Here is a 144179-nt window from a genome sequence, read left to right on the forward strand (position 1 = left end):
GCTATAGATATTGCACCTCAAAGTGATGATATCACAGACCATTTCCTTGTATCGTGCATGCTGCGTATCACTGACATTAACTATATGTCTCAGCGTTACCGTCTGGGCATAACTATTGTTCCAGCCACTATAGACAGATTCGCAAATAACCTGCCTGATCTATGTCAACTGCTATTTGTACCCAAAAATACACATGAATTAGACAAAATTACTGACAACATGGGCACTATTTTCTCTAATACATTAGAAACTGTTGCCCCGATCAAATTGAAAAAGGTTAGAGAAAAACGTACTGTACCATGGTATAACAGTAATACTCACTCTCTCAAGAAAGAAACTCGTAGTCTAGAACGCAAATGGAGAAAAACTAACTTGGAAGTTTTTAGAATTGCATGGAAAAACAGTATGTCCAGCTATAGACAGGCTCTAAAAACTGCTAGGGCAGAGCATATACACAAACTCATTGAAAATAATCAAAACAATCCAAGGTTTTTATTTAGCACAGTGGCTACATTAACAAATTACCAGATGCCGCCTGATTGAAATATTCCACCAACGTTAAATAGTAATGACTTTATGAATTTCTTCACTGATAAAATAGATAACATTAGAAATACAATAGTGAATGTCGATTTTACAGCGTCTAACACTTCATCCATCGCACCCAAAGATAAACTGCAGTGCTTTACAACTATAGGACAGGAAGAGCTAAATAAACTTATCACTGTATCTAAACCAACAACATGTTTATTAGATCCTGTACCCACTAAATTACTGAAAGAGTTGTTACCTGTAGCCGAAGAACCGCTTCTCAATATCATTAACTTGTCGTTATCTTTAGGTAACGTCCCAAAACCATTGAAACAGGCGGTTATCAAGCCTCTTATTAAGAAACCAAAACTAGATCCTAGTGTACTGGCAAATTATAGGCCTATTTCAAATCTTCCATTTATGTCTAAAATTTTAGAAAAAGTTGCGTCTGCTCAATTGAGCACCTTCCTGCATAAAAATGATCTGTATGAAGAATTTCAGTCAGGTTTCAGGCCCCACCATAGCACAGAAACTGCACTTGTTAAAATTACAAATGACCTGCTCCTTGCGTCAGATCAAGGCTGCATCTCATTTCTAGTCTTACTTGATCTTAGTTCTGCGTTCGACACCATAGATCATGACATACTCATAGATCGCTACAAAACTATACAGGTATTCAAGGGCAGGCTCTAAGATGATTTAGATCCTAACTATCCGATCGCTACCATTTTGTTTATTTAAATGGGGAGTCATCTCTTTTATCATAAGTAAAATATGGAGTGCCACAAGGATCCGTCCTAGGTCCCCTTCTATTTTCAATATACATGTTGCCCTTTGGTAATATTATTAGAAAATACGGAATTAGCTTCCACTATTATGCTGATGATACTCAGCTATATGTCTCAACGAGACCAGATGAAACTTCTCAATTATCTAAGCTAAAAGAGTGTTTTAAAAAATGTAAAATATTGTATGACAAATAATTTTCTCCAATTAAATTAGGATAAGACAGAGATATTAATTATTGGACCAAAAAACACTACACAGAATCTTGTAGATTACAATCTGCAACTAGACGGATGTACTGTTACTCCCTCTACAGTCAGAAATCTGGGTGTCATATTAGACAGCAATTTGTCTTTTGAAAAACATCTTTCCAATGTTACAAAAACTGGATTCTTCCATCTTAGAAACATTGCCAAGCTATGAAACATGTAATCTGTTTCTGATGCAGAAAAGCTAGTTCATGCATTTATGACCTCTAGACTGGACTATTGTAATGCACTTCTAGGTGGTTGTCCTGCTTCGTCAATAAACTAGCTACAGGTAGTCCAAAATGCAGCAGCTAGAGTCCTTACCAGGTCAAAAAAATATGATCATATTACCCCAATTTTACAGTCTCTGCACTGGCTACATATTCCGTATCAGTTAGAAATTATCATTACTACCTATAAGGCCCTAAATGGCTTAGCTCCTGTGTACCTAACTAGCCTTCTACCACGCTACAACCCATCACGCTCCCTAAGGTCACAAAACGCTGGATTTTTGGTTGTTCCTAGGATAGCAAAGTCCACTAAAGGAGGTAGAGCTTTCTCACATTTGGCTCCCAAACTCTGGAATAGCCTTCCTGATAATGTTCGGGGTTCAGACACACTCTCTCTGTTTAAAACTAGATTAAAAACGCATCTCTTTCGCCAAGCATACAAATAATGCATCTCTTAAATTGTGAGTGTAGTTGCATCTGATCAAATGTGCATTTTTATTCATTAGCTTAGGTTAAACTAATTTTACTTTGTTGGATCAGCAGCTATGCTAATGATGTCTCTATTTTGTTTCTATGTTTTGCCACGGGATGTAAGTAGGATTTACACAAGCTCCAGTCTGGATCCAGAACACCTGAGAAGAGATGATGCTGACCCTCAGAGGACCCCAGATGATGCTAACCCTGAATCAACAAACAGAACTAACAATTATTGCTACATGTGTTACTGCGTCATATAATAATTAATAATTAATAATATTAATAATGTTCATCGTCTAGCTGACTACGTCTTGTATTATTTTTTTCTAAAAATCCTGTCAAATGTGCACAAACTGACAGTCACCACCATAAGCTACTACTAAATATTGTAGAAACATAATTTTCTGTAAAATTGCTTTGTAACGATTTGTATTGTAAAAAGCACTATACAAATAAACTTGAATTGAATTGAACCTGCCAGAACTAACGCTACACTTGATATTTTAATATATTCCACAATGCATATTCCGACCATGACCACGCTTTCTTGTGAAACATATTAAAGAGCCAGTAAGATGAAAATTCTAAGCTTCCTATCACTGTTTATAAGTCCTGTACATTAGGTTTAAATCCATCCAAGGTTAAAAACATTGTCATTTTGTCAAAATATCATTTTAAAATTACCTCAATTCTCAGAGATCCCCAAACGGTTCGCACGAAGCTGTTCAAAAGATTCAGTTTCCTTAAACCCCACCTTTCGGTAGCATACTGTGTTCTGATTGGTCAACTAACATAAGCAGTTTGGATTGGTTGTTCCACACACACCTCCACGGTAAACTATGCGTTAGCATCTGTTTGGGGTGAATTATGTCTTATTCCTCTCACCGCGAAGCAAACAGTAAAATAAAAAACTTGAACAGTCTTGCTGCTTTTTCTTCTGTGTGTGTGTATTCAAGCCGCGTGCTTCAGTTTGAATCTGAATAGCGCGTTCAGCGTGGGGGCGTGGTCACATTAGAAGGGAGAAATGAAAAACAGACATCGCGTTGTGGATTACTTTATCACAGAATATCTGTTTTCGGCAGCACTTGTTTAGTTTTAAAGTAGACATGTCAAGCTTTCTATAGATATCTCTTTCATGTCTCTTCGTTGAGTATTCACGGAGTTACACTTCGTTTTAATGTGTTTGGACATGACTATCAGCACAAACAAAGGCTGCAGACAGCACACATAAGACGCTCGGGAGAAAACAGACACATAACTTCATAATCATACTTCGCGTTGTGTTTCGGAGATGCTCGTTGTTCTAAATAAAGTTGGTAATGAACCATCTTTTATGGCCAAACGCTTTGAAAATCCCGCTGTACTCACCGAGATTAGAAAAGCAGTCATCAGTGAAATGTTGTGAACCGAACAAAAGGGATTTGTTGTACTGCTCTGGTATTGTGGTGAAAATGAATTTTAGCCATTGGTTCCTCTGATCTTCATTCTTTGGCAGTGAAAATAAAACAAACTTGCCTTTACAATTAAAAACACACTGTCTCCTCGACATGATGCTATCACACCAATCAGAGCGTCTGTGTGGGGGGGTGGGGCAGGTCAGAGTTCCGTTTCTCCCAAGACGGTAGGCGGAGATTATTATGCAAAGTGTTCCTAGTGACGTACATGGGCAAAAAATTTGAAATCTATAACGACTCGTTTCAGCGATTCAGAGTCGACTCCTTACATTAGAAGCCAATAACTTTATAAATCGTGTACTTTTTGGTTTAATTACTTTGCACATTGTTTACACTGATGGACAGCTACATCATACACTGTAATACAGGTAGTTTTTGATTTCCCATCTGTGTGGCTCTTTAAATATTTCTATGAAATTTTCTGGCAGCTTCAGTGCATCTTGTATTTTTACCCAATATAACACAATATCTGATGGTTGTACGTATCTCTAAAACCCACCATGGCCATAATATGTAATGCAAGTTTAAAATTATTTTGTTATATTTATAAAAGTAGAACTATGCACTTACAAAGACTTTTAGGTTAAAACATATCCTATATAACAGGAGCAGGCTTCATTTTAAATTACAGCACAAAACCAATTAAAGGATTATTATTAAAAATCCCTTAATCTGTTTTTATTATTGAAACACGGCAAAATTGGTATTTGTATTTTTTTTTATTTTTCTCAAGAATTCTAGTGCTTAAAATGTATGCTTTTAAGAAGTAAATCAATATTCTATTGCATTTATAGAGGCTTTATGGAGACTTATGCAACACTGTTGAATCTGATCATCATGAACCATTTTAACTATGTTTTTATGTATAATATACAGGCATTTCATTACCTTTGTTCTTGGTCTCCTAATAGAATTCTTGTTTATTCGTTGAGGCAATTTGATGCTGTCATTACAGACTATTAGGAAGAGGCCATTTTAATTAGCTATTAGAATGCACTGTGGCCAATGTTCCCTTATCCACTCTATGACGGACGCAGCTGTTCACAATGCCATGTTCATATCAACAATTTTCTCTTATTTAAACAGTGAGGCTAACATGTGGCTGGACACTAAGAGACCACGGCAGTGGACACAACCAAATATTAACAGATGTGAAAACAAGGGGGGTAGGATGTTGTATTAAACCTTCATTAAGAAAAGCAACCCATACATGGAAGTGAACATTCTCCAAAATTAAGGCATGGAAATTAAAATGATCTCTTGGATTATCTCTTTCATTTCCTGATATAAGTGGAGTAAACAAAAATGAGGAACACTTTTGGTAAAGATAGACATGAAACCAACAGGTTAGGAATGTGGAAATACCTGTATACACACAGAGATAAGAAGAGTGAAGATGAAAATGTATGATATTAAACGAAACAAAAACATGAACGTGCATTCAAATTATTTTCTGGGAAGTCGGATAAACAATGCAGTCTCAGACAACAACTTTATTGTCTTGTGTTTCAAAGTAGAAATAAAGGTTTGGAGTGACATGAGGGTGAGTGCATGACGACAGAATCTGAATACATAATGACAGTAATCTCAGTACCTTTAAGGAGAAACAGTTGAGATATTAAACTCGTATTGGTCATTTTTCTTTTTTCTTGGGTTTTATGCCACACACAGCAGATGGACGGAAACACGGTGCTGTGTTTTACATACTGTAGATCTTATCCTCCATCTGTCACAGACACAAGCTGTTTTTTTTTTCTCTCTGGCACTAGATTTATGACTGGGAATGACACGAGATGGATGACATCATGTGATACATGATATTAATTTAGGTTGCTGATCTGACTTCTCATGACTTCTTATGACTGTTAAGGTTACTTCGATGCACATATTACTATTACATACTACATATCACTACTATACTTACATACACACAAGTTTACTACAAGAGTGAATGTTACTTATGTTGTAAAAAATAATTTCATGTCATTCAAAACCTGATAACTTTCTTGCTTCTGAGAAACACAAGAAAATATATTTTGAAAAAGTATATTTTAGTTTTTTTTTTCTTCCCACCAAACAATGGAAGTAAATGTAAAAAAAAAAAAAAAAACTTTTTTGAAATAAGATTATTTAAATGATGACAGATTTGCATTTTTGGGTGAGATCTTTAAGACAACAGAATTATATTTCTAGATCTGAAATTTAACAGGTTGTAGTTGTCTGGATCCCTCCTGTCATTCTCTGAAATGCTGTATTGGATTATATTTTGTAGATTTGTACAACGTCAAAGAAGAATGATATAAGAATGTAAAAAAAAAAAAAAAAAAAAAAAAAAAAATATATATATATATATATATATATATATATATATATATATATATGACAGAAAATTTTAATAATGTAATAATGTAAACTGAACCTATTTTTTTTCACTGCAACAATTTTAATGATTTTAAATGTAGGCATATCGCAAACATATATGTATATATATAAATATATTTATATTGCACAGTATATGATTGTGTTAATTGTGTTAACTGTCATAATACTGCTACTAAATAAAGGGAATCCATGGGGAGTAAAACTTTATAAAATATCTAAAATTATACACAATTTATTAGATCCAGGAGTTGGCTCAAATTACCCCTGACATGTCTTACAGCCTCTCCCCTATTACAACCATATTGTTACTCCAGACCTCTCCCCCTCTTCTGTTCAAGAATGTATCACCTTCTTCCTCTTCTCAAAAATGGACATTTCGCTGCCACATAATTATTATAATATATATTTTTTAATCCACCTGTTTTTTAATGCAAACTGACTGAAAATGCCGTTGTTATTTCAAGTCTTTTCAGTTTCCACACTATATTAGTGACCACTGTATCAGAAGTTGCGTTCTTTCTCTTAATTATATATATATAATGTGACAATTATGTGGCTTTGTGAATGATAAACAAAAAAATCATCATGTCTTTGTTTCATGAATATACTGCATTCATATATGATTTTACCATTAAAATAAATAAACATTCTCATATATGCACACACACACACACACACACACACACACACATACTCTAAGATTTAATCATAGAGAACTAGACAGGTGGAGCTGGGGAAGGTGGAGGGTTTCTGATTTTATTACAGTAAATCAAATGTTGATTATCAACAAACACCAATCAGCTTGTGCCTAGTAGTTAATGTTAGTTAGCAGATTGCATTAGGACCTATAAACCTGTGCCATCTAGAGTTTCATGACAGAACTAGATAAAATATAATTTATCTGGTTGGTTTAGTTTAAGTATACCTTCAGTGGGGAAAATATTTATTTGATCCCCTGCTGGTTTGGCAAGTTTGCCCACTTACAAAGAAATAAAGGGTCTGTATTTTATTTGGTACAGTAGGTTTATTTTAATGGATAGAGACAGAATACTGACCAATAAAAATCCTGAAAAAAAAAATATATATATATATAAAGGTTAGAGATTGATTTGAATTTCTGTGAGTGAAATAAATATTTAATCCCCTACCAACCAGCAAGAACTCTTGCTCCCACCGTTTGGTTTTGCCCATGTGGAATACATACGACAAATGTTTCACACAATCTGTATCTTCCATTCCAACCTCTCCCATGACTATGGGCAAGACCAAAGAGCTGTCAAAGGATGCCAGAGACGAGATTATAGATCTGCTCAAGGGCTTGAATGGGCTACAAGACCATAAGCAAGAAGCTTGGTGAGAAGGAGAAAACTGTCATTGCGATTCTTCGGAAACGGAAGAAATACAAAATAACCATAAATCGTCCTCAGAATGGAGATCCTTGCAAGATCTTGCCTCATGGGGTAAGGATGATCATGAGAAAGGTCAGGGATCAGCCCAGAACTACACAGGAGGAGCTTGTTAATGATCTTAAGGCAGTTGGGACCACAGTCACCAAGCAAACTATGGGTAACACACTACACCGCAATGGACAGAAATCCTGCAGCGCCCACAAGGTCCCCTTGCTCAAGAATGCACATTTACAGGCCCGTTTAAAGTTTCCCAATGGACATCTAAATCATTCAGATAAGACTTGAGAGAAAGTGCTGTGGTCAGATTAGATTGAGCTCTTTGTCTTTAACTCGACTCGTCATGTTTGGAGGGAGAGAAATGCTGACTATGACGCTAAGGACACCATCTCTACAGTCAAGCACAGAGGAGGAAACATTATGCTTTGGGACTTCACCGCATTGAGGGGCAAATGGATGGGGCCATGAACTGTAAAATCTTGGATGAAAACCTCCTTCCCTCAGCCAAGAAAACTGAAGATGGGTCATCGATGGGTCTTCCAGCATGATAATGACCCGAAACATACCGCCAAGGCAACAAACGAGTGGCTCAAGAAGAAGCACATTAAGGTCATGGAGGGGCCTAGCCAGTCTCCAGACCTCAGTCCAATAGAAATCTGTGGAGGGAGCTGAACCTTGAGTTGCCAAAGAGAAGTGGACCAAATCCCTCCTGAGATATCTACAAACCTGGTGACCAACTGCAAACATGTCTTACCTCTGTGTTTCCCAACAAGGGTTTCTGCACCAAGTACTAAATCATGTTTGGTTTGGGGATCTAATACTTATTTCACTCTCTGAAATGCAAACCAATTTCTAACCTTTATATAACTGTCACACCCTCAGCTCGTTCCCTTAGCCCCAGTCACCATTGCCAGTCACCATCCACTCAATCTCCCATGCACCGCTCACGTGAACCATCACCTGAATACTGATTACCTGCACCTGCACCAGCAATCACCACACCTTTAAATACTCACCTCACTCATTCACTCACCGGCTGGAATCAAGATTACATGGACGCTCTTTGTGGATCTTCTGCCTGCTTCTTGTGGACCGTATTGTGACTCTGTGGAGATTCAGATACAGCGATTAAGGGAAGTGACTCTTGGTTGTCAGGCCTAGCTTTGTACTTGAACTCACCTATTGATCAGTGCTTGAAGATTCACCGTCTGTGACCACACTTACCAGCTCTGTTGAAATCCTATGTTAATAAAGCTTCACGAAAGTACTTACCCGTCTTCTCCTCTCCTTGTGTGGATGTGACAGGATTCCAGCCCAGGAAAACAGAACTTCATATCTCCCATGGATGTTAACGCTGCTGCTCAGGGAGCGGCTTCGGACCCGTTCACCGAAATGGTGACTGCTCTCCGCCAAGTATTACAGTCAGTTTCACCACCCACCGAAACTAGTGCTACCACCACCAACAGCACGCCCCTTGCACGTCCCGCGTGCTATGCGGGTGAACCGAGTGGCTGCAGTGGGTTTATACTGCAGTGCTCACTGTTCGTCAACGCGAATACCAGTAAATTCCCCAATGAGGCCACCAAAGTCGCCTTTGTGATCTCTCTCCTCACCGGACGAGCGCTACAATGGGCGGAGGCTCTTTGGAACTCCCAGAGTCCGGTTCTATCCTCATTCGATGCCTTCGCCACCCACCTCCAGGAAGTGTTCGGGATGGCTCTAACTCCTCTTTCAACCCATGATGAACTCTTAAATCTCCGCCAGGGAGCCACGGAAGTTCACGACTACACTCTCCGTTTCCGGACATTAGCCGCCACCAGTGGTTGGAACCAAACTGCCCTGCTAGCTGCATACCGTAAAGGTTTAAAGCCCCAGATCAGAAAGCAAATGGTCATTTACGACGATAATGTCAATCTCGAGACATTCATCAGAAAAACTATAAATGTTGCTCAGCACCTCTCGGCTTGTGCCTCCCCGGCTTCATATACCATCTCTCCATCAGCCAGAACGCCCTCGCCTCAACGAAACCAGGAGGAGCCCATGATCACCGACTCCTACCGCCTAGATGCCTCTGAACGGAGACGCCGCATCCAGCTGCGGCTGTGTTTATACTGTGGCGAGGCCACTCACCTGATCCACGCCTGCCCAGTCCGTCCGCCTCGCCCAATGGTGAGTACAGTTTCCATTACCCCATCTGTATCTCACATACCTCATATCAAAGCCCAGATAACAATTAACTCACGTAATCTTTCCATCCATGTCCTGGTGGATTCCGGAGCCGCAAGCAACTTCATCTCATCTCACTTCGTAACCAAGCACCGTATACCCATCACCCAGAATGAGACCACCTACCGTATCACTACCATCCAAGGATCACCGTTAGGGGGAGGCAAAATAACTAGAAGGACACACGAGCTGGAACTTGTTCTGCCCCACGGACACCGGGAACAACTGGCCCTCCTCGTACTTCCTCGCGCTACCGTTGACGTCGTCCTGGGTAGGCCGTGGCTGGCCCAACATAACCCACAAATCAACTGGAGCACAGGGGAGATCCAGGCATGGGATCCGAGATGCCAGAGTCACATTCACCGTTCACCTATCCAGAGTTCACAGTCCGAGCCACCGCACCTTCAATTGCACTCCACCTCCATAGGAAGACCTGCCCTTTACTCCTCCTACTCCGATGTGTTCAGCAAGGAACAAGCCACCCGATTACCACCACATCGGCCCTGGGACTGTTGTATCGACCTGCTGCCAGGTGCCAAGCTACCACATGGGAAAATATATCCACTCTCCCGTCCTGAGCAGGTGGCGATGGAGGAATACATCCAGGAGGCTCTCGATCAGGGGTTCATCAGACCGTCCACATCTCCAGCTGCGTCCAGTTTCTTCTTCGTCCCCAAAAAAGATGGCGGACTTCGACCATGCATCGACTATCGAGTGCTAAATGACGCCACCGTCAAGTTCGCCTACCCATTACCACTCGTTCCGGCAGCTCTGGAGGAACTGCGTGAAGCCAAGGTGTTCACCAAACTCGACCTCCGCAGTGCCTACAATCTGATCCGTATCCGAGAGGGAGACGAGTGGAAGACTGCTTTCATCACCCCTGCCGGGCACTACGAATATCAGGTCATGCCCTATGGGCTTGCTAACAGTCCATCCATCTTCCAGAGTTTCATGAACGAAATATTCCGTGATTATCTCCACCAATTCGTCATTGTCTACATAGACGATATCCTGATCTACTCCCGGAACATAGAAGAACACCAAACTCATGTCCACCACGTCTTACAACGACTCCGAGACCACCACCTCTACCTAAAAGCTGAGAAGTGTGAGTTCCACTGCACTACCGTCTCCTTCCTCGGATACGTGATCTCTGCGGAGGGAGTTCAGATGGAGTCAGCCAAGGTAGATGCTGTGGCCAACTGGGCGGAGCCCACAACGGTGAAAGAACTCCAGCGTTTCCTTGGCTTTGCCAATTTCTACCGGCGCTTTATCAAGAACTACAGCCTGCACTCGGCCCCTCTAACATCCCTTCTAAAAGGAGGTCAACGCCGGCTGCGCTGGACACCCCAAGCTCGAGAGGCCTTCAGCCATCTTAAACACCTCTTCACCTCGGCACCCATTCTTCGACATCCTGACCCGTCCAAGCCGTTCGTCGTAGAGGTTGATGCGGCCAATCACGGCATTGGAGCCGTGTTGTCTCAAAGGTCTGGTGAACCTTGCTCACTCCATCCGTGTGCGTACTTCTCTAAAAAACTCTCTCCTGCCGAATGCAATTATGGAATCGGAGACCGTGAGTTGTTGGCCATTAAACTTGCCCTTGAGGAGTGGCGGCACTGGCTAGAGGGAGCTCAGTTCCCATTCACTGTTGTCACCGACCACAAAAATCTCCAATATCTGCAGAATGCCAAAAGACTCAATGCTCGTCAGGCTCGGTGGTCACTCTTCTTTGCTCGCTTTAATTTCCAGATCACGTATCAACCCGGTCACAAGAACACTAAAGCAGATGCTCTGTCCCGTATGTACTCACCAGATCCAGACACCAACAAGCCTGATTCAATTCTACCACCCTCCGTTTTCATCGCGCCTATCCTCTGGCAGATCGACGAGGAAATTCGAGCCGCCACCCTCGAGGAGCCTGCACCTCCGGAGGTACCCACGGGTCTAATGTACGTGCCCACCAACCAGCGACTCCCCCTACTGGAAAGTACGCACACGTCACCTGGCTCAGGACACCCTGGCAGCAGGCGAACCCTCTCGCTCATCCAGCAGAAGTACTGGTGGCCTAACATGGTTCGTGACGTTACCCGGTACATCCTCGGATGCTCGGTCTGCGCCGTTACCACCACACCTCGTCAACTTCCCGTGGGTAAATTACAACCACTACCCATTCCTCGCCGACCCTGGACCCATCTAGGGGTGGATTTCGCCACTGACCTTCCCCCCTCAAGGGGGTACACTACCATTCTAGTTGTTGTTGATCGTTTTTCTAAATTCTGCAAACTAATCCCATTAAAGGGTCTTCCCACAGCGTTCGAGACCGCCGAAGCCCTCTTCACCAACGTGTTCCGGAATTATGGCACTCCAGAGGACATTGTCTCGGACAGAGGACCTCAGTTTGTCTCCAGGGTCTGGCGAGCGTTCTTCCAACTCCTCGGAACATCCGTCAGTTTATCTTCTGGATATCACCCTCAGACCAACGGCCAGACCGAGCGGAAGATTCAAGAGATCTCACGGTACCTCCGTACTTACTGCTCCCAACACCAGGATACCTGGAGCCAGTATCTGCCGTGGGCTGAGTATGCCCAAAACTCCCTTCGCCAAACCACTACAGGCTTAACCCCTTTTCAATGTGTTTTAGGCTATCAACCACCGCTGTTTCCCTGGTCAGGAGAAGTCTCTGAAGTGCCCGCGGTAGATCACTGGTTCCAGGAGAGCGAGAGGGTGTGGGACTCAGCTCACGTCCATCTCCAGCGGGCAGTTCGGAGGCATACAGAGACCGCTAACCGACGCAGATCGCCTAATCCCGTCTATCTACCTGGAGACAAGGTTTGGCTCTCCACTCGGGATATCCGCCTCCGACTGCCCTGCAGAAAGCTGAGTCCCCGCTACATAGGGCCGTTCACCATCCATTCTCAGATAAATCCCGTCACCTACCGCCTGGACCTACCACCACACTACCGGATCTCACCCACGTTTCACGTCTCACTGCTAAAACGTCACACTGATCCAGTTTCTCCTTCCTCCACAGAACCAGAACCGCCTCCCCCTCCAGACCAACCCGAAATCCTCGGAGACAACATCTACCAGGTCCAAGAGATCCTCGACTCCCGGCGGCGGAACGGCCACCTGGAATACCTCATAGATTGGGAGGGGTTCGGTCCCGAGGAGAGGTCGTGGATACCACGCAATGACATCCTGGATCCGGCTCTCCTCGAAGATTTCCACCGACAACACCCGGACCGCCCGGCTCCCAGAGGTCGTGGTCGTCCCCGTCGCCGCTCTAGGATGCCTGGAGTCACCCGTGGGGCGGGGGGTAGTGTCACACCCTCAGCTCGTTCCCTTAGCCCCAGTCACCATTGCCAGTCACCATCCACTCAATCTCCCATGCACCGCTCACGTGAACCATCACCTGAATACTGATTACCTGCACCTGCACCAGCAATCACCACACCTTTAAATACTCACCTCACTCATTCACTCACCGGCTGGAATCAAGATTACATGGACGCTCTTTGTGGATCTTCTGCCTGCTTCTTGTGGACCGTATTGTGACTCTGTGGAGATTCAGATACAGCGATTAAGGGAAGTGACTCTTGGTTGTCAGGCCTAGCTTTGTACTTGAACTCACCTATTGATCAGTGCTTGAAGATTCACCGTCTGTGACCACACTTACCAGCTCTGTTGAAATCCTATGTTAATAAAGCTTCACGAAAGTACTTACCCGTCTTCTCCTCTCCTTGTGTGGATGTGACAATAACGTGTTATTTAAGGTTTTATTTATTTATTTATTTATTGTTTGGTATTCTGTCTCTATATGTTAAAATAAACCTACCATAAAAATGGAAGACCCTTAATTTTTATTTATTTATTTATTTATTTATTTATTTATTTATTATTATTATTATTTATTTATTTATTTTTTTGTAATTGGGCAGCAGGGGATCATATAAATATTTTCCCCACTGTATGTCAATGAAGTATGTTTTAAAAATTATCTGGAGAAAATGAAAGAGAATAACAATTCCTGACTCATGGAAGCTCAGGAAACGAACATCCTTTAAATTAAAGCCAAAATATTTTTTATCACCACCTGGTGGCTGGCTGCAGTATAGGTCATAACTCCCACCCTCTTCATGTATAGAATGGGATGTAAGCCAAACTTGAAATAAGTAAGTAAATAAAAAATGCCCAAAGATGTTTCCATAATTTTAGGTAGTTTTTATCATGGTGATGTATGTTCAAGTGTTTATTTTTCTAATCATTATGCTTTTAATAATTTTTTTTGCTCTAAAATTGGGGTCTAGTGTTATGATTGTGAGCTTGCGACTGGATTTGCGGATGTTTGGGTAGGACTTTGATATTTGAGCTCCAGCTCACAATCACTACTGTGCAGACTCAGGCTCCAAATGAATCACTCCTGAGCAGACTCAGGCTCCAAATGAATCACTACTGTGCAGACTCGGGATCCAAATGAATCACTACTGCGCAGACTCAGGCTCCAAATGAATCACTACTGCTCAGACTCGGGATCCAAATGAATCCCTAATGTGCAGACTCAGGCTCCAAAGAATCGCTACTGTGCAGACTTTGGTTCCAATGAATCACTACTGCACAGACTCAGGCTCCAAATGAATCACTACTACACAGACTCAGGCTCCTAATGAATCACTCCTGAGCAGACTCAGGCTCCAAATGAATCACTACTGCACAGACTCAGGCTCCAAATGAATCACTCATGAGCAGACTCAGGCTCCAAATGAATCACTCCTGAGCAGACTCAGGCTCCAAATGAATCACTCATGAGCAGACTCAGGCTCCAAATGAATCACTCCTGTGCAGACTCAGGCTCCAAATGAATCACTCCTGAGCAGACTCAGGCTCCAAATGAATCACTCCTGAGCAGACTCAGGCTCCAAATGAATCACATATGAGCAGACTCAGGCTCCAATGAATCACTACTGCTCAGACTCAGGCTCCAAATGAATCACTCATGAGCAGACTCAGGCTCCAAATGAATCACTCCTGAGCAGACTCAGGCTCCAAATGAATCACTCATGAGCAGACTCAGGCTCCAAATGAATCACTGCTAAGCAGACTCAGGCTCCAAATGAATCGAAACTGCACAGACTTGGACCCCAAAGGATGTTATTGGTGCAAGATGACAGAGCCATACTGGGATGGTTTGTCTTCACTTTTCTGTAGTGGTAAGAATTGGGGAGACAATTTCCAAGTTTTTTTTTTTTTTTCTATGTCTATGTTACACTATAGAGTTTCATAGACACTACCACAATTTAAAAAACAGATGACAATCCCATTCAAATCAGTTAGTGGTTGTATTTCAAAAGTTGCTTACCAACATATTGTTTTATGTATACAGACAGAGAATATTAACATAATCAAATAATACATGAATTATTCTGACAAAGGGTGTGTTTGGAAATATGATGCCAGGTGGACATAATTATACTTTTGTCAGCAGGTGCAATCCACATATATATGCTCATCAAGGTGAACTGCTTACAGCTGAATATAAAGAGGGGTCCCTCTGCTCTCCTACACATTTCTCTTCTCTTTCTTTCTCAGCAGGGAGTGTGCTGTGACAGAGGGCCACTCATTAAATAATGTAGAATGGAGAGTTCATCTAAGGCCCTGTCATAGTGCGTTACATAGATGACTGCACGGTGTACTATAGGCCTACTGCTACCATACCACATTCACCCATGCCAGTAGAGCACTAATTACTTCCAGTTTTTTTTTTCAGTAGAAAGAAAACATGCAAAACATTTTTTTTTATGTAATGTAAAAGAATAATTATTTAATTGTATTTTTTTTTTTCAATATGTATGCATCACATCAGGTTATGATTTTATTGTATTGCCTTTTGTTAATAAATATGGTATATCAGTAATTTTAGCTGTAAATACAGTAAAATATAGTGCAATATAATATAATATATAATAACTATAGATTATCTTATTTTAAAATATGTAACTACATTGAAATATAAATATTCATAAAAATTTTCGGGTGAGATCTACATATTATCTTACTAAAATAGTCATTACATATTAATTTTTCACATTGAAGTGTACAGTATTATACTGGCTAGTATATTGCTAGTGTGTGGTATAGTAGTAGAGTAGGGTATTTTGGGGATTTTGTAACTTCATTTAGTATTTCTTCATTTCTCTGAAATGAGAGATGGCATTTTTATTGTATAGTCAAACGTATATTTGCTAAACATTAAGCACCATTTTAATATTCTCTCATAAGGCAAGTGTCTTAACATGTAGTTTAGCATGTAGTTTAACACTTTTATATTTCTGTAAAATATGCATTGCATACAGATAATGGTCATAATTTATTCATGCTTTCAGAGTAACTGGGTATAAATAATTTAATCTGCATTATTAATGTTAACTTTGAATATGTAGATTCATATTTTGAGTATACTGAAGTTTGCATTTCAATGCTTCAGAAATATAAAACAATAGGATGTCGTCCAAATCCTTCTGTAAAATACAGTCTTAAAGAAATGAAGCCCATAGTTATTGTTAACAGCACCATGCACAATGCATTCTCAGCGTTGTCACAAGGGGAGCTGCAGCATGTGCCGCTGTGTTTAAGGCTATACTTGTATGCAATTAATTGTAATTCCTTGTAATTATAATAGTAAGTACATGTAACATATGCAACAAGGTCACCTTTTAAATAAAGTCTTACCGATTTTTCAAAGACTCTGGCCATGAGCTCATGCGCGGCATGGGATCCAGATGCTATTTCACTAGAGTGATCTGATCCTGACAGCACTGGTGGGCTCTTATAGTCAGGATGTGGATGAAGAGAATGATGTTTTTAATGACGATAATGAAAATGCGAGCACTGAGTTGTCATTGGCCACTCCCAGCCACGCATTCGGAGATCTACTGAAACTAATGGATCACACTACTAGGCAGATTGATCTTGCTTGGTCATGTGAAATGCCTAAGCCATTCTGCGGCCAACTACAAACCCAATTCCCAAAAAGTTGGGACACTGTACAAATTGTGAGTGTAACGAGGAGTCAGAGACGTTTGGATCCAAATGCAGTAGTTTATTTAAGAACGGTCAAACAGGCAATGATCAAAGGACAGCGTCAGGTATATCAGGGGATATCCAAAATCAGAAACAGTAACCAGCTGATGATTGTGTCAGTGTGTAAAAAAGGAATGAATAATTTACAAATCTCATTAACTATTATTTTATTCACGATAGAATATGGATAACATATCAAATGTTGAAAGTGAGACATTTTGAAACGTTAGGCCAAATATTGTCTCATATTGGATTTTATGAGAGCTACACATTTCAAAAAAGTTGGGACAGGTAGCAATAAGAGGCCGGAGAAGTTAAATGTACATATAAGGAACAGCTGGAGGACCAATTTGTAACTTATTAGGTCAATTGGCAACATGATTGGGTATAAAAAGAGTCTCTCAGAGTGTCAGTGTCTCTCAGAAGTCAAGATAGGCAGAGGATCACCAATTCCCCCAATGCTGCGGTGAAAAATAGTGGAGCAATATCAGAAAGGAGTTTCTCAGGAAAAATTGTAAAGAGTTTGAAGTTATCATCATCTATTGTGCAAATATAATCCAAAGATTCAAAAAATCTGTAATAATCTCTGCGTAAGGGTCAAGGCCGGAAAACCATATTGGATGCCAATGATCTTCGGGCCCATAGATTGCACTGAATCACATACAGGAATGCTCTGTAATGGAAATCACAACATGGGTTCAGGAATATTTCCAGAAAACATTGTCGGTGAATACAATCCACGGTGCCATTCACCGTTGCCGGCTAAAACTCTATAGGTCAAAAAATAAGCCATATCTAAACATGATCCAGAAGCGCAGGCGTTTTCTCTGGACCAAGGCTCATTTAAAATGGACTGTGGTCAGACGAATCAAAATTTGAAGTTATTTTTGGAAAACGGGGACACCATGTCATCCGTACTAAAGAGGACAAGGACAACCCAAGTTGTTATCAGCGCTCAGTTCAGAAGCCTGCATCTCTGATGGTATGGGGTTGCATGAGTCTGTGGCATGGGAAGCTTACGCATCTGGAAAGGCACCATCAATGCTGAAAGGTATATCCAAATTCTAGAACAACATATGCTCCCATCCAGACATTGTCTCTTTCAGGGAAGACCTTGCATTTTCCAATGTTACAATGCCAGACCACAAACTGCATCAATTACAACATCATGGCTGCGTAGGATCCGGGTACAGAAGTGGCCGGCCTGCAGTCCAGATCTTTCACCCATAGAAAACATTTGGCACATCATAATGTAACACACAGACTCGAGAACAGAAGGTTAGTTGAAAGTACATTTATTAAAACAGGTATATATGAAGGTGGGGAAGTGATCCAGGTGAGTCTATACATGAGATACATGAGAGGTATATGATGGTATCAATAGTAGGAATTGATACTGGTTCTTCTTACAGATTGTGGGGTGACCAGGATGAATGAATCGTTGCACACACCTCGGTAGAGATGTGAGAGGGGGGCTTGGAAGAGGGATCGCTGGAAGAACACTGGAGGAGCACTAGAGGAACTCTGGAGGAACTCAGGAGAATAGGAGATTACTGCTGTAGTAGAGAGGTAAGTTTGAGGAGTCAATGCAGGTAACGCAAGACAGGGAAAGTTCCGCTGTGAAGCTACGAGATCGGTCAACAGATCAAGAACAGGTGCTGGTGATTATTACTCAAGTGAGGGAGTGCACTGTGGGTGATGATCCTGACCGACTTGTGACACATGAAGAGGAAGATGCGACAAAGAAGACCTAAGACACCTGAGGAACTAGAAGACTGTATTAGACAAGAATGGGAAACATTCCTATTCCTAAATTTGAGCAACTTGTCTCCTCAGTCCCCAGATGTTTGCAGACTGTTATAAAAAGAAGAGGAGATGCCACACAGAGGTAAACATGGCCTTGTCCCAACTTTTTTGAGATGTGTTGATGCCATGAAATTTAAAATCAACTTATTTTTCCCATAAAATGATACATTTTCTAATAAAATATTGAACATTTCAACAATATGAAATTCTCGGGTTACACATGTAACCATGGTTCCCCGAGAGGGAACGAGATGCTGCGTCCCCTTGCCATGACTTCGTTCTGCCAGTTTCACATCTCCTTTAGACAAATAAGTTAGTGACATGTTCAACAGGTGACCTTTTATAGGCTACTTCTGGGCACCCGCCTATGACGTCACATGTCACTTAGACCAAGAGGACTGGAGTTTTTTCACATGTGCTTCAGACACCAGTCATGCTGGCAGCATTCCCCAAAGTGTCCACAATAGGACAAAGCTTCTCGTTCCCTCTCGGGGAACCATGGTTACAGTACACGCGTAACACGAGACGTTTTCTCATTTCACCGTCAAGGTGGAGAAACAGTTTGAAGGGAGTCCTGCTGAGCAGGGTAGTTAAAGTTACTAAAACTGAATTGTTCATAGCTAAGTGGAATTATTAACTTATTATTTTCAATGAGTCAGTCATTGTGTCTGTAAAAAGCCTAATAGAGGGACACATAATTAAAGAAGCTGAGCATGAATTGTGTTTCACTGAAAAGACAAACAAGAAATAAGATATGGGATGAGACCATATTGGATTTACCGCCAGTTCTTATGAAATTTGCCAGAACAAACATTTAACAATAATGATGCTATGATTAATGTAGGGACGGTTGATCTGCAACTCACGCAGAGATCAGGACTGTAGATAATTATCTATTTGGTTTTGTTATGGGTTTGAAAATACCCTTTCACAAGCTAGCACATGCCCCTGTAATGAACTTTCACATTTGCTGAAACGTTATCATTACTGAAAATCGTTACTTACTCAGCAATCAAACCACACCATTTTTTATTATAAAGAGTTTGACTTGACATTCATTTGACCTTGAGCTTTTCCACTTTTTATAAAAACAAAATAATTATCATTCCCCACTCACTCAGCTGAATTATGATTTAAATGACTAGTTTACCCCAAAATAGCATAAAGTGACCAAATGACTAACCAAATTTCCATCCAGACTAGTCTATGGTTGCATCTCCTCTTCCTGGTTAAGTAGTTCAGTAAGAACATAAGCTTGTACGTTAACCATTCAAAATCATTCCAGTGCAGTGAAACATTTCAATGTTTTGTACTTCTATAATATGTAACTCTGTTTTATTTTTTAAACCCCTGGCATTTTTTGTATTTAATACAGTCATAAATCAGAAAAGGAGAGCATATTTTGTGATGCAGTTGTAGTTTTTAACAGCTTCAGTGAAAATGCAAAAAAAGAAAAAAAGAAAAGAAAAAAGGATTCTTGGCATGGCACATACAGCGATGGGGATTAATTACTTTTTGTTAACTTTTTGCTTTCCATGGTCTTACAAAATTACAAATATTGCATGTACTCTCAATCAATATGAAATTAGGAAAACTGCATGCAGAATAAAATATTTCTGTGGCAATGATGTTTTTCTCTTACATATAATGAATTGAATGCATATCTTCTATGATAAACATGTTTAGGTAAAATGTATATTTTGCATCTGCACCTCATGTTCTTGAATGGAAGTGTTTTTGAATCAGATAATTTGACTTCATGACAAGTTACTGGGGGTATATTTTTAGTAATAGCCAAAAAAACATTGTATGGGTCAAAATTCATTAGGATATTGAGTAGATAGATTAAATTGAGTAAAAATATATTTTTTACATTTCCTACCATAAACATTTTAAAAAAAAAGTAATTTTTGATTAGTAATATTCATTGCTAAGAACCTAATTAAGACAAAAGGATTTTCTCACAATATTATTTTTTTTAATTTTTTTGCACCCTCAGATTACAGGTTTTCAAATAGTTGTATCTCGGCTAAATATTGTCTGATTCTAACATACATAAACCGAAAGCTTATTTTTTCATCGAAAAATTGACACTTAAAACTGTTTTGTGGTTCACATCAGCTTGTTACATTAGGCCCCCCTTCAATTTTAAATGAAATATTTTGTTACATCCTTAATGAAAGCACATTTAAATCAAACAGGCAGAAATGGTAAACAGATAGAAAAAAAAAACACATTAAAGGGTTGCGACCTTCTAACAGTGAATAAATAAACAGGCAGGACAAATCTCCTCAAACAGATACTCAATTAAAACATTTAAAGCTTATTGTATTGTTTAATCAAATTATCCATAATTAAGCTAAATAGATATGATCCTTTAATGTGTTTGCACACACACACACACATACACACACACAAAAAAAAAAACTGGTACAGACTGGTAATAGGTTAGGGCCTCTAAAATTCCTTGCACGGTATAGCCCTTGTTGTCAATTATAATTTCCAATTATTTGTTATTTGCTAATTAGCAAATGCCTGTTATGCAAGGCTACTTACAGCACAGACACTGCAAAGAAAGTCTCTCTGGAGCCGCCATGGTTGGTTAAGTGCCTTGCTTGTAGCATGATGATGACAGGGTGTGAATAATGACATTTTAGTCACAGCAAGTTTCTATTTGCTAACATTAGTTAATAATAATTCACCCAAAAATGAAAATTTACTGAAGATGTACTCACCCCAGGACATCCAAGATGTAGATAAATTTGTTTCTTCATCCAAACAGATTACGGGAAATGTTGCATTACCTCCCTTTTCACCAATGGATCCTTTGCAGTGAATGGGTGCCGTCAGAAAGAGAGTCCAAACATCTGATAAAACATCATGATAATCCACAAGTAGTTTTCAAAACGTTAATGTGAAGTGTATCTTACATTCTTAACTTGTACACATGCTGTAGAACATTTTCTTTAATTTATCTTGGACACTCTCACAAGTCACTGACCCTAAAGTTTGCATCAATCTCATTTATTGTCATATAAGAAATCATACTTATTATTCACATAACAACAGTTGGCCCACATGAACACAATGGATGGCAATCTCACTACAGCAACAGCTCTTCGAGTTCTGAATCGACTTGGAGTCCGTGTGATTAGTGCGACAATTAACTTAATGAAGAGCGGACGCATTAGGAAGTCACACTTAGTGCCCAAGTAACACTGATGCCTTGAATATTCATGTGCTGGCAGCTTGCAGATTCATAATGCCTCGCACCACTGAATACCAATAGCTGCATTTCCCGCCAAACACAATATCTGTCTGTGCACGCTCGCACTCTAATCGTGCTCATTGAGCTCATTATATTTTTGGTTCGCTTTTTTCACAGTCATAACATCTGCTTTGTTGAAAGGCACAAAGCAAGCCGTAAAACAAGTCACATAACCAGAGAAAATTGGAATTCCTTTAAATTTTAAATATTTTAAATAATTTTAAATAATTTAAATAAATTTTAAATAAATTAAATATAAATTAAGCACAGTTTCAGAAATGATTGAGAGTTTATGTTTTCAAAAGTAGACCAATATGAGAAGCAGGATACTTACACAAAGAAGTCTCCATCGGCTCTCATTTTATTTCATTAGTATTGGGGAAAAAACAACTGATAATTTACAGAAATGTCATTGAGTAGTTAATTAAACACAGTATTAGTATTATCAAAAAGCACTGGATAATGCAAGTCAAAATGTAGCACGACAACAAAGCAATTTGAAAAGTAGCTTGTTAGCTCTAGTTAGCAAACATGCTCTCAGACCTAATATAGTAAACAATCCTGCTATGTGAGAAAAACATGGCTAAACTTTTAATTTACAACTGGAAAGTATAGTCCAACTTTTTATTTTTCCATGAATTATCGAGTTAGCATGGCTAGAAAAAGGAATAAATCTAGCATGCTAATCAGTCATGAGAAGTAGCCAAGAGTGACTGTTAAATCTACAGTATTTCAATAATCCAGTCTCTCTGAGGTATCGAAGTACAGGGATTTTATTTTATTTTATTTTATTTTACACAAACACAACAACAAATTAAATATAATACAAATGTATCACAAACACATCAAAATGCTTTGTTGTTCATCAAGATCATATCTCTCACCATGTTTTTATTATCACATATTTTAAAAATGATCACAGATTTTAAAGAAGAAACTATTAAACTCAACTCTGTTTAGGATATATGCTGATATAGAAAAAAAAGCAACAACAGCCTCAGAATAACACGAGTCCGCCCTTCAAGTGATTAAGTCTTATATGAATATAGTAATTATGATAAATACGTGCAAATGAATGCTGCACAGATAATGGTATCATTTTGCACATATCTTGAATCAGAGACTGGATCATGTCTGTTGACGTCAATGCTGAATGACTAGGGCTTGGGCTGTCAAGTTTTTCTCCATATGACTTAATGTGGTTATGGTGAATATACACATATCAGGGTGCTCTAAAAATCTGGGCTGATAACTGAAAGGTTATCTATCACTATACTGTGGCCTTCAGAAAAAAAAATAAAAATAAAAAAAAAATAAATAAATAAATATATATATATATATATATATATATATATATATATATATGGTGTGGGCCTACTGTAAATGGCTTTGGACAAAAAAAAAAAAAAAAATTAAACTGAAAACATTTTTATATCTCATCTGCCCTTGTGATATGGGTGTTTTATTTATTTATTTGTTTTCAAGCTAGCTGGCCTTATCTTATGCAACCTCTGAGGGCAACAGAATCGATTTGAGCCAATGAAGTCCTGCCAAAATACTGATGAATGACTCAACACTGCTATCTGCTGTATAACAGATGAACTGAGTTGGTTTTTCAAGAGGTAATGGCTCATTCCATTGGCAGGAAGACGTCTGTGACATCAGCTGGAATTCCTGAAATGAGAGCATTGCTGACACATCTAGAGTGCTATCTATCTATCTGAAGCCATCAGAGTTTGTCTTTGTGTTGTTTCAGCAGTCATCTCACACTTTAGATCGGCTCTGAAATGAATGAATCTTGCCTTGAGAAACTAAAGTCACAATATGTTCTTTTAGATTAAAACCAGATGCCCTGAAGCTGGTATTAGGACGTAACGCATGTGTCATATGACAGCAGATTGTTGCTATCTTCAAAGGACTAAGTGTGAAAGAAGTGGTTCATCTGATGAGATCATTTATGGCTGTGTTGTTTGTGAAGTACAGATCATGGTGAGGTAACGCCATTAATGTGTGCTTTAATGTTTAGTAATGCTAAATAAAAGCATAGTCACAGAGCTAAGCCCTAGCTTAAACCTTGAGGTGATATATTACACCACTGCTGTACGTAAATAAGCCATTAAGCCGGCCATTAAGGTTTTCAACTGTGTTTGCACTTGGATGGGATTAATGCAGAACACAAATTCCAAGTATGGGTTACCATACGTGCCCACATTATATTCCATTATACTTCAGTATACTCCAAATTTTGTAATTGTAGTTTTAATGTAATTTAAGTAAATTAAACTTAATTTACAAATTTTACATCAGATTGTATATATATATAGACAGTACAGACCAGAAGTTTGGACACAACTTCTCATTCAAAGAGTTTTCTTTATTTTCATGACTATGAAAATTGTAGAGTCACACTGAAGGCAACAAAACTATGAACTATGAACACATGTGGAATTATATACACAACAAAAAAGTGTGAAACAACTGAAAATATGTCATATTGTAGGTTCTTCAAAGTAGCCACCTTTTGCTTTGATTACTGCTTTGCACACTCTTGGCATTCTCTTGATGAGCTTCAAGATGTAGTCACCTGAAATGGTCTTCCAACAATCTTGAAGGAGTTCCCCGAGAGATGCTTAGCACTTGTTGGCCCTTTTGCCTTCTGTCTGCGGTCCAGCTCACCCCTAAACCATCTGGATTGGGTTCAGGTCCGGTGACTGTGGAGGCCAGGTCATCTGGCGCAGCACCCCATCACTCTCCTTGGTCAAATAGCCCTTGATGCCTTCAGTGTGACTCTACAATTTTCATAGTCATGAAAATAAAGTAAACTCTTTGAAGGAGAAGGTGTGTCAAAACGTTTGGTCTGTACTGTATACACACACACACACACACACACACACACATTGAAAGTAAGTGTTTTATCTAATATACAATATATATTTTATAACATTGATATTATAGTGATATTTATATGGCGTGCACGTTTAAATGGGCTCTCAGATGACATTTTCTTAGACTAAAGAAAATAATATTGTTTTAAAAAGACGTGATGTGCGCCCCTAAACATTTCTCAGAGAGACATTTGCTTTGATTCATGATGCAGAGCAGGCAAAGAGGTTCCAGTTATCAACAACGTAGATATATCCAGCAAACGTTGGATTGACAGTTGATCACAGAGGAGAGTGAGGACATCTTGACGGCACTGGGACTCCTCCTGTGTGTTTATTTTGTGTTTGGAATCCAGTATCCTGAAACAGCGGTTCTCAGTTCCAGTCCTGGTGACCCGCCCCAACATGTTTTGCTTGTCTCACTTATTTAACACACTGGATTCAGATGATGAACTCGTTAGAAAAGAGCTCCATGAATGAACTGTGTTCTGACTGACTCTAGGGTAGTTTCACTCACTATTGTTAAAAAGACTAGCTTTTCCAAATAAAGTAAATAACTATTGTAGGCATAAGACCTGATTTCCAAAGGAAATGCAAAATTTACTTCCATCTGAGAACATAACCGTGGACCACTCAGCAGCAGTCCATTCTTTTTGTCTTTAGACGATTGACACAAGGAATGCGACAGCTGAAACCCATGTCTTGCATACGTCTGTGCGTAGTGGTTCTTGAAGCACTGACTCCAGCTGCAGTCCACTCTTTGTGAATCTCCCCCACATTTTTGAATCGGTTTTGTTTCACAATCCTCTCCAGGGTGCAGTTATCCCTATTGCATGTACACTTTTTTCTACCACATCTTTTCCTTCCCTTCGCCTCTCTATTAATGTGCTTGGACACAGAGCTCTGAGAACAGCCAGCCTCTTTTGCAATGACCTTTTGTGTCTTGCCCTCCTTGTGCAAGGTGTCAATGGTCATCTTTTGGACAACTCTCAAGTCAGCAGTCTTCCCCATGAAGAGACCATTTAAAGGCTTTGCAGGCGTTTTGAGATAATTAGCTGATTAGAGTGTGACACCAGGTGTCTTCAATATTGAACCTTTTCACAATATTCTAATTTTCTGAGATGAATTTGGGATTTTCCTTTAGTTGTCAGTTATTATCATCAAAATTAAAAGAAATAAAGATTTGAAATATATCAGTCTGTGTGTAATGAATTAATATAATAAAAAAGTGTCACTTTTTGAATGGTTTTAGTAGAAATGAATAAACTTTTTGATGATATTCTAATAATATGACAAGCAGCTGTGTGTGTGTGTGTACGTAGACCAGGACTCTCTCTTCTTCAAAAATGGACATATTTCAAGGTTGTTGCATTATTTTGTATGTGTATAAAACAACAATGTCCTGTATAATTTGATGTTGTTTATGTATATTCCCTGGCTTGTCAGCACTCATTTTATTTACTGCTGAAACAAATAAATTAAAAGGTTTTTACAATGGGATGTATTTCGTTTCTCAGTTAGCATTTAGTACAGAAATTTGAATCTTTAAAGCTGCAATTTGGTAAGAAATGAATAGCTTTCATTCATCTTAAGTAAAAATGTCATTAAGAAGCATATTCGCTCATCTATGGTAGTCATATATAACACCTCTAATGGATCTGTGTAACACAATTTGACAAATGTGCTAATTAAGCTTCTTATCTTTAAGAGTATGTGCCAAATAGTACCAAAAGAGCTTCCCCATGATAAAAAGCCAAAGAACCACAGTTGAGCATCATTTTTGTTGAAGCAATAAAGGTTTATATGGCACCTCTTATGGTTCTACATAGCACCATTTGACAAAGGTGCTATATAGCACCTGTAAAAATAGGTGCTTAATAGCACTAAAACTGGTTTCCCTATATGATTACGAGCCAAAGAACCGCTTTTGGTGCCATATAGCACCATTTTTTTTTTTTTTTTTTAGTGTATAACTAATGTTGTGGGGCAAATTAAGCCTAAATGGATTCAATACAATTCACCAAAATTACACAATGAAAAAAAAAAAAAAGTGAATTTAAAATTTCCAGACAGCCCTTTCAGCAATGACCTTCTGTGGATGACCCTCCTTGTGGAGGGTGTTGATGATCGTCTTCTGGACAACTGTCAAGTCAGTCTTTCCCATAATTGTGGTTGCATTTTCTAAACTAGCCCAAGAGGTACCCAGTATTTATTCTCAAAATGAATCAAACTAATCAAGCTCAAATTATTTGAGATACAGAATTATTAATTTTCTAAGCTGTAAGTCTTAAAAAAAAAAAAAAAAAAAGACCTCTTGCAAGATATTCTAATTTTTTTAAATGCACCTGTACATATAAAACATATGGAGGTAGCCCAGTCGTATGTATTTGTACAATTCTATGGGCATTTTCGTATGTATATATAAATAGATAGATAATTTTAGTAAGCCAAATTAGAAATAATTTATTGGCTAGAAATTGTGAATCAAAAACACTTTTCAAAATCACAAACTTTAAATATTGTTGTGGAACCACGGCTTTAAAAAAATAAAGCATGAGGACATGGGGAGTTCAACAAAAGTTGCAGTTTAATTGAATTAAAACGGCCCGTGAAACAGCACAATTTTAACACCCTACCAGTTGCTCAAAGATTTTCCACAAGACAGGATTGCCATAAACATTTGTCTGTAACAAAGTTACCTTGTATTTAAATATAACTCTCTTACAGGACAGTCGTGGCACCTTTAAAATGAACAAAACTCCCATACATACAATCCACCGATCAGAAAGATTTGTTCTGTCAATTTGACTCTTTAAGATTCATTTTGAATGCTTTAACCTTGGCTCTGCCTCCTGTATTTCAAAAGCTAAATCTGTGAAAGTAAATAAATTAGAAATGGAAACGAGATCCAGCCATCAGGGTTCACCATACAGAAGACTGATCTGCAGACACGAGATTCTGTTAGTGGGTGAAATGCATTCAGAAAACAAATCAACTCACAAAACTGGCAGCAGTCTGCGTTGAAGTCTTAAATATGAAGAATATCTGAAAAACTTTCACAAATAAAGACCTTTATCAATCACTCATCAAATACTACAATTACAATGTGCGAACATGTAGGCACTCTTACTGACCCAAGAGTATGAATGAACAGACCAAACAAATCAACAGCAAATCAGGAATGTAAAGAACATTTTTCAAGAAAGAACAATCATTTCTGTAGTTTGCAAAGAACGTTCTGGAACGAGATGCTTGCCTGAAACGCAAAAGCATTAAAGATGTTGTGTAGGAGGAGAGGTGTGCCCTCTGCACGGATTACACATTCTTCTCTTCAATAAACACACTTTCATTTCTGGCTCTGTCAAAGAAAACTATTTTGGAAAGAACAAAAGAATGTAGTCCACATTAAAGAACAAAAATCTAATTTTAACCTGCATTATGTAAGAAAGAACTTTTCTCAGAGTAGGTAAAAGAAAAAAAACACACTGCAGGAGAAATCAAATCCACATTCTCTCAGAACATGATGCGCACTGGAAACACACAGTGAGAGCGTGTGTGTGTGTGTGTGTGGTGGGTGTTACAAAAGCAGTCTTCAAATAAAAGGTTGTGTACTGGTGCTCATTTTGTCCATTAAAAGAGGTTGAGTTCAAAAGACGGAGATGAGGGCAAAGACTCCGTACAGCAGGGCGCAGGGGTACGCCACCAGCAGCTGCTGCCCGTCCATGGCCAGAGCAGAGATGAAGATCTTAGAGGCCGAAAAACTGCACCAGCCAATGATGGCAGCTGTTATAATCATACCCAACATGCCCCTAAAAAGAAACAGGAAAACACTGGTTTATTAAGGTGCATTATAAACTAGCTCTAAAAAGCTTTAAAATGATGGGACTGCAATATACATTCATATAAATTACAGGATTAATAATTTATATTAATACATGTTTAACACTATGTCATGCATCCAAACACACCACCAGTCAAATTATGGAATTAAGATTGCAGATGTTTAAAAAAAAATAGTTTATGCTCATCAAGGCTGCATTTATTATAAAAGAAAAAATATATATTATTAAAAGTATTATTACAGTTCTTTTGATCATTTTAATATGCTAAAATAGTTTTCTTTTGCTGCTTATCTATCTATCTATCTATCTATCTATCTATCTATCTATCTATATATGTATATAATATATAAAATTTATTTATTTTTCCTTCTATGGAAACCATGATACAGTACTATTTAAATTTGTTGCAAGATTGGAAAAAAAAGCTTTTATTTAGCAAGGATGTATAAATAAAGAAAAGTCTTACTGTAAGGAAAAGAGGACCCCGAAACTGGACAGGGTGATCATGGGTAGCAGGCAGTAACCGAGGACACTAGCCACACAGCCGAACGAGACCCCCGTCATGCTCATGAGGTTCAGGAGGCAGTACATGCCGAGGCACCCGATGGCACTGATACCATACACATAACCGAACTGGATCTTACCCGTCTAAAACCAGGAGGAAAAACATCAACAGTTTACTTTCGTATTCTATCCTTAATCATGCTGCTAGAATATACAAAAAATATATATGCCTTAAAAAAAATTTTTTTAGGCTAGAGACAATCAAAAACAAGATGTGTCTTACCAAGAGTAACGTCGCCCCAAAGGCCAAACAGAACACCATGGGTCCAGCCAGGTCCGTTTCGTTCATTATACTGCCATCTGCTGCCTTCAGCGGGTGCAGCACAGTCAGAGTCTTCTGCCAGATGTGGTCAAAGTTGATCCCCAGCTCTGGAGATGGAAAATACCAACACAACTCACCACCACGCAGGATTTCCCAAATGAGGGAAGGGGATTCGGGAGGTGATGAAATGCTAATCATCATTCCCACATTAAAGGTAAAGTTAAAATAAACAATCAGGGTTGCGATCGCAAATGAAACTTTAACTGCGTGATGTCTTACTGGGATCATTAGATGGCAGAAGACTGGATTCAGTCTGGTGTGGGTGATTCAGGGTGAAGAGCAGCACTGTGTTCATTTACACTGGCTTCCTGGGTTTTCAGTTTAGCAGCAAATTTTACTCAATGCAAACTCATCTTAGCATGACACATAACAATAACTTGTGAACACCATGTACACTGTGCCGCTTCGCCACATTTCCTACATTCTCTCACTCCAACCAATTACACGAAAAGCCTCAATAAATAGCTGGCTAGAAATTAAATGGTCAATTTTGTGACAGACATGCGAGAAGAAACCGAAAACAATCTAAATTTGGGTATAATCCTGGTTTATACTGATTCTGATAGAAATACAAAAAGGAAAAATTCCCATAAAACAGTGTTTAAACCCCAGAAACATCTCAATAGCTCATAGAATTCAGTTCTCGTCTTGGCCAAAACAAAACAGAACTACGTGAAGCTATTCGGTTGTTAAGTGATGACGTAAGAAGCGCTGCTTCCGGGTCCAAGCCTCAACTCGCTTCACTTGTGAATACGACCTCATCAGCCGTTTATGAGCACTGTTTATTCATATTAATAATTTAAGCTAAAAGCTTTCAAACTTACGGTATACACTACAGTCTCCGTGCTCACAGCGTCCCAAACACAAATAATTTGTATATTTTTTTTTATATTTATATTTTCATTGTCTGGCTATCTGGGACTTCGGTATGGAGTTAAAGGTTAAGATTATAACTTTTTCGCTAGTATTCTATCACATTGTGAGTTTATATTAGCACCTTTTGTTGTTTTCTCGTGGTAACTGATAGAGCGTTTGGACACGGAAGTGCTGCTACGTGACGTCAGACTTAACAAGCGAATTACTGAGATTTGTGTGCACGTCTTTATTTCAAAATCGACATATTACATGCAGTGATTCACAAAAGACAAGAAGCAATCTGCAAAATGCATGTATATGTACATGTACCTGACTTTGATTTGCCAGACGAAACTCACATTTTAATGACCCTTTAACTGTTTCACTGCTTTTTTTGCTTTTTTTCTTGATAATGAGTAAAGTTAAAAGTGGTTAACATTGATGCATGTCTTAGAGAGCACCACTACTAAGGCAGAACATTAGAATAATAGGACAGAATTGAAGCTGAACACTACTGCTGAGCATGATAAATGCACTTCTGATACAGGATGACAACAGTGACCAGCGGTAATGGGTTAAGTGGCTTTCTCTGCGTCTCTCTGACTGATAACTGCACAGCCCTGAAGAACTGGGGCGAGAAGGTTTCACAAGGACGACTTCACTTCAGTATGCAACAACACACGTGGCTTGTCCTGAACACAGCCCCAGGTGGCACTTTTAGTTTTTAAAGCAATGAGTCACTATCAAAGTGTTGGCTTTGGGATATAAGAGACGATGCATTAAAGTTAAATAAACATGCACGGATGGATTGTTCACAATAAAACATTTAGAAAACTGATTTAAAAAAAATATATATAAAAATTATGCCAACTTAAAAATCGGCTTCATAGCAAATACACTATTGAATGAGAACTGAACTGGATGAACACATTACTCGTTTTCTCTGTGTTATAGATGAATTCACTCATTCCATAGTCAATGAACTTTATGCAATTATTAAACTGAACTGAATCAACAATGAACAGACTTGAACAGAGAAATTGACGGTTTACTACTGTCCTCTTTTTGGAAGTGCTTCACAGCAGAATTAAATGATACACTATTTTCCCGTTTAACACTGTAAAGAGAGACAGCTTCTCTACTATACAAATAAAGGAGTCTTTCCACCTTTAAGCCTGGTCTCGGTCTCTTACCTTCCAGCAACGGGGGCTCATCCTCAAAGCTGCTCCCGTACATGGCCTGTGGGGAGGCCGGCGTGAAGGCTGGCGTGGGCTGGTAGATCTGTCCTGCGTACGGCTGCTGGGGAGGCCCTGAGTAGCCCATCGGCTGGGGGTAGTCATACTGTCCATACTGTCTATTAGATACAGTTAAAGATTTAGAGTCAGAAATAAGGCTAATGCAAATATGAAATAAGAATGCATTGATTTGCATGCATTACGATATACTGATTACTCTCTAAAGCACTGTATGGACCCCACAGGTACGTCACGGCGCTAGCTGGAGGCAAAACAAACGGAAAACTGGAGGCGGCTAATACAGACCAACTCAGGGTCGGCTACTCAAGGAGCTTAAAATATCATCTTGTTGTGTTGTTGGTTGCCAGAATCGACGGAGAACATTTTATATACATTGTTGTGATTAATTGTGACAGGAATTTAAGAACATGGTAAGAAAGAATAAATACAGAAAGTTTATAATTAATCTGCAGTCTTCAGAATTTTTACTTCTAGAAAATACTTACATAATAATAATTTTACTGTAATGTCACTCTTTATTTAATCTATGGATTTATACGCCCACAGTTTCTCTTTACTATACACGCTCGGTTTCTCTATCAGGTAAGTGCAGATGTAAGACCACTCAATCGGAGGTAATCCTGTCAGATCGTCCATCCAATGAGTGATTGTGTACGGGTCGACCAATCTGGTTCCGTCCGTTAAAGTTAACTTTTTCAAATAATTATCGCGGTCCCAGACAGTGAGTGACCTTAAATATTCAGATAAAGCAGATATATTCAGATTTTCTCCAGCCATTGTTAAAAAAACAAGCTAAGAAAACTCGCTAGCTACCGTTTGTTCAAGTGTTGAGGGGAATCTTTCTGCCTCCAGCTAAGCCCCGCCCACACAAATACATCACCTGGTTTACCAACTGTAAAAGGGTCTATACTATCAGCCAGCAATATATTTAATGTTGGTGATTAAATATATATATATATATATATATATATATATATTACATCCAGCTTTACCTGCATACAAACTACACATCTAATCCCAGCAGTGTTTGTTAATATACCCTCAAAATGTAAACTATATTTTTCACAGCTCTAAATATGAAGATGTACAAGTATATCAAACTTTAAGCACACACATACAGTATATTTAATAATGTTATATATTAATAACAGCAGAACTTTGTGCAAGGCTCAGGCCCACTTGTTGTACCCGTCTGTGTCGCTGTAGCCATATCCTCCCTGGTTCTGATCATCCACACTGTAACTGGACTGGTAAAAGTCTGCGTTGAAGTTGTCAAACCCTGACATTGTAAGCAGCCTGGAAGAAATTCAATAGACAAATAAGTCAGAGATGCACATTGGATATTATTAAAACTGACTGGTATTTAATGCTATCAAAGCCAAGACTGTTATGAGATTTTAGTTAAGTTAAAGCCAACTACACTGGTGTTCAAAAGGTTGGGATCACGTCTCTTCTGATCATCAAGGCTGCATTTGTTTGATCAAAATTACAGAAAAAAAGCCAAAAAGCAATACAGTTAAATTGTGAAATATTTTCTATTTTAATATACTTATAATTTATTTATGTGACGAAAAGCTGGAATTCTTTTATCAGCCATAAGTCCAATCTTCAGGGTCACATGATCCTGCAGAAATCATTTTAATATGCAGATTTATTAGCAATGCTGGAAACAGTTTCTGCTGCTTATATATTATTTTAACAGCATTGCATGTGTTCGATGTTATTTATCAATCACATATTGTTATGCTACTGTAACAATTAAGGATTAAAGCAAGCGATTCATATTAATTAATAAGAAGTGATGGATGATAGTAAAGACTCAAACACAAATGATCAGAGACTATAAACCGATACAAAAGTGTACCATGGTAAAGAGATGTGATGCATTTGAGAGCTTCAGTATCACGGTATTGAAATCTGATTCTATCACGATGATATTGTTATGTCCACAGCACATATAACGTTACAAATAAACATAATACATGTTTAAAAAGAAATGCAAGTTTAAAAATGAACCACGGTACTTGTTTTTGTCAGAGGAATACTATATATTTCATATAAGGTTGTATGTTAGTTAAAAGCAATGCCGCGCTAATTCTATCTTTGTCATATTTGTAGAAGTCACACATATTTGCAGTGGTTTTGTTTGTGTTCAGTTAGCACAGCTCCGCTAAAGCACTGTAACGACGCGCTCAGTCACTGTCAGCACCATTCAAGCCCTGTCCGACACATATATTTAAACATGCAACACAGCTCAGATATGAATATCTAGTGAGGAAGATTCAAAAGTTTTACTCACACTGTTAATAGCCCGAGACTCCACCAACGCCGCTAACTACGTGTCAAGAAATATCAGCGGAACTTCCGGGTGATGGGGCGATGACGTCACTAGGATAGGTTAGGCTGTGGGAAACTGACGTGCGCCCTCTATTGGAGGATGCGCTCACTGCACACACAGGCTTTTATAAACAATAAAAAAAAAACGACAAGTCAAATGTTAGTCATTCAGTCATTGTGTAAAAAAGAAACAACCCCCACCCCCCCAAAATAAATAAATAAATTAGATAAAATAAAATAAATAATTAAGTAAGTAAGTACATAACCTTAATCTAAAAAAAAAAATGTTTATTTTATTATCAGGAGACAAGCTGTTCTATTTGAATGTGTTGTTGAAGCTGTTCAACATTTGCCATTACACCATACATTTTTGAAATGTGAGCTATATTTAGGGTCTTCTACAAAATTTAGAAGAGAAGTCAAAACATACTGACTCATTTAGCCTGTGTGATATCTGCAGTTGGTGACAGACTTAGTCTGAATAAAGTTCCCAAGTTTGCATGATGACACTGTCATTATGCATCTTTTTAGGCTAAACAGAAGACTAATTCATACATTTTTTATGGCAGACTTTGATTTATGACTTAAGGACTGTGGTTTACATCTAAAACATCAATTAAAAATAACATTTTAATAATGATAATTATTTTACTCCATACCCCCTCATATTTTATTGTTATCTGTTGGACATTTCGTATTTTGTTATGTAACTGCCACATTTTATGCAAAAGCAGATGATTAATGATTCATATATGTAACACGCTTTAGACCTGGAGCACATTCATATTTTAACAGACTAATATGATTTTTATTTTACTTAGGTTTTGTGTTTGTGGATTACATAGTAATGAAACTTCATACATAATGAGAGCTTAAAAAATAAAAATATTACAATTATGTCAAAGTATGAATTTGCTCTTGGTCTAAAGCATGTTGCATGTATGAATCATTAATCATCTGCTCCAGCATACAATGTGATGGCAGTTACACAAAGCAGACACGGATGTTTTGGTGTCAAGAGAAACTAAAAATAAATCTCTGCTGGGAAACCATTATTATTATTGCACAAGAATAATAGAGGTTGTATGAAAGGAGTGATTGTTTTATTATACAGGGAGAGATTAGGAAAGGCTCGATCCACTATAAAGTTTATGTAACAGACATAAAGCACCATAATGGTGCGGGTGGAAAGAAGTGATAATGTTGTGGTTGGCTTGATAGATAGATAGATAGATAGATAGATAGATAGATAGATAGATAGATAGATAGATAGATAGATAGATACTCTACAAAAGAATAACTGATGTAGTAAAATTCTAAAATACAGTAAGAGTGAAAAAAAATCAGTAATTTATAATAATGTTGTCTGTTTTTTCCATTTTCTTTTGATAAAGTTTGTTTTAAGATTCCTCAACAAAATGTGTTGTGTGTCTAAAAATATTCCAGCAAACATGCACACATAACAGTTGAAGGAGAGGTTCTTGCATCAAAATGGTTTCCTTCAAGCTCAGTGCTTCTCATTCAGATGGAGCTGAGAGCACTAGGCAAAGCTTAAATGCATCATGGCCCATGGGTGAGAGACAACAGTCCATTAGCTGTGCTGCATGGGGAGCCAGTGGTCCGCTGTGTCAAATCTAACAGAATCAGGCCGGAAGAGAGAGATGAGACTATGTGAAGTGATCTGTGTGAAATGATGCCCTCTCCACCAGACTCACTGAATCTGTAGAGTTACTGGTCTAGAACCCTTTGAAGAATAACAAGCAGGGCATTGGGTTTTACACATACCCCACAGGGTTTTACCTCATATCTATTATTACTGTCAAACCCATAGCACCATATTTGAAGTATACAATTATATACAACAGTTAATTCTGGTCACTGAATTTGCATTCCAGAAGCACTGATATAACAGACCAAAAACACTGGAACTTGATGCTGTCGGCATCACTCTGAATGTAAAGATATGCACATTCCAGACAGACTGTTAGGTTTTCAGTTACTCTTTCTGTGGGTTACATCACTATGCCAGTAGATGATAACAAATGGCTGCTATTGAATCATTCACTCAAATGATTTGTTCAATAACAATGAATCATTCAGGAACATAATAGCACTATTGTGTGTTGCATTGATTCTGCTGTGGCTTAAATATATATATATATATATATATATATATATATATATATATATATATATATATATATATATATATATATATATATATATATATATATATATTTAAATATATATACTTTTTTTGTGGTTGAACAAAGACATTTCCTCTAATGCTATTTTTGGCCAGAAGTGATGGTTCAAAGATAAAATGTCTTAATGGTGTATTTGTTTCTTACAAACACACAGCTTTTCACTGCACAAGATGTAACACTGTACAATGCACCGTGTGCAGTTGTGATATAATGCTAAACTTCTCCAAATCATGAACGGCCTCGGGGTGAGTACATTTTCAATTTTCATTTTTGGGTGAACTATTTCTTTAAGCAATGTCAAACAATCGAGCTGCCTCCTTGTTATCCAGTAACATGTAGAAGCTGTCCAAACCTTGGCATAAACCATAGTTCTTTGTTTTTATTTTCTCACATATTTACATACAGGATATGTATTGTCCATTGAAGTATTGTAGGCTTTATTAGTATGGCTATAATCACCCTTGGCTGAATTATGCTGCATAATGCCATAACACACTCTTTCTTATGTGATACTGCTTTAATTATTACGATTTTAAACATATGTGTTTTGATAGACTGTGATTGGCTTTGATGCACATCATTATTGACACAGGCTACATCTTAAGGTGTTGACATACTTCCTGCATTTGTTCTTGCATTACAATAATGTTATTTTCTAAGGAACATATACAGTATTGTTCAAAATAATAGCAGTACAATGTGACTAACCAGAATAATCAAGGTTTTTAGTATATTTTTTATTGCTACGTGGCAAACAAGTTACCAGTAGGTTCAGTAGATTCTCAGAAAACAAACAAGACCCAGCATTCATGATATGCACGCTCTTAAGGCTGTGCAATTGGGCAATTAGTTGAAAGGGGTGTGTTCAAAAAAATAGCAGTGTCTACCTTTGACTGTACAAACTCAAAACTATTTTGTACAAACATTTTTTTTTTCTGGGATTTAGCAATCCTGTGAATCACTAAACTAATATTTAGTTGTATGACCACAGTTTTTTAAAACTGCTTGACATCTGTGTGGCATGGAGTCAACCAACTTGTGGCACCTCTCAGCTGTTATTCCACTCCATGATTCTTTAACAACATTCCACAATTCATTCACATTTCTTGGTTTTGCTTCAGAAACAGCATTTTTGATATCACCCCACAAGTTCTCAATTGGATTAAGGTCTGGAGATTGGGCTGGCCACTCCATAACATTAATTGTGTTGGTTTGGAACCAAGACTTTGCCCGTTTACTAGTGTGTTTTGGGTCATTGTCTTGTTGAAACAACCATTTCAAGGGCATGTCCTCTTCAGCATAGGGCAACATGACCTCTTCAAGTATTTTAACATATGCAAACTGATCCATGATCCCTGGTATGCGATAAATAGGCCCAACACCACAGTAGGAGAAACATGCCCATATCATGATGCTTGCACCTCCATGCTTCACTGTCTTCACTGTGTACTGTGGCTTGAATTCAGAGTTTGGGGGTCGTCTCACAAACTGCCTGTGGCCCTTGGACCCAAAAAGAACAATTTTACTCTCATCAGTCCACAAAATGTTCCTCCATTTCTCTTTAGGCCAGTTGATGTGTTCTTTGGCAAATTGTAACCTCTTCTGCACATGCCTTTTTTTTAACAGAGGGACTTTGCGGGGGATTCTTGAAAATAGATTAGCTTCACACAGACGTCTTCTAACTGTCACAGTACTTACAGGTAACTCCAGACTGTCTTTGATCATCCTGGAGGTGATCATTGGCTGAGCCTTTGCCATTCTGGTTATTCTTCTATCCATTTTGATGGTTGTCTTCCGTTTTCTTCCACGTCTCTCTGGTTTTGCTCTCCATTTTAAGGCATTGGAGATCATTTTAGCTGAACAGCCTATCATTTTTTGCACCTCTTTATAGGTTTTCCCCTCTCTAATCAACTTTTTAATCAAAGTACGCTGTTCTTCTGAACAATGTCTTGAACGACCCATTTTCCTCAGCTTTCAAATGCATGTTCAACAAGTGTTGGCTTCATCCTTAAATAGGGGCCACCTGATTCACACCTGTTTCTTCACAAAATTGATGACCTCAGTGACTGAATGCCACACTGCTATTTTTTTGAACACACCCCTTTCAACTAATTCAACTAATTGCCCAATTGCACAGCCTTAAGAGCGTGCATATCATGAATGCTGGGTCTCATTTGTTTTCTGAGAATCTACTGAACCTACTGGTAACTTGTTTGCCACGTAGCAATAAAAAAAATATACGAAAAACCTTGATTATTCTGGTTAGTCACATTGTACTACTATTATTTTGAACAATACTGTATGAAAGATATTTAAATGTCCTAATCGAACTATGACCTAAACCTGGCTTAGTCTAAGCCCTGACAGTTAAACCAGGCCTCAATAAGCAAATGTGTGCCCATGGTTAATAATTTACATTCAATCTGCCTACAGCATTCCATCACTCCCAGGAAACATATGATGTTCTCTAAAGATGTGCTCTAGCCTGAGAGAGATCGTGCAGCAAGCTTCTTGAAAAATGCTATGTTTGCCCTTCTCAAAACCAGTTCATATACAACAAACACCTTTTATTTTAACCTTTTTACAAGAAGATAAAAAAAAACTACTTTTTTTATGATGCATTTGTGGTGCTTTCTGGACCTTGACAGCCTTTGGTTCTCACTCAGTTTTACTGTATGAGAAAAAGCAGCGTGAACATTCTTCAAAACATCTACTTTTGTGTTTCACAGAAGAAAGTCATATGGGTTTGGAGCAACACGAGAGTAAGGAAATGATGACAGAATGTTTATTTTGGGGTGAATTACTCCTTTAATGAAAGAAAATTGAAAACCGCCAGTGTGCGCACACAAATCTAGGTCAGCGAATCGCCATTCTGGCATAATTACCTTCTGCTAATGTGTTGTGCTTTAATCTTGTGCTACTGCCGGCTTTACGTGCAGATTACAACAACCTGCTATTTTTTCAGCAAGTACACACACACACACACACACACACACACACACACACACACACACACACACACACATCCTCTCTTCACTCTGATTCCATACTCTGACTGAATGCATCAGAGACCACTGGAAATTAGGGCATGCCTGTTTACAAACACACTGTTTCCTTTAAGGTCTGTTAGTCAGAACATCATTTTGGAAATGCTTAAGCGTTGAACAGAGCAAACGGACACCTGCAGACTCGTATATTCGCTTACTCTTCATTCGTTTATATTTCAAACCATATTGATGTGTGGTTTATAGGCAACAAATAAGTTATTAGACTCCATGAGGAAGCTGTTCGACCGTGTGCGTATGTGTGTTTGTTAGCACCTGCATCAGAGCATGCTCCCTTGTTACCCTAAACAATTATCTCCCATTTAAAGCCAGACGCCAAAATCCGGTAAATTCCTCAGTAAAATCTGTGCAGCAGGATCTGTTGTTACAAATGGCGAGTCAGCTGTGCCTTTCAGGGTTGAGATGTGTGACGGGAAAACCAGCGCGACACGAGGACAGGATACCACAGGGGCATGGCAGCATCTAATGGAATCGCAGCTGACAGTGGCAGAGTCCCTCCGTGGCTGTGGCTCTGTCTCAAGTCTAACCCCACGCAGCAAACAGGCCTCCTTAAAACCCTCCTGGAACAAATAATTCATCATCAGCTGCTCCTCGCTGGAGACCTGCAGCCTGACATAAGTTAGTTTAGGATCCAGAGAGTGAATCACGCAATTCCCTTCAAGACTCCAAAAATAGCAGGAGCCAGGGATTGCAAACAATGCCTGGGCTTAATGAGATGCTGATATGAAATCACAATAAGCAATATGTGCAAGCAAAGTGGCATTTCAGTTTTAATGATTTGAATAGCTCGGTGTGTAAATAACTTCTACTCATGTACAGTATTATAGAAAGAATCAGCTGCACTGCACCATTGTATGTATAGGAATTAGTTTATCATTAAGGGTTTTTTTTTTCTTTTTTTTTCTTGTGATTCATGTGGAAATGGTTGGTTTTTAGAAGTAAGTAATCGTTAAGCTTTGAAATGCTGGTCACTTACTGTTCACTGTAGTGCACAAATGTAAAATAGTTACAAATTGCTGTGAGATTCTGGATTAAGCAGAGAGAAAATGGTCTTTTTTTCACAGATTGCGATGATGCGTTTCCCCAGTTATTAACAGTAATATGATTTTGCATTTTCCCACGTTTCAGTGTGGACAAGTTAACTTTTGGAAATACTTGAATTTTTTTTAAAGGCACAATATGTATGTGTCGCTGCTAGAGGTCACTTATTTAAAACAATAACAAAGAGGTACAGTAGCTTGATAATGCAGTGCCAGAGCGTGGAATCATGGGAGTCGTTGTGTTCTCCTCCACAGCCATTTTGGCTTTATGGGGTTATCTTTGGTGACAGAATCTGGAGAACATGTTATTAAATATTGGTGGTCCATCCTAAGTTCATTGGCTTTGACACTACAGTTACAACCCCCCCACCCCACCCCATGGTTTCTACTGACATCTGAGGGCAGGGGGGATTTTGGATATTTTAATGAAAAAAAAAAAGTCGTACATATTGTACGTGTAACCGTTGATTCCCAAAACTGGTCCTGGACAACCCCCATCACTGCACATTTTAGATGTCTCCATGGTGTGTACCAGTCCAGTTTTGACACCGTGGTCCACAGCGGTACATTTAAATGCCATTTTCTGGCATCTCTTCTATCGCATTGCTGCTTGCATATTAACTCCCTCCTCCGACCCCAACTCCATCCACCTGAACCGGTAATCTAATCAGATTTCTTTGTATACAGTTCACTATGTTGCAAACATTCTCTATCATGTATTTCGTTTTTTTCTACAACTGTAAATTGTGAATTGTAATTATGAATGCATATACTGGAAGTGTTCTGTACCCCAGAGGGGTTTGACTGGCTGCCCTCCCCACTCTGACCGAGCATGGCTGCATGGACAAGCAGAGAACAGAAGCATACAATCAACACTAACTGTATGCTATATAATTGTAATAAGCATACTTGTATCCACTTCAGCACGTGTCAATGTCATAATGTTTGAAACAAGCTGGCATGCTTTACTGTTCACAGACCAGGCTGAGAATGAATTCCAGAGTCACACTTCAATTGACGCTCATGAAATAAAATGAAAAAATATAATTTACATGATATGTGTAATGTGCTTCGTAACTGTCAATGTGAAGGTAGTCCTCAAACCCTCTGCCCCATCATGCTCGGTTTTGGTACCTCTGTATTTTATATGTCTAAATCAATTTATTTCAATAAGAATCCACACAAAACAACAATTTCACATAAGGGCGAAAGATTTCCCACGCAGATTTGTCACATTTGTCACAAACATATGCCATATTGTCCAACAGAAATCTGCATGGTTTGAAGTAACTTCTGAGCGAGCTGTGCTCACTCACATTTCTGAACTGACAATGGATCTCTTTTGCCTGGAAAATTTCGCCAACATGCACACACCTTAACAGAGAACTCTGTCATCATTTATTCACCCTCATGTTGTTCCAAAGCTGTGTGACTTTCTTTCTTCTGCAGAACACACGAGATAATATTCTGAAGAACATCAGACTCAACTGGCGTTTATTATATGCACAAAAACAAAAACTGAAACGCTTTTCAAAATATCTTCTTTTGCGTTCAATAAAAGAAAAAAAGTCATACAGGTTTGGAACGACATCAGGGTAAGAAACTGGTGACAGAAGCTTTAAGCGTTACAATTTTACTCTGAGTGGAAGATAACAAGATGAAGAAGAAAAACTTCAGAAGGTTACTTTAACCTTGACTGGTGAAGAAGAAAAAACGAACACGTTGGAAAATAAAAACAAGACTCATGCTGATTACTGAATATCCCTCAGGTATTTGATAGGAACGTGGTGCCGCCCCTCTCCTGGGCAAAACTGTTGCTTAGCAACATTTCATCTAAAGGAAACGCCCACAAAGTAAGCTTAACATCATTCATACACAACTAACATCCAAAGGTTATTACTCAGATATAAAGAATGTTTATGGATTTCCTGCAGACTGTAATTTATATAAAGAGATGTAGTGGGTGTCAACTCAGTGCACTTTATGTTGACCCTCCTATGGTTATTCTACGGTGAGATTGCATTAAATAAAAACTTGGTTTGAGCAACTCTTTCTAAGTCAAATAAATAAATAAATACTAATAATAACTTAAATAATAAAGACCTTGTGTGTTCTCTTAAGCGCCAGCTCTTGTGATTTCATGTCCCTGGAATCTTAAGCTCATACAGTGTTTATCTTTGGGCTGTTTTAAGATTTCATGTGCTGATTTGGGGGGAAATGTTTGATAAATGGAGCTGAAAGCACAGTTGTATTTGTCAAATTAATAAAAACACAAGGATAAGGTTACATATAGAACTTTATAAATAATGGGTGCTATATACTGTGGATATCTATGGATCTTTCTGTGGATTTCTGCAGTTGCAGGTTCAGTGTTGGACTGCATGTTAGTGCTGCTAAAATAGCCTACGCTTCCAGACAGTGCTGCTCACATCCTTTCCACACCTGCCTTGTCCTGCAGATTCACAGCAGCTGATAATGGACCTGTAGTGCATTAAAGGGAGAGTTCACCAAAAATGAGGCTTAGTAAATAATGATGTCATTCCAATTCTGCATGCTGTTATTTTTTCCCTGGAAAATAAAATAATATATATATTTTTAAGGATTCTCAAATGGATTTTTTTTTTTTTTTTTGAGGTCAACAAGGAAATAACTTGACCAGAAGCACTGCTTTAAAGTTAAAAAGCCTTAATGCTGGATATGTTTTTCTTTCAGACACACAGCTTTTCATTCATGATTAATTGAATTATTGGAGTGGTGTGGATTACTTCTGAATTATTGTGATGTTTTTATCAGCTGCTTTCACTCTCGTTCTGACGGCACCCATTCACTGCAGAAGATGCATTGGTGGGCAAGTAATAGCATGCTAAATTTGTCCAAATCTGTTCTGAAAAAAATAAATAAAGTAAAAACCCGGGGAGAAAGAGAGATAGAGAAATAGAGAATCAAAATGTCAATCAAGCAAGATGTTTCACCCTCGAATCAGCCAGTAGTTTATGAGTTGGGGCAAACTAGCTAGTGCTCTTACTGTCCAGTGAGGCAGCAGCCTGTCTCTTGAGGATCTGACAGATCTCTTTAGCTCTGTGTGTGACTGTGTGCATGGAAGTTTGCAACAGTTGTTGGGCGGTGGCAAGAAAACCTAAAAGCACAAAGCAAATCTCTAGGGTTTAATAGGACTTTATCTGTATCTGATCAGCACTTAACTGAAGATTTCCAATGCTTATATTTAATTTTCTATGTGCTGTCTTCTGTGTAATATCATAAAATATTCATAGTTTTGCATATAGTTGCACACTCACACAATCCTCTTGATACTCATACACATAGAATTTTGAATCTTATAGCAATGTAATAAAATAAAAATGCACACACACACACACACACACACTGTCAATTGATTAAAAAAATAATAACATTTTCTGTAATTAATGGGGATTATTTGCATATTTATATAGTCATAATTTCACATTGAATCTCCAAATTAATGTAAAAACAACATAAAGTTGGTATATTTTGAATGTTTTTGATATATGGGTCACACTACGCTGCCCAGAAGCAACATGGAGCCGAGGATCAGCGAAATAAGACTCTATTAATCCAACACAGGGAATAATCAACGTGGAACACTGAGGAAGACAAACAAATGTGGTTTGTAGAACTGACAAAACTGAACTAAAAGGACAAGGCTTATAAAGACAGGATAATGAAGGGCAGACAGGTGCATGGATTAACTTAAATAACGGGGACTTGGAACACATGGGGAAGAAACTAGACACACCTGGAATCAAATTAACCAAACACAGGAGACAGAAACTGGGTCACGGAGAACATGGGGAATGGAAAACACAACATAATGAGTCCAGGGGTGTGACATTACTACTGCAAGGTGCTACCTCGCACCCTGGAACAACAATGGGGGGGGGGGTGGGCTTGGAGGGGGCCAGAAGACAGGGACCACAGCGGACCACGGCGGAGCTGGAGGATGGCAGTCCCGTGCAGCTCGCACTGCAATGATGGTGGGCTGAGGGTGAGAAGAGGAGCTGACAGACGACAACGGTGGAGGAGGCAGAATCGGTTGGGAGGGTGGGCAGTTTTGGAGAATCAGGAGCCCATCCTGAGCTTGACACCGGGATCAGGCATTGGAGAACTGCAAGCCCCCGAGTAAGAGTCTATAAGATCCTCCACCTCAGTTTGACGCTCCATATTTTGCTCACCCTCAGCCGTGATGCAGGGGGCGGAGCTCCACTCCGCACTCCCACCGTCCACGGCTTGCTCCCTCATAGTGGGCACTGTAGCCAGCTCTCGCATCTGGTCTGATGGGTTGCACACTGGGTTTACCTAAAAAATGCTTTACTTATAGCTAGCTACTCCCTTACACAATGTATTATAACGTGACATCAATTAGACTTATTACTTGTTGTTGTAGGTTCCCTTGAAGACCTTTAACTGACATTCGTAAATACATTAGTCAAAGAATACTGTGCAGGGAACATTGAAGTCTTCCAGGATAATTGCCTCTCTATGGAAGAGTCCTGGTATCTAAAATCCAACACAAAAGAGGTCTGCTTTCATAAAATAAGAAAAGAAAAAGTGATTTCTTCTTCCATAAAGCAACATTTAATTTGTTAAATGAACACTAAGTTTCTGTAGCTATTATCTGTGCCTTTTAAAAGTAGAACACATTGAGTTTGGACTGGCTTTGATGTTCCAGTGGTGTGAACGTATAAAAATGAAAAATGAATAAAAAAGCATTTAAATTAGAGAGATACTGTGGCCAAAAACCGCAGGCTAAAGTCTCCATCTGTATATCTAGACAGTCACATCTACTCAAATTTCTGGGTAATATGGCCTGGTTTACTTGAAATCATAAAGCTTTGTGTTTTCAAAGACAATTCTTCTGAGGACACATATGAGGGAGACACAAGAGGAATCGGCCTGTCTGATGAAAACAGCTACCTGCTGGGAGACCTTAGAGACTCTTCAAATGAAAGAAAAGCTTTTAAAAATTAAGAATGCCAATGCTTTCAGAGATGTAGTGTACAGTCATGAAATAACAACAGGAAATCTGCCAGCCATGAGTTGAGTTGGAGCTATTTAAAGTAAGCCAGTCAACTGCTATAATCCAGTATATTTAAAAAAGGAGCAGCATACAAGAGGTGGAGGCATGCATGCATTTATGAATACAGCTCATGCCCTACTTACAAATGAATGCACTGTCACTCCTCTGTCTATGTATCCATTCATCCATCCATCTATCCAGGTATCCATCTATCTATCTATCTATCTATCTATCTGTCTGTCTGTCTGTCTGTCTGTCTGTCTGTCTGTCTGTCTATCTATCTATCTATCTATCTATCTATCTATCTATCTATCTATCTATCTATCTATCTAGCAAGTAGCATACTTTCCACAGTAGTAGGGTAGACCAGAGCAGAATAAATATTTTTCTTTTTATTGAATATTGATGAGACAACTGAGTTTTGTAAAAAGCGAAATGATAACAAATGCAAAACGTGTAGCTTTATCTACAATAAAGAAAACAGAGATAAAGAATATCACATGAAAATAATTTTGACATAACATTATGCGGTTGAACTTTATTTTAAGGTGTCCTTGGTACAATGTAATTATATATATAATTTCTGAGTAGTATTAATAAACTACATGTACTTACTACATGGTTAGGGTTAGGATTTGGGTTTAGATTAGGGTTACTTGCAGGCATTTGTTTTTAAAATAATAAAACAACAATCACATTAAGAAAAATAATCAGCATGGGGGGGGGGGGTTCTTTTTAATCTTTAAGTTTTGCATCATGCAAATTTCTCGTCGCTGCCTTTCTCTTGCTCACTGGGGTTTGTAAGGCAATATTCTCTATAAAGCTGCTTTGTTAAAGCACAGACACATTTGAATTGAAAATGTTTTGTTTAGGTTTATCCTCTAATAGTATGCAGGAAGAAAGATAGTGTCAATTTAAAATAAAGTAAACATATTCCAGATTTTAAGCATTTATGTTGCATTATACAATGGCGTGACAAGCCTTTATATATATATATATATATATATATATATATATATATATATATATATATATATATATATATATATATATATATATATATTGATTATTGTTTAATCTGTTATCATTATAATACCACCCTTAATAATTTTTGCAAAAATAATAAATTAATCTTTATTCCTGACCGTTGTATTTTAAGAAGGGTGTCACTTTCTAGCACACCAAGGACCCCTTAATGAGAAATAGGGTGAGGCTGGCAGTAGGTATGGTTTTCGCTGTCCATGGTCCTGAAAATGTCTGTGGATTCCTCCACTGAACACAACCTCACACATCAAGAGAACACTTTTTCTAGAAGTACAGTAAGTCATTGGCAAATGATTGAATTAACCTCACGAGCGCACAAAATGTCATTCCAGGCAGTCGGTTTCCTGTAGATAAATCAGTATGCTGACTGCATGAAGTATAGCTAACATAGCTGACTGACGTTGATATTACACAGACGGGTAACAGCAACGCCACAGCATCGCGTGCATACTCCTTTAAGATGATGTAATTTTTGATAACCTATTATGTTTTTTTTTTTCGCGCGCTGAGGCAACGCCAGCTGAGGCGGTTATTTTCCCGCGCCACAGCCCTGATCGCGCGCAACGAGAGCTATGCAGCATCATCTTCACTTCTAAACCCCACCACCACGCAAACCCTGGATTATGTCAGAGGACCACAGACGGGATTTTCTTCTGGGTAACAGCTGGGATTATTGATCAACCCCACAGCCGCTAGGCTATAAAATGAGCTTTGAACTGTTTTCAGTTATTTTCTTTTGAAACTATCCAGTCTGTTTCTACTTGATCGTCAGAAGTTGGATTCGAACCGTTGCTGGACTTGTAAGGAACTTTGGACCTGCCTTACAGGAATAAAAAAAGGTTTTATTCTATAATGTGTTTTACAGAAATTAAACAACGTCTGCCGTTTGCGCTCAAATGCACTAGCTTTTTCAGGCGCGTGAATAAGCAGCCGTGTCCATCCGCTCCTAAACAACCCAGACTCGTTCACGCGGTGCGACTCTCTGGTGCGCGCGCGTAGTTCCTCCTCGGATTCATCAACGTTCATTTCCCTCTCTTTCGATTTGTTTCATCTGCGGAGAAGATGCGGATTTTTTTTTTAAATAAAGTAACTGCAAGGTACCTGCTCCAATTAGTTGGTTGAAATGCTATTTTTATTGCCATTTAATGTGCATGGTCCATCGTCGGTATCTTCTAAATCATCCCCGAAGCTGTAGAGCGAACTTTTCGAATACGGATATTTTTATTTATTTATTTTTGGCACCCATGACCGAAACAATGGCGTTAAGTGGAAACTCTAGAGCTAAAGACAACAGTTTTCCAGACGTTATTGAACTAAACGTCGGGGGGCAAGTCTATTATACCCGTCACGCCACGTTAATCGGCAACCCCGGCTCCCTTTTGGGGAAGATATTCTCTCCTAAAAATAACGCATCGAATGATCTGGCCAGGGACCCCAAGGGTCGTTACTTCATCGACAGGGATGGGTTTTTGTTCAGATATGTGTTAGACTACCTCAGAGACAAGCAGGTTGTGCTCCCTGACCACTTCCCTGAGAAGGGACGGCTGAGGAAAGAAGCGGAATACTTTCAATTGCCAGACTTGGTTAAACTCTTAACCCCGGACGACCTGAAGCCCAGTCCCGATGAATACATCCACAGTGATTACGAGGACGGCTCTCAAGGAAGCGACCAGCGGATGTGCCCTCCACCGTCGCTCGTTCCCGCCGACAGAAAAAGCGGGTTCATCACAGTCGGATATCGCGGGTCTTGTACGATGGGCAGGGAGAGTCAAAGCGACGCCAAATTCCGGAGGGTGCCGCGGATTATGATATGTGGAAGGATTGCCCTGGCCAAAGAAGTTTTTGGCGAGACCTTAAACGAGAGCAGGGACCCAGACAGGACCCCTGAGAGATACACGTCCCGCTTTTACCTCAAGTTCAAGCACCTGGAGCGCTCTTTCGACATGCTCTCGGAGTGCGGCTTCCAGATGGTCGCCTGTAACTCGTCAGTGACGGCCTCGTTCGTCAGCCAGCATTCTGACGACAAGATATGGTCAAGTTACACTGAGTACGTCTTTTACCGTAAGTTTCTCCTCTAAAGTTTGGTCTACATTTTGATGCTTTCCCATTTCTGCTGAACACAACCATCACATATGAGGTTTACCTCGCACTACCACTAGACGGCGCACTTACACTTTTTTCCCTCCCTCCTCCACTCAAGGTCTCATAGGGACAAGTAGTATTATGAGTATCCAGTAGTATACTGAAAGCTGGATTTTAAAGTATGTTGTTTTTTTATAGTTTAGTTACTAGTTCACTTGTACTTATGACTTCCATCCTTCTACTATCTCCTTTAGTTAGTAGTACATTTTGCCAAACTTCTCCGAGGTTATGTGTTTCAGATATTAACTAATTACCTCAAATTAGTAGACTATATATTTATTACAATGGATAAATATCACAGACTGATGACATGTTTTCATAGTTACTAACAGCATCTCTCTCTCTCTCTCTCTCTCTCTCTCTCTCTCTCTCTATATATATATATATATATATATATATATATATATATATTAATGTGTATTTACAACACTAAAGCTACTTTATGGTTTATTACCTAGGCATTAAATTGCAGAAACTAGTTAACATTGCTCATATGGACACTGTCAAGTTTTTTATTTATTTATTTATTTAATTGGGTCAAATGGAAACGGAAACATTATATATTTTTGTTCTAGTTTCTGTTCACTAGCTTACCCAACTATGAAAACATCTGCTTCTGAGATCCCCGGAAATGTGAAAAGAGTACATAAATATAGTAACTATTCTTTTTTTTAATTATTCCAATAGTTACTAGTTTCTCTTCTAGTTGTATTTATTAGATTCATATTAGAATGATTCAATTGTTAATAATAACAATTGGTATACTCAGTAGTTAACAGGTACTAGTTTTTATTCTCTTAATAGTTGGTAAATAATAATAGGTCCTAGAAACCAACTGAATTGTCTCAAGTAATTTAAGAATAAGTAGTATCTATTAGATCTGGAATCAGCAACAACTGGAGTAAATATAGTTGGAAATGAACAGTTGATCTCCGAATCGCAGATCAACAGAAAAATGTGGAATATGTTTGAAGTATCAATGCAATATTTACTAATGTGACTGATTGGTATTGGATTAAGTACTAATATCTATTGAATAATGAAACTGAAAAAGATGGATAGATTACTTTAGTTTTTTTTTAATATATATATATATATATATATATAAGTATGTAAGTAGCCTAGTGTTTCAAAAATAAGAATAGAAGTTAGTTAGAAAAATGTTAAAATGGTTTGCTTCAGTTAAATTCCTTTTCATGTGAGAATTTTTTATTTAGATCCTTAAGTGTTGCTCACTAGATACAGTGATTCTTGTCAAGACACAACAGACAGTTGTGTATAAGTTTCCTGTTTTAATGTGCCCAGCCACTGAAAGCTTTTATATAAGACATTTACCTGGTAAGTAATGCTGTCGAAAAGAGTGACCCCTCCTTCCGCCCTGATTGTCTATCTCTGCGAGCATCTCGATGGAGTGGCAGAGGATGATGGCTTTCTGTAATAGCTCTCATAACATTTTATGATGTAACAAAACACCTACTTCAGGCCGGTAGTAGCTAATGTGCTGTGGAGCCAGCAGTGGCCCTGCCACAAGGCAAAATGGAGGAAGCACATAATGGATTTTATACTGAGCCCATTAAAGAGATTGCAGCTGCCATTTAAATTGACATTTTTAGTAGGTTACAGCCTTACTACCTCTTACTATTGGTGTCTTGGTGGACCTTCTTACCAACACAACAACATAACTGCTATTTTTTATTACAAACAAGGTGACAAATGCATGCATGTGGCATCCTAAGCTTACAGGAGTGTTCACTCGCAGTTTTGTATCTGAACATTTCTGTAGCAAAAGGAAAAAAGCCTAGTTTTGCATTTTTGTTATTGCATTTATAATGTTTTTTTTTTTATGTGCATATACGTTATTTTGTCGAGGTCATCATTACAAACTACAGGATCTGCAGTACTGGTAAAAGCCTCATACAGTAAAAATATTAAAATTTTATGAATGAAACCGAATCATCAAACTGATACTGCATTTCTACTGCTAAACTTTCATTATGGTTTTCAAGCCGCTAGAATATTAATATCTTTCTTTCATTTATCAACCACTAACCCAGGTTTGTGAAAGTGGCATGCAGCAGGAAGGAGTTTAGCAAGTTTCAGAGTGTTTTTCTGAGTTGATATCCAGCCTCCTCACAACCCAGCAAGCCTGTTGAATTTGCTTTGCCTCTGGCAGAGCGCACCAGTTGCTTTTTATAGGCTTCACCGCCCTGACGCAAAGTCTACCCAAAGTGCAATCCCTTGAAGGCAAATTTATTCACCAGTTTGTTGCCTGGTTAGAGTGATGGACAATCAATCATTGGCAGTGACAGGTCGAGGACTTTCTGCAGTCTGCCTACAGTGCTGTAAATCACGTCATTGGCTTTTGCAGTGACGATGTCACCTTTTACCACACTCCAGAAACAAATCAGCCTAACCTGACATTAGCATCAACATGATATTGAGAAAAATGTACACACAGATCATTCCAGTAAAGGTGTCTTACACTAATATGATAAAGATCTGCAAGCTTAGGTACGTTTAAAGGAATATTCCTGGTTTAGTAAAGACAACATTTGTGGTATGTTGATTTCCTCAACAAACATTTTATATAATAATAATAATAATAATAAGTATATAAAAAACATAAAATAAAATACTGTGTGGCTCTTTTGTGAATAACACAAATGCACATACAGTACATACAGTATTGGGGATGCATACATTTACCCCTAAAATACCAACTGGCATGTGCATGCACATATTAGATCGTGAATGAAGCAACAGAAGGAGATTGGTTAAAAAAGGAAAAGCTGGGTGGTTTGGGGTGGTGTGGTGTTGTCCTGCTTAAACTGATTTATCTTGCTAGAGAATGAGTCATGACTGTTGTGATGCTCCACTTGTTAATGTAGGTGCAGCTGCCCCCCTGCTCAGTCCAGAGGGACCTAACTCTGAATGTAGCATCTGCATTATTCTCTACCATCTCTTTCAATTAATCTTATATTATTAAAGTTCGTTTACACAAATAACAGGAAGGCTTTTTAATCTTGTTAATATGAAGTATGTAATTGCTGTACATTTTACTTCTGTATATATGCAGTTCATTTAGTCAGCTGCTTTCTCCTTAAAGTGAAATGCTGCTGTGAAGAATATGGCATCTAAGGACTAATGTTTTTGCTCCCTGTAATTTTTTATTTATTTATAGTGGGTATACTGTATATGGACACCACACTCTCTTGGCAATTTATTATTATTGTTTTCATGTATAAGATAGGTTTAGGGGGGAACCTTCATCTGCTGTACGGAACACATCGTACAAATAATGGCTACCCCAAAAAGCCTAAAAAAATGGAAATTGCTTGTTTCCGGAAATAAGGTAAAAATAATTTGGCCTTCTTATGCCAAGAAAAGATTAATTCAGATTGTGGAATGCCATGTGGTTTGACTCCCCAAACATGTATTATTAATTCATGATAAATACTTAAAATACATAAAAAAAATACATAAATACAATTTTAAGAGCTTTGTACATGAATTTTAAACTAACGATCAGTAAATCTTACTTGTGGTGTTGATGATTTCACATAGGCCTATTCATAAACATCTGGTCATCTGCAAGAAGACAGCTGTTAGATGAATTCTACAGAATTACATCTGAACAAAAACTCTCTATTTGATGAGAAGCCGGAGGTTGGACTGCTATTGTTATTGATTTTTTTCTTCTTCTTCTTTTTGTTTGGTTAATGATGTCGATGGCACTGCATCCAAAACAGGCTCCATTCCAAAAGAGAATGTTTTCAAAATACCAGATAAATTTGTCCCGGTGTGTATGTTCATTATAACAATATATTCATCTGAGATGCATCATGCATCAAATGCTAAAGTATGTACATAAATAGTCCAAGGAAGAGAAACTACAATATTGCTTATTCTCATTGGGGAACTCTCTCATATAGTACAACTACATTAGTTTAATAATGTTAAGTTTACATTGTACTTCAAGGTATATTTCAGAATCTCATGATTGAAAGATGGCCTTTACCCTTCTGCATTCTGATTTTTATAATAGTACCCCTTTTTTCTAACATGAAACTCAGAAAGTTCTTGACAGGGGGGACCACTGGCCCCTCAGCTGTGAGGCCTTTGAGCCTTCAAATCCCTGCCCATCAAAGTCTGGTCTGTCATGTCTCTCATTAGGCCTCTTGAACTGGTTTACTGACTTGTTCACTGATTAACCTGACTTGGAGTTAGTGAGATAATTGTGGAGGTCTGTGGCTTAATATGAATGACAGCATGCTAGGGCCCATGTGAGGTGGCTAACAACTGGCAACAATTACTAAAATCCATCACCGCTGAATCTCATTTTATCCAATTAGGTGAAGTTCCAGCCTGATGTGTCTGGGCCAAGCTGCTGCTTAAACATTTGGCTCTTGTTTTGTATGTGTCTAGAACGACAGCACTTAGGACTTATTTCTTTTTCTTATGCTTTTTCGGTTGGAAGAGAAGAGAAGAAGGCAGGGGAATAAGATTAGGAAATTACATGAATACAGATCATTCTTGGCCTATAAAAGCTCTATGATGTGTCTAACATGCCCAGTGTATGCATCCAAACCTGCTAAACTGCATGCAAAAAGCAGTCTGTCAAATTAAAAATATCACAGTCGGCGAATTATACTCATATGACACATTACATCAGCATTTTGATTTATATTTAATATGACTAAATCAACCTAAGCAAACAAAAGTCATTTTTTATGAGTTAGGTCAGATAGAAATAGGTATAGATTGTATGTTGCTATTTACAGTATATGTCTAAGAATATGATGCTTCCAAAAAACAGATGCCAATGCAGCACTGTGACTATGCTATCCATTCTGAATTCTGCCTGTGCTATTTTTGGATGGTTATGTCATTTTATTAGCATTAATACCCAGTGTTTCCGCACAAACGATTAACAAGTCAAGGACCGCATGTCCTTAAAACTGCCGGATCGACTGCGTGGGACTGTTTTCTGCTGCTCTTGTTTTTCTGAGCCCTAGTTTTCTCTGAGCTCTGCTGTCTCTTGATTTCCACCCCCGTATCCATCCAGGCATGTCTGCTTCTTATTGAACTGCTTCAGAGAGCCAACTGTTTTCTTAAGCTTGTGAATTCAGAGGACGTGCTCCTGGCACTGCAGGAGCTGTGCTCGCTGCTCAGACAAGGCTTTGTTGCTTAATTTGGTTTGCACGGTGTGAATAAAAATAATGGCCAAAAATTGAGATGCCATCCTTTTTTTTTTTTTTTTTTTTTTTTGAACGAAATATAGTAGGATCTTAGCAAAGCTTGAGGAGTATGAAAGAAAAACCTTTAAATATAAAGAGCAAACGGGAGGATTTTTATAGATTTCTGAAGCTCAATTCAGAAGACGCCCATCCATCCCATCCAAAGTGCACACACGCAGCAGTGAACACACACCCGGAGCAGTGGGCAGCCATTTATGCTGTGGTGCAGTTGGGGGTTCAGTGCTCAAGGGCACCGAAATCATGGTATTGCCAGTCCGAGACTCAAACCCACAACCCTAGGGTCAGGAGTCAAACTCTCTAACCACTTGGCCAAGACTTCCCCGAAAACATTATTACAGTTTAGGTTGTACACCCACCTCTATCTCTTCCTCCGAGGTCATCACTACAAATCTGTGAATGGTTTCATCCTCAGTTAAAGGCTTCTCTCCAGCTCCCCACCAGCCATCCCCCACTAGGGTGTTCTGATTCTGTTGTTCTCATCACAGGAATAAATTACATTATAAAATATATTAAAAAGGAAAAGTTATCTTTAAGTTTTATTATATTTCACAGGATTAGTGTCTGTTGGATCAAATAATTACAGCTTTGGTGAACATAAGAAGGTTCCATCAAAAACAAGTCTTACCAGTCTCAAACTTTATAAATGGTAGTCTACATTGTCCTGTTAAACAGATATATCACACCAAATAATTTCACTGTAGCAGTTTTAGACGATTTTTCACTGTCTTCAATCAAACATACTATAGACACACTCTGAGTCTTTGTTTGAAGTGTGGGATATGTGGAAAAGCTATAGCCAGTCAGATTTGGTCAGTCAGAAGACAGAGCAAATGTTTTGTATCTGGAGTCCATGGCCACATTTTTATTATATTGATACAGGCACATATTGTACCATCTTTATTAAGTTGGTTCAAACAAGTTTTCATGCAGATTTCCAATGTCCAGGTTGTGTTGCTAAAGGGTTAATGCTCTATCATGTTGGAAAATAACGTACCTCTTAGGTCAAACATAACACTAAACCTGCCCAATAGTGTTAACAAATCCAAAAGTGACAAAATCCATTCGTCGACGCAACAGTGCTATTTTAGCTTCCTTATAGGAAGGGTTTGAGCTATTTTGTCAAAAACTTCAATTTCATGGGATTCATATCAAAGCACTTCACCTCACAAGTGCAAATGCTTATCACTTGAGCTACCAAAGAAATCTTCAGAGTAAAAAAAAAACTCTCAACATGTTAAAATGTTTAATAAAAAAAATTAAATAAAAAAATCATTAAATAATAATGTGCAAGGAGTTGTGTGAAAATGAGCTTTTCTTCATTTAATCTCTGTCCCTGTAAATTATACTTTAAAAAATACTTTTGAAACAAATAAAAGTTAATTTCAACTGTAAACTACAGCGATCTGTACCGTATAGGAATAGGTTTTTGAATATTGCAGAAATGTACATAGGTAGAGGCAGGTATTTCCAATGAGCCTGGGTAGAATACTGATAAACAGCCAATGCTAGTAATATGCATGCTAGTTAATAGTATTGGTTCTAAAATAAAGTGTTAAAATAAAGTGTTAACATAAATTCTGTTATCATTCATTCACCCTGTTGATGTAAGCTGTATAATTTGCCTAGAAGTATCTATTTCAATCAAAGCCAGAGCTCGACAACCAAATGATGGTGGTGTTGATCGCCTCTCTTTGATTTCTGTGCCCTATACACCTTTATTCACGGTTTGAGCACCACTCCTCAAGAGCTTATTGTAGAGTCCCGGCCTCCAGGATACAGTCCACACTGATTGGCAGGTCGGAAAAGGTTGCAGATGCACCACTGTGGTGACTGGCCTCAATCTTGCCCTGCAGCTGAATTGCTGAGTGGCTGGAAGATACAAGAAACTCCCAAGGGAAGCTGCCTTGGTTGCCCCCTGCCATATCTCTCTTCATCGTCACACAGGCAGTGTGGAAGAATGAGAACTGGTGGGTGGCAAAAGCAATACAAGTTAAAGGACTCTCCTCTTTGTGACAGTCAATTCCTGCACCTGCCACAGAATTTTCAGTTGGTGCTGCTGATGTGAAGAAAGAGGAGAAGACACGGACAGTCAATGACAGATGGAGAATGACCTCGTACCACTCTATCCCTTCCTTTCAGTGTGTGTCGTTAGGCAGTACTGCTGTTTTAGCACACTTAACACCCAAATTAATGAGCTTTTTTCTGTGGTTAGAGGCTAATCCAAATTACTGTCTCTTATGACCAGAGCCACACAGAACCTGCCACAGCTCAGCTCAGCTCAGCAGATTTCCACAGAATTAGAACCTTCATCATCCACAAAATGCATTCTCAGCATTGCTGCAAAAGGCATTATAGTGGACACTGTAATTCTTTCATGTCAACTGCTTTCAGAACTGACTCAGTTAAAGCTGGTTAGTTCAATTCAGTATGCTTATTTGTTTTTCTTAAAGTTGGGACTCTGAGGTATTGTAGAATTTCCTAGCTCTCAAATTTCACGATGATGTTACACGTGATGCTGGTAGACGTCATCTCTCGTCCTTCACAGTTGTTTTTAACAGATGAAAGTGTCTTATACCTTTGAAGTGACATGAGGTGGAGAAGTGAGCAAACTATGACTTACAAATTGCTCTTTCAATGCAGCATAACTTTAAAGTTCCACTGAAGTGTTTTGAAAAAGCACAGCGTAATTCAGTGTGCTGATGTAATTTCCACTGAAACAATATCAAATATCAAACAAATACTGAGTGTCTTATCCCAGATTTTAAAAATAGCATGTAGTTCAGGAGCATTTGACAGCTTGTAATACCCACAGTTTTATTAAAAAATTAAGTCTTAATAGATTCCCTGGTAACACTTAGACCAGGGAACATATATTCACTATTTACAAAGATTTTTCCCACAATAAACTCCTAATTTGCTGCTTATTGATAGTAAGGAAGGTAGTTGTTGTAGTAGTCATGTTTAGGTACAGGGTAGGGTATAGGGATCTAGTCCAGTTAGATTTTGTTGTTGAATGCTCATTGACTGGTTTAAATGATTTCCTGTTGTTGTGCACCTTCTACTGGAATGTTGAGCACTGCAAATTCCCATTCCAACATGCTTAGGAAAGGCCTACCCGAACACCTTGACAGGACGTTAGAAATACATACTATTTTTCAATAATGTAACTACTAATGTTGCTGAATTAATTAATGTAAATTATTTATTTAGGATGTAGTATTGTTATAATTTGCATCATAGTATCTATCCATCTATCTATCTATCTATCTATCTATCTATCTATCTATATATATATATATATATATATATATATATATACAGTATTGTTCAAAATAATAGCAGTACAATGTGACTAACCAGAATAATCAAGGTTTTTCGTATATTTTTTTATTGCTACGTGGCAAACAAGTTACCAGTAGGTTCAGTAGATTCTCAGAAAACAAATGAGACCCAGCATTCATGATATGCACGCTCTTAAGGCTGTGCAATTGGGCAATTAGTTGAAAGGGGTGTGTTCAAAAAAATAGCAGTGTGGCATTCAATCACTGAGGTCATCAATTTTGTGAAGAAACAGGTGTGAATCAGGTGGCCCCTATTTAAGGATGAAGCCAACACTTGTTGAACATGCATTTGAAAGCTGAGGAAAATGGGTCGTTCAAGACATTGTTCAGAAGAACAGCGTACTTTGATTAAAAAGTTGATTAGAGAGGGGAAAACCTATAAAGAGGTGCAAAAAATGATAGGCTGTTCAGCTAAAATGATCTCCAATGCCTTAAAATGGAGAGCAAAACCAGAGAGACGTGGAAGAAAACGGAAGACAACCATCAAAATGGATAGAAGAATAACCAGAATGGCAAAGGCTCAGCCAATGATCACCTCCAGGATGATCAAAGACAGTCTGGAGTTACCTGTAAGTACTGTGACAGTTAGAAGACGTCTGTGTGAAGCTAATCTATTTTCAAGAATCCCCCGCAAAGTCCCTCTGTTAAAAAAAAGGCATGTGCAGAAGAGGTTACAATTTGCCAAAGAACACATCAACTGGCCTAAAGAGAAATGGAGGAACATTTTGTGGACTGATGAGAGTAAAATTGTTCTTTTTGGGTCCAAGGGCCACAGGCAGTTTGTGAGACGACCCCCAAACTCTGAATTCAAGCCACAGTACACAGTGAAGACAGTGAAGCATGGAGGTGCAAGCATCATGATATGGGCATGTTTCTCCTACTATGGTGTTGGGCCTATTTATCGCATACCAGGGATCATGGATCAGTTTGCATATGTTAAAATACTTGAAGAGGTCATGTTGCCCTATGCTGAAGAGGACATGCCCTTGAAATGGTTGTTTCAACAAGACAATGACCCAAAACACACTAGTAAACGGGCAAAGTCTTGGTTCCAAACCAACAAAATTAATGTTATGGAGTGGCCAGCCCAATCTCCAGACCTTAATCCAATTGAGAACTTGTGGGGTGATATCAAAAATGCTGTTTCTGAAGCAAAACCAAGAAATGTGAATGAATTGTGGAATGTTGTTAAAGAATCATGGAGTGGAATAACAGCTGAGAGGTGCCACAAGTTGGTTGACTCCATGCCACACAGATGTCAAGCAGTTTTAAAAAACTGTGGTCATACAACTAAATATTAGTTTAGTGATTCACAGGATTGCTAAATCCCAGAAAAAAAAAAAAATGTTTGTACAAAATAGTTTTGAGTTTGTACAGTCAAAGGTAGACACTGCTATTTTTTTGAACACACCCCTTTCAACTAATTGCCCAATTGCACAGCCTTAAGAGCGTGCATATCATGAATGCTGGGTCTTGTTTGTTTTCTGACAATCTAATGAACCTACTGGTAACTTGTTTGCCACGTAGCAATAAAAAATATACTAAAAACCTTGATTATTCTGGTTAGTCACATTGTACTGCTATTATTTTGAACAATACTGTATATATATATATATATATATATATATATATATATATATATATATATATATATATATATATATATATATATATATATATATATATAATTTTCCTTTTCCTTTACTTGGTCCTGTGTCTGTCCTCATCATGTGAATTTGTTCCCAGCTGTGTTTCATTAATTAATTAATTTGCTCCCAGGTGTGTCCCATTGCTGTCTGTGTATTTAAAGTGTTCCCATTCCCTAGCTCTCCGTTTGCTGTTAAATGTCATGTTACAAATGTCTTACCTGAGTTCCTGAGTGTTTACTGTTGAATGTGAAATTAAACTCCAAGAATTAAGTATTCTCCTCGTCTCTCCCTCGTGCAGTGTGACATATATATTTGTATGTATACAGACATCACCCTCACTACACAGCAATTAGATGCTTCTCATAATCTTTTTACCCTCTTGAATAAAGTTGAACAATTCACAATGATCTCACTCTGCTCCTTGTCAAATTTTGCAAAAATGTGAGTCTGCTGCTCAACGTCCATAGAGATTTTATGGAAAATGGCCACAGTAGACACATACACTGTTTTACACAATTTACCATATTTAAATACACTCTTCAAAATGCCACAGATTGCAAAAAGTCTGCAGAATTCACCTGTGCTCTTATGACTTGCACTATGAATTAGTGCTGGGTGGTATACTGGTTCATATCGAATACCGGTGTTTATTTTTCTTATGATATGAATTTTTAAAATACCACAATACTGGTGTCATTTAAATAATGTTTGTAATGCGTCTGATGGTTTCTTTACACTCGTGCACATTGGCGAAGACACACGGCTGTACAGGTGCATCTCAATTAATTCAATTAATAAATTCAATTGAGATTATGTAATATACAAGTTTCACAGATTTAATTGAATTACTGAAATAAATTAACTTTTCCTCGACGAAATCCTAATTTACTGAGATGCACCTGTATGTGTTCCCTTTCGATACTTCACTCATACTGCAAATGGGGAAGAGCTCCTTTTTTTTCCTCGATGCTGAAGCCTTTTTTCAATAGTGCAATGCAACTGCACTGCCATTGGTTTAAACTGGAAAACATTGACGCCAAAGCTGGGGTGGATGTTGAGCTTTTCCACGTCCTCTCTAAAGCCACTGAGGACCTCGATCTCGAGTGGACTCCACCTGAAGAGCCAACGCGCAGCAGACTGGACAAGTGGTACCTGCCAGGACACTGCTAGGCCCCCAACCAGCGCTCTGTCCCGTTCTTTCCTGAAGTTCATGACGAGCTGACTAAGTCGTGACATGCCCCCATACTCGGCCTGCTTATGCACTACCTCTCATGCAGCTCTCACTTCAGTCCATGGCTCTCAGGAGAAAGGGCTATGAGCAAATGCCGCCTCTGGATGAGGCAGTGGCTGCTCACCTCTGCCCCCCTTTGGCTGTGGGGTGGATAAATAAGATAGCCCTTCCTTCAAAGGCCTGTAGGACTAGCTCTGCCATGGCTGGCAAAGCCTACTCATCTGCAGGCCAAGCTGCTTCAGCACTGCAAACCATGGCTATTCTCTAGGTGTTCCAGGCAAAACTTCTCTGTTCCCTGTACGAGTCTGGTTCTGACACACCTGCCTTTCGTGACCTCTGCTACGCCACGGATTTGGACCTGCGCACCACGAAAGCCATGGCCCAGGCCATCGGATGATCCATGGCCAACCTGATTGTGCTAGAGTGCCACCTCTGGCTCAACTTGACGGAGACCTTCCTCGACACCCCAGTCTCTCCAACCGGTCTCTTCGGGCCAGCTGAAGAAGGGGTCACTGAGTGTTTCAGTGCAGCACAGAAGTCGTCCCAGGCCATGAAACACTTCCTGTCCAAACGCTCCAGCTCAGCCTCTGCCTCGAGTCACCGCAGGACTGCGCCAACTCAACATCAGAGCAAGCCTGCCCCTTCTACCTCCCAGGCAGGTCCCCCAATGGGACCAAGTGTTTGCTCTGCGACCTGTGCCCACTGTTGTTGTGCCCATGCAAAGCGCCATTGCTATGGTGACCACAATAAATATTTTACATTTTCAAAAAGAGAGCGATTTTCCTCTTCCACACTCATCAGTGTTCAGGCCCCTGATCAGTGGTCTGTCATCCGACGCTATTCAAACTCTTGTCACGCGGGCCGAGGCCTGGCAAGCCTGGGGGTGGAGCATCCACTCGTATGAGGGGACATTGTTCCAAGATAGTATGTCTGCTCCCAGATTCATTCTGCCAGGTATATACGTAAATATGCATTGAGCGATCGCAGCCTGGGTAATGCCCATTCCAAGAGGTGCTTTGCCAGTGCGCAGAGGTGGCTGAACAAAAGGCTGCCTTGGTGATTTATGTAGGTTATGTAGGTTTTGAAAATAATTAAACACAGCTACTCACTGCATTTCACCCAGAGACCCCCTCGTTTCAGCTGGGTGACTCCCACTTTGGAAGAACTGGACGACGCTCAGGTCCTCCGCACCGAAGTGATGACTCTGTTGGGGAAGGGAGCCATAGAAATAGTTCCCCCCTCAGAATGCGGATTAGGGTTCTACAGCCGTTATTTCCTTGTCTCCAAGAAAGATGGCAGTCTCAGACCCATCTTAGACCTCAGACTCCTGAACCTCTCCCTCATAAAACAGAAGTTCAATATGTTAACATTGAAACAGATCCTCACGCAGATTTGCCCCGAGGACTGTTTCTTCTTGCTGGATCTGAAAGAGGCTTAATTTCACATCCAGATAGCCCCCCATCGCAGGTGGTTCTTGAAATTTGCGTTCAAGGATGTGGCTTACCAATATACAGTCCTTCCCTTCGTGCTGTCTCTAGCTCCTTGCATGTTCACGTAGTGCATTAAATGTGGCACTTTTCCCTCTGAGGCAGATGGGAATCCGTGTTCTGAATTATCTCAATGACTGGCTCATTCTGGCCCAGTCACGGACCGAGCTAGACCATCACAGATCCATGCTCCTCAGCCACTTAAGTGCCTAGGACTCAGGGTCAGTTTTGCCAAGAGCTCACTGCTCCCCAGTCAACGTATCACATTCCTGGGGGCAGTCTTCAACTCAGTCCGTGGGAGGGCTGTAGTCTCACCAGAGCATGCTCTGGTAATTCAGCAGCTTGCGGCTTCTGCCAGGAACAAAGTTTCCTGTTTCCCTCTGAAAGTTCTTCCAGAGGATGCTAGGGCTGATGGGTTCTGCCTCCCCAGTTTTTGCAGCTCAGCCTTCTACGAATGCAACCTCTGTAATACTGGCTGAAACTCCGGGTCCGACCTCACACTTGGCGGCATGGCCACTTTCGCATCAGGGTCAATCAGGCCTGTTTAGCAGCCCTGAGACCTTGGATGAACCCTCTCTGGTTCAGTCGTGGAGTACCCCTGCAGGCGGTTTACAGAAGGACGTTGCTCTCAACAGATGCGTCCAACTTTGGTCGAGGCGCATTGTGCGAGGGCAGACCAGCCTTCGGCTCGTGGTCACACGAAGGGCGCCATCTCCATATCAACTGCCTCAAGATGTTAGCAGTGGAACGAGCCCTTTACTACTTTCAGGCGATCCTGAAGGGGTGCCACATCCTAGTCCAATCGGACAGCATGATAGTGGTGTCCTACATAAATCACCAAGGCAGCCTTTCGTTCAGCCACCTCTGCGCACTTTACTTTACTTTACTTTACTTTATTGGTTTATAGTAATGTGGACAACCTCTTTTAATGAAAAGAGCAGCTTTAGCCTCTACGGCTAATTTCCAGCTGTAGTCCCCAGCCAGTTGTTAAGCACTGGCAAAGCACCTCTTGGAATGGGCATTACCCAGGCTGCGATCTGGGAGCAGACATACTATCTTGGAACAATGCTCCACCCCCAGATGGTTCTCAGAATCTGGGAGATCTTTGGGAAAGCAGAGGTTGACCTCTTCGCCTCAGAAGGCAACTCTCATTGTCCAACCTATTTTTCAAAGGACACAGATGTGCTGGCCCACAACTGACACAGCCTCCTTCTTTATGCTTTCCCCCTGATCGCTCTAATCCTTCGGGTCCTTCAGCCTTCAGTCAATAAATGACTACAAAACAGTGTTTCCAAGCACATTTCCAAGTTGCTTACTGACTGCTTGGATTTATAAATATGGGCATAGTTTGTCTATTAATATTATGCACTTATTGGTTGGTGTTTTTTTTTTTTTGTTACTCAGACACAGGCAGTGCACTGCATGAGACATAAAAAGTAATATAGACAAATCCACCACATAGCCGCTGAACATCTAGTGTACATGAATGTTGATTTTATCAGACGATGTCATGATTATAAATGAGAGTGACCCCTGGTTGACATGTATTAATGTGTCGTGTTTTGTCACTATTTAGAGTTGATTTCTTTTCTACAATATTCCCTCATCATGACAGTATAAAATAGGCATTCTAGGTCAAAATACTGTGAAAAATACTGTGATATTATTTTTTGGTCATACTGAATGCTTATAAAATGTTTAGGATGTTGCTTTTGTCTCTGCTCATGTGTTTTAACATTACTTTCTCAAGCTCTCATTTAAAGTTACTGAACCAAAATATTAAATCTTCAGTGTTTGTAGATGCAGGGTCACACACGCATGCCACGCACGCACACACACACACACACACATATCTAAATATATATATAGGTGCAGGTGATATTCAATTCAATTACATTTTATTTGTATAACGCTTTTTATGATACAAATAATTGCAAAGCAACTTTACAGAAAGTTAATGTTTCTAGTAGTAGTTTATCAGTGATGACTCAATGACTAGACCCAACAACGCCTGTTATGACTGCACAACACATGTTTAAAGGAATAATTCAGCCCGAAATAAAAACTGCTGAAAATTGCTTCACCCTCAGGTCATTCAAGATGAAAATTAGTTTGTTTCAAAAAATATTTTGATAAATTTAGCAGTTTTACCTCACTTGCTCACAAATGACTCAGTTAATATCAGAATTCACCAACATATTTGTCAGAACTGTTTTGTAATGTTTTTGCTTATTAACAGCAAACCACACCCCCATGAAACGAGAGTCAATTTTATGTTCAGGGCGCCAAGAAACCATAGTCGCACCCCTGTTTACAACATTAACAAAACAAACTTTAGATCCTCATCTATTTGCTTCTATTGAGCCACACTGCTATACTTGAACTTGTATAATGAAGTGGCGTGAGTCCTAAACAAACAATCAACCTGCATTATCAAACCTTGTTTTTTTCTTGATTGACTGCCTTGCTTGCAGTCTTTTCAGTTAAATTGATCATCTGGAAGCTGGTGCCTTCACAGTGTCACAGTTAGTAATGTGATCTCTGAAACACAAAAACCAATATGATAGATATTCAGTAACACAGAACACTGCGAGGGACAGATAAAAGCCTACCCTTATATGGTTGTCACAAGGTTTTATTTAGCCTGTGAAGTATTTCTAGTTCATATCCTCTTTCCACAAAAGGGACATGTTTGATCGAACTATTAGCTGGTATATAAAACCTCAGTGGTTCCAGAGATTTGGCCACTGCTGTGCATGACACCACTGGGTCTTAGGAGGTGGGGACCTTTACTTTCACAAGCAAATTCATGTCAGGATGAAATAAATAAATTAATAAATAATAATAGCGTCCCTGCATATCTGAATCAGAAATTGCCTCTCTTGGAACATGCCTGCTTCTAGTACAATTATGAAGAATAGTAATAAAATGATGAAATATATTTTAATTGGGTATTTTAGGGATGTTCTTAATAAAAGAGTCATGAAACATTGAAGAAAAAGAAATGACGGATGGTTTGAGCAATTAGATGACTCAAAAACTGTTTTGACCTCATTTTCCAGAAATGTCAGGGTAGTACAGTTGTCTGCATATTAAAATAATTGGTGGCTTGTTAAAAAGTCTCATGACTGTCAGTAGGCGCATTTCCATTACAACTTTGGGCAAACCTTTGGTGATATTTTATAAATGTTGGTAAAAAAGTATTTCGAAATGATGGCGTTTCCATTAACCAATGTCATGCGACTAGAACTTTTTTTTTTCTTCTCGCTTAAGTCATGGCAACAGATTTTGATAGGATTTTAAAAGATTTTGGCTACATTAGCCATTATATTTAATCGAAGGAGGCGTATGCCAGTGTTACCAGATTGGATGGACAATTTCCAGCTCATAAACTCCCAAAAAACCACCCCAAAACCATCAGAAACTTTCAAAATAATGTGATGGAATATGTAAATCAAGGTTGATAAGGGCCTTTTTTAACTATTTAAAAACTAAATAATGAAGACAAAATAATATAAATATAACGTGAGATAAATTTCCCAGGTAAGGATCAAATCGGGGCAAATTGCTAACATTAAAGAGAATTAATTAGGCAGTCGAACATGCATAAAATATGCAAGCAGCCACTGTCAAAAAGTCAATGAAGAAATTAACCAATATCTTTGAAACAACACAAGTATCATTTTCAATGTCAGCAACAGTCAGAATAATATCCCATTTAAATGCAAAAAGTGCCCAATAATAGTGATAGGAAAATAAGCAGGTAGGCTAGTTCATATTGTAGAACGTAATACAGAACTCTGCACAGTCAAAACTTATCAAGTCTAGCTGTTTTAATGATTTATCAATCTAGGTAGTTTAAAATATTAAAGACAGGGTCGTTAAAGGGGGGGGGGTGAAATGCTATTTGGGGATATAATTCTGGATCATAAATATACGCTGAATCTGACTGTTAGCCATGGTTTATTTTGGATGTTTTTTTCCTCACGGTAATGTCACAGCTTCCAAAAGCTCTTAACGCAAAAGCTTACTCGCGCTCGTGATTCTTTAGCTCCGCCCACACGCCACGCCTCCAGCCGCTCGTTTTTTTCCGAAAAAAAAAAAAAAAAAAACGGTACAGACTATATTTCTCTTATAAGTATAATAAAACTAAAGACTTTTTGGTGATATGAAGGATGCAGTACTACTCTATAGGTACTCAAGATTAACAATGAAAGTAAAAATGAGCATTTCACCCCCCCTTTAAAAACGAGATTCAAATATGCTCTGATTTCGGAGTTGCAGTGATAGAGCCTTCATCTCATCTCACTTCACAATAATTCACGTTTTGAGAGTTGATTACTCTCCCACTCTTTAACTTTATATTTAGCCATTGTGATTACTTGAAAATACAATCATACATTCAAAATCAGATAGGCCTAGGTTATAACTTGTCATAATGAATCATAATGTCTGTCTGCTGAGCCCTCAAATGTGGATGTTGACGTTTACATCAGCACCAGCACCTCTGCACTGTGTGTGTGTGTGTGTTTAGTAACGATGTGATGACTAATTGGATGCAGTACATGCACATTGCACACTGGGCTTGTTTGTTATGGAAGCATACGGGTAGCATTATTCAATTTGGGATGTAATATGCAAAATGACAATGCAATATGTAAAATGGCAAAGCATTTCTGTATTTACATTTACATTTTCCAATACATTTGTGCAACGTTTGGTGCAAAATTAAAATTTAAATTAAATTACATAAGTTTAATTTGCCATTTCACACACCAGTTTTAATATGTAAAATGAATATTCATTTTAACGCTTTATAAGTTGCAAAATTAAAATGAAAATGTATTACAGAAATGATTAGATATGTCTATCACGTTCAAGCAAAAACTGTGGCAAAATGATCATTTAAATGCTTTTTTTCTTAAATGCATTAACACTCACAGTCAAGACACTTGCGATTGCATTTTCATTCAATGACCCGCAATGAATGTAGCAAAATTCAATGTGCACATTGAAAATGCATTCCGAGCCGATCACGTCTCCGCCCCCTCACGACATGTCAATCACTGTGTGAACAAGGCGGGGCTTACAGTAGGTCAGAGACTCACATCTCAAGAAGAGGATTCAATTCATTTCGGTTTATGGCTTCAATATTTAATTCGCACTTGTGGGCTGAGCTGAAACGCTGCTTTCATCTGATTGGTCGAATCACTCCACCTTCACCTCATTCTTTTTATTCTTTCAGGCAGAATAAGAGTCAGTGCGAGTGGCCACAATCAGCTCCAGTGGCCATTTCGGAGCCATAACATGGTGCAGACATATGCAGAGTAAATAGTCATTAATGGCAGGGTAAGTCCCTTATACTTGAGAACAGCCACAAATGAAGTGTTTCTGGGAGGTTAGAGTAGATTGAGAAATGATCGTATGAGTTTTTATGTACACCATGTGACCTGTTAAAGAGCTATACATTTAAAGACACAAGTTTCTAAGCTGAGTATTAAAGCCTGGTGTATTCTAGGAGAATGTCTATCCCATCACCCCAGCTTCCAGTTGGAGTATTGGACAGTGTGATGATTGGCATTCAATTTTCTTGTTTTGAATGGCCTGTCACTTTAGCTTTGTTCCCCCATTGACAAACCTAAAGTCATAATTTACTCACTAGGCCCTGCCACACATGAATCAGTAAAAACATCAACAGTTTCCAAATATTCAGCAATAAGCATGCCAGATTCTAATCTCTCCCTGCAGCTGTTTAGTCTTAAAACAACTGGATTTAGAAGGCTTTAGCTTTAACAGTGTCTGATACTGCAGGTACAATGTTCATCAGAGAAACTGTAAGCGGTTATCACACACCATGTGGTAAAACCTTGTTTCTGTGTCACTCGCTGTTAGATAAAGCTGCTAAATCCTCTCTGCAACAGTGTGACAGATTAATGGCTCAGATGTGTTTTAAGACACCATTGCTGTTAACATTCTGTTTGTTTTATCGTCTTTTACACATAACACCTGTGGTTCTAGAAAGATTGCATCAGTGTGATGCCAGTAGTATTCCATAAAATGTTGTTGATGATATATATGTGTGTGTGTATGTTTGTGTTGCATGATATATTTGACAATATCCCAAAATTATATTGTCAAATATAAAAATTTCTCGTCCACTTTGAATAACAGACCATTGTTATAATAATTACATTTATACTTATACATATATAGTGTAATATAATTGTATGTAAGTTGATTTCTAATTAAAAAAAAAAAAAAATATATATATATATATATATATATATATTTAATTAATTAATTAATTAATTAATAATAACGACGACACCACCAATAACAACAACAACAATAATAATAATAATAATAATAATAATAATAATAATAATAATAAAGCTACAAATAGTGAAATATTATAATTCTGCCTTTGGGCCCTCCATGAGCACAGCAGGCCCCTGCCCATGTCACCCTACACACTATGGAGATTTCTGCAGCACCGATATAACGTACCTTGCTGCACATTTCGCGGTAGTTTCAAAGTGAAAACTGCACATTCAATTTTCTCTGAAACAGATATACTTGACCGTGGCAATGTTTTATTAGGTTGTTTCAGGCACATATTGCAGCTATTCAGAATTCAAATGTCCAGGGAGTGTTGTTAAAAGATCAATGCTCTATCGTGTTGGAAAATAACATAACCCCTACACCAAACCCAACCCTAAACATACCTGAATGGTCAAAACACTTTAGCTGATGCAACCCTGCTATTTTAACCTCCTCCTGCAAGGGTTTAAGCTGTTTTATTGAACCATAGTTTCATGGGATTAATACTGGAACATTTTACCTCACAAGTGCAGCACCAATATTTTTTTTTTTTTTTATATCTATGTCTTCATCCATTAGGCCACATTTTACATTTTCTACATAACGGTTTTCAGTGGGAGAGAAAACACTTAAAGGGGTCATATGATGCAATTTAAATTTTTCCTTTATCTTTGGAGTGTTACAAGCTCTTGGTGCATGAAGAAGATCTGTAAAGTTGCAAAGACTAAAGTCTCAAATCCAAAGTGATATTCTTTATCAAAGTTAAGACTCTGCCACACCCTCCTAAAATGGCTTGTTCTAACACGCCCCCACATCTCTTCATCACTATGTGGGAAGATTTGCATAATGCCGCCCAGATGTTCACACAAAGAAAGAAGGCGTACCTTTTATTCTCGTTGTAGTATTGTTGTGTCATATAGACGCTGTGTGTTTCACTTGTGAAAGCGCAACTACTTTTTTTGGCCTTCCAAAAGAGGACAATATCCAATTGGTCATGTCTGAAGCTGATCCGGACAGGGCATCACAATATATTAAGTGGCGTAACATTTCCGTCACACGCTTGAGGTATTCAGCCAATCACAACGCACTGGATAGCTGGCCAATCAGAGCACACCTCGCTTTTCAGACCACTGAGCCTTGTAAAAACCAATGCGTTTCAGTAGGCGGGGCGTAGAGGAGAGAAAATAATGTACAGTATGTAGAAAATAATATATATATATATATATATATATATATATATATATATATATATATATATATATATATATTTTATTTTATTTAATTATTTTATTTTTATTTATTTTTTTTTACTTTAAACAGCATAAACACATTTCATTCCACCAAATAATGTTCTTTATAGCGGCATCAAATAACCTTTAACATGCAGTTCAGCACGTTGCGTTCATATTCTGGTCCCATCTTTTACACAGTATATATTTGTAATTATTTTTATACCAGATTTGGTCTTTATATCATTGTTTTCTTCCATTAAGCCTCATTAAGCATTTTCTTCATAATAGTTTTCTATGGGAGGAAAACACTTAACATGCAATTTAATGCATTCTGCTCATATTCTGGGCTCATCTGCTTTAATAAACTGGATAATGAATTTGGCATTTTTTATATCACTATCTTAGTCCATTAAGCCGTGTTAAGAGTTTTCTTTATAACAGTTTTCTATGGGGGAGAAAACACTTAACATCTAATTAAGTGCATCACATTTATATTCTGGGTTATTCTGATTGTCTGTAAATAGTAAGCTTTATTAATAAGGTGAGTACTGAATTTGGTCCTCCTTTGACACTGTTTTAGTAAATTAAGCAACATTTAGCATTTCTCACATTCAGTGTTTTAGAATGACCCCCAAAAAATTCTATAAACAGCTCCAATGTGAACGCACGGAGCTGTCTGAACAGGAAGTGTTTGTCCAAACAAAAAATGGTTTCACAAGGGAGCTCAAGCATTTTGTGAGCAAATGCAAAGTTTCTCGGAGGAACGGCAAAGTTTTGCGAGAGAGCGCAAAACTTTGATTGATTTATTTTTTTACCTCCCATCTCATATTTCTTCCACCACCATACCATACTCTAACTTGATTAAATCGGCAACAGCATCGTGAACTTTTATAAAGAAGCATTTAGTAATTAACTTTTAAATGCAAACACTGCAGAGTTCTCGGCATGAAAGACCAGTGACGACCAAATCATCATGCGTTTTAGATCAATGACGAAGCTTGTGTAATATTCTGCTACACACTCTAAATGATGTACTTTTTTCACAAAAAGAAGGTTATAGTATAAGTAGACAAATTGGGACACTGCAACTGTTTGTGTGGCACATTCAATTTCTGCACATGTATAGTGTAAAAAAATCAGAGCTTATAAAATTTCATTTAAGAAGCAGTGTGGCAGCTCATCAGGTTTTGGAACAGAACTGGTGATTTTAAAGGGCTCATGGGATGAGAATCAAATGTTCATGCAACATGGTTCTTGCAACGTACAAATTTCCTACAAGTTTCATTAATTAAAATTTACTTCTCATTATGAACAAAGCATTTTGGTAATCATGCTCCAAAAATGAAAAGCACCTCTTAGTTGCTGATGAGATTGGATTGTTAGTGTTACTGATGGAAAGCGATGAAATCCTATCCCAAATGGGTTTTTTATTTATTTATTTTTTTTGCAGCTTCACCCACATGCCATTAGGGAGAATTTGTATGGCAGCATCAAACAGCTTTCTTTGCCTAATCTTGTTTGAAGTCTTGAGAGACAGCTGAAGTTTGTTACAGCAAAACTCAGAGATGTTTCAGAGATTCAGTGGTAGAGACGAACACATGGATATAACACTGATGATCTGTCATGAGCAGGATTGGCACTGTTGATCTATCCATCCATCCATCCATCCATCCATCCATCCATCCAATGCTAGTTCATCCAACTAGTGGAACTAAATAAATGTTAAGTCTATTTGTTTTTACAATCCCTTTTGGCTAAATTTGTGCTAATCTTGTAAATTAAATTATTGAAAAGAAAAAAAAGTTAATTAACAAAGGGGTTTTCTTTATATTTATTTATTTATTTATTTATTTATTTATTTATTTATTATTATTATTATTATTATTATTATTATTATTATTATTATTATTATTATTATTATTGTAAATTTTTTACAAGAAAAACTGTACCATGAGATTGAAGATTTGAAGAGAAATTTAGAATGAATATGATGTTTTGAATTATTGTTTGTCAGTAATGTTAGGGATTGACCCACGTGAACAGTGAATGTACACAGATAAACTGAAGCACTTTGCTTAGGGTGTTAATTATTTTACCCAAGTGTGAGTTTCATTAGGTATATGTGTGCTTTTGCACAAAATTATCAGTGAACGTGAAGTTATATTTTAGTCAAAATGTGTCATATTATAGTCATATTATAAATATGCTCTTAAATTGGTAGTTAACATTTTAATCCAATTTTAAGTAATCAGGTTTTTATAACAACAATTTTTGTTTTTTGTTAATCATTGATAAATTCATATTTAAATATTTGGCTTAATTTGGCACTTTTTCCTCAACTGTTAACTTTGTAAAGTAAAATGAGTTAAAACACTTAACATGATGGGATTTTACTTGCATTGGCTAAATGTAAAGGATACTTTTTGGACTGGGACAAACAAGATAATTGGTTCAACCAATGGACACAAAAGACATTTCTTGATGACATTTTGATGAATTAAAACATATCTCCTATTCATACAGCAAAAGCATCGAAACTCCCCAAAAGCCATGCAATAGCTTTTGATTGAAGAACAGTCTTTACCTCCACTGTAGCTTTCGAATCTCATTTAAATTGAATCGTAATTATCAACTAGTCATTAAAATATTTGAATTTAATTGTGGACCATAGCGGGATGCCAAAGACATCCAGACTGAAACTGCACAGAATTCATTACAGCAATCAGAGACATTTACCGGAAAGCCCTAGGCTGTGCTGCTTGGACAATGCATTCATGGCACACAGTGCACAAAATGTGTTGATGGCAAAAATATGTGTGCCCAGATTACTCCATTAGCACTGATCACTGTCTTGTGCTTCTGTGATTTGTCCAATGGGTACTGGCAGCCCACTTTCTTCAAATTCGGGCCATGAATAATGAAACAATCACGTTGGCTGCAGCTGAATCAATGCATCTAACGTGCTAACCAACAAAGTTGAAATAAATAATAAACTGCCTGGTCTGAGTGGCTCACAGTATGCATTTAGTTCCCTGCTTCAGCCACGTTCAATGGCAATGTGATTAGAGGACCTTGAATAGCCTCTCCATTGGAGGGTCCCTTCATTATGTGAGAGTTAAGGTGGCTGAATGGAGGTAGAGAGGTGCCTGCTGGACTTTGTTCTTTTCACAGCTTGTGCATTAGCCACACTAACAATCTGCCAGACTTGCATAAAGTTTACAGTCTCTTGTTTGCTAGGGATAGAAATCATAATGAATTTAAACACCCTGGTACAGATTTTACTTAACTAGTTTGTCCTTAGGTCCCTTTTTCCTGTACATTCCCTGGCAGTGATTTCTAAATTATGGAAGTTTGGGTCCACTGAATAAAAATAGAAAGTGTCATTTTGTGTTTATTTATCAGCAAACTTTTATATCACACAATCTTTATATAACTTCATAAGTCGCAATTGCGAGTTTATATAATGCAATTCTGATTAAAAAAAAGAATTGCAAGATGGAAACTCATTCACTTTTTCTTGCTATATTTACATATTTTACAGTGGTTAAGCAGACAATTGTGGTAGGACACATACCTTTTTACTTGCACATCAAATTCTGTTTAAAACAATTTCTGGTTGGTAGACTTTGATAAGACATGTCAAGTTATAATTTAGCTTCACTTTCTCTGGCAGCACAATAACAAAAATAGCCTTAATAACTTAAAATAAAATGTATTCTCTGAATGACTAATTTGCTGTTTATAACTCCTCATAAAGTATCATTTATGAAATGTATAATTCAGTTTAGAAAGTTTGCAAGAAGAATCTGTGGTCTGAAAATGATCACTGCAATACGCTGGTGTGGGCGTTGCCAGGTTCACCTATTATAAAGTTCTTTGTACGTGTTTTTTCAACTTATTTTCACAATTTAGAAAGTTAATAAAATGGGACGTTGCAGCTTAGGGTTAAATATATCTTTATCTTATCTTACATACAAAAGATTTGAAGTAATTTTGGTCTATTTTTAATTTATTTATTCAGTTTTTATTTGTTATCAGAAATATCTGGCAACACTATATCACTGGCACTTAAACTTACTGTAATCAATAAAGCCCACGGACAGGTTGTTGCTGACAGAATACCATATTCGGTAAGACAAATGCAAATGCAAATGCACATCATGATTTTATCGGAAATAAATATTATCAACACTATCAAAAACAGTAGCATTTAATACTAGTACACTGATGCACGTCCTGATTTTGCCAAGTCCTATGTGTTCCTAGGTCAACATATTTTGTTGACCCTGGAACAACATTTTACTCCAAAAATATATTCTTAACCATATCCCTACAACTAAACCTAACCTTAACCATGAGTAATCCCTAAAATCAGAGGAAATGATAGATGAATGACACTGATGTACAAGCACCAAACACTGATTTTAAGCATAAACTTCACAAAATCTATAAACTGGTTCTTCAAATCTGATTGGTTAATCAGTCATTACCGCACAGACGGGGCCCCTCGGAAAAGAGGGATGCCGCTGCAACAGATCCACATAGCCAGTCACCATTTGACACCCCTGCACAACCTGAAGCTCCATTTTCCCATTGAAGGAAAAAGCACCCCAGATCATGATGGAGCCTCCTCCACTGTGCCGCATAGAAAACATCTCAGGTGGGATCTCCTTGTCATGCCAGTAACGTTGGAAGCCATCAGGACCGTCCAGATTACATTTTTTCTCGTCAGAGAATAAAACTTTCTTCCACTTTTCAATGTCCCATGTTTGGTGCTCCCTTGCAAATTCCAAATGGGCAAGTTTGTGTCGTGGGAGGAGACGTGGCCTTTGAAGACGTTTTTTGTTCTTGAAGCCCTTCTCTAGCAGATGACGTCTTATGGTTATTGGACTGCAGTCAGCATCAGTAAGGGCCTTAATTTGGATCGAGGATCGACCTGTGTCTTCACGGACAACCCGTCGGATCCTGCGGCTCAGTGCAGGTGAAATCTTTTTGGGTCTACCACTTGACTTTTTTTGTCCCATAACTCTCAGGGTTTTTTAAGAAATGTAAAATGACTGTCTTACTGCATCCAACCTCGGCAGTGATGGCGCGTTGTGTGAGACCTTGCTTGTGCAGCTCAACAATCCTGCCACGTTCAAAAAGAGAAAGCCTTTTTGCCTTTGCCATCAGGAGATTGACAGTATGACTGCTTGAAAAACAATGACATGAAAGCCATATTTTTGTGCAGATTTGACCTTTTTATGGCTATGGTCTTAAACTTTTGATCAGCTGATGAACAGCCTGTTTGACTTTAAATGCAGTTTTCAATAAATTGCCTACTCTCTATTTTCTGTCTCTTGATCCTGTTTCTTCTTTTGGCATTTTGAAGCAGCACTTACAACCCGTTTATGATCCACTAGTGCGAAAATGTGTAAAATTTGCGATGCATCCAATGGTCTTAAGATTTTTTTCAGGAGTGTAAACAACTGATAAAATTATCCATCCCTAACCTATAGTAAAGTATTAACAAATATTGATGCAATAAATATGGTAAAATTTTTAATAATTTAATATGTTCATCCCTTCAAAACAGAGAAAACATCTTTCACAAACATCTACATGCCTGTCAGTTTTAAAATTTTTTATGATGAGTATTTATAGGGGTTATTATAGCACAATTCTTATCCCCACCCTAGACCTTGCTAATTTTCAAACCCTGGTTATGGCCATGGACCCAGTCCATTATAAAAAAAAAAAATAGTATTACTTGTACTTATACAAACCCTTACACAAACAGTGTGCTTCAGTTATTCCACAAACATTAAAGCTCCACATTTTCATTTCCACACTGTAATAACAACAATTCTAGTTTGTGCTAAAGAAGATTAGTGCTGACTCGGTGAGAGTCCGTTGAGTTCACCCAAAGGCCCTGTATGGCTGTGCTGTGACTTGCAACCGTGCTGATTTTCACATTGAGTAGTCAGTCTGCTAAAACTTTAGGGAGCACTGGAGCGGAAAAAAGCTGCTGGATAAACAATGACCGCAGCAGTGGAGTCAAGCACAGATACACATGCCTGGTCTCCAGACAAATCTTCAGAGTTGAGGTTGTAAACATGTATCAAGAGTATATATTTTGAAACAACATTCCAATAGAAATCTTTTGAAGTGAGAGGACACACAATAGGAATTCTATTACATATGAATATTCAAGATTTAAGATTTTATTTGTCTCATACAAGCTATATGACATACAACAAGCAGTGAAATACTCTTTTTAGACTGTGCATAAAATAAAATAAATTCAATTAATGAAATATATACATATATATATATATATATATATATATATATATATATATATATATATATATATATATATATAATAAGAAGAAAATTAAATACAAATACTGAAATATACAATATATTAAACTACTACACGGATGATGTGTAGAGACAGAAACTGCTACGCAGATGATGTGAAGAGATGTAAACAGTGTACAGTGAGGATGAGTTGCATAGCTAAAAGTGCTATGTGCAGCAACTTGTTGGGTGTTTCGGAGATGCGCTCAGCTGAGGGCTTTACGATCCTGGGCTGAGCTGTTTTCATACCATGATGAAATGCACTGAGTCAATCTACTTTCTATAGCCCTAGTATAGAACGTTTTAAGGAGTCCAGGGGAAACCTTGAATTTTCTCAGGAGTCTCAGATGGTACAGTCGTCTGGCTTTTTTAACTTGAGCTTGGATTTGGATTTGAGTCCAGGTCAGGTCCTCAGAGATGTGTACATCAAGGTATTTGAAGCTGCTCACTCTCTCCACTGGGGTCCTGTTAATTGATGAGTGGGGAGTAGATCCACTGTTGACTCTTCCTGAAGTCCATAACCAGCTCCATGGTTTTGCTGACATTCAAAAAAAATAGTTTGTTTGGAACCATGATGTCAGACTTTCTACCTCAATCAAGGTAGGAAGACTCAATGTTGTTGGAGATGTGGCCCATTACGACTGTATCATCCGCAAACGTGATGACAGAAGTGGAGGTGTGAGAGGACACACAGTCATATGTGTAAAGGGAGTAGGGCAGTGGGCCCAAAACACATCCTTGTGGGTTTCCTGTACTCAGGATGATGATGTTGCAGGTGGTCTGACCCACTCTCACTACCTGAGGTCTGCATGATAGAAAATCAAGAACCCAGTCACAGAGTGGGGCATTCAGTCCGAGGTTTCTGAGTTTGGAGACCAGATTGTGGGAGACTATAGTGTTGATGGCTGAGCTATAATCTATAAACAGCAGCCTCACATAATTCCCTTTATTGCTGTCAGTGCGGGTGAGAGTGGCTTGCAGGAGATGGGAGACAGCATCCTCAATAGACCTATAATGTCGATAGGCGAACTGGAGTGGGTCAATGCTGTTAGGGATAGAGGAGCAGATGTAGTTCTTGATAAGCCTCTCAAAAACCTTTGATGTTAGTGCTACTGGTTGAAAGTCATTTAGGCAATATGGATTGTTGTTTTTTGGTACAGGAACGATGATAGATTTTTTTAAAGCATGTAGGGATAGCTGACTGTGCAAGAGACTTGTTAAAGATCCAGCCAACCACCTGATCGGCGCATGATCTCAATACACTGGAAATTCCATCTGGGCCAGCCGCTTTCCTGATGTTCACACGCTACAGAGCTCGACGAACCTCATCCTCCAATACAGTGATTGCGCATGCATTACTGAATTTTCGGCAGACTGTTGATATCGCCAGAGTTGTTGGCTTTATTGATTTATTGACACATGGTTTCTGGTTTGAGAACGTTTTTATAGTTATGGTTTGTGGTAACTCTTCAACCAGCAAACCATAAGCTGACAAAGCTGACAGCAAATCACTGATGTCAGTGGAACTAGACTGAAACATGTCCCAGTCCACGTCATCGAGCACGTCCTGCACGCTGCTTCTAAATTGGGTGGACCAGCGTTTCCCCTCCCGCCTCTCTGGACAAGCTGCACAAGCTTTTGTTTATATTCCAATATGAGGAAGATGGTGGTATGGTCAGATTTTCCAAAAGCCGGTAGCGAGCTAGCTTCATAGCCATTCTTGCATTGAGAACAGCAGTGGTCCAATGTATTCCTCTCTCTGGTTGGACAGGAAATGTGCTGATAAAAGTTTTGCATTACATATCTAAGACTGGCTTTATTAAAGTCCCCACTCACAATGATGGCAGCGTCCGGGTGGTTGTTTAAGCAGACACTAAGCACATCATGGAGCTTAGACAGAGCCATCTCCATGTCCGCTTGAGGTGGAAGGTAAACAGCCGTGGCGATGCCCGCTGTAAACTCACAAGGCAAATAGGTCCTCCCAGAATTTCAGTCTTTGAAGATCACAGTCTTTGAGTTGGTGTCTTTTGCAGCCTCGAGGGCCCTGAGGAAGAGGTCTGTGGCTGACAGTATCATGATGTCTGGTTCACACAGACTTAAACTTAGTCCATACCTTCATTCAGACAACCTCCCCTCCTGTCCTTCCAGACTGCCTCTGACATAACTTTTTAATTATGCTTCTAAATGTTACCTGCATTGATCACAACTCTTAGTGTTTGCTAAGTTTTCATCATTTAAAGGGTTAGTTCAGCCCTTTAAATTGAAACTGTGTGTACGGTCTACTGTCCATGTCGAGAAAGGTAAGAAAAACATCATCAAAGTAGTCCATGTGACATCAGATATCGAAAATACATTTTGGTCCAAAAATAAAAAAAATTACAACTTTATTCAGCATTGTCTTCTCTTCCGGGCTGTTGTGAGTGCGACTGCTGTGACTGTTGACGTACGACGCTACTGACGTGTTATGTTTGTTATTGGGCGCTCCAGAAAACACGCCAGCAGTGTCATACAAATTAAAAATGAAATGAAAATTAAAAAATAATAATTTATGCATTTAGCAGACGCTTTTATCCAAAGCGACTTACAGTGCATTCAGGCTATCAATATTTACCCATCATGTGTTCCTGGGCAATCAAACCCCCAACATTGCGCTTGATAGCGCAATGCTCTACCAACTGAGCTACAGGAACACTACATGTCATACGTCATCAGCGTAAATGCAGCATAGTGGATGCACTCACAACAGACCCGGAAGAGGAGACAATGATGAATAAAGTCATAATCTTTGTTATTCTTGGAGCAAAATATATTTTCAACAAATTGTAACTGACCCTCTGATAACATAATTTCATTTTTGGCTGAACTAACCCTTTAAGTGCAACCGTTACAAAAAATTATTACAGAGAGAGAGGGGGGGAGAAAATAGCATTTGATGATTTAGAGAGAGAGAGGGGGTGGGGATATCAAATATAATTTGATGATTTTTATTAAAATATACAGTACTTTAACAGAACCAGTGTTTTTTTTTTCTTTTTCTTTTGCAAAACGTCCTGTATTTGCAGTTAACATAATCTAAATGAAATAAAAGGCAATATGAGTGTATTTAAAGAGTACACTTATGATGTTCTTAACACATTTAAGTAGTATTAAAAAAATGCACATTTTAATTTACTTTAAAATTGAGTCCAACTAATTGCATTTAAAGGTCACATATTTTACACCTTTCTGGAGGTTTATTTTAAGTTTCTTAATGTTAATCTCAATATATTTTTACAGCTCCTCTCTCAGGAGCTCTGCTAAGAATAGGTCGATTTTGTTCTGTCTAATTAATATTCATGAGCCTCTCTTCTGATTGGCCTGTCGTTTTCTGAGTGACGCCAGAAACAGGCCAACCATAGGTAACTAGGGTCATGTATGCTGTAGCCTGCTGTGGCTGGGTGATACTCACAAGTAAGGTAAATAGAGACACATGTAATGATGACTGCTGAGGAAAATGTTGTCCATCCTTACATGTTTGAGCCAAACTCAGATCCTGAACCGGTGACGACAGGAGACAACCAACCACCTCCTCAAATGTGCTATTAACAGGATGTTTCAGAATGGTTATTATTTAATTATTTATTTTTTTTACAAACACCGAACGCAGTAAGCTACATAACTATTGCTTTGCTACTGATACAGTAAGTTGACATTAGCATGACGTTAGCATTGTATAAATATTTACAAATTATAATTTCAGATTATGCTGTCTCTATTATGTAAAGTAAAATGTGTGAGAAGTTTAATGTTACTTACAGGTTGTGGATTTGAGGTCAGACTCAACAATGTAGGGACTTCAGCCTCTTTGACGAGTAGCTTCTTTGAAAAACAGAATTGAACTGTGCCTGACTGATGAAGAAGTCACTTGTGAAATGTGCTGAACAGACGGTTAAATTCTAACTAAATTGCTGTGGTATTTCTGAATAAATGAACATTAGCCACTGGTCTTTTATATTAATGTTGTTCGGAAACTAATGTAGTTTTCTGACATCCATCTACTGAACAGCATTTTATCAACATGTTTCCATGTTGTTGTTGCTCAGCAATGGCATGGATGTGATGTTGTCATGTGGGATGGTGGGCAGTCCTCGGGGTGGTGACTGAAGGCGGTGACTGAGTAGGTCTGATGTCACATTTTTACGGAAGTCACAATGGCTTGTGAAAAGGCACAGCTACTTTATGCATGCTATGTACATGTGACTGTGGATTGACTGTTTTAAAACTTATAAGCCCTAGACCTCAGTTATCATGAAAAATCCAGGAAATCTTAGTTGTGACAATATGGGACCTTTAATATAAATGTAAAATACATTTTGCACTCAGTTGTAAATAACATGCAGTTAAGTGTCTGAAAAAATTACATTCAGTACACGTTTAAGTACTCTTTAAGTGTACTTGTTTTTCACGATGGTACACCCTATAGTGTAATACATAAGGTTACTGATTTGTTCAGCTTTCTTTTAAAGGGATATTTCACCCAAAAAGAAAATTTTCTTATCTTTACAACTCATTACAACAATTCCTATTAAACAGATTTGAGCTTAGATGAAGTTCAGGCAAGACAGACATTTAAGGCATAATGTAAAGTAGTTTAAAAGATTATAAAAAAATTTAACCACATAAATAACAAAAACATAAAATATTATTTATCATTCTGGCAACAAGACAAAAAAACTTTGGCAATATTACCACTGGCCTACAATTGATACTGAAGTCCTCCAGTTTCATTTTATAGTAAATACTAGGGCTGGATATACTAGGGCTTTGGATAGACAGCGAATCGATTCAAATTCAAGTTCAAGTCAAGCTTTATTCTCATAGCACAACATATGTGGACATACAGTGGAACGAAATGTTGTGTCTCACGGGACCACGGTGCTACATAAATACAGACATTAAAACAGTATAAACCTACAGTATACACATCTAACCTATTGACAGATTCTAAATATGAATATACTACATATACTGTAAATAAATGTTCACCTATACATAGACTGAAAAATTTAAATATATATATATATATAGATTATACGAATGCTTCACATAATACTGTACAGTACATGTGCAAAGAGAAACATTGTAAGTCAAGCAGCTGGTGAACAGTGCAAGATGATTTGTAGTGCATGAGCACACATCTTACTGAGTCTTTTGTGGGAGTATGTACATGTGTGTGAAACGTGTCTAGTGATTCGATTTACGATTCATGGGCTTTTGATTCTATTCAAGAATGATTTTTGCAAATTTAGGATGATTCAATTCGATTCAATTCACAATTAAATTCAATTTGATAGAATTTGATTAATTTGATTCTGAATTCTTTAAGTGCATTCAGAGGATTATTTAAATGCTTCTCCTAAATTATTTAAATGCTTAGTCAGGGGGGCAAATTACACAGCAGCCTTTATGGTTAGAGAAAAATAGGTTAGAGAGGAAAAAAACAACACTTTTGTCTATTGTTAGATGCTACTTTAATGATGCTTTGGCATGACATGGCGTATGTAGAAATTTATGTAAGCCAAGATGGGGCATAGCCATTATTTCAGAAGTGACATAAATGTCAAATACAATAATGCTTTATGTATGTACATATGTATGTATTATTATTATTATTATATTTTTTAGGAATTATTTTCTTACTGTGAATTAGCTGTAAGAAATAAAATACACTGCTGGTCAATAATCGATCATTTGTAATTTATAGTTTGTTTCCTAATGGCAATTTTATGATTGTTTTATCTGCTATAAACAATTATTTAAATTTTCTGCACAAAATAAGGTAGAAAATATACTTAATAGTTTCAGTACTGTAATAAATGATATCTCAATTAACACTGCAACATTCATAATTGTTATTTATTTATTGTCTTAAAGTTTCACCAGTTCATTCTGCAGCGATAGATGCCCTTGTCCATATTAGGCATTTCCTGGCACATCTTTATCTAATCTTTATCTTATCTTATTTAAAACTTCTTTATCTTATTTTCATACAATAAAATGCTACAGTATTTCACCTTTCCTCTCCATTGGCGAATGATGATTCTGAAAGAAAATTCATCCAATGTCTGTTTGCCATAGTAACAAATGCTACTTTCATGCATCTAATTATCAGATAAACATTGCGCTCTTATTTCAAGGTTGTTGTTCATGCTGTGGTTATTTTAACAGTTTCCTTCGTACATTCGGTTCAACAATATTGTTTAAACATATTTTTCATTCAATGGAACTGGGTGTATGCTTAAGACTAGGGTTGGTAAGCGATTACATTTTTTAATCTAATTAATTACATGATGTGGTGATTAATCTAAATAATCTTTTCAGAGTAATTTCTCCAAATTTGATGTGCGAATAATTAAAGTCATTGTGCAAAGCATCAAACAGAGATGGCAAAAAGTAAGTTCAGCAAGAAATATTTTGTTTGATAAAATTTATTACATATACTCTTTTGGACCATGTGAGTAAATGATGAAAGAATTGTCATTTTCGGTTGGGTGAACTATAACTTTAATAATTTATTTTCTTATTACTACTATGAAAATATTCAATTACTTATTTAATGAAATTATACTCTAAATAATAAACTAAAACTGCCAGTAGGTGTTGGTAAATGTATTAATGATTAAGTCATCGAGTCATTTATTCATTAGTTTGATTTGTTCAAATGGCTGATTCATTCAGGAGTGAAGTAAATGGTTCTTTATGAATGGTTCATGAATCATTAGGCTTGTTTGACTTGAAGCGGATCATCACCATCAGACCGATCAGTGTATGACATCAAAGAAACACAAGAGCTTAGAGAGCGGATTTTTTTTCTTTTGAATCGCTCTCACTGTATTTGATGTCATACACCGATTGGTCTGTGCAGCGCCCCTCCGAAACCAACGCGACTTTGGCCAATGGTTCAATGCCCAAATGGTTCACCAAATTCGTTCAAAACGTGGATTAAGAAATTCAATGCTGCTGTGGGTTGCTCGGGGATGAACAGTTCTGATTTGTCTTTATATTTTGTTTGGCAAAATTTAACAAAACAGGCAACATTGTGTCTAAAATAACACAGTATTAACTTCTTAAAGAGCTGTTGTATAAGGTGAGTATCACATTTGCACCCATGTGATATTGCACTTAACCTACAGCTTGTGAGATATTTCTTAACTATGTAATGTGAATATGAGATAAAATTGTAAACCGCCATATTTTGAATTGTAGGTACATTATGTAGGCTCCATCACGCAGTAAGTTGTTGCTCTGCCTCATATTAGTCATCAATCGACTGTATGAAATGGCAGATGATCCATCTGTCCATCTGATCCAGAAGTCTGGGGCGGGGCAAGTGCATAATATGTGTTAATAATTTTAACGCATTATTTTTCTTTGTAATTAATTAATCTAATTAACATGTTAAAATTACTAGCCCTACTTTAGGCACTTACATTTTTGCTCTGTCAATGCAATAAATGTCGTTGGTATGACCAAGAGCCATTGGAAAACTACAGAAAATGTGTCAGTGAGACGAATGGAGCGTAAGCGCAATCCTGTGACAGTCTCAGGCGGACAGTCTCAGAGAGATGTGAAGGCACGAACACTGTTCAAGGTCTCCATTAATTTGTGCTTGTAGTAACCTAATTTGGATCTATTTTGAAAGAATTGAATTGCTATAGAAATCATTCATTTGATTCTTAGTGTTTTAAATTGATTGCTGTTCGAAATCGACAAATCACGATTCAAAAATCCATGTTTCAAGATCAACGAAAACCAATGAGCCAATCATTATATGTCAGAATTTTCATATTCGGGTGAACTGTCTGAAAATATTAAAAATAGTGGAACAAAAGTGATACTTGAATTAGAAAAACTAATAATAACTTCGTTGATCAGTCAACAGACCTTTGACCTTTGCTTTATTCAGCAGATTAATGACTCCATCAAACAAAAGGACTCAAAAGTGCAGAGAAAATTAAAACGGCTCATACTTTGTCCCCTTGCCATTTTCCTTTGACATACTAAAGTGCTTTCTCCAGATTAGCAGTTGATTAACACTGGTATTTGTGAACGCTGGCAAAGAGTTTCCAGTGCTTTAGAGTTGTTAAAAAAAATGGTTCTGATGATGTGATACAGGAAGTCTGCTCAAGTCTGCAGTGGGCATACTCTTTCCATTAGTGATCTAGCACTCTTTGAGCATCTTTTGACAGGGATGATAAATCATAGCCAGTCAGTAAATATGCTGGAATTAGGCAAAAGGCTAAATCTCAGCTGCCTTGAATCTTTGAAATGCTTCAAACTAATTGTTTCTGAATCGCTGGAAAATTAGGTGAATTTTTTTTTTTTTTTAATATCTCGCATACATATAAACCTATTGTAGGAGACTCCCAAAATAATATTAGGAACCCTAAAAATAGAGGCACTCTTGTGCAGATGTAAAATTGTGCAATGCACAATACACAGAGTGCACATGCACAGATCGAGTACATTTGGACTGTTTTTCTCTATTTTGACAATGAAAATAGTGCTAAACAAAGCATCTCCTGGCAACATAGTGGAGTTTCATTCTTAAATGATTCTGTATTTTTGAACAAATTGAGTGAGTCGATGATTAAGTGACCCATTAATGATGTCACTTGCTTCATTCATTCATGAAAGAAAATCAATAGAAAAACTAATTTAGTTTCATATACTCTGCTTATCTAATAATAGCATTTTATTTTCCTCAACATTTCTATATTTAAAATGTTATATTTAGAACGTTAATCTTATTATATAATTTGTGCAATTGTAATAGCAATGTTAATGGATGGGTTTATAGTGTTAATTAGTGTAGGTAATTAAAAGATGTTCAACAGTATGTAACTGTTTTTTATAAACAATTATGAGAAGAATTTACTTGTGCACCTGCCTCTAAAATGTCCGTGCATGTCTTTGACAGACAACATAAGTTTATTATTCTAAATAACATCACTAATCAAATGAATTTGCCTTTGGTTGTTTGTTAGGAGGTTTGCCAGACTTGATACTTAGCACGCACCTGTTTCCTTAACCAGAGGGAGATTACAACATGAACAGGTTTGTGATCTCAGAGGCACGGATGTGTTCACTGCCTTTCCCATCCTCTGCAGTAATGATATTTCCCTTCCTATCACAAGTAAATCTACGGTGCATAAATGACCAATTGCAGTACACGTTTTAGTCCATCTGTGAAGGCCTCGGGATCAGTGTCTTTTGGCCTTACACATAAAAGTTGGAATAGAGGAATAAAGCTCTGACTTACGGCAAAAGCCTCCATGCCTCTGACGTAAACAAAAAACAATTTGCATTGGTAATAGAGTGTTTGGAAAGGCACTTGGCTGTAATTGCAAAGGCAGAAAACGGACCAGTAAAAAAAAGAAAAACAGAAACGGCCAGTTCTTATTGGAGTTAATCTGCTTTCAATACGTCCTCTGTCCTATTAGAGTCCTATTGGAAGAAGACGGAGAAACATTGACAGTCAGGAAAAAAAAATATGAGACCAGAAACAATGTGCTTGTCCCTATTCTTGCCACCTATTAAATATGTAATTTCAAATTTAAAGCTAAGGGACTGCTTAAAAAGCGCCACATGAAAAGTGAGTATCTATAAATACAAGAGTAATGATGTTAATAGAGTTGGCAATGACTTCATTTGATTCTGGTTCACTTCTTTTCAAGTCTGTAGCAATGGTTATGCACAAACGTACTTCCTCTGAGTACTTACTGAGTATTTAGCAACCCTCACACAACACTCATTTCCACAACACATACTAGTACCAGCCTCAGACAACACAGCCATGGTCAGATTAATTTTACACTCAAAACTGATACTTTGTTAATCTAGCAAGGTCTAATCTGATGGGCCGATTGGTTTATTATTATTGTAAAATCTATTCTTGAAAAAACAGTAGGCTTAAAGTACTTGTAAGGCCTACAATCGATGGACACTTTACTATCCCATGAGGCCACAGGAGAGGATTTATGAATGGCAGTGAAGCGACGCGACTGAGAATAATAGGTCATGTGATAGTAGTAACATTGTCGTTGTAGTACATCCAAATTTCATTCATACAACCCAAATGTATTCATATATAGCACATAGTTTTTAACGGATGTGAAGTAAGTTTAAATTCAAATGTAGTGCCTATTCAGACAGTACATGATTTTGGATGTACTGTCAGATTTTAAGTACGCTTTTAAAAACTGCATTTTGTAATAATATCAAATTAAAAGTTTTACTAAATATACTAAATCATGGTTTGCTGTTAACTTTAACCAGTGCTGAGAAGGTTACTTTGGAAATGTAGTAGGTAACTATTTTAATTACTTTATTAAAGTAATGTAACTGATTACATTTGATTATGTTTATTACTTTTCTAAATTTAACAAATGTTAATTATTTTCAAACTTAGGGTTAACCTTATAGTAGTAGTACTCAACACTGACTTTCAAAATCCTTCATCTCTTGAATTGAGATTATAATCATTTAATTTTTAAGCACAGTCACCACAGAATCGGACTTTAGCACATGTTTTTATTTTAAGATCATTCTAGGTTTAATACAGATTTAAAATAATTAAACAAACAAACAAACAAAAAATAGTTTAATAGCTATGATACTGTTTTTGAAATCAAATCTTTGCATAGCTATGGCAGGAAGCAATGGCATCTAACAATTCCTTGAAAAAAAAAATCTTAAAATAATAATGTGTATACATAAACCCAAATAGGACATAAAACATTTATTGAATAAAGAAGTGACTATACAGTCTAGGTTTGCATCCATTAAGCAGGATTGCTTCAGATAATTAACTAAGCACTCAAGTTGAGTGTGTTAAGTTGTTAAGCTCTCAACATCAGCATCTCTGGGAGTGGAGAACTTGGGTCATATGTAACTGCTGCAAGATAAAGCCTGTTATCTCAGCCAGAAATGCCTTTTATCTGTTTAATTGTTCTGCCTGCTTTCTTGTTGTCTTAGGGTTTAATTAAAATGGTAACTATATAATTTGCTGTTAATGTTACATATTTGCATGCTGGACATGACCACAGTTTTATCAAGAAAATAACTGGCCCATATAAAATTGATATTAAATGGGTCAACGAAAAAAAAAAATTCAAACATTTTTTTTTTTACAAATGAATTCATTATACAGTACATTAATACATTATGGGAAGTCGCACCAAATGACATGTTAACTAATCTTTATCATAAAAGTCAAATTCTTGACAGGCAGTTTTTTTTTTTTATTATTATTCTTATAAAGTTAACAAATTTTCGGAATAACGTGCACTGATTAATCTAAAATAATTTCTTTAATATCACATTAGTTTGAGCAGTTTGTATACTTGGAACATTCTTGCCACTGCTTAAAATTTTTACCCATTCTGACATTCAAATCCATGATTTATGGTGCTCTGTGTGAATAAGTAATCTTCCTCTAAGTCCATGAATATGTTAGCTATAGGAGGGAAAGTATGAGATGGTGGGGTCTATGCCTCATTACCTTCTCCAGGAATCTGCAGGATTCTCTAGAAAAGCACAGTGCCGTAGAGTGGCCACTGGAGCGACTGAACAAAGCAGCTTTGATGGTGCAATCATAAAATATGAAAATGCACTCTCTGGTAGTCTCATTTTGTAGAAGGAAACAGACCACTGCAGACTCTTTCAAGAATGGTGCAGATTTGCTTGTAGTGGGTAGAGATGTTTGCTTTGAATCAGCTGTTGAGGATTAGGAAGAGTCTAGTGTCTACAGGACTGAATGCCTTCTGCAGAATTCAAATGAGCCATTTTAATCTAGATTAATCCCAAGATTACAGTGAGATTAATTATAGATTTAAAAAAATTAATCTATGCCCACCACTATGTGAATCTGCATGCCAAGATGAGGAAATCCCTCCCCACTTATAATATGCATTTGAAAAAGCAACATGTGCCAAACACCTTCCTTTGTAATGACTTACAATGAGAAGTGTTTCTAAACCTGTTGTCCAACAAAAGAGAACACTATAAAATACTCCACAACATCAGTTGAATCTTTGAAATAACTTCCTTATGCGATCTGATGTAGCTTCTTATCACAGATTGAGACAGAACATATATAGGGTGGTTTAAAGTAATCAAACTGGAAGTCAAAATAATAATAGTCATTAACGAGCCGAAAATAATCCATGCTTCCCTTGTGTTTATCAATTTGGACTGGCTACCAATAGCTGCTTGCATTAAATTCAAGACAATGATGTGTGCCTACAAAACCACCACTGGCTCTGCACCCCTTCATCTAAATCCATTACTTCAGACTTATGTGCCTCTAGAAGCTTTGGTTCTACAAGTGAACTATGCATTATAGTACCATTCCAAAGAGGCACAAAATCACTTTCACAGACTTTTACATAAACTGTTTCCTTCTTGTGGAATGACTTCCCCAACTCAATTTGAGCAGCTGAGTCCTTAGCCATCTTCAAGAATTGGCTAAGAACACATCTCTTCCATATTCATTTGGCGCTCTAACTCAAGCACTCTCCATTCTAATTCTAAAATAAAAAGAATAAAATAAAAAAACACTCAACCCTCTAACTCTTTATTATTCTTGTATTCTCCATCTTTTTATTTTATTTTTATTTATTAAAATAAATAAGTAAACCCTTGGTTTGTGTACTGTGTTAGGCTAACCGAAATTGTCATTGCACTAAGTCGGTTTGGATAAATGATGTAATGATGTAAATGTAATGTGTAATGTATAGCGTATAAATCAAAACACTGGTCACCACATACACACACAAAAAAAACTGCTTAACAGAATAAAGCAGTGAATTAAATTCATGACATACATTTAATATAAATTACTTGAATTTTGGCTCACTGACATAGGTCTTCACTGCATCTGTTGAATGTTAATGTCATAAAAAAAGTTTCATACACCATTACACACATTAGTTTAGCTGTGGCTTTATAAATATTTAAAGATGATCAGACTCACAGTTCAGTATGTCAATTAACATTACAAATCCAGTATAGATGTGCATCATTGAAGTGCACAAGAAACTGACTGATAGCCCATTTACTGTCTTAATTTTTCACTATTTACAGTATTTTGTAAAACTGAACTTGCATCTAAACTTCTTAGCTTAACACCCCAAGATCCTGAGATCAATCAGTTATGTAACACTGACATTGTCAAAATAACATGCTTTTTAGGACTCTCATAGAGCTTTGTCCCTGAGCACATCGGGCAAATGAAAAATGAATTTCAGTGACAAGCACTCTTTCAACAAACTCTTCCAAAATAAGACACTAGAAGCATGTCATTCTTCTTCTTTTCTTCCCACAGGCAAGATCATTCCACTGTAGAGAAGATAACCAATATAACAATGTCTGCAGTCATTAAATTATTTAAAAGCTCCGACATTCCTTTTTCTATTTTAAGATTTCTTACCAAATGGATTTTGTCTGGCCCTTTACTCAGTTTGATCCTCTATTCATTATGAATGCGATCAAAAATTCAAAATCGAATGCGATTTTCATGCACATCTCATCAGTAAAGACGCTCCTGTAATTAGAAGTATATATCCCAGCACGTGTGTTCAGATCATGGTTGCCAGGTTTTCACAACAAATCCTGCTCAGTTGCTTCTCAAAACTAGTCCAAAACTAGCCCAATCGCGTTTCCAGGAGGTTCCCCGATAAAAAATTGCTTTCCGGGGTTAAAATTAAAGTTTTATGGCATGGTTGTCTTGGTAAAGTTCGCATTTTAGGGGCTAAATATCACGTTATTTCTATTGGGGTCGCTTCCACCCGCGGACATGAAAAACAACCACAGACTTGGCAACATTAGGTTTCCTGCAGTCAGCTCCCGTGTTTCCCTGAGTGCTTCAGGACCACTGAAACCACTTTTTTGTCTCACTAAAAGAGTATGGGTTGAATTTGCATCTTTTTAAAGATGTAATTTCGCCCGTGTGTTTCTGGGTGTGGTCGATATATCGCTCCTCGTGACGGCCAAGATTCCTGTGTCACGTGTCTGGATTTTCAGCATGCTGACACTGCGTTTGTGAATGACTCATGTTCTCATTGCAGGGACATGACCATTTTGGCGTTAAGATCTAGACTCGATTATCTTAAAAGGTACAGAAATGTGGCATTTATACTAGCTCCTATTCTCGTAAGAGGGCTACTTCGGCTTGTGGCCAGGGTGATCTGAGGGTTACCGTGTGGGCTTCCCGGACGAACCAGCCTCCTCGGGCCACACGCCCCTCACAAACGCCACAACCGGTTGAGTTTCTGGATGAGTATGCTGGACCTTCTCAGGCTCCTGACATCTCATTCGGGATCAGGAGGAAAACCATATGTTGATCCCCGCATCAGAAGGTGGGCTTGATTCCTCGGGGGATGAGGATTCGGCTGCGTTGCCTCCCTCAGGAGTGCCGGCATTGCCCGAGTCTGATCCCGAGCTGATGTTTTTCCCCGCGACCTCATACCCAGAAGGACTGGAACTTTTGGGGAAGAACCCGAGCTGCTTGCACAGTGTGCCTAATATGGACAGGTCCTCACAAGCTGAACATAAGCCATCCCCGAGCGCTGCTTCAGAGTGAGCACAGCCCAAACACTGAACTCAGAGATCGTGCCGGTAATAAGGAGAGACATAGTCACTGCAATCAGAAGAATACAAGCAGAAAGGCATAATGTAAAAACACAATTCCACCTGGGAAAGTTCACCTTTTAAGCACCCAGGGGTACTCTCACAACACTTTGTATGAACGCTGTGTATGAAAAGGGAAAGACTGCTTTTCTCCATGATGTCAGAGGTGTCTGGGCTCCCAAAAGCAACCCCTAGTGTTGGAAACTTTGACACAAGGTTGAAGTGACAGACTGAAAGAGTACTTGGATGTTTTTTTTTAATTATCTGTATTTATGTGAAAAAGAAAGAAAGAAAGACAGACAGACAGAAAGACCGACAGACAAACAGATGATTTTAAATCCGGATTAAGTTTAAAAGTAGTCATTAAAAGTAATTAATAATTAAAATTAAAAATTTACTTTTTCCATTGTCTGAATGCTGCCAAAAGTGATAATAACATTGTAATTACACAATTAAAATAGAGGTCCTTATTTGACTCAGTGAATTTAAAATTCATCAAAAAGTCACACATAATCATGATTACATTATCTATCAATATTGTCACTTCAGAGTACATACCTAGTAATAGTGATATGTATTATATGTAGGCTAAACATATTTCTATTTTAGGAATGTGCATAATGTAACTATAATTATGCAATAAATAAGTTTGTTTCTTCATCTTAACAGATTTGGAGAAACTTAGCTGAGTGTTTAAATGAAACAAATCCATCATAATAGCTACTGCATGTAATATTTTGGTTAAAAATAAAACAAATAATTGGTTATTGAGCAAGTCCATAATACATCAGTGCTTAAAACCATTCTTACCTTACCTTGATTTGTAATGATAAGCTTATAACGGTGATTTATAATTTAAGATGTTGAGTTTGATGTCATGGGAAACCTGCGTAATTCATCAGTTTGATGTTGTTTGTCTTTGGTTAAATCACATCTGTAAACAGAAAGAAGAAGCACCGATTATCATATAGTATGTGTTTAGAGCATTTGTAACTTTCTCTTAGAATAGTTGCTTAGAATTTAAACTTATATATCAAAACTAAGAAACCTCAAACTATATATAGAAATAGAACCGACACCTATTTTTCACGCTACACGCGCACGTGTTGGAAGCGTTTCCAGGCAAAATATAATGGGAAAATACATTTATATTTCATTTTGTACACAAATACATATGAATTCATGACATTTTGATATTTGAAAGTCTATAGGTGACATAAATTCAGATATAAATGTAATTAAAAAAAAATAATTAGCGATTTTCAAATATTGCACCTTTTAAAGGGACAATAAGTAACTTTTTAGGTATTTTATTATCTAAAATCAATATTTTTATTCATAAATATGCCCTCAATGGTGTACAAATACCTATGCCAATGTTTAAACTAATCCATGTAAATGAAGAATTTATTATCTTTATATACATGGGACGGGTAGGTCGACGGAGGCTTCCATGTAGTTCCGCCATCTTGCAAAACTATAATAGCAGAGAGGGACAAAAAGTACTAAGCCAACGCGTTTCCACAGCGCGTTTTCGGTCAGAGCCAGAAACGCAGGTGCAGAGCAGTGAGAGGCGCTTGAAACTGCACCGGCAAGTTTAAAAGTCTGGATTGCATTCTTATTATGGACCATACATATGCCGCGCCACAGGAGAAGAAAACATAGTCGCCAAAACAGTCAAAAATAGAACGTAAAAGGAAACGTGACTGTAGATTACAGAAAACAAGAGTTAATGTCGGGGAAGCTTTTTCTAGGTGGAAAGAGCTAATGCTTGATAAAGATTTCAAAAGAGACGCTGAAGTGGCCAGTTTTCATCTCGACAGGTAAGTCAGTGTTACAATCTATATTACAATATTTTTTTTATATCTAACAATGCATATAATTCAGAAAATATAACGAATAAAGAAGACATAACTACTAATTACAATATTTCATGTTTTCCACAGTCAGTAATTCATACTGTAACATTCGTTTGTTAGTTGTCATGTTGCAGTTTGTTTGAAATAACACACCTGTTCACCTGAAGGAAAACTCGACGAAGTGCTATTAGAAGACATCCCGTCAAAGCTTTTTGGTACATATCGCCTACCGTAGATGCAACGCGCATTTGAAAAAGCGAGGCGCTGGAGATCAAAATTAGTTTGAATGCAAAATACAATTTCACCACTAGATGAGAGTAATTCCTACTTAGTGTCCCTTTAAATGTAGTCATAGTTACAGCCTTAGAGAGGCGGCCGCAGAGCTTGTGAGTACCTTCACCCAGCCTACGTGGGATGCCATGATGCTAGCGCAAAACATGTGCAGTGGTGCTAAAGCAGAATCCATAAGACGGGATTTGCAGAATGATTGAAAAGGACATGATGTCAATTAGAATGGTGGAGGGCGAAGGCTTTAAAGAACTGATGAATATTGTTCAACCCCGCTACAGCATTCCCTCGCATTCGGCAATCACACGCCGCATTGAAAAAGAGATTCGCTCAAAGAAGATCTACAGTCACCTGATGTAGTTGCCATCACTACGGATTGCTGGACTGCTCTAAACACGGAAAGTTACATAACTATTACTAGAGCCTGTTCCTTTATAACATAGCCAAAGGTTGGTGTATTTTTGCTTTATACATTTTAGGCTTTTTCTCAAATTCAGATTGTGTTAGGGGGCGGGATTATTAGGCAATTTTAATTGGACAATTTTACCGGAGAGATTATATTTTTTTTGGCATTACCGGACAATGGAAACCCTGGTGCACAGTACGGTTAACCGAGTATTAACCGCTAAGGGCCTCGGTTAATGGTTAATGAAAAACTTGAAAACGTGCAGTCCTAATATATATATATATATATATATATATATATATATATATATATATATATATATATATATATATATATATATATATATTATATATATATATATATATATTATATATATACGCCTAGTAGGACATATGATTCGCTCTGTTGTAGTGAATAGAGATTCATGCTTGATGCTTGATATGTGGATATTTCTCTGCATTTCTCATATTTTCCCCGGAGAAAACAAACTTATTGACAGAGAACTCATATTATGGCTTGGAGCATTGGTTTGAAGTTTAAAACATCTTAATGATGGATTTGTGCATTACAAACATGCAACTTCACAAGATTTACTGGAGTTATTTTGTACTGGAGTGCACCAAATTTAATGACGAAAGGTCAAATTCTTGGCTTGTGAGATTAATATTCCTTGTGTAGTGACAGAGCAGTCTTGAGACTGCCTCATAAGAGCTGCAGGTATGCAAGAAGTATCACTAGTACAGAACAGCACAGAATAATCATTACTCTGTACAAATGGACATTGTTCAAATACTATACCATGAGATATAGTCAGTACTACCACTTTTTATGACAATGCCGCATCTTCAAAAGAAGCTGTAAAAGACATGACCAAGAAGTATATTGGTAAGAATAGGAGATATTCATTATAAACAGCATGTTTTCACAAAAGCAGTTCTTCATCTTAAAATATAAAGGAAAAAAAATAAATAAATACAGAGTTCATCCAAGCAGAACAGAGCATGTTGTGACTACATGAAGATTTCAGCTGCCAAGCCATGGTGAGAGCAGTCTAGTGTGGCAGAACTCAGTAGCCCTGAAGCCTGACAAACGAGCAGATGTGTTAAAAGCTGTCACGTTGTGAGGAAGTCTGCAAGAGTCTGCTCATCTCAGAGTGGAGAATTCAAGGAGAGCCAAAATATGTTGTATCTAATGACCTGCCGCATACTGGGACTGGTGCTGGAGACGTGGAAGAGCAGATGATGTTTATCAAAGTGGAAATAGCAGGTTTTTTCTCAGTTGCTGACACAGAGTTTACAGATCTTTTTAATATATTTATCTTTTATTTACCAATGATTGGTTTGATTTTGCAACCTAATTACTGACAGGATCACTAGAGGTGTTTTTCAGATAACAAACTATGAGATTTTATTTTATTCTTATTTTTAATTTACCCTTCAATTAGGTATCATTTAAGCTTACTCACTCTCATGCCATTCTAAACCGGTATGATATTCTTTCTTCTCTGGAACACACACACACACACACACACACACAATGTTTGTGGAACATACAATGGAAGTCAGTTGGGACAAATGTTGTTCCTAGGTGCAGTGAATACAGCTGAGGTCAGCATTACACTGTCTGCCCATGTTTTGCAGTTTTTCTGGAAGTATTCATTTTCTCCACTGGGGTTTCAAAAGAAGCCATGAATCAAACCATCTCTGAGATGAATCACAATACTGTTCAAAAGGTTGGGGTCATTATGATGACAATCCAAAATAGAATCAAAATAGTAAAGAGATTTGCAAAGCTTATTTTTTTAGCCGGTCTTCAGTTTGACATTTTTCTTAAGAAATTATTTTAAATTGCTGAGTGGGTACTTGAGAAGTATCAGTTTCTTAAATAAATAAATAAAATATATCTTATTATATAATATATGGTTACATCTAACAGTAGTGAACACACTTAAAAAGTTAAAATAATTATAAAAACATCTTATTATAAAAACGTTTACTTCTGCTCTGTGGTCTATTAACAGACAGCAGTAAAAATATATTCTACTCAAATCTAGGTCTTTCTTTTCTTTTCTATACTGTAAAGATTCTATACTGGACCAAACAGCCTATTGTTGTTGTCAACTTTCTAGAACCCATTTTTTTTTTATTACCCCTAAATATCACACTGGCTACTGAAACAGTATTAGTTATGATGGTTTGGACCTTTGCTGGGAAGAAAATTTAGAGACTGAACCTCTCGGAGATTTAATTAAATACTCATTTAATAGAGCCAATGATAAAACTCTTTTGACACATGAAACAGCATAAAAATCCGCTATTCTGCTGGAATTAAGCTCCCAGAAGGCCATTTGGTTGAAAATGGGACTGAGAAATGTCTTTAGTCTACAAAAACAAAGTCATAAAGCCTTGCAGGCATGAGAAATTATGGTCCAAAAGGAACATTTCATATGCTTTAGTGGACAAAACATAATTGCATTTTTGTAAATGGAGCAAATTATCTTTACCAATCCAGTATAAGGGTAAATTATCTCCCTTGTAAAGGTTTAAACGACTGGTGATGCAAACATATGAACACATTCCGAATTAAATATTTTCAAGGTTAAGATAGACTTTTGCTTCAGTAGGACAGTTTATTGCACAGCTGCAGACAAGCATATCCATCAGTTAAAGATAAAATTAATATCCCACTTGCATATTTTAAAACCTTCACTGGTACTTGCATCGTCCTCTTAAAACCTTTTCCTGAATATTTGTGTTATACATGCCACAACTAATGAGTCCCGGGAGAATCATACCATTGATTTCCCCATTGTTCATACTTCTTTTTGAAATCCAAGGCCAGTTTTTTGGCAAGAAATGCAAGTGAGAAACAGCTGGTGTCATTTTCACTGAAGCTCCACTACTGACAGCGCCACATAGAAAATCTGTCCTTGTCCAGTATTTGCCAGACAGTTCTCTCTTTTCAGCATTCAGAAAGCAGTTCAAGAACTGTACTTCCACAAAAAAAAAAGAAAAGAAAAGAACCTAGGAATAACATAAGCAACTGTTTTCACCACCTTTGATTTAGAAAACAAAGTTATTGCAAGTATGTTTGTCACTAAATGCAGGTTTCTGTATCCTCCAGTGTTTTTTTGTTTTTTTTAATCCAACACTTTTGTCTAAATTTTTCAAGCATACTTGTTCCAAAACACATTTCAAGTTTATGGTATTAAGCATTTTCAGAGGTGATTCTAGAATTTCAATATTATGGGATCTCAGCCCCCAAAGAGTGTATGATTAAAAGCTGCGGTAGGTAACTTTTGACGCTCTATCGGTTAATAAACAGAACTACTTGCGTCTTGCGGAAGAACATCGTAGCCGGATCTACTTCTCTCTGTTTATGTCTATGAAGAATCACAAAGGTACTGGGTTACTCCGCCGCGGTACCCCCGAAGCAATCTACAATAGTCCGAATATAAACACTAATTATAGGTGCACCCTAGTGATTCAGGACAAGATAAAAACACGGTTTGGAAAATGGATTCATGGTGTACTCGCTTATTATATAGATTTTTCTACATTTTGAACACAAACAAAGTTACGGACCGCAGCTCTGATTGGAAATTTTTTACCGGGAACGGATGACTTTCTGCAAATGGCAATAGGAGCACTGGGAGGAGCCAGAGGAGCTAGATTTTTTTCACAGATTCTCTGTCTCATATTCTACTGTCAGGACATAATGACAGGTTTAATAAATATGTAAAAAATAGGGCTGTAAAAATAGCACGTTAACGCCGTTAATTAGTTGTTTGTCGTTAATTACGTCAAATTTTTTAACGCATTTCACGCATGCGCAGTGTGACAAATTATTCAGGTTAGGAAAGTCTCGTCGATCTCTGAATTCTCAAGATAGTAAAAAAACAGCGGCGAGCGCCGCGACGAAAACACCGAAGAAGCTTAAGGTTTTACCCCAGTTACTCTCAAATACATTAATGCCAAGCTCGATAAACAGAGATGACTTTGGTAGTTGATACGCTGGAGCTTCTTCTTCCTGTTATAGCAGTGATCCTCAAATCTGGCTCGCGAGTTTCCTGCAGAGTTTAGCGCAGACTCCAATTAAACACACCTGCCTGTGATTTACTAATGATCCTAAAGACACTGATTAGCAAACTCATGCGTGTTTGATTAGGGTTAGAGCTAAACTTCGCAGGAAAGTGGATCTCGCGAGCCAGATTTGAGGATCACTGTGTTATAGCGTCCTGTGTTTCACACTGCGCATGCGCAGAACGCCTACATGCAATGCAGCGAAAATTACAGCTGTTTGGGAAAGCATATGCATTTTTACTTGGTTTTACTGGCACTTGAAGCCTTCAGAACGTGAAAATATCGATCCTAAAGTATTGTGGCAGAGCAAATGAACACCTCCCAAAAACAAGAGTGCCCAGAGTGCTGCTTATGTGATTGTGGCGCATGTTTTTGTTTCTGAGTTCATTCTTTTGAGTTTCTCTATCCATAATTTCATAGATATGTGGCTATATTTAACCACTGGTTCACCTAAAACTCTTACACTATCTGTAGTTAAATGGCATGGTTTGATATAGTGCTCAGGTAAATTTGATCTAAGTAAATGTTAAACTTTTGAAATTCAGAAAAAAAGAACCACATGATGAAACAATACATGAAAATTATGTATCTGTGTCCTGTTATTTATCTTTTGGTATGCATTTCAGAAAAAAAAATTGTTAGGATTCAGGTGTAGTGGCAAATAGTGATTAATCATGATTAATCCACTGAAAATTCTGATTAATTTAGATTAAAAATTGTAATCATTTGACAGCCCTAGTAAAAAATATATTTTTACAAATGTTACCTACTGCAGCTTCAATATATTGTTTGCATATTAGGGTACAATTAGAACATTCAATAAGTTCTACACTAACTATATCAAGTCATCTCCTGAATATTGATTTAAAAAAAATAAAAAATCATTTTAGCTATAACCAGAATATACAGGTGCTTCTCAATAAATTAGAATGTCGTGGAAAAGTTCATTTATTTCAGTAATTTAACTCAAAGTGCAAAACTTGTGTATTAAATAAATTCAATGCACATAGACTGAAGTAGTTTAAGTCTTTGGTTCTTTTAATGGTGATGATTTTGGCAACAAAAACCCACCAATTCACTATCTCAACAAATTAGAATATGGTGACATGCCAATCAGCTAATCAACTCAAAACACCTGCAAAGGTTTCCTAAGCCTAAAAAATGGTCTCTCAGTTTGGTTCACTAGGCTCCAGAATCATGGGGAAGACTGCTGATATGACAGTTGCCCTGTGTCTTGGTCTTTGTTAAAACTGGTGTCAGACTCCTTTAAAATAATAACAGCAACATAAAATTATGCTCTTGCAGATTTAGTCAACCATTATTTAAAGGGTTAATCCACATAAAAATTAAAAAAAGTCATAATTTACTTACCCTAATATGATAACTTTACTTAGAGAATGTGATTTTCTTTTTCTTTTCTTTTTTCTGTGGAACACAAAAGGTAAATAACTCAAAATAAATCTAAACTATAATACAATAAATTGTGAGAAAACTTAAAAGAAAAGGATCCAAAATCACATAAAATATCTAAACATATTTTATTTCAGATATTTGATAAGGCAGCATTTCTCAACTTGAAGTAAAATAAATTAATAAATAAATACATATGAAGACATTTCTTAAAAAAAAAAAAAAAAAACTGAAAGAAAAAATAAATAAATACAAAAGTAAAGGAAACTAAATTTTAACCAAATTTAAAGTGAAAACAGAAAATAGAAAAAAAAAATCTAATTTGAAATATTAACAAAAAATTGATCAGTATGACAATGCTACATAAATAATACTGATGAAACACACCCTGGCTGTTCGCTTTCATAAATTAAATGACTTCTGACTCACACCCATTTATCAAAAGATATCTTTAAGATCTCTTAACTTTTTTAGCTATTAACAATTTATTTTATTGTTTCATTTTATTTTAAATGAAGAAAAAATCTAATTGAAATAAAGAGCTGGATTAACTGGAGTGTTGTCTAATGGTAAGAGATTAATTATCATTTATATTTTTAATTTTTATTCTTCTTTTTTTATTTTTATTTAACTGTTCACTGCACAGGAACACTTTAGGACACAGACCTTTAAGATATGCTTCTATGTTTGGTTGTGGGGTGAGGTTGGAACCATGGCAAAAATATTTATTCTCAATGCACAGTTTTGATACAGTACCTATCACCCCTTTCTCAGCCTCCATCAGCCTCTCACTTTGCTTCAGTTAATATGCAAGCAAGTGTGTCTTTTTTATGTATTTTGGGACTCTGATCCCATAACTCAAGGAGATCTCAGTGCTGCTCTAGTTTCACCTTGTTTATCTGTGATCTCAATCTGCAGGTGCAGCAGTAAATGCAGCATCAACACTTTTTTTCCTGTGGTCAGTTAGATAAATAAGCCCTGCAGATATGTTTGTTTTTCATAAGCACTGCGGCAGCTGTGAATGCTGCTAGATGCTTGGAGACCTTGGCAATAAAAATTACTTCACAAATGTATAGTAAAAGCAGTCTCGTTTGATACACTGGTATACAAAGACAGAGTCTATTAAGGAAGATTAGTTCAATCTTAGTAGTAGTTTTAGTGATGTATTTATGGGAAAAATAAAATAAAATACAGTAACACTTTAGGGACCAAGTCTCGCTATTAAGTACTTGCTTATAAGCACACATATTACTAGCATATTGACTATTTATTAGTACTTATGAAGCACATATTAATGGATTATTCTGCACGAGCATGTATTAGGTCCCTTAATCCTACCCCATACCAAAATTTAACAAGCAGCAAATTATCAGTTCCCTGTCGATACTTCACACATACTGCTTCTTGTTAAAGATGCTATAGGGGGAGGGACTCGTTTTTCTCCAATGACTGAAGTATTTTTTAGTAACACAATGTAACTGCATGGCCATTGGTTCATGCAGTGAATATAAAAACCAACCAATGGCTTGGCAGCGGAGCTGCATGAGCTTATGGCAGTGAAGCCCAGCAGAATGGGTCGGGGCATCTGGCTATATAAACGGCACATCACCACAGGATCCACAGATTATTCTCCTTTGGTGACGACTACAGATCTCCACTATTCAAGACTGAGACAGCCTCCACCATGATCAAGCCTTGCATTGGATCGAGAGACATCTTCCTGCTCTGCCATTCTCACAGCTTCTCGCCCCCTTCGCGCCAGCAGAAGCGACATCTCCACGTCCCTGCCGATATCAGGTAGATTAAAAGAGAAAATTTCAAAGAGTTGTTTCAAATGCCGTGCCATTTCTGTCACTCATGCAGGGCTCCCCTGCACACTGCTGATGGTCACGGCGAGTGCGTTTCATGCTTGGGCTCTGTCCATGCTGAAGCTTCGCTCACTGAGACAGAATGTCCTTATTGTGAGGAGATGAGCCTCTCTGCGCTCACGGAAAGTGAAGTCCATGACGAGATCATCAAGTCTTGGCGTGCCCCCTACTCGGCTCGCCTCCATGCCTCTTCTTCGTTCGCCTGACCGGTGCCAAAAATAAAGGGTACAACAAGCTGTCTCCCATGGATGAGTCTGTGGGCTGTGCATCTCCCCACCATCGGTTGGAAGGCAAAGGCTGACCACCCGTCCAAGCAGTGTAGAATGACTTTGGCTCTCGCCGTAAGAGCCTACTCGTCTGCTGGAGAGGCAGCTTCAGCGCTCCATTTGACAGCGGTCTTCCAGGTCTTCCAGGCCAAACTCCTCCATTGTATAGATGAGTCTGACCCAGACCCCGCGGCTTTCAAAGATATGCACAGCACGACCGACCTGGCCCTTCATGCCACCAAGATAACAGCGCAGGTGGCTGGCAGATCAATGGCCAGCTCAGTGGGGCTGGAGTGCCACTTATGGCTAAACCTCATGGAGATCAAGAATGTAGTGCGCTCGGCAAGGCAATACTAATTCCCTGAACACCAGGGCCCTGACCAAAGATGGCATTGAACCCTGCGTCCCTGGCATTATCCTGATCTGCGGGACAGGAAAAGGAGGGGGACAAGTCTCCCTTCAGCCGGACCAGCCCCCAAAATGCCTCTGTTATGCAAAGGTTCAATGGCAGACCAGCTTTCGGCCACTGGTCGAAGGCAGAAGGCCAGCTTTACATCAACTGGCAGTATGTTTGGGCCATTAAACCTTTCTGCCAGACCTGAAAGGTCACTACATCCAAGTCCGTCCAGACAGCATGAGGGTGGTGTTCTATTTAAATCATAAGAGCGGTCTCTCCTCGAAGCGCCTCTTTACAGTAGTGGACCGCCTCTTGGTATGGGCTCAACTCACCTTGTGTCACTGAGAGCAGCGCATATACCGGGCAGGTTGAACCTAGGAGAGGACATGCTGTCCTGCAGCAATGCATCCTTGGAGGAGTGGATGCTTCACCCCCAAACGGTTCAGAAAATCTGGGAGATCTTTGGCAGGGCAGAGGTCGACTCTCATTGCCCAACTTACTTTTCAAAGGACAAGGACGCGTTTGCCCAACCTCCACCTCAATGCTTGACCCCTGATCGCTCTGACTCCACAGGTAATCGAGCAAGTCAGGGAACAGAAACGCAAGGTGCTATTGGTGGCGCCGCTCTGGAGGAACCAGCACTGGTTGGCGGAGCTGTGCCAGCTGCTCTTGGCAGCCCAATGGTTCATTCCCCTGAGGTGGGATCTCCTCTCTCAGGCGAAAGGGACGTTATGGCACCCCCAGCCCAGAACTGTGGGCCCTGCACATTTTACCTCTCGATGGGAACTTGTGAACCTCCCCAAGAGGTCTTTCTTCTCCGCCTGGTGTACAGCCCGCAGAGCAGACACAATCTCATGCGACATATCTCTGACATTGTCCTTCCTGCAAGAGCTGTTGGATAAGGGCCGTTCCCCTTCCATGCTCAAGATTTATGTAGCAGCCATAGCAGCCTCTCACGCTCATTTAGCTGGACAGTTGGTGGACAGTAACAACCTGGTTGTTCATTTTCTGAAGGGATCTAAAAGGTTCAACCCACCTCATCCCATCACTGTCCCTACATGGGATCTGCCCACGGTGTTGAGGACTTCATTCTCTAAATAGTTAGTTAACAGTGAGAATCATTTCACAATCTAAAGTGTGACCAAAAATTGTTAAATCTCATTTTACAGCAGATGCTTTTATCCAAAGTGGCTTAAATGGCATTCAAGGCATTTTACATTTGACCAGTGCTTGCTTTTCCTGGAAATCAAACCAATCACAATTCAGTTTTGTCATTCAGTAAATGTAAACATAAGATTACACTCTTATTCAAACATGGAATGTGATGGTTCGATATCCAATAATACCAAAAAGCATAAGAGGACCTGATGTGGTTGTGGTAATGTCAATTATTTTTGACATTCTTATTAAATAAAAAGTGATGAAATGCATGATGCAAACTTCTGAAATTACTACTTTGAAATCCCACATTCTGTCTTAGTATCACAGCATAGCCTTTTAAAAGAGTTAATGGGAAATGCTGAATTTTTCTTAAAAGTCAACATGAAATTTCCATATTCCTGAGTGAAACTGAATATTGAATGGAAAAAATGTGTGTTGATCAGAATTGAGTAGATCTTGAAAAGTGGGCATTCGATACCAAAATGATGCCAGGTGGTTTAAAAGTTTCAAATATAGAGGCGTGGTGACATCAGTCAGAAATATAAGCTGTTTCAGAATAAGTTCTTGCACTGTGACGAATAAATATATCCAGCATTTTTCTCATGATTTATGCACAATAAGAAATGTGTTAAAGTGAGAGTTACATTTACATTTTACTTTTATTCAAAGCAACTTACAAATGAGTTCACCCTCCAAAATATAAAAGTGCTGTCATCATTTAATCACTTTCACGTTGTTCCAAATTACTTTCCTTCATCTGAACACAAATATATTTAACAATACTGTTTTGTCCATCTACATAGTTAGTCAAATAGAGATGAGCAGTAATTCAAAGTATAAAACTATTAAGCAATTTTTTCATGTAACATGTGTCATCGTTTTCATGCCCAGAAATAGATGGGCCTAATTAAGATGACTCCATCACTACAGAGAACACAGCATGCCTGGCTGACAGCTGGCATATTGCCCAGCAGTTGAAGCAGTCTTGCTTAAAACTGTGCATGGAGAATATCTTGATGCTCACAGGGAATAAAAGACACATGGACAAAAATGTGAACACACACACTTGCATTTGAGGTTTACCGGGATTCTCCATAATTAAGCGCAATGGTTTTTATACTGTACAAACTGTATTTTCTATCACCCTACACCAGCCATACACCTAAACAACTGGAAAACTACAAAACTACAATTTATGAATTTCATAAAACACAGTTTTCTATGGTTTTTTTTTTTTTTTAGCCTTTTGTTTTACAGGGATATAATCGTCACCGCCTTTCACCCCACTAGCGACGGCCTGAAGATATTTTGACTGGTAGTGTATGTAAAGAATGTAACCTATATATTTCACTCATATCACATCTTGTTTTGTAATATGTTTTGTCTTTTTAAATTTAAATATAGATTTATTCATATTGCCCAATGTACACCTCTATGAGCACATTTGACTTGGCAAAAAAAATTGCAAGTGATTATTTTACGTTTTATTAAAAAGTATTTATGTATTCTACACTCATAGTGCACACACATTAGGATAGGTAGCCTGCCTCCGTTGCGAGTCCCTATCAAGCACTTTAGCGATTCAACTACTCTCTTCTTCTCCTCCTGCCTGGCTCTTTGGCCCACATCACTCACCACAAAGCAAGCCTGTTCTTGATAAAGCTGCTGTAAAAACATGGAAAGAGTAGACAAGGAAGAAGTTGGGTTGAAGCGATCTCTATGTAGGCAGAGCCAAATACTTCATCACTCTGTCTATAGTGCATTGTGATTGGATGTTTACACTGTCAGAACAGGAGACAAACCAATGGGCCACCGGCTGCTCACTGTCCCTGCGTGATGGTCCTAAAAAAAAAAACCCACACACATTCTGTTATCCCCTTATCCCTCTCTGTTCTATTTTTAACAATGTTTGAAACTTTCTATTGCTTGTTCTATTACTCATTTAAAGTCACTTTGGATAAAAGTGACTGCAAAATAAATACATGTAAATGAATGCACAATCTATAATCTATAATAAGCTTAATTCTTTTGTGTGTTTGAGCTGAAGGATGGCATTGACTTAGCTGTCTCTTCCTGTCTAATGGACAATTCTTGTCCAGAGTAAGCTCCTGTGTGGTCCAGACTTTATGCTGCAAGTTATACATCTGGCTATGTGGGTCTTTTGGCATCTTAACAAATGTATTGCTAATGGTTTCTTCTAAGGCCTGAGATTCAGTGATTGTGACTCCTGCCAGGAACTATGACGTGAGGTACAGTGTCCTGACTCGTTAAAAATAGTGCATCAGTGACGTGACAGTGGCAAATAAATGAGAAGGAGAGGGATATCCGCTTGCATGGCAGTGCCAACGTTTATCTTCGCCTTGCCATTTTCAGCATGTTGCCAAGGTATATGACAGGAATCAATCGGGGTCCGATGGCTCAGACACCTACACCAGCTGCCTGATGTATTGATAAGACCAGAGTGCAAGTGAAGATGGATGGGTGGGCGGCTGGGCGGACAGATCGGGCTGGTGTGTGTTGGAACAGCTGATTGATCAGGGCTTGTCGGTCAGCACACAGAGGGTGGGAAGCTGTGACAGGGTGCTGCCCCTGTCAGCTGTTGTAGATATATTGAGGCTCAGCAGTCAATGGCTTGTGGACATACTTAGATTGAAGCATTAATTATCTGGTTTATTTGGAGCTTTTCTAGTGCCTCTTATCATTGCAGCCTCAAACGAACTTGCCATAAGGATTTAGGAAGTAGAACTGGGCATTATATTTTTGTAAAGACTTTGGTGGTGATCACATTAATATTGTGCATATAAAGAAGCAGATTTTAATATTGTGCATATAAAGAAAGATTTTCTAAAGACTGTGTAATTAAACTTATGTTTACAAATGTTTACAAACTCACAAATGTTATATTCATGTCTCTACCATTAAAATTCAATAGCTGAAATGCTGTTAGTGTTGGTAATATTGATCCATTTCTTTGAATGAATTCAAACTCTTAATTTAAGTAGATTGGATTTATTATAGCATATACATTACACTATTTTAGTTTTTCCATTAAATTTTTTGAGGAATTAAGACATTTTTATTTAATTTTTTTGCTCAAAATGAGTTTTGGAAAAAGCGCCCTTTCAAATCAACTGCATTACAATCCAGAACAAATATATACACATGCATTGTTCTATGTTGAATAGAATATTGAATATTGATTTTTTTGGGCCCAGACATAGCTTTATTTAGCTGTGGACATCTCCTGTGCACTTCATGGTCTCTGAATCAAGCACAACTTTTAAGGACAGGAGAACTCTCCAAAAGAATGTATTAATAGAATAACATATATAAAAAAAAATATCACTTAAGAGATTTTTTAAACAAGTCTAGTTTCAAAGATTATTATTCAATTCCTGATTATTCACTTTTGGATGGAAACACAATATCCTAATGGGAAAGCAGACAGTAAACCCACATAGATGATGCAGACTCCTCGTCTTATGTTTTCGTCAAGCAATAGATCATCCAAAATTGAAAACCATCATTCACTCATCCACATTCCATTCCAAAGTGGTATGACTTACTTTTTTTCCGTGGAACACAAAAGGAGAATAAAAAAATAAATAACTAAAACAACTATTTTACATAAAACAACACTTCAAAGTCACTGTGTCTGTCAGGGTCCAAAAAAAAAAAAAAAAAGTAATAAAAATGAAAGCAAGTGGTCCTTATGACTACATTCCAAGAATTCTTAAGCCTTTATACTTTTGTGTTCAATGAAATAAAGCAAACTATTTTTATATGCAACAACATAAAGGTGGATAAATAATAATAGAAAATTCTAACCAGTAGGTATGTGCACATCGATGCTGCAGTATGAATATATCGATACTCACAAGCTACTTAGTTGGTATCGATACATCACTTTCAAATGTTTTGAGTTATTTTCTTAATTTTTGTACCAAAACACCCTGACACATTTAGCTGGCCTGTGTCATATGACTGCAAGAAGTGACTATACATCACCATGCAAAGACTCACTTCCGCATTAAACTGAGAGAGATTAAAAGAAAGGAACTGTGGTGGCCAGTATGGGTCATGTAGATGTGATTTGTCTTTAAATTTAATTCAAAATCTTGAAAAAATTAAATAAAATCATATACCCATTTGGGAAATAATCTGTATTGGTATCCTTAAAATTTTTATCAAAATTGTTGGTATAGTATATGTAAGGGAAACAGGTCAATTTAGCTCAAAGGGAATCATTTAAGATTTTAAAGGGAATTTGAACAGAATCACTGTTTCACGGCTGATAACTGAGACGCCCTGCGATTCACTGAACGAGCCGTTTAACATCAAATCTGCGCTGGATATTAATATCCAAAGTATAGTGAAAACACTACCAATTAGCACAGTAACAAGATCGGCAGTTTAAGACATTAACTTGTAAGCACAAAACACAAGATACTTCTCTTTTCAATATGAATATGGCTTTATTAGATAAATCCAAGACATTCATACAAATTTCAGGAAGATAGAAAGTTAGGAAAGAATGAGTTTAAGAGAATGAAAATGTGGAATCCCAAGTTTACAGCATTACGTGAAATTGCATAGACATGAACCACCATCAATCACTTAATTAACCCTCGCAATGAGTTCCTCAACGAGGTTAAAATTATATTAGATACACCAGTATAGATCAGTCTGGAGGTACTTCCATTTCCTGTGTAAAGGGGTTCCCTTTGTTGTCATTGAAAGGGGGTTTCCCGATGTTGCTGATTGGCTGGAAGTTTTGTAGTCATTGAAGTGACGTCTTGGGAAGCCCGTGGTTGGGCGTTGGCTGAAGACGCGGAGTTGTGTGGGCTAGTTGAAGTTGAACGGGCACTCGAGTTCAGACTCAGAGACATGGTGTTACAAAACTTAACTCAGAACACGAAACTCTCAAACAGAAAAGAAAAGAAACTAAAGTAAAAGAACAGAAGTAAAGTTTGACGAGACTAGGTGGTGTTTCTTCTCATCGTGGCTAAGTAGCTGCAGTCATGCAGGTCGAAGCACGCTGGAACCGCGCTCAAAGAACGTTTACAGTGATGACTAAAAGCATGGCTAAATGCAAAAGCTAGGAAGCAAAGCTGCAAGCTAAAAGTAAACTAAAAGCATTCTAAAAAAGACGCTAAAAAGCAACTAAAAGGCTAAAAGCAGGCATTACTAATAGCAAAAGCTAAGAAGCAAGCTAAAAACAAGATTTGATGGTGTCCTAAGTATTTAAACTGGCCTGTTGGCTACACCTCAAATGTTGTCTTGACCAATCAGATATTTTCTTTTTGTCCGGGGTATCATAAATCATGTTATCTTATCAAGCACGTGGTCCGAATTTTCCCGCTCTTAAAGGGTATAATTTTGGACATGATTCCTATAACAAGAATATGAAACATTTGACAAATAACTGATGGTCAGATACATTCCAAGCAAGCAGATTCAAACACATCCATACTAAACAAGAATATGACTCCTTAAGCTATCCAATAGTTATTCAAATACATACACAATAAGTGATTATAAACATGATAATCAAATGTGTGGGTTGCATATAAATTAATATGGAGTTAAGCAATAGACTGATATTAATTTAGAAGTCCTTTTGAGTTCATTAAAAGACAGTTCTTGTGCCATTCTCTTACAAAGATTTCTGTGGACACCAGAAGTTAAAGGCCCCTTTAGGAATTTCAGTCTGGTTCTGCTAGGTGGGGGGAAGTCAATCCAAGAATCTTGTGTATTACTCTCATTGGTTTACATGTGATGTCCGGCGTTGCATCTCATTTACTTGCCCCAAATTTGACAATCTCTTCTCCGAATTGAAATTGTCAATAATTGTTCCAATGGTGTTAATGTCGAAAGCTGTTCTGTGAAAGAGTTGGTTGGTTGGTTAACTAGTTTCAATCAGGACCACTTCCGTCAAGTATATTTAATGACAATTATAATTGCATACAGTTAGTGTTGGCGGTATGGTTATGTTCTGGGCAACACTCCACACGCCTCTCCATGCAGCTCTGGTTCGGGTCTGATACGCTACACATAATAAAAAGTAAAAGTATTAAAAAAGTTTGGTTTCGCCCATCTGTATAGACCCACTAAAATACCAAGAAAAATAAATAAAAAATAGGGCCAAAAAAGCATTGAGTATTATTATATACATTAATGAACTTATGCAACATTTACCCATGACCAACTACGTGATTCACGGAGGCATTTTTAAATGTGTGGCATTTGTCAACACTTCTTTGGCCCATCCCCTTAATTCCGTTTGGACAAGAAAATTGGCCACCGGCTGATTTAGCTGTTTTGCCAAGTCAGGGGACACTTTTCAAAACACCAGTTATGAGGCCTTGACTCATGGATCAAAGGTCCCTTTTCATGCTGAGTGACACAAATTACTTCTAGAGCAGACTCTGCCACATAATGAGAAGTGCAACTTCCTATCATTTTTGTTAGGACTCTTACTGTCCCAATAAAGATAGGTCTTGTTTTAAGCACTGTGGATATTTATTGGCATATTGTCTCCTACTGTTGTTAATGGAAAAGTGACATATTTATACTTGATCACATATGCTTGAAGTGGATCCCTAGAGGTTTAATGTCTGTTTTCAACACAGCACAACTGTTTTATTGCAGTGTCTGAAGTACAAGGTCTCTGTTGCCGGTTTTGGGATCAATAGCGCTACCAAATAGCTTCACTGCAGCAAATGAACATCTTTCTGGCACTTGCAGCATGATTATGCACCTTTTGAACCTTGTTAAAAAGGTCTAAATATGTATAGCTGACATTCATTCATTCCCCGATGAAGATTGCAATTGAAGGTACAACATATGTACTGAACTGTTAATAACATTTAATAATTGATTACATAGGTTTCATCTAATTTAAAATGATTAAAATAAAAGGGATTAAAGTATATTTTGTGATATTATTTCTTTGGTAGATTATGTACTGTACATTCATATTATATTCTTTCATTATATTCTTTCATGTCGAAAGATGATAATTTGACACTGAAGGTCTGTACTTGCCAAATCTAGAATACAAAATGTGGACACAACTGCACAATTACCTTTTATATTATATTTAATTATAACTATGTGGCCCTGACTTTGTGCATAAACATTCATATAGGTGGCTAATGGGTTTGATCAAGTGCCGCCACTCTCGCTGTGAATCATTTTTGACACCCCGACTTCCATTTGCATAATTAAATGCAAATGGATTGAGGTTGCATAATTAAAAATCTGACATGAATCAGTGTTGTGAAATAGCATGGATCAGTGTGGTGGAGAATAACAGACAGTTCATCAGTGACAGGCCTTAGAAAACACAGCCTGTGTAATTGGCTTCACTCGGTTAGGTGAATAACACTGAATATTGTCTGTCTCACACTCCTGATTGTAGTGCTTTGTGGCTGACATAAAAGCATACAGTATGTTTTTGTGGAGTAAGCCTTATTATACTGGTGCTAAGATGATCACTGCTTTCAACACATGGGTTTCCAAGAACACTGTAACACTCTTTCCAGAATCACATTGGGTGTTCACCTGAGTTGACGCCATTTTTGTTTCAATGACGACTCGCATTGACTAGAATATTCAATCTGTCCTTTTACATGGCAGATACTAATACATGGATCCAATTCATTTTTAGATTTATTACCACTTATGAATGAGGTCTGATACCGAACTGAGAATATCGAAACCTTTATGCTTTTTTCCTGATTCCACGTTTGTGTTTCATATCCGTTCTGTACAGGGCACTGCACATGGCATGCAGGAAAAAAATAGTATGCTAAATCATGTGCACAATTTATTATTTTGTTCCCACAATTTATAAATGTGGCCTAATTGAAATGGATGCATCATGCATGCAGCTCATATTGTTATCACATTCAAAACGGTTGCTTCTTCCTCGACCTTTGAGGACAATTTGTTGATTAAAAGGTTCCATGTGGTTCGGGACAGATGCAGGGTTGGACTCTAGGGATAGAGAGAAGGAAGTTATCAACAGTCGCTTTTCCACTGTTGGCAGGCCAAAAATCCCTGCTCATTGATTCTGAGAAGACCAGATCAAGCCCCGGAAGTGGCAGTGGAAATGTGACTGGCCCTGAAATGCTCTGGAATTGCGGCTATCCATTTATATTTTTATTAAATAAAATCATATAAACTGAAAATTCTGTTCTACAGAGTGCTACCATATGCTGAAAATAGTTCCCAAAAGTACAATATGTATGGCACATTATATAGTAAGCAGTGCACTATTATTCCATAAACATGGTCCACGTCACCCTGAAGACTAATGCCTTTAGGCCTCGTGTGAACTCTTCTCTTCTCTTTTCCAGGTGGCCCATCTCGATGGTCATCTCCACCTTGCGACTGCTGCTGCAAAAGTCACAAAGGTGAAGGTGAAGGTGAGAGTGGAACCTCTTTCAACGAACTCTCTACCTCCAGCTCAGAGAGCCATTCCGAGGCCGGCTCCCCGCAAGGTACTGTCATCCGTGGCCCAGTCAGTCGACAGACACACGTGCAGACATTGGACAGGCCTCCCAAGAAGGGCCCCGTTCAGCATCTCCTGCAGCAGCAGCAGTCCGAGCAGCGTCGCAAGAGCGACCTTCTCCGGAGTCTCACCGCAAGTTCCCGGGACACCAGCACCTGCAAGAAGCGGCCAGCGAAAGAAAAGTTGACTGTGGAAGAGGAGCTGGAGAAGTGCATCAAGGACTTCCGCAAGATCAAGATTCCCGAGCAGTTTCCCGAGCGCAAGTACATGTGGCAATCCGACCTCCTGCGCAAATACCGTCTTTGAGGGCCACAGTGGCCTTCAAAACTAAAAGTGCAAGCTTCAATAACACATGTGTCCACTACTACAACTAATATTGCTAGTACACACCACACTACTACTGCCTCTGACTTTGTTTTCAATGTCAGTCGATAACCCGAGTGACCACTTCATCTGCTCAGATGCTAATTGTTTACTTGTAAACACATTTTTGTAGAGTTCCAGAGAGACGCAAGTGTTTTCGAAAGGTGCACAACTACTTGTCTCTTTGGCTTCGGCCTCCCTTGCTGAGCTATACTTTGTGTGTAATTGTGTGTTTGTTACAACTGAATTTCTGACCTCGGTATGTTAGTGCCACAGCGACAGAGGTTGAAAGATGAACGTGTATCCACCTCATCAATAATGCATGTGGTCCCAACTGTGCCCTTTCTTAAAATAGCCACTGCCTTGGCGGATGTGAGAGTGGGTTTCCATTTCAACACTCAAGCACAGAAGAACACAGAGCCAAACGTGTTTTACATTTTTTGGATTCTCCATGTTCATACCTTCAGCTAAGCTACAATAAAAGACCCCTAAAGGGTTATGCATGGAAACCCAATAGCATCATATAAAGGCTTTGAAACTGCTGCCTGAAACATATTGATTTAAACATGATATTCTAAATGGGAGTGGATAAGGCTTGCTCTTGAGGTCAAAAGTTAAATGTGGAAAGTTTGGAAAAATCATGTCAATAACAGGAAAGGTTTAGAGTTATAGCCCTGGAAGCAATCATACATGTATCAACGCAAACATAGTTTAGGGTTGTGCATTCTTTTTGCAGAACACATTTTACTGTTTTATTCATTCCATCACTAATAATATTGTGCTGAGAAACCGAAGGCTTCTGGTTATATGTTCGGTAAGGATTATTACATTTAATGAGACCTATACATAGCTGATGATAATTCAGTGGAAACCTATTTGTGTAAATAATGTTTAATGAATATCATCCTTAATAAAATAAATAAATAAATAAACATCACCACCAATAAAGCTTAGACACATTTGTGTTATTTAACTTTAACATTTTGCAATGGTTTGCAAAAATTTTGGAAACCATTATAAGCATCATAAGTTGCTGCTACTGAATTTATTTTAAAACTATGCCAAATCTCTGAATAAGGAGAATGGAGTAATAGTTTACTACAATATTTTAATAATAATAATAATAATGCCACATATTTGTTTTCAATCTATTAAATTACAATTGATAATTATGGAAGTTGGATAAATTCATCAGCCTCTTAATCATTCATTTTCCGGTTTTTTTTGTTTTTGTTTTTGTTATTTCTTTCACTATTTTCCTATATTTTATAAAATAACTGTTCATGATTAACATCCTTAAATGGAGTCTATCTTAAAAAAATGTTGCACAATTAATTACAAAAATGTTACTAGATGAGGAAAAGAGGTGCATATGTTTATGTATTACATCTTGACAGACATAATGCATAAGATGAAACACTTTGACTTGTATTGCATTCTGTGTACTGAGACATATACTGTTATCTAATATATATATATATATATATATATATATATAAATATATATATATATATATATATATATTTTTTTTTTTTTTTTTCTCAGGTCTGAGAATAACCCAGATGTTTTACCATAAACAGAAGATGCTGTCTCTCATTTCACTACACACTGTGAAGTGTGAAAGACTCCAGATGCACGCTTGTAATGAATTTAATTCAGAATATTAGGACAAAACCAAAGGACAGGAACAGTTTGAGCGGTGAATGACAGATAGGTCTTGCAATCTGTCTTTTCTCACAGTAGCCCTTTGAATTGGAATATAAATTAAGATTCATTGAGTGCTAATCAAAATGTAGCCTCCAGCCTCTCATTCCCCCATCACGAAGCCCACGTACCAGAAATATAAAAAGGAAAGGGCAGAGAGAATATAATCTAAAATAGAAAAGATGATTTGTTATCTCTGTGTGTCAAAGTATACAGTAAAGTCATTATTTTATTGGACAGGTATCCTACTTGTTTTAGTTTTTTCCAAATACTGTCTATATTGTAAAAAAATAATACTGCAAATCACTTGTAAATAACATGATATTAAAATGTATTTTATATGAATTGCACTTGTAATCAGTAAGAGATTACTCGTAGATCACTTAAAACAACTAAATTATAATAAAGTGTTTGGAATATATATATATCACACATGAGCACAACTCACCTAAAGCACAAACTCACAGCTGCTTTGGTGGTAAAAGCCACTTTTATTGTAGCCAGACCGACAGATTAGTACATTATCATTTGATTAGATTATTAATGGCATTATGATTATAATACAGTTATGAGCGGATATCCAATAAAATTTTGTGTTTATGGTTTAAGAGTTACGCTTCATCCTAACTAGTCACATCACGATGAAGTAGTAAACGACAATAGTTGTCTCTTCCTTTCAAAGAGGCATTAACACAGGCAATGCTTTATAATAAACATCAAACATGTTCTGACTGACCATTATTGTGCTGTGGTGGCATTTACACTTTCACCGTGGACAGACTGATGACTTGTCACTAGAAACTAGGACTTTTCCACACCTCACACAAAAACACTGCAAAATCTCCACAAATCTAAAGCGTTACAGCCCTCAAACTTAAAATAAACTTACCACAGGGTTTATTTTACTCATCTAAAATAATAATAATATTAATAAATAAAAAAATCATGATTTAATCCCATAGAAAAATTTCAAAGGAACCAGCAGCAGACGAGTCTTCCGGGTTCTGACGTCATACATGCACCACTCTATTGCACACAATCAATAGCCAATGTGTAAATTATGGCCATTATTTGAGGTAATGTTCGATTTAGTAACCCGGAAATCACTTAACCTTTTTATAGAGCTGCAGCTCTGATGTTGAGAGCTGCTGTTGCTTTGCTTACACTCATGTGCATGTGGTGTGAAACAGGCCTCAGAGTTAGAGATGCAGCATCTTTTGTTCATTTCAAATTCCATGCCAGGTTTCATCTCACATCTCTCAAAGCTCTCAGCAGATTCACATCGGCACATTTCTCAATATTCTGCCATATTACTTGTTATTGCTGTCAGAAAATAATGACAAAATCAATTTATTGTATTTTTTTAATTATCATGTTATCATTATCCTTTGTCAGATTGGATGGGATGGATTCCCCTTTCTATTTTAAAAGACAAGCTAACATTTGGCTAAGTCCGCACAAGCTGTAGCTTGAGATCAGTGTTATGCTACTGTGTTTGATATGTTTATTTATTACTTATAAACTTATAGAAATTCAGTGCACATACTGAGTTTCACTCATACTAATAATTTCAGATAAATTCATAACTATTACACATTTGGGCAAATTGGTGGCTTATTTGTATGAATTTATACAGTCTCATTCATGCATTTTTGTACAATATGCTTACGATTCAGTGATGGTTATGTCTAGGGACAGAGGTGGAACTTCATGTTTTATTATTATTATTATTATTTTTTTTTATATATATAATAACTGTACAAATTAATACAAAATGACCACCTTGTAAAATAGTTAGATTCCCATGTGAGATTAGGTTGTTGTTACATTAAAGTATGTATGGTGAGTGTTAAAGCTCTTATTTAATGAATTCAATGAATGTGTTATAGTCACTCTGTATTTTCACAAGCACACGGAGGAATGAAACAAATGTTTAGGATTTTGAATGTAATAGATGTGTATGTCATTATGAGCAATGCAAAATGTGCATCAATATGCAGGCACTTTTGGCTTTAGCTCTTTGGATTTATTTGTTCATGAAACGTCAGGAACAAGAGATATTTCAAGTCAAAAAGAAGCCTGAAAGCAGGTTGTTGAGTTCGAGAAGAAAGAAAATCTGATGATAACAAGCAACTTATAAGTGAGCAAGAAGAAATGTTTGGCACATATTTTGTGAGAAACTGCATCTGTTTCTGCTCCGTTCAGATGTTCACATATTCGTGGCCCACTCTCCCGCCAGGCAGGCCTGTTAAAAATGTTGCCTGGTGTATCAACAGCTACACACCCTATTGTTTGAGCCTTTTTTATGTTTTCTTTTTTAACCCACAGAAAAAAAAAAAAAATCAACTGCATAAACCCATATGTGTGAGAATAAAACAGATAAATGAATGCATTAAAATGCTCATTAAAAAGTTGCAGAACACGCCACAAAAAGGATGTTGTTTGGTGTTGTTTAGACTTCAAAAAGGTCCAGATCATTGTGCGCATGCCAGTGTATGAAATATTGCAAATGTTTGTCTGTTTGTGATGTTAAAACATACCAAAAATACGAGGGGGGGGGGGGGTGTTGTGTGTGCTAATGTTTGCCACTAATGTACTGTATATTGTTATGTATAAAAGAGAGCATCATCTGAGACGTCTTTAGATACAAGCACAGAGGATTTAAAAAAAGTTCATAAAATAAAGTTCTTTAGAAACAAACTTTTTTGTCTATGGTATTGAAATATTGACCAAATGATTTGCATCTCGGAATAAATATCTTCCGAAAAGTTATAGCAAAGCATTAAGGACATTTTTTTGAGAAATGTTTTGAGGCTCTTTCTGCACAAATAAACACCCATATTTAGCCTCTTCATTCCACATGTCTAGTATGGACACAATGTTTATTTTTTTATTTTATTTTTTATTCTCTTGGCTTATGCCACCAGTTATGTTGTCCAGCCAGCTTCTGTGTTTCTAAACTTTTCAGAAATTTTACCAAAGTTTAAATGGGAAAATCTTCTATACATATTTTTGATTCTTCATGTGCTTTTTTGACATAGGCCTACTCCAATTCTTTAAACAGTCTAGACATGCTTATTCTGTGCACTTTCTGTGAATGTTAGCAAAAGCAGAAATATATTTTCATAGTACACATAGTTTCTCATACATTAATAAAATGTTCATCCCTATGCATTCTGTGTTTATTCAATGTGTGGTTATTGTATCAAATGACTCCATGCTTAATAAACGAGAATCAGTGGGTGGTAACTGATTAAATTAATCTGTATTACGTTATCAGATTTGAAAAAAAAAAAACAATAATAAAAAAAATTACTTAAAATATAATACATTTTAAAATACTCATAGCCAGACTACAATTACTTTGTTTTGTTTTGTTTTATTAATGACATGATTATATATTTTTCAAACAATAGCAATAAATTGTTCATAATTTATTGACTTAAATTTTAAGTGTTTACTCAACATTTCAACATAGCATGTTGACATTGGTCACATGACATGCAGGTAAACATATTTAAGCTTTTTTGTGTTTTATTTTGTTATTTTAAAATGATTTATTTTCATTATAAATTTTTTAATGGTTTTATTAATTGTTAGCTTTTCATTAAACTCCCTGCAGTTCCTTCACAAACCCTCAGTTTGAGAAACCTTGACGTCATGTAATGTTTAATACACTTCATGTTGTTAATAACATCAACTGGAATATTTTTTTGCTCTTTGTATTTTCTATCAATATGGTGCAATCCTAGTTAAATGAATGTGATAAACAAGTTAGGTCAAAAGTAATCTAAAGCTAATCAAATAGTAGTACAATTGTATTATATAAACAGTAATAGTGAGAATTGGTCCTTAAACTAATGTGTTACAGATAAAAATAAAATTAATATTTTTTCTTTAAGATATACTTACAAAACAATTTTCAGAAACAAGATCTGAATCCAGAGTATCTTATTAAGAGATAGCAAAACATTACATTAATAGCAGGTAACTGCTTGGTATTTTTCCATTTCTGCCATCTTTGATCATGTGTATGCATAATGTTCCTCATCCCTTACCAGGAGACAGCATGGATGGTATACACCCCTGAGGGACAGTCAGCTCCTCACATCCCAGCTCTGACTAAAGAATCAGATGGTGAATCAGACTCATCAGTACTCGGAACAGGACAGGAGCAGAACAGGAAATGCAAAGTGCTATGGTGTAGTTAGAAATATACAATCTGTCATAAAAGTCTTCAGTGTGAGCCATTTCGTTTCAGTTTCATTTTCCATGCCATCGTATAACGGCAACACATCTGTGATGAGATATTTTGTCAAGCACAGTGAACTATTTGGAAATACACTTTTTGAGATTTAACATTATGTTTGGTGATCTGTGTAAATCTCATTGCTCCACTGACTGACTCTTGTGTGCTGAAAATGAGCTTTCATTTGTAAACTGCTTTCAAGATGAGCTCTATGCACAAAGTTCTATATTCGCCTGAACAAGGCGCGACCAGCAATAAAATCCCTTCTAAGTTCATGTTTATGTCCTAACCAGAAGTTCCTTTCCTGTACAATGTTGAAGCTTACTGCTTTACCAACGTAGCACAAAGCATTTTTTGAAGACGTTAACTAGTCACAACTGTTTTCATTGTACCTTAGTAACCATACTGACATAATTGTATCTCCCTTGTTTGAATCACATTGTTTCAACAATAAACGGCTGTCGTTATTGATGTCATGCACAAGTGGTGGAGTGATGACTTATGCTAATTCATTAAATAATAATCCAGTTAATGTGTTATTCGGAAGGTATATATTATGGTGCCCGGGAGGTGGCATGGTTGGTTCACTTAGTTTTTTCATGGCCACGACATAATAACTTGTGGGAATATGATAAAATTCATTGCAACAAGATATTCATTTGTGGGAACATCATATTAACTTGTGGGAATGTGATATTATGTTGTGGCCACAAGATCATTTTGTGGAGGTAACGACATCCTTATGTCATGGCCTCGAAATGCCATGTTAAGGGAACAACATCCATTGTGTGGCCACAACTTCTTATGTTGAGGGGAACGACATATTTTTCTTGTGGCCACGAATTTAATTTGTAAACAAACCTGTGTGACCATAACAACCCAGGATTATCAAAGATGGATTCATAATATATTATTTTAAATTAAGAAATTATTATATTATTTCTGTTAGAAATTATTTCTTTATTAAATTATTATGTTAACTATAAGCCTTGGCTACCGGACTGTATTATGTGTGATAGCCAGCATTCAATTGAAGTTTATCATGAATAAATGTTACATAAAGTGAATAATATAAAATAGGCCTACAAGAAAGAAAATAAATAAGTATTCAACCTACAGTCTTGTAAGTCCATGAACTGATCGCCTTGCTGATCCACACGCGAATGCCTTCAGATCCACACACATGCTAGTACTGTCATTTAATTTGGTTTTGCCATTTACCCAAATCTAGGGCCTTGTAGAATCTCAATAGGCATGCAGTACAAACTTTGGTTCAGTTATACTAAGAGCATGTTTGTCTTCCATCCTGGAAAGTTTGGTGAGGCTATGAATATCACTTTAAGATATTAATGCCCAAACATGGTTCTCTGATAGTGTTTTTGATGCTATAAAAATGACAATCTCAAGGACTGACAAAAATATGAATATTTTTACAGGCCTTGGCTTTGGGCCCAAATATAATATAGAAAAACTCTTCATCTGAGATGTTGCTGCAACCACTTTCCTGGATTCTGACTGATTTGACATGGAATGAAGCCTCTATATTCTATGAGACACTAGAAGGAGAAGACCAGGGTTGATTTGGAGGTCTAAACACACCCTTGCGATGAAAAACAGACCGTTGATATGGTCGCGGAACGGACTATTTTCTTTAGCGGAAGCAATACAATCGTTTTTAAAATCAATAAACTCAATAAACTCAAAATAAACTTAAATCAATATTTTGTGTCAAATTATTTATTTATTTTGTAGGTAGCAATGTAATAAGTGGGATCATGCATAGCGAGGCGGTTGTTATAGCGAATAACAACCCCTTCAGGCTGATTTTTCACCAGAAACGACTGCAAACTCACCTGTTGGCCGCTCATCATGTTCAAAACGTCATGTTCAAAGCGTTTCTTCTTCTCCTCTGTTTCCATGTCGGTGGCCGCGCCAAGCAAGTCACACTGTTGTGGAGTGCGAATTACAGTTTACTAGCATGTGTGTGGATCTGAAGGCATTTGCGTGTGGATCAGCAAGGCGGAAAATTGGTGCCAAAGGTCACGTGACAGTTTTTTGTACTTGTAGAAATTTGTTTTGTACTTGAAGGATTTTTTTTTTAATTGAAGGATTTTTTTTTTGTACTTGAAAGATTTTAGTTTGTACTTGGAGGATATTTTTGTCATTGAAGAAATACGTTTCTTTGTATATGTAAAACGTACTGTATTTGTTTGATAGCTACGTTTTTTATTTGCAGAACAAAATGCATTAGTTTGTGAGTGATGTTTTGTATTTGCAAACCACACTGAGTTTTTTTGTGAATCGTTGGGTGTGAGTAAAACACGTTTTGTGTGTGTGTGTGTGAGGTTTTGGCATGATTCTCACTCCATACAAAACGCTCATTTATCACCACAAATGTGCATAATACAGTCATACAGTCAAAATTTTATTGACATAATTTTCAGGTGTTTATTTGCTTAATATGTAATTGGCTAGCAAATACTAGCATAACTATACAAAATGTTAACTTATCAAATAACTATACAAAAGCTCCTGTCAGGTGTAGGATGTTGAAGCAAAGCTGTTCAGTACAAACAGACCCGAGATGAGCAGGAAAAATACTGCAAAATTGTCTCACGATGTGTACGCGCCGCCATCTTGGTCATCAACCAACTGTGGTTGAAGCCTATATTTGTTCAAGCTTTGACAACCTTATGGCCTGTACTTTCTAATATATATTTCTCATAACGGATAAGAACAAAGATTACATTTTTAGTAAGAAAGTTTGCTTATAAGAGAACATTCAGCAGGCTACATCTGAAACTGCTGAACCTGGGAAAGATTTTGACTATAGGTACATTGTTCTCAGCGTACTATCATTCTTAAAAAGAAAACAAATAATTAATCACCATTTGTCTCTGTGTGTGTGTGTGTGTGTGTGTGTGTGTGTGTGTGTGTGTGTGTGTGTGTGTGTGTGTGTGTGTAAAATATTAACATTTATTCAGGGTCCCCACGGGTCCTTGAAATCCTTAAAAGGACTTTAGAATTTATTTTGTGCAAGAAGTTTTCTGGAAACAAATCCATATTATTCCCTCTGGACTGCTAATGTGTTATTTCACAAACACTTTGAAGCCTTTGCATAGCTTGCTAGATTTTTGTTGGTTACACACATTTACGCATTACGTTAAGTATTTCCCACATGTTGTACTTTGCGATGACATTCATGCTTGCACAAAACTACTACGATGGTACCTCAACGTTTCACAGATGCACTGTAAAATTAATGTTGAATTGCTTTGCTTATTAAGAAGCAAACCCATGAGGCAAGAAAAACACAGAACCATATCCATATATCTTAAAACTTCTGGCTGCAGTGGCCTAAGCTTTTTTCAATAAAATCCATGCAAAATAGGGTTGCCAACCTTTCAGTATAATATGGTATTGTCCCATGTTTAAGGCATCAGAGTGTTCTGTATGAAAGCTACCATAAAAGTAACAAATGAATCATTCTTTTTGCACAAATCATTGTTTGAATTGCGAACATAGCCACTCAAGGAAGGCTTTAAGAACTTGCAGAATCCTCCTCTGCCTTGTCACTCCCACTTTTAAAATGGTAACTTCTAGCACATTGAAGAACTAATTCAAGCACCAAAAGCAGCCTTCACACCCCAAGTTTTGTTTAATTGAAAAAATATATATATTCATTTTCATTAATTCATAATAATGTAACAATGTATCTTACAAGGCAACACGATGTAACCTTGCTCTCACTTGAAATGTATCCCTACATTAAGTCCTTGAATATGAGGGTATTGGACCTACACAGTCCTTGAAAGGTCCTTGAATTTGAAATCAGCTAAGGTGTGGGAACCCTGATTATTGTTTTTCAGGTCAGTTGCTATAGAAGACAAACTGAAATCTGAGCACAGAGACAAGCAAAGGAATAGTAAGTATATTTTAATACTGTATCACATCTGTTATAGAGATTTTTGAATAATTCCTGACAGAGGCTGATTCGGTCAATCTTAGAAGAAAAACATTAGCAATGTGTCCATTCCAGGTGGCTAATTTGTGCTTCCTTTCTGCCATTCATGTAAAAATCTGTTATTTAATTTTGTTGTTGTAGTTGTTGTTGTGTAAAGCTGCAAGGAACTTCTCTTCTCTTTTTTTTTTTCATTGCAAGAGAGATGAAGAGAGTGCATGTTAGCATTACCACAACAGACACATTCATCCAAAATACTCAATAAAACACAATTATCAATATACCCTGTGATACTCACAGGTTGCTTTATTGAAATAACTGATAAAATAATATCAGTGATTTTGTACTTAAACTTCACTCACTGTCCTGTTGGACTTCTTCTAATCTTATGTTCAATGTAACTCATAGAGTGCTAAACAGTGAAGACAGACAAGAGGATAAAAATGGACACTCATATGTCAAGATATTGTCAAAATATTGTCAAAAGGTAAACCGAGAAGTCATCAAAATTCTAATGAATATTAATACAAATTATAATAGATATTCAATCATGGATGCGAAACTGTTATTGGTTAATTTTATATGAGTTATTTTTTACCTTTCACAGATCCTGTAATAAAGCAGTCTTCAAATACTACAATGTCTGAATTGCAAGCCCTTAGTTGCATAACATGCCAGTCGTACTCAAAGAAGTGATACACATACAATAAACTTACTCTTATTTCAAGTGCATTTGTAATACATTTTACATTATGTTTTGTTTTTCACTAAGGTATGTATGTGTATGCAGCTGTGCTTTTTTTTTAATGTACTTTATGAATATTTGTAATGTACATAATATATAATACATAAAGGTTTCCTAGATATCAAAGTGTACATGTGGGTTCTGAAAAAAAAACAGCTTTATAATACACTAGTAGTGTAATGCTAATGCATTTCTAATTAGCTGAAATGCAATTAAAATTGTAATTGAAGCACATTAAAACTATGCTTCAAATATACACTAACTGTAGTTCATGAAGTATTAAAAGTACATTTTAAATGTATTTTAAGAAATACACTTAAATTGCACTGTTTACTTAAAGTGGTTCCAATTTAACACAATTTCAATATATTAAATATATTATAAATAGATTAAAATTGAATATAAACATATCTTGAAATACACTAAATATACTTAAAGTTGTTTTAAAGGTGCCATCTGTAATGTTTGGCAAAAAAAATCAAGTCATACTCCACAATAAAGTGAATTGGTCTACTCTAGAGTAACAAACGAGAAATGGCATAGTCTCTATGCTCCGCCCCTACTTTCACAACAACACTACAGCCATAGCCAAGCCTAACTGTGCGTTCACACCGCCGGCGTCTAGAGCGTCAAAAATGGCTCTTGTCGCTCTGCTCATGACGCTGCAGAAAGATTTGTGAGCACTCAGATGCTCTAACGTAGATTGAATGCTTATTTTGTATTTAAAGCGCCCGCAAAGCAAACAAGCTTGTTGATCTCGTGCAGACTAACCACAAGGAGTTATAAGTTAACCTCATTAAATATTGTTGTGGATGAAATATTAGGATCCTTTACTTAAAATGAACAATCTCAGACACCTTGGTCCACGTAACACTTTTAAATTTTTTTTATGTCCCTGTAGGCAAACAGGGACACATCATAGATTAATACAAACGCTAAACAGCAATAATCAACCTGTCCTTTATTCTGCTTGGGAACTAATGTGCCAACTCTCAAGCATTCACCGTGAGACACACGCAATTGACTCTTTTCACATGCTTTCACGCCACACATCAATTTTTTTCACCAACAGACTAGACAGAGCAGGTTAGTTATTATATAATAAAATGGGTAACATTAAGTTATAGCTAGCTAATTATCAAACCTAGCTACGGTTAGCCATCGCTAACATTAGCACGTTTATCGAACAGCCTTCGATACATTGCTATGTTATAACTTCCCGAAAACAAATACACAAACATATAAAACAAACTTCTAGTGAAATACTAACAGCATCTAACTTACCAATTCAAAAGAAATGTTGCAAGTTCGGAGTCGAACCTCATTTCTTTCAGGTACATCAGTTGTCTCCAGCGATTAATAGCAGTGCCGATGTTTACTCTGGTTTGGCTCCTTTTCTTATCGGATTTGATTTGTGATTCCGAGCGCGGTTGTTTCCCTATAGCGGGTGGTGGTCTCTTGCCAAGGGCTTGAGACATCCTTTCTCTCTCTTCCCTGAACTGAAATGAAGTACTGGGCTGTACTTTCCACATGATTGACATCAGGTTAAGGCACGCCCACAAGCCGTGCGAGTTATTCATGTATTGCTGGTTGGCTGGTGGTTATGTTGCCCGCATACTGCCTCCCATGGCCGAAACTGGTATTAAGACACCTGTCGGGACGGGGCTAGTAATCCTAATGCTAATTAAGGTTGATATCTCTGCAGCACTATAACTTGACATTTTTTTTAATGACATCATCGCCCTTATTTCTTCTCATTTTTTTGATGCGTGTAGGTCATGTTGTAGATATTTTTACCTCAATTTTTGCATATGGCACCTTTAAAATAATACAGGTGCATCTCAAATTAGAATGTCGAAAAGTTCATTTATTTCAGTAATTCAACTCAAATTGTAAACTTCTGTATTAAATTCAATGCACACAGACTGAAGTAGTTTAAGTCTTTGGTTCTTTTAATTGTGATGATTTTGGTTCACATTTAACAAAAACTCACCAATTCACAATCTCAACAAATTAGAATATGGTGACATGACAATCAGCTAATCAACTCAAAACACCTGCAAAGGTTTCCAGAGCCTTCAAAATGGTCTCTCAGTTTGGTTCACTAGGCTCCAGAATCATGGGAAAGACTGCTGATCTGACAGTTTTCCAGAAGACAATCATTGACACCCTTCACAAAGAGGCTAAGCCACCAACATTCATTGCCAAAGAAGCTGGCTGTTCACAGAGTGCTTTATCCAAGCATTTTAACAGGAAGTTGAGTGTAAGGAAAAAGTGTAAAAGAAAAAGATGCACAACCAAAAGCGAGAAAACCGCAGCCTTATGAGGATTGGCAAGCACAATTGATTCAAGAATATGAGTGAACTTCACAAGGAATGGACTGTGGCTGGGGTCAAGGCATCAAGAGCCACCACACACAGATGTGTCAAGGATTTTCATGAACCACAGACAACATGGGCTAAGGAGAAGAAGTTCTGGACTGTTGCCCAGAGGTCCAAAGTCCTCTTTTCAGATGAGAGCAAGTTTTGTATTTCATTTGGAAACCAAGGTCCATATCAGCACTTTTTTAGAAAAAAATGTAAGTGGTTGAGAAGCCAATGGTGATAGTGTCCCAGATAGAGTGTACTTAAGAAGGTATCCAGAAGTGTATATTTGCTTTATTTTACTTTAACTGAGGTATGGAGAGATGAACAAACACGCTGAGTAACATGCACAAAAGACATTCATCTGTTTGGCATCTAATAGAGCAAAGACGCAAAACAAATAAAGCCCAGTGGGCATCTTCCTCAGAATATCATTAAGGCTTCAGAGTTTGATGTGTGAGGATGAATAAAAAGATAAAAGAAAGGAGAAAAGAACTGTTTGACAGTGCAAAAAAAAAAAAAAAAAAAAAAACCCTCTGAAAGTAAGGCCAAGGTGTGGTATATATTTTATAGGTGTGCGATAGACATTACATACTGTAGCTCTGTGGGCAGCAGAATAAAGGTCAGAATAAACAAAAGAGGTTACATTAAATGTCTTGTCCTATGTTGTGTTGAATGCCAGAGGTTATGCAAACCATATGTCTTGGAAAGAAAAGAAAATCTAAACATTTCACAAAAAAATAAATAAAAAATAAAATAAAATAAAATAAAATAAAATAAAATAAAATAAAATAAAATAAAATAAAATAATAATAATAATAATAATAATAATAATTAAAAGGGCACTGTATTGATTTTAATTAATAAAAAATAAATCACTGAATATCACATAACATGCCTGAGTCATGCGCTGCAAAATCAATTATTTATATTATCATTATTAGTAGTAGTAGTAGTAGTAGTATTTTAACACTTTACAATAAGGTCTCATTTGTCTGCATTAATTAATGCATTATTTAACCTTAAACCAGGGCTCTCAAGTTTTGAACTGAGTTCAGAGTGAGATTTTGCCCGCGGTCGCGATGTCGGCAGGGGTTTGATGGGGACGGGTGTCTGATCTCATAAATGACACATATTCTTACAAATAAAATAATATTTATTTAATTCAGCATTTATTTGTGTGTGTGTGTGAGAGAGAGAGAGAAAAAAAATGGTCAGTGCTGTTTATAGTAGGTGTTGGTAGCTGGTTTTGAGGCCAGGGGTTGGTGGCTCCCATTTGAATCACTGTGGTTCCAGGCCAGCCATTTTTCACAGTTCCATCAAGTGCTAAACTGTTCCTGGTTTTGGTCTTGTTTAATCCCACCATGGAGAAAACCCTCTCAGCATAGGTATTTGAATGAGCAAGCACTAACACTAATGCAGCTATTTTAGAAATCCTCCCTGCTTATGTCCCTCACACCTTGATGGACACAGGAGTTATCTTGTCTGCAGACTAAGCACCAGTAAAAAGAGCTGGTGGTCCCCATTGTGATGAATGGTGATCGGGTTGACCACTCCTTCTTAAAGGAACACCTACAGGTGGCTGCTCTACATAACCCTCTCTTTTTCCCTGTTTCCAGTGGGTTCTCCACTGTTTCCTCTATGGTCCTCCACAGTCTCTTCCATGCACCCATCCTCTACTGGCACCCTAACTCCCTCCCCTACTGTATTCTCCACAGCCTCCTCCTCTGACCTAGCCACCTTTTTAGGGAGCTGGGCCCGCATTCATAAAGATTCTAAGAATCCTCTCAGAAAACTCTTAATTTAGCTTAAAAACTTTTACGTAGGAGTCTTAGCTTAAAAGCGATTCGGGACCGATCTGAGAGCAACTCTGAGTAAGGAAAAGACAAAAACGTTTATCTTAGTGAGGAGGCGGGGTTGAACCGGTTGCTATGTATGACACAATCTTTTGAAGACTCTGATTGGCTGGTTGTCCAAGAAGGAAAAAAAAGAGTGATTTTAAGTATAGGGTCTATTCTAATCCTCACTTTAAATTTACATGCGTAATTTTTCCTATTTGACCGTTCTCTCTCTCTCTCTCTCTCACACACACACACACACACACACACACACACACATTATATGTGTGTATATGAATTCTATTTTTTTATTTACCATGCTTTTAATTTCCTATAAGGTATTTGATTGGCTTAGAATGATAAAAATTGTTCCACTCTTTCCAATTACAGTGATTGCCGTCCTATGTAAGTGGCGGTTTGAGTGTTGGTTTTAATGTATCAAACATGGAATCAAAGCCAAGAAGAGCGAGAAAGCCAATCTGGACAGAGGAACAGTGTTTACTGTTAGCCCAGTTAGTGGATGAACACAAGGCCATTCTTAAAGGAAAATTCAGACACAGCAAGGGACAAGAAGCAGACATGGGAGCGTATAGGACAAACTATTAACGGTTCATTCCCCCTGCTTGTGTTCACCTATAAGCCTGCTATATTCATAAATGCAGTTTTTAGAGCCTGCAAGGTGGGAATCTCCAGTGGAAACTAAATGAACTGTGACACAATAAGATGTTCTGAAAGTGCTGTAATTGTTTGTGTGATCACTGCTTACAGAAGATTGTGACAGACCCAAATCATCACTATTGCATTGTTGCATGTTCCCAGTTGCCAAATATCGTAATGTAGTGATTACTTTAATTTATATATTAAATTATATTATATTAAATTATTATATAATCTATACCGTCTTATTAACTCATTGTCATCCATTGTCTGCAACACATTTCTTCTGCCTCTTCATCTTTCTGCCATTTTCTCCTCTGCTAAAGAAACTCTTAAGCCTCTTAAAAGTCCTCGTCTGTGCTCATAACAAATTTTTCCTTAAGACCTCTTTTAAGGGATAAGATGCTTTCTGAATTAATTTTTTCTTTACTAGGATTTTTTTCTTTAATTTTAAAAGTAAACGCCCACATTTCTAAGAATTTTCTTAGAATTTTGTCACTAGGAACTACTTTTTGCATTAAGATTCTTTATGAATACGGGCCCAGATCTTTTAGAACAAAGCATGAAAGATTGCTCCTTTGCCTCTTCCCTGACATCTTTGAAATAGACGAATGCAATAATCAATATTATACATTGGATAAAATATAATGAAATAGCCTAGGCAAAACGTTTTGAAAATGGGGACCAGGATGAGGTGCAGTAAAAATAAAAGGAAAGAAAAATTTTTTTTTTTTTAAACTATTATGGATACTGCCATACAAGTATTATGGATAGGCCTATTATAGAAGTCTCTTATATAAAACTGTCAGAGTAGCCCCGCATCCTCTTCAACGTGTAACTTTGGCAATAAAAAAATAATAGTGGGCTAATAATAGGCACAAAAGCTACGGCCGACCACGTATAATGGCCAAAATTGCGTGCGTGTCGGGGTCATAATAACCATCAGACCAAAACATATCTTAGACTGTTTTTAAAAAATGTTAAATTAATATATTGATAAAAAAAAAACATATAGTGAAAATCTGTGTCATTGTCTTGACAAGTCTGTAACCGTAACGTTACCTACTTCAGCGAGCGTCTGGATCTGTGTTGCACACGAGCCTGTAAAAATCTTACCCGGATACAGCAATGCTATTTTCTGATTGGCTGATCGGTAGCTATATTTTTTTTATTCGATTAGCAGGTGCGTGTCAGGGCCTTCGGGGAACTCACTTGATTCCTCTACGTTACCTGTTTCACTGTTTAAAAAAATAGCGCCGCAACTTGGTGGGCGTTGTCCTCGTAATGTCTCTGCGTGAGAAATACAAGGTGTGGCGTGTGAGCGTGTGAACGGGTTGAAATGCGTGAGTCTCACGCCCAATGCGTGAGACTTGAGAGCCCTGTTAAACATAAGCACATATAATTTTGCAGCATTAAATTAACCCCGATCGAGTGTTTATAATAACTTCCTTTAGCGATCAGGGGTGGAATTTGGTCGTTTACTGTTGTAAAAATATGTTATTTGTAGCCTTTTTCATCGCTGCACAAGTTAGCATTTCCGATGTACATTTTCGATTTTTTTTATAACAACGCCCCAGATCTCAAGAAATTCTCATACCAAGCTTTACTATCGTAATCGCGGGTTTATTATTCGGATATTTTGTGTGTACAGAGGTGTTTCAGTGTTGTTTTGGCCAGATAACTACCAGGAAGTGTGCAGGAAGCATGTGACACGATGGGGCGGTGTCCAGATATGAAACTCTAAGATTGACGTTTGAAAGACCCAATCAGAGTCTGAGTCACACACCGCACGAGCTGTGACTACTGCACGCACACAGAGATCGCTGGGAGAGGCTGTTTATCATCTGATCGCGTAAATCCGTGGAAAATGAATAGAAATGACGATTCTGTCTGAAGAAATATGAAGTAAACATCAGTAAATATATCCATATATCTCCGCAGATATGCATCTTTGGTCTGTAAATCCTTATTGACGCTGTTCAGTGAGTCTATGTGAACACAAATAAACCGCTCTTGACGTGACTGAATATGAGTGAGATGTGAATTTCTATTCAAAATGTGGCATAATACGGATTTATTATTTTGCACTCCTGACATAAATCACTTAATATCTGTCACTGCAACAATGTTTTATCAAAATATTGGTCAAATATCGAAGCTTGAGTCTTTAAACTTTCCATTGATGCACAGTTTGTCCAGATGAAGTAAGAGAGTGATGTTTAATGTGCTGTGAAAGTGAAACAATAATAAACTGGGGCCGTCAGCGATGTTTGCACGCAAAGGGGTTTTAATAGAGGACTCATATTTTCTCCAGAAGCAACAGTTTGAAGTTAGATACATCTTCACAGATTTGTTTATTATTTTAAACACAAACTGGAGTGGTGTGGATTATTGTTTAACTTTAGACTCTATTGTTTAGACTCTCATTCTGATGGTTCCCATTCACTGCGGAGGATCCATTGGTGAGTAAGTGATGCAATGTTACATTTCTCCAAATCTGTTCATATGAAGATACAAACTCACCTACATTTTGAACGACCTGAGATTAATAGATTTTTAGCAAAAGTAAATTTTTATATTCATATTCCTTGAAAAGTTGGATATAGTACATCCAGTTCACCTGCACAAAGTACATACAGTATTGCAGTGATGGTTATGAACATACAGTTACCACTCACATTAATTTTGTTAGATAAATAGCTAAATTAAATGAAACACAGACCACATGATGCAATGAGTGAAATAGAATAACAATAACAACACTGAAAATATGTTAATTTTAACGATGTACAAACTTCATAATCTGTGGGAAGAAGGAGGCGGGAACCGGCGGACAATCAAACCAAACTTTAATAATCAAATAAACACAAAACAGCGTGGCAGCCCCTCACGGCCGACTGCCGCGCACAAACAAAACCAAAACACAAACTAAAATCTCTCGTCCGTCACTGTCGTCGCTCCTGTTATCCTTCCATCTCCTCCGTTTATTCAAAACGCTTTAATGAGGACAGGGATTTATTTGGTGTTGTGAGAAAATAGGAGCCCTATATAAATGTAGATTTATGTATCAGTGAAGGGGAAAAGACACATTTCTTTCATTACCTTAAAAATAAAATAAAAATAATCCGAAAGTATGTCATTATTTACCCTAATTTCTTTCCAATAATAAAAGCATGAATAACCATCTCAAGATCAGAGTCCGTTAAAATCATCCTCAATTTAACAATATGTCTTAGGTGATAAAAACAATTTCTGACCAGAAGTCTCGAATGGCTGTCCAAAGACAATGATTGGTCAAGTCAGACACCTAGATTTCTGATGCTCGACTGGACAGTGGAGCTCAGAGAACCAAGGTGTTGGACAATTGATGGAATTTTGTTGCCTGGGGCTATAATCAGGGTTTCAGTCTTTTTCAAGTTTAATTGGAGACAGTTACTAGCAAGCCACGATTTAACACAAGATATACAATTCAATAAATCTGTTAGTTTGTGGAACTCAGAATCATTTAATGAGCAAAACAGTACACGTATATGTGGGTAAATTATTTTCTGTTGCTCAAATTAAGGCTGTTGACAAGGCAATGTAAGGCAAGTTTATTTATGTAGCACATTTTGTACACAATGGTAATTCAAAGTGCTTTACATAAAAGAAAGTAAAATAATCATAAAAAATTATCAGTTCAATGCAATCAGTTCGGACATCGCACAGTGCTAATTCAATAAATGCACAGTTAAACAGATGAGTTTTGAGTCTAGATTTAAAAGGGGAAAAAGTTTTAGCACATCTGATCTCATCTGGAAGCTTTTCCAGCTGCAGCCGGCATAATAACTAAAAGCAGATTCCCCTCGTTTTGTGTGAACCCTTGGTATTTCTAAATGACTTGTATTTTGGTCCTAGGTCATTGAGTGATTTACAATCAAGTAAAAGTACTTTAAAATCAATCTTAAATGTAACTGGAAGCCAGTGAAAATACCTGGAGACTGGTTTGATCTGGTTCTAGTCAGAATTCTGGCAGCAGAGTTCTGGATGAGCTGCAGCTGTCTAATGGGCTTTTTTGGAAGGCCGGTGAGAAGACCATTACAATAGTCCACCCTGCTGGTGATAAAGGAATGAACAAGTTTCTCCAAGTCTTGACTGGACACAAAACATATAATTCTTGAAATGTTTTTTAGATGATACTATGCTGATTTAGTTACTGCTTAGACAAGAATACTGAAACTTAGGTCTGTCTCCAGAAACACACCTGACTTAATTTTTAGTTGTTAGACCCTAGAGTCAAGGTATGCATTCACCTTGAGAATTCAACTTTGTTTCCAAATGCAATTACTTCAGTTTTTTCCTTCAGTTCCAAGAACTGAAGAAAGTTCTGGCACATCCAACTCTTAATTTCATTGAGGCATTGGCAGAGGGAGTCAATGGGGCTGTAGTCATTTGGGAATAAGGCTATGTATATCTGGGTATCATCAGCATAGCTTTGATAGGCAATTTGGTTCTTTCTCATTATTTGACTTAGTGGTAGCATATACAGGCTAAACAAGAGCGGTACAAGAATTGAGCCTTGTGGGACTCCGGGACTATGATAAACAGTGTCAAACGCAGCACTGCGATCTAGTAATACCAGCACTGATATTTTGCCAGAATCAGAATTTAAGTTATTATAATTTATTATCTTAATGAGCACTCTCTTTGTGCTGTGATGCGGTCAGAAACCAGATTGAAAATTGTCCAGGTATCTATTTGAGTTTAAGCATTTTTTTCAGCTGATTAAAAACTACCTTTTCTATAATTTTGCCTATAAAAAGAAGATTTGATATTGGTCTGTAATTGCTCGAAAAGGTGTTATCAAGATTGCTCTTTTTCAGAAGCGATTTAACAACTGCAGTTTTCTGTGTGTTTGGAAAAGTCCCAAAAAGAAGTGGGTCGTTTACCACTTCTAAGAGATCTGCTTCTAAACAGTTCAGCACACTTTAAAAAAAAAAAGATGTGGGAAGTGTGTCAAGACTGCAAGTTGACGATTTTTGGTGCTGCACTATTTCTTCCAAAATATTGCTATCATTTGCTTCAAAAATAGACACTATCTTCTTTTTGATATTGAGGTCGTATCTGTCTGACCTCTGCATAACTTGAGGATGTGCTTATCGCCTTCCTGATATTAATGATCTTCTCAGAAAAGAGGGAAGCAAACTCATTGCATTTGCTGTCGGAGAGCATTTCATTGGGAATCTGACTTGGGGGTTCGTCAGACAGTAGCAAAAAGAGTGAGAGTGTTGTTTAAGTTACTATTTATAAGGTTTGAGAAGAAACTCTGTCTAGCTGTGGTTAGTTCCACATTGAAAGCATGAAGGCTGTCTTTACAGATGCTATAGTGAATTTCATCTTCGGCCACATCCACTCAGCTTTTCTGCATTGTTTCTTTATACTCTGTACTGCTGTTGATTTTCTTAAATATGATTTCTGTCTGCTAATCTTCATACAGACTATTTCAGGAGCAATATCATCAATAGCATTCTTAAATTTTGAGTTAAAGGAATCAATGAGAAGATTCCTGTCATTTCAAGATTCCAAGAAGAAGACTTGCAGTAATGCTTGGTGTTAAAGATATAGCCTCCCAATAAACCGTGAGTGTGATTTCAACAAGTACAACATGTTCCTGGATCAACATCCTTGTCAACCAAAAACATTCCAATCAACCAATCATAATAATCTATGTGAATTCTTAAACAAAGGCTGGAGAGTATTTTGGAGGCCTGTAAATAGTGATAAACAGAATGTGTGGAGCACATTTCAACACAATCCCTTGATATTCAAAAGACAAGTACTGACTGTGACAAGTGGGGCGGAGCCAAGAGCCGTGGGAACGGAGGAGATTGGAAGGATACAAAAGAGGAAAGACGACAGTGAAGGACGAGAGAAGACCAGGCCTGAGGCTGGGCTTTATTTTGTGTGTTTTTTTTTATATATATATTTGTGCACAAGAGTCTACTTTTACACTAAACAAGTGCTGCCGAAAACATATTCTGTGATAAAGTAATCCATATAGTAATCCAATCATGCTGAACGCTATATTCAGATTCTAATGTTTCACTGAAGCGCGTGGCTTGAATACCCCCATAACAACGCAGCGAGACTGTTCTTCAAGTTCTTTATTTTAGTGTTTGCTTCACGATGAGAGGAATAAGACATAATTCACCCCAAAAAGATGTGATGTGGTTGAGGATTTGAGATTTGGATTTTCTCAGAAAAAAAAAAGAATGAAGCACTTTATTCAGCAGAGATCATACACATGAGTAAGTCTCTTTTTATTTATTGATATACTTGTACTAGTTTTCACATAACGTGAAAACATTTTACTAGTTAGACTTTTTCCAAACTACAATTCAAAAGCTTGATGTAAATAATATAAATGTAACAAATAAATGTAACTGTAACAAATGTAACAAACAATGTTGTCTTTCAATTTATCCCCCCTAAAAAAAAAAAAAAAAAACTGGAAAAAATATTCTCAGCTCTTTTCAACATTAATAATAATAATAATGATGATGATTATGATGATGATGATAATAATAACAATGTTTTTTTTTTTTTTTTTTGAAAATAATATTGTTAAAAGGATTTCTGAAGGATTGTGTGACTGGAGTAATGATGCAAAAAATTTTGTTTGAAAGTCAGCTTTGATTGTTCCTAATAAATTGTTTAACTGCTGCCCCAAGTGGATATTAAATTATGTTGTGGGATAATTAAATATATTCTAAATAAACTACAAATGTAAAATTATGATTTATTTTGTCACATTCTTTCTTGTAACTCTTCCCTCTCACTTACATGGCTCACGATGCAGCTCATCGTGCGGGTCTTTGTCTTCTCTGTGTAAATCACAATGATATTCATGATAGTTGACACCTACTCGCCTCAACAAAAAGTGTCTTAGAAAATGTAAATCAATAGATTGAGTTCTGTAAGTGAGTAAACAAGATGATTTTCATATAATTTAGAAAGGAAAATTTAGGCTACAAGCTACAGTTCTCAAAAGTCCTGGGAACCAATGTTCTGTGTGTGTTTTATTGCCTTATTCAAGTGATTTAACATTTTTAGTTTTTCACTAACCACGCATAACATTTTTTCATTTTTGCATTTTTGCTGCTCACTTATTATTATAGCCCAGTTTGTGCTGATTACAGTGAGATTAGACTTTAGCCATTTAGATATGTATAAGAAACTGAACAAAAGCACAAATGTCAGGGCATCACAACTTCTCCAGGCCCAAAAAAAAATACCCTTAAAAAGTACTTAAGTATTTTTTTGAGAGTATACTTGCGTTTTTATATTTCACCCAGCTTTTAATTTTACTCCACTACATTTTCTAACTCTAATGTATACTTTTACCCCAATACATTTCCCCTAAGTATATTCATTACTTACTTCAAAATATTCAGAAGAACACAGACTGCAGGAAAGCAGGTTTGACGAATCAGTGAAAACACCTTTGCTCATGCAAACAGTGCACAACCGCTGATGATTTTATTTTCCACTCAAGTCGAGTCTGGGGTGTGCAATATACAGCATTGTCTGCGATAGTATGGTAAGTGTTGTTGTACTGATGTGCAATTTGATATTATTGATGTAAGTAGCTTATATCACCAAATCAAGCACAGAGTTTACACACATTGATTTATTAGTCTATTAAAACTAAAAATTCCGGGCATTCTTAATTGTAGACAACAAAAAATATTCTGTATGCTTTTTATATTAATATAATGTAATTTAGACCTAGTTAACTTAATTTATATCACACAAAGAGTACCTTTTTCTGCAGATGCATGAACACATTTAATAATCATTTTATACAAGTTCAGTAAAGCAATAAGTATTTTTTCAAGTTTTAAAATAACCCAAAAAGACAAAATGGGATAAATAGTTAAAACTGAACACGACCTTGAAGCTCAAGCTGTGTATGAACATTTTTACATATATATATTAATTTGCTTTTCCATTTTGCATTTACTTGTACTTTTACGTTCAATATACTTAAGTTTGTTTAAGATTTAAAAAATACTTTTCGTACTTAAGTACAATTAATATCACATACTTTAAGACTTTTTCTCAAGTAATATTATAAATGGGGACTTCAACTTCTTCCAAAATGATTTTCTTGTAAGATATCTGTACTTTTACTTGATAATGGCTTTCAGGTACTTTATACACTGCTGAAACCATGTTCTTACAAAGAACGAGGAAACAAACAATTTACCATCCACACCAAATGTGAAAATGAGGTTTGATTTGACACAATTAATCACAAAACATAGCAAGTAAGGCATTCCCAGGGTTTCTCATTCTTCAAAATGGGATTGTATAGCATGCAGCTGAGCTGTAGGGGCATTGTGTTTCAGAACTGGCAGGAAGTGCGTTAGGTATGAGGGTTATCTATTTTTGCTCACCCTCAAATAAGCGTATCAGTGCAACAAAAGCATAGCGTCACACCATCTGGCACTGGGTCTCCGAGTGTCTGATGACTTTAGCAGCACTATAAAAGGAGCATATAAGCATCCTCTTTCAATCCCTGTGGGGTGGTGAAGCTGAGCCAACTGTGGTGACTGCCATCAACAGAAAAATCTGAGGATGAGCAGTTTAATTTTGGCTGCTTAAAGCTAACACCACTCAAAGTGGGACTTATGTTAAGCCGCTTCAAAATGTAGTGTGAAACATTTCACAGCTATTACAGCTCTCAGCATACAATAACCTACAATAAACCTGAGATAATCAAAACAATTGATTATAACTTCAAGGGAATTAATTTTATATGCAATACAAAATACTAAATTGTTGTTTGGCCAAAAATATATATTTGCTAAAATATGCTTCCTTTGCATAAATATACATTTGTACCAATATGCTTTTGTTATATATATTATATATAATTTGTTTTGTGTTATTTATTTAAATCTAAGAAAATATATTCATGTCACTTTTGCATTTAGCCTGTCAAACTGGAAATGTATTTTGGTATATGAAGGTTGAAACTAATTTCAAAATCACTGTATAAAACAAATACTTGGCATATATTTCAAATATATTTTGTTAGGGGGGCTCTGATCAGGATTTTTGAGGCCGATCACCATTCGCCGATAACAGAAAGCAAAATCTGAGGAACCGATCACCGATACCGATCTTTTTAAAGCTTTCTTTTTATCATGTAGAATTATTTATAGTGATGATTGAATCAAGATTTTTAGACATTTATTCAGGGCCAGAATTTCTTATTTTGAAAATTAAATCCTCTCTTAAGTGATTCTTGTCAGAGGTTTTTTTTTTTTTTTTGTTTTTTTTTTTTTGAGGGGCAGAGGGGGCCATTTTCTCAAAAATATATATGTATCTCATCTAAATGTTTGCTCATGTACTGTATTTTTTTCTTTACAATTGTGTAATTGTTGCACAATAGCTTACACAGTGCAAGCAGTGATTTTTTTTTTTGAGTTGTATGAGGTTCACACATACTCTGTTTGCAGTGTGTACAGTATGCAGTTTATGTATGTAGTTCATGTACAGAAGCAGCACGGACTGTGTTTTCACACGGGAGTCTGCTCCTGATCCATGGCCATTTAAACAAAACATTTATCTATTATTTTGATTGTAAATCCAAACATTGTTACTTAAAATGCTTTTCTTAACATTGTGATTCTTTTTTTACACAGTACAGTAATACAATCTTACCATTGAAAGAATCAGTCAGCTTTACTGACTTTTCTTTTGCATTTAAATCTTTATTAAAAGCAATCCTGCGGTTCATAAAGACCTTTAATATAGAACTTTAAGCACTTTAAAATCATTGCCTTATTTATCTAAAAGTGCTCTTTTCCTTTAAACCTAGCCTAAAACATAGCCTATGTGTTGGCTGTGAAACACCGTAGACTTGAATTAATTAATTATATGCATTTATGGTGTAATTACTAAATTTTTGTGTCCATGCATGTTTGTATTTACTGCAAACAGTGCGCTTTTACCTTAATTCAGAGCGTGCAGCGCAGCAAAAAAATACTCTCCACTGCTGCAGATGCATTGCTTCTAAACGCACTGCCAGAACGCAACTGTGTTTGCAGTGTGAACGCTTCAAACCCTTAACACTAACATGGAAAAAATATGCACCACCTACGCACGACAAATTGAGAAATGTGAACCTGGCATTATTATGTGTGTATCCTGTAAGTATGCATGCATGAACACACGGTTTTCAGGAAAGTATGTGAGCGCTGAATGGTAAACTGAAGAATTCTAAATAAAAAATGCCATTTATAAACTTTAGTGACGATGCGACACTGCCTCTATAGTGCAAGTGGCAATGTCCGTGTCGACTGTGCAGCGTGCAGCTCACTTATAGTGCAGAAGTAATGTGATTTGAAGCCATTGCATTTTGAGAGAGAAAGAGAACGCATGGTGATTCATTCACGCAGTTTGTGAAGTTGTTCACAGACACCTTTTCAAATTACTTGATTAGTTATTCAATGAATAAATATTAATTTGTACCTCACTTTCAGCATTATAATTATTTAACCCATGCCAGACAGAGACTGACGGTGCCGCTGCATATAATGCCAAACCTCTTACGCCAGTGTCATCAGGTTGAGATCGGTTTTATGAGATCGGCCTTTTTAGAGAACACTGAACAACCATCCCAAAGTGATTATCGGCCGATTGTGAACGTTAGCCGATAAATCGGAGCACCCCTATATTGTGGTAATATATTGTTGTACAGCTATTGAAACTTCTCACACTGCATTTGGTAAGTTTATATAATATTACTGTTTACATTTAGCATTAAACCAGTAAAAATGTGACACACATTTGGCTTGAGGAAAGTAGAGGTGTAAAATACTTGAGTAATTTAACTTGGTTACTTCACTTAAGTATTATTTTGGGGGATTTTTACTCTGTTCAAGTACAAATTTAAATTGGTTACTTTTACTTGATTACATTTCTGGAGAAAAAAACAGTACTTTTTACTCTTTACAATTTTATTTAATCTAAAAAAGAACATTATATTTTTATTTTATCTTATGCACAATAAATATGGTAAACAGAAGCTCAAACGTGCGTGCTTGACGTGAGAACCAATGTTCATTGTTTTCAAGCATCAAGCTCACACATTTATCTACGTCAGTTGTGACTTTCATCGGGTAAATGTCTGGCTTCAGAAGTTCACAGTCAAATCCGAGGAAGCATATTGAGGTAGCAAAATTGTGTTTCCCCCCATAACAAAAAAAATGAAAAGAATAAAGAGCTTTAAAAAAATCATTATTTCTGTTTTTGATAGAGCCGTTGGCTGTGTAATAATTAGCTAAGTGCACAAGATTGAGTGCAAATGAATCAGCGATAAGAATTTAAATACAATATATATTAAATGTTACAGATCTCCAAAAAAAGTGTTTAAATGAATATTTCATGTTAAGTTAGTTGTAATTTATGTTTAGTGATATTCTTACCAGGTAGTGGATATTATGTCATTGTATGATTAATTTAGTAGGAATTAAGACTTTGTCAATGAGTATTTTTTGTAATCTTAATAATTACATGATTGCTTATTAATAATTATAATTTACATGTTTTTTATTTTTTATTAACATTAATTTTTATATTTGTCATTTTGCAGTGCATAAATTATTAGTACATAAATTGTATCCATTTTCACTAAACCTCCACTAAGTAAATTACGTATGTCTGGTGTTACTTGTCTCTTGAAGAGGCAATGAAAAAAAAAAGGATGTCTTACACAGGCACCACCAGATTGTCATGCCAAAAATGTTTAGACGTAGGAAATCCAGCAGTACGGATCACTACACACATCATTCAAGATTCTTAAAATAAGCATGCCAGTGTTATTATCCTCAAGCTCCTTGAATCTCTTAAAGCAGACACTTCTTTAAGAACATCCAAATAACTTTTGTCACTCTCAGTGGGAGGGTGCACTTATTTAAAACTCAGCACAGTGGAAGTAGAGTTAATTCGTTTTACAGCAGGAAGCAGAATGAATAATTCAAATGGGAATGATATTGTACTTAACAAATGGGATCAAGGATGGTTCCGTGTGGACCTGTACTGGTTCTGTTCAGGGATATGGAGCCAAAAGAGTCTCAATAAAGATAAATGCACACACTACATTCACATATGCACACACAGGATTCATACATGCACACACATGATTCATAAATACACGCACAGGATACACAAATGTATACAAAATTCAGAAATGCACACAGAATTCAGAAATACACACATAATTCAGAAATGCAAACAACATTTACAAATGCACTCAAGATTCACAAATGCACAGAACAAGATTCAGAAATGTATTTCTGATGCACACACACATATATCTTGATTTACAAACTGCTTGCAGTCTGTGAACTTCACTGCATTTGTGTGTGAATTTTGAGACTCCTCTGACTTGGCTTGACACACAAATGCATTGAATGATCAGCAACCAATCAGATGTCTCCCTTCTTTTAGCCAATCACAAGAACGCACTCCACGTGGTTGTTTACTTATAAGCCAATCACATGAACGCATTCACACAACCTATTTATGAAATTGTATGGAAATACAGATGTTTAGATTACAATTCAGGTTTATTTTTGTTATTTTTTACAAAATATAAATTTAAAAATGTCTCAATACATATAGCCCAGACTGTGACTGCAGAAAAAAAGTTAACCATGGATTCATAAATTTGCAATAGGCAATTATTTCATTTTATTGAAATATTTTAATGAAAGTAAAAACAAAATTATACCTTTTTGAATATTTTAAGTATATCTAAATATTCTTTTGGATGCAATATAGAAGTCACTTTAATTATAATATTCGGTCCCTACATGAAGAGAGAGTCAGTGGTCCGCTGAGAGAGGAAAGTGACTCTCCGGCTGCGCAAAGTGAGTCGCCGCTGCGTGAGGAAAGGGAATCGTTCGCTCAACTTCACTGGGTGAGGAAAGTGAATCATTCGCTGAGGAAAGTGAGTCGCTCGCTGCGTGACTCGTGAGAAAAGGGAGTCATTCGCTGCGTGAGGAAAGTGAGTCGTTCGCTGCGAGAGGAAAGTGACTCTCTGGCTGCGGAAAGTGAGTCTCCTGCTGCGCAAAGTGGGTGTCCGGCTGCGCAAAGTGAGTCGCCGGCTCCGTGAGGTAAGTGAGTCGTTCGCTGAGGAAAGTGAGTCGTTCGCTGCATGAGGAAAGTGAATCGTTCGCTGAGGAAAGTGAGTCGTTCGCTGATTGAGGAAAGTGAGTCGTTCGCTGATTGAGGAAAGTGAATCGTTCGCTGAGGAAAGTGAGTCGTTCGCTGATTGAGGAAAGTGAGTTGTTCGCTGAGGAAAGTGAGTCGTTCGCTGATTGGCTTACAAGTAAACAATCCCCCACGTGGGGTGCATTCTTGTGATTGGCTCAAACAAGGGAGATATCTCATTGGTTGCAGATCATTCCCTGTTTAAAAAAAGGCATTTGTGTGTCAAGCCAAGTCAGAGGAGTCTCAAAATTCACACACAAATGCAGTGAAGTTCACAGACCGCAAGCAGTTTGTAAATCAAGATATATGTGTGTGTGCATCAGAAATACATTTCTGAATCTTGTCCTGTGCATTTGTGAATCTTGAGTGCATTTGTAAATGTTGTTTGCATTTCTGAATTGTGTGTGCATTTCTGAATTTTGTAAGCATTTGTGAATCTTCTGTGCTTTTTACATTTTGTGTGTGCATTTGTAAATTTTGTGCGCATTTGTGTATCCTGTGTGTGTATTTATGAATTATGTGTGTGCATGTATGAATCCTATGTGTGCATATGTGAATGTAGTGTGTGCATTTATCTTTATTGATACTCTTTTGGCTCCATACAGGGAGGCTGTTACGAACCCCTGTTAGAAGATGCTTGTTGAGAAAGGAGTCCACAAGTCTGCGTTTCCACCTCGGTGTAAAGTACCGGGAAGATTTAGCAAATAGACTGGTGACATATGTCTGCGCTCATTTCTCAATACAAAGTATGCTGATTTTGGATGTGCATCCTCTTCGGTAGTTCAGCCTTTGTGCATTCGTCTCGGGAGTGTGATGTCCACGACGACGCAAGTCCGATAAATCTGCAAACAGCAGTGTACTTGATAACTTCAGTCAGCTGACCATGGCTACTGCAATTTTCCTCTCTGTATATTTACAATAAAATGAAATAGGATATCAAATACCACTGCCACCTTTCGTTTTCATTTTAACATAATAACAGCTGCAGAAATGTATTTAGTTTAGGGATATGTGTATATACAGCCATTACAATGAAACGGAATATTATATGAATTTGCCTTTTTTATTTTCATTTTAACATATAGATAAATTTAATACAGACCAAAGAAAATCTGTTAGATTTACCCCGCAGCTGAATTATATTTTATGTTTAACCACTAAAGAGACATCAAAGCCAGCGGCACACATCAGAAGGTCTAGCAGAGGGGAGGCTGCTTCTCTGCGGATAGATGATCACTGAGCTCCCGCTGATCGAGTGGAGCTCACCGTCTCCGATATTGGCGAAACACATTTTTAAATAGGCGCTGTCTTTATAAATAAACCACATATTTGAGTTTTAAACAAGTACATTTTCACCTGAAATACTTTTAAAATTACATTTCATGACACAATAACAGTAATATTTTGAAAATGTTGATCCGAATAAATGGAGGTTGAACTAAACCAATGCTGCGTGAACTCAACCAATCAGCATGTTTAGCGCCCAAGTCCTGCCCCCAAAAGTTCAGGAACGTTGAAAAAGTATCACCTCGCCAGCAGGGACTTTCTGAGGGGCATTTTTTTACCCAGAACTTTATTTAGTTCCTGGTTCCTGCGGTGGAAACACACCGAGTACCAGGCCAAAGTCCCTAGTTCCTGGGTAAAGATCCTGCGGTGGAAATGTGGCAATAAAAGGACGTGAGGCCAACAGCAATTTAACAATTTATTATTGAACCAATAAATGATTACTCAATCTCACATCTCTCGTTCATCTCAACTCTCCACATGTAACAATAACAATTATACTATACCAAAGTCAAATAATATACTTAACACTGACAAATAGATAACCAAATAAACAAAATAGAACACAGCTTTCTTCAAAGGCTTGCTGGACATCATGATGCGCACAGAATTCACCGCTGCATGGAATTCACTGCTGCATGCTTTCATTCTGGTTCACACTTCTCTTATATACTCCAGTTGAGCCATCAGAGCAACAGGACACAGTTGTGCAGGGGCGGAGCCTAACACTCAGAAGAGAAAAGACTAATTAGATCACAAACAAATACAGATACATACAACACTGAGAAGGTTCCCGGTGTGAATGCACTCATTGATTACCGTATTTTTCGGACTATAAGCCGCACCTGAGTATAAGTCGCATCAGTCCAAAAATACGTCATGATAAAGAAAAAAACATATATAAGTCGCACTGGACTATAAGTCACATTTATTTAGAACCAAGCACCAAGAGAAAACATTACCATCTACAGCCGTATGAGGGCGCTCTATGTCTTCAGTGCAGACTACAGGAGAACTGAGCAGCATAGAGCGCCCTCTCGCGGCTGGAGACGGTAATGTTTTCTCTTGGTTCATGTCTCTTAGTTCATTTCTCTCGGTTCATGTCAAATTAATTTTGATAAATAAGTCGCACCTGACTAAGTCGCAGGACCAGGCAAACTATGAAAAAAAGAGTGACTTATAGTCCGGAAAATACAGTAACATGGACGCCGAAAAAAATATGCGCTACTCGTGCGCCGCTCATGCTTGCGGTGTGAAAAAGAGGGGTTAACAGAGGCCCATAATATTGTACCAGGAGAAATCTGTCCTTTAATAATTCATTCATCTCAATGGCAGATGCTCAGTTGGTGCAGGATCAGAGCAAATAACACTTAATATTAATTATAATATAAAATGCGTTTAGTTTTTTTAGTTTTTTTACTTAATGCCTAATAATTGCATCACCTCTTGCAATTGTATTATCTCTCGCAAAACTATTGCATTCCCCGAAAATGCAAAGTAAATTATATATAGTGTATAAATAGCATCTATTGCAAATAGCCTCTGCAAAAATGAATTTCATAATATTGCTGTGGCAGTACCTTTATTTCACATGATTTCTAATTTTGAATCAACATCAATGGAGAAAGATGCTTTTTAGAACCAGATTGTTAATGACGTCTAACAGCAGATTCTAACAGTTATTTTTATTATATATATATATTTTTTAGTTCTAATTAAAGTACAAAAAGATGGCTAGCATGGAGTAGTTTTGAGCTTTGTTGCATCCTTTAGGGATTGCTTACCAATCTAAATGTGGATGCAACATCTGCTACAACAAACAGATGGGAGTGAATCATTTATTTCTCTTAGGCAAAACATTCACAGATAACTCTTACTCGCATCATTGCTTTATTCATATTAGTGTATTGGGTCTGTGGTGCTGTGTGTCTTAATTGGTGGTTTGGGCCACATTGGTACTTTGTAACACTTGTTTACATAATTAACTCAAGCAATACAAGCATAACTAATTAATAACATGGGGTGAAGTTGGTCAACAAAAAAAATATTATAGACCACCTTGTTGAACTTGAAAACTTTCAATTTTGGTAGTTGACAACTTAACAACTAACTACCTTGCTGACTATTAATAAGCAACAAAGTAGGAGTTTATTGATGGAAAACTCTTAATTAATAGTGAATATGTGTTCCCTTTTCTAAAGTGTTACCCGTTTACTCATATCCATGTCATTCCATATCCACATGCATTTTTCCCTTGTGGAATACCCCCAGGGCCGCGGCTGGTGTAAGCAAGACCCCGGTGCCAGTTGTACCAGTGGGCCCTGTTTGGAAATGGTTTAATTTGTACTATATGTTCATTATATTTATTTATTTATGCTATTTACACAATGTTTAAGTTTTTTTTTTTTTTTTTTTTAAGTTTGTAGGTGTCCAGGTACAGAAACCATATAATTAAATGTAAAATAACACTGAATAGTCTTCAATGTAAAGTAAAATATACAGTAAAAACATTTCTCACGTTATCATAGTTTATATGCTATAGTTTAGAAATTGGTCATAAAATATGACAAGGACTCAGAGTTAAACTGTGTCAGAAAAAATTAACCTTGAAAATGTCAGATAACTTTGATAGAAAGATATGTAATGGATTAACTGCGAGTATGACAATATATAGACAACTATCAATACTTTGTTGAACAGTTACCAAGCAAGCAATGCTTAATTTTGTTCAGTCTGTGTTGTAAAAAGGTTGCATTAGCAATTAAAGAAAAAACACTTAAACAAAATATGGGCATGGTCGTGTTAAAGTGTCTGAATAATTTGTGGTCACTAATTTAATGTTTTTTCTTTTTTTAACTCAATTTCACTGGTGGTCTACAGTATAACGAATTTTGGGGTATAATATGTCACAGTTCACTTTATTTAGCTACAATCACTTACATAAATGAACTATAGTGTCTTGCCTCCACTAGTAAAACAATATGAACAATTATATATGGTGTCTGCATAATTTTTGGTTCGACTGTGGATAAATTCTTGTTTAAACTACAAAGTAATTCAATCAAGAGCGGTAAGTGATTTTTTTTCTTTCATTTTCTTGGATCAACACCAAGACACCAACAGCAGAGCTAGTAAATGAAACGCGGTCACTTTGTTTACTTTCACTTAAGACATAACCAACAGTGAACATACTTTCCAAGAAGAGTATTTTGACATTTTGTATGTATTTGTCTGTACAAAAGCAATAAGAGGCAGATTAGGTGTTTAAGCACTTTGAGACACAACCTGAACACCAGAGCACCACGGGTGCTGATTTGGGCTCTTTCACATATTTTTACATTTGTTTAAACTGCGATTTGTATTAGTTTGTTCAGTTGCAGAAGGACGCAAACTTCCTGAAGGAGATCTCAGTGCGGTGTTGCTGTCAGTGAGACACGACTCTCTGTGTGCACGCTTGTA

General features: G+C 37.4%; 2 protein-coding genes across 3 annotated transcripts; one reads left to right on the plus strand and one right to left on the minus strand.

Moving 5' to 3' along the window:
• Positions 1-27340: 27340 nt before the first annotated feature.
• LOC113063867 (protein YIPF5-like) lies at positions 27341-34053 on the minus strand. 2 transcript variants are annotated; one of them, XM_026234267.1, is made up of 6 exons: positions 33912-34053; positions 32801-32908; positions 31550-31710; positions 29403-29548; positions 29082-29263; positions 27341-28582 (listed from the first exon to the last, which is right to left on the minus strand). In XM_026234267.1, the coding sequence occupies exons 2-6, from the start codon at positions 32896-32898 to the stop codon at positions 28420-28422; spliced, it is 750 nt and encodes a 249-aa protein (XP_026090052.1). In that variant the 5' UTR covers positions 32899-32908; positions 33912-34053; the 3' UTR covers positions 27341-28419. The 2 variants fall into 2 exon arrangements, with proteins under 2 accessions (XP_026090052.1, XP_026090051.1); XM_026234266.1 differs by having other exon boundaries at positions 32792-32908.
• Positions 34054-46935: 12882 nt separating this feature from the next.
• On the plus strand, positions 46936-111600 carry LOC113063869 (BTB/POZ domain-containing protein KCTD16-like). Its single transcript, XM_026234268.1, has 2 exons — positions 46936-48422; positions 110135-111600. The coding sequence occupies exons 1-2, from the start codon at positions 47507-47509 to the stop codon at positions 110593-110595; spliced, it is 1377 nt and encodes a 458-aa protein (XP_026090053.1). The 5' UTR covers positions 46936-47506; the 3' UTR covers positions 110596-111600.
• Positions 111601-144179: the final 32579 nt, after the last annotated feature.

Source organism: Carassius auratus, chromosome 46 (assembly GCF_003368295.1).
Source record: "Carassius auratus strain Wakin chromosome 46, ASM336829v1, whole genome shotgun sequence".
NCBI lineage: Eukaryota > Metazoa > Chordata > Actinopteri > Cypriniformes > Cyprinidae > Carassius > Carassius auratus.

What these genes read in the sequence shown, in the direction of transcription:
- LOC113063867 (XM_026234266.1), bottom strand. Translation starts at nt 32,898, where the DNA reads ATGTCAGGGTTTGACAACTTCAACGCAGACTTTTACCAGTCCAGTTAC. An exon ending in GACACAGACGGGTACAACAA is followed by an intron (nt 31,711 to 32,791) that starts GTGGGCCTGAGC and finishes TGTATCTAATAG; the next exon opens with ACAGTATGGACAGTATGACT. An exon ending in TGAGCCCCCGTTGCTGGAAG is followed by an intron (nt 29,549 to 31,549) that starts GTAAGAGACCGA and finishes TTCCATCTCCAG; the next exon opens with AGCTGGGGATCAACTTTGAC.
- LOC113063869 (XM_026234268.1), top strand. Translation starts at nt 47,507, where the DNA reads ATGTGCATGGTCCATCGTCGGTATCTTCTAAATCATCCCCGAAGCTGT. An exon ending in CACTGAGTACGTCTTTTACC is followed by an intron (nt 48,423 to 110,134) that starts GTAAGTTTCTCC and finishes TCTCTTTTCCAG; the next exon opens with GTGGCCCATCTCGATGGTCA.